The sequence below is a fragment of the Cololabis saira genome, chromosome 19 (assembly GCF_033807715.1).
Source record: "Cololabis saira isolate AMF1-May2022 chromosome 19, fColSai1.1, whole genome shotgun sequence".
In the NCBI taxonomy this organism is placed as follows: Eukaryota; Metazoa; Chordata; class Actinopteri; order Beloniformes; family Belonidae; genus Cololabis; species Cololabis saira.
This window is the reverse complement of record NC_084605.1, coordinates 8152304-8281954: the sequence shown is the minus strand read 5'-3', so window position 1 is coordinate 8281954 and position 129651 is coordinate 8152304. Positions and strand designations below refer to the sequence as shown.

Here is a 129651-nt window from a genome sequence, read left to right as displayed (position 1 = left end):
TGGTATGTTACAGTTTTTCTTGATCGTTTTGGCACATTTTTCCATTCACAGTTTACTTTTTCAAAACAGCTCACACAAAGCCCTTAACAGAAGCTGAAATAACCAAAACACTTTATGATGTTTGCAGAATGACACCACTTTCTCAAAACTTGTCACACATCCATCAAAACCAAACTTTTCCATCAAAACCTACATTTTTTTCTCAATTGAACATGTGTGTTTTCTCATTTATTTAACAATGGATAACAAAATTGAAACCACAGCTATCAATATCAACTTTTGTTCAACACCCTCATAGTATTCACTATTTTACAACTGACAACGTAGTACAATTTGGGTTTTGTATTGAGCACTCTAACTTAGTTATATAACTTAGAAATATACTGTCACAGAGTATTTACAGTAAAATCAGAAAATGTGTATACAGTAAAATATTGTAGATCTGTTTTTGTATTGCTGAAGTTCCTGTCAACACCATTGATTTACATTTGTTCTACTGTGTACAAAATGGCAAGATTCTGACAGAAAAATATTTATTGCAGTACTTGTCACATGCACATACTGTAAGCAATCAAAATGACAGGGTTCAATATGCAGTACAACAAAGCTCAATTATCAAAGAAAGTACTGTAAATGAAACACAATGAAATGAAACCCTGTAAATATGAAAAAAATAAAAATACAGGAAAATTACGCATTGTCGACACGGGCCTGACGATCAGGCCACATGTTCTCATCCACATGTCCTCGTCCACGTCCTCCTCGATCCATGCTTGGTGTCAACTTCAAGCTATTGACCTCTTTGATAGGTTGAGGACTACTTGCTTTGTTTTGCAAAGAGAGTTCACACAGGTGCTGATATTTTTTAGAATTGAGAGAGCAGTTCCAATTGGCTGCTACAAAGTGTCTGCAATGTGTTGCCATGGTAAATCAGTTATGTTTTGTGTCTCTTTGTGAGAAGTGTGTTACAGTAACTGTTTTGAAAAGTGTATTAAAAGTCAAAGAAAATTGTGTGAAAGCAATGAGAAATAGTTAACTGATTCGCCAGAGAGGACTCTTGCTGTGCAAAGAAGGTGTGAGCATTAGATAAAGTTGACCCATGATGTGCAAAATGTGTCAAAGCAATCGAGAAAAACTGTAACATAACATATTAAGAGTTATTCAGATAACTATAGCATAAATAACATGCTAAAAAGTTTACCAAACATATACCGAACCAATGTGTAAAGTGTAACGTGGAGAGGGGTACATTATATCACTGCTTATGGCAATGCCCAGAGATCGCAAAGTTTTGGAAAGAAGTAATTTGTATCCCAGATTATCTCGGAAGATATTCCTATTTGTCCACAATTGTGTATTTTAGGTATATTTCCTGATAACTTAAAAATAAACAGTAGAAAGAAGAGTATGATAACTTACTCTCTTCTCCAGGCGAAACATTCGATAGCATTGTTTTGGAAGAACCCAGCCAAACCAGACATCAAGCAATGGTACAAAGAACTCTCAAAGTGTCTTGCATTAGAGAAATTGACATATGCCATGAAAGGGAAATCTGTTGACTTTTGGGAAATCTGGGGACAGTTTATGCGCTTTATGAGGAGTAATCCATTGGGACCTGTACTGGATGATTCTGTTGAATGATAATGTGGGGAGGATTTTTTTTTTGTTTTTGTTTTTCTTTTGTTTTGAGTTTTGTGTGTAAAGTTTTTTTATGTTGTTGTTTTGTCTCTGTATCTTTATGTCTGCTATGCTTGTGTGTTTTTTTTTCATTGTTTTTTTTTATTTTATTGTACATTTTATTAACAGATAACTGTATTGTTGTAATAATTGAAAAAAAATGTCAATAAATATAGCGTTAAAAAAAAAAAAAAAAAAAAGTTTACCAAACCATCCGTGTCACTCCAGATAACAAAAATCCAATGAAATCTTCATCCTCGGTGTCACTTGTAAACAACTCCGCTAACCCCGGAGGTAGAAGATGCTCTTCCTCTTCTACATGTGCATCGCTTACGTTTTTAAAAGTTACCGCCAATGTTGAAATTATCAACACAGGCCTAGAGCGCCCTCTTGTGGTTTAGTGTGAAAATAACATGTGAAATGAGATACCGGTAATAATGTGTTAATACTTTCACACATAAGTAATTCCAGAGTATAAGTCGCACCCCCGGCCAAACTATGAAATAAAAAGCGACTTATAGTCCGGAAAATACAGTACTTAAAAGCTAAATATTTATTCTAAAGTGAGCTAGCCAAATAAACAAGTATTTGAGATAATCTTGCTTTAATCCGTTTTTTCTCTAAGAAGTAAAAAGAGATTTTGTGAATCTAAAGTTAAAGGAGCTTGAGGCCGGATTGTGGCAAGATTTATGAAAAAAATCTGTATACATTTTAAGTTTTCTAGTAATAATGTCAGATGAAGCGTTCCAAACCCAAAAGAATGAGCCCTCTAGTGTATCTCTCCTTTGCCTTGAACAGGCTGTGTGCTGCAAAATGTGCTGCAATTCGGTCCCGAATGTTGGCTGCAGTACCCCCAACGGCCGTCGTGGTGAAGGGTGGCGCTAGAGAGTCTCATTTCTTAAAAGGAGCCTCAAGCTCCTTTAAGTACATTTTACACCATGTACTTTTGGTACTTTATTATATTTAAGTTGAGGTACTTTTTACTTTTACTTAAGTAATTTTCAAGCAGAAAATTTGTACTTTTACTTAAGTACAATATTTTTGTACTTTTTCCACCTCTGCTTGTAAACAACTCCGCTAACTCCGGAGGTAGAAGATGCAGAGCTTCCTCTTCTACATGTGCATCGCTTACGTTTTTAAAAGTTACCGCCATTGTTGAAATTATCAACACAGGCCTAGAGCGCCCTCTTGCGGTTTAGAGTGAAAATAACATGTGAAATGATATACCGGTAATAATGTGTTAATACTTTCACACATAAGTCGTTCCAGAGTATAAGTCGCACCCCCGGCCAAACTATGAAAAAAAACGCGACTTATAGTCCGGAAAATACAGGACTTAAAAGCTAAATATTAATTCCAAAGTGAGCTAGCCAAATAAACAAGTATTTGAGATAATCTTGCTTTAATCCGTTTTTCTCTAAGAAGTAAAAAGAGATTTTGTGAATCTAAAGTTAAAATTCAGGCAGAGCTGACAAACCTAGCTAGCTATTATCTCATCTTCATCTCAAAATTTTAGGGAAAAATATACGCCACTTCTGACCACATGAGGGAGTATAGATCTGTACCGACAGGGATGAGTGGGGACGGGCTGCTACGTACAGTGGCCGAGACCCGCCATTGCTGAAAATAAAAGAACCTCTGCAAATATGAAGAAACCCTGCTGCAAATAAAATAAACGCTGCTGCAAATTAAAAAAAACGACGCAAATAAAAAAGCCACAACGGAAGTGAATTACCGGGGACTATTTTTGCCGATGCACCGGTGTGTTTTACGTTTTTTTTATTTGCAACGTTTTTTTATTTTATTTGCAGCAGGGTTTCTTTATATTTGCAGCGTTTCTTTTATTTGCAGCTGCGTTTCTTTTTGTTTGCAGCGTTTATTTTATTTGCAGCAGGGTTTCTTTATATTTGCAGCGTTTCTTTTATTTGCAGCAGCGTTTCTTTTTGTTTGCAGCGTTTATTTTATTTGCTAAGCGTTTATTTTATTTGCAGCAGCGTTTGTTTCTGTTTGCAGCCTTACTTTTATTTTCAGCAATGGCGGGTCTCAGCCACCGTAGCTACGCCCTGTCGTACCACTTTATCCCACTAGAGGGGAACTTTGTTGTTTGCCAGCAGGAGCTGGCGCGCGAGCGTTCTTGTGATACGCTGCCTCCATGTGGTCAGAAGTGGTACTGCTCCATTGAGCTGCTGTAAACCCACAAACTTTCAGCAAAACTCTTCCAATTCACAGCGCAGATGGTGGTCGTAGGACCGGTCCAGATATCAACAATATTGATACCAGCGTTGGTATTGATATTGATTGATACCAGTGAAATTGATACACCAGTTTCAGTTTCTCTCCTGTAGGCACTGCCTCAGGTGCCGATCTGTCACCACGGAGCAGACACACCTAACTCCTCCTCCTCCTGTGTTCTGACGCCGTAACATCACATGACTTATACCCAGGGGGCAAGGGGGAGTGTGCTGCATTTGCCCTGCTATACAAGGTAATCCACCAGAAATAATACCTATGACCCAGTAGGAACACAACCTATATGGACTACCTGGCCAATTTTTTGCTGGAAATTCAATATGGCCGCCTTAATATTGGCCACTTATCAAAACATAGCTTGGTGATAACTTTTGAACCAAGTGGGCTAGAAATGCAAACTTGGTGTCTATTTAATGGTTTCAGAGCATGAGAAAACCGTTAGAATACTTATTTTTATGATTGGGTGTATCTGGACCTTTAATTTGCATATTTCTAACACGGACGTCCCTGAAAATGAGCTTTACTATGGATTTTTCTAGTGACAGCTAACTGTTATGGCAAATAATCTGCTTTTTAAGCAATGTCAACACATTTGGTCAGTTTGAGAATTCATTTCTATGTTGTCAATATGGCTGCAGTCATAAATAACGTATGGAATTACATTTTAGCTCAGATTCTTTCTAGAGTTGTGGGGATGATTGCAGAAAAACAATATGAGAAAACGTCTACAATGTATCTTAAAGATTACATTTTAATAAACTAAATATAAGACATATATTTACGTAGACGCCGCATCGAGTGTTCTTGCCCGCTGCTGCGATACGTCAACGTCGCCGCCATATTGGATGTTCAAGACTGCAACGTAAACTAATACAAGTAAATGGACTTATTTTCATAAAGCGCCTTTCTACAAAGAAATTTATGTTTTACGTCTCATTTATTCATTCACACACGCACATAATATATTATTATATTATAATATATAATATAATAAAACAAATTTTCAAATAACAAAATAACATATTTGAACCACTTTTCAGACAATAAAATAACTGAAAAAAATTGAAAAATGGTTTTGTGACTTGAAAAATTTTAAATGTTTATGTAAAATATGCTTTGTTGATGAGAAAACATGTTTCTCTATTTTTCTTATTTTTGTGAGGGGGGATATATATTGTTTTTCGGCACTACCTTGTTCTCTATAGCTGATATAACATGAATTACTCCTATGTGGGATCAATAAAGTTCTTATATTTTCCATCTGAGAAAATTAAATATATTATATTTGGTGCCTAACTGTTTCCCAAGTATATTAGTGCATGTGTGAATGAATAAATGAGACGTAAAACGTACATTTCTTTGTAGAAAGGCGCTTTATGAAAATAAGTCAATTTACTTGTATTAGTTTCCAGCGCAGTCTTGAACATCCAATATGGCGGCGACGTTGACGTATCACAGCAGCTCCATGGGAGGATACGTATGTCTATGGGTCTGACCCCTCAGGTCCGGCCAGAACCGTCCCGGTGGTCCCGGCAGTGAGAGCAGACCCACTGGGTCGGAACTTCCCGACTTGCAGGAGACGTAACAGTCCGACTTCCGTCCTGCTTTAGCTCGACTTGTGTCTGGTCCGAACGAGGCCGGACCCGGGCTGGTGTCGGACCCGCGTCGGACCTGGTGTCGGACCTGGTGTCGGACCCGGGCTGGTATGTAGTATACAGTATGTAGTATGTAGTATGCAGTATGTAGTATATGGTATGTAGTATGCAGTATGCAGTATGTAGTATATGGTATGTAGTATGCAGTATGCAGTATGTAGTGTACGGTATGTAGTATGTAGTATGCAGTATGCAGTATGTAGTATGCAGTATGTAGTATGTAGTATGTCGTATGAAGTATGCAATATGTAGTATGCAGTATGTAGTATGCAGTATGTAGTATGCGGTATGTAGTATGCAGTATGTAGTATGCAGTATGTAGTATGCAATATGTAGTATACGGTATGTAGTATGCGGTATGTAGTATGCAATATGTAGTATGCGGTATGTAGTATGCGGTATGTAGTATGCAATATGTAGTATGCAATATGTAGTATGCAATATGTAGTATGCAGTATGTAGTATGCAATATGTAGTATGCAATATGTAGTATGCAGTATGTAGTATGCGGTATGTAGTATGCAATATGTAGTATGCAGCATGTAGTATGCAGTATGCGGTATGTAGTATACGGTATGTAGTATGCAGTATGTAGTATGTAGTATACGGCATGTAGTATGTAGTATAGGTATGTAGTATGTAGTATAGGTATGTAGTATGCAGTATAGGTATGTAGTATGCAGTATGTAGTATGCGGTATGTAGTATGCAATATGTAGTATACGGTATGTAGTATGCAGTACGTAGTATGTAGGATACGGCATGTAGTATAGGTATGTAGTATGCAGTATGTAGTATGCAATATGTAGTATGTAGTATGTAGTATGTAGTATACGGCATGTAGTATGTAGTATAGGTATGTAGTATGTAGTATGCAGTATGCAGTATGTAGTATGCAGTATGTAGTATGCAGTATGTAGTATGCAGTATGTAGTATGTAGTATGTAGTATGCAGTATGTAGTATGCAGTATGCAGTATGCAGTATGTAGTATGCAGTATGTAGTATGAAGTATGCAGTATGTAGTATGTAGTACACACTCAGTACGTTTACATGCACTAACAGGAAGTAGAATTGTTGCTTTAATAGAAGTTTTAAAGCCCATGTTTATTAGAACCTGCAGAAAACCAGGTTTCTAGACGCTCTGAAGAAGAATCACGACTTTCATGGTCCAGTTGGACCAGGGCTGGTGTCGGACCCGGCTCCGGACCCTAAAGGTCCCTAAAGCTGTGTAATGCTTGCTGACCTGATATTCTTTGGCAGGTTTTGGTCGAGCATATCTGTACTCTTGCTCAGGTGTCTTAAGACTTGGTCCACTGTACCGGTCACAGCAGAAGTGAATAATCTCTGTGCCGGCAGGCACATCATTCAGTAGCAGACTATGGTATCGCCCAGCGATTGTTCCAAACGTTTCAGCTTTCAGGAAAGACCAATGGCGTATGGCATACATGGCATCAACAACAACTTTTCGGTGTTCTTTAGGCAGGTCAGGGACGCATGCAACATTGGTCTCTTCTTTCAGGACCTTCACAAGGCGTGCCTTGGTACCTGTTCGCATCCTGCCATCTTCCTGGAAGAGGCAAGGGGGGAAGTCACTGCACTCGTGGTTGCCTATAAAGTCAACGATGTTGAGTTCTCCACCACTGGCTATGATTTGGGTCATGCGCAGGAGGGCAGTTATTTCATTGCTCTTGCCAGATGCTGAAGATTTTCCCCTTACACTTTTTGGATTTGGTGTTTTGCGTGTGGAAAGTGTTGAGCTTCATTATACTTGTCTTTTTCTGATCACTGGACAGTGACTCACACAATGCCTTCAGACCCAGTTCTTTGACACGGATCAAGTCATCCTTGACTGTACAATCAGCACACTGTCCCGTAGATATGTTGATTATGGATGGTGTTGTCACTGTAAACGGGTTAGTCTCCACTGCTGCCATGACCTTGACTACCATCTCTGCATCGCGGGTTACACAGCCTTAAACCAGACTCATGGTGTGGGCTGGATGAGTGGAGGTGGAGCATTGACTTCAGCTCTGCAGAGCCAGCTGCAGTGAGTGGTTTTGTATAGACCCATTTTGCCCGTAATACCATACATTATTTATTATGACTGCAGCCATATTGACAACATAGAAATGAAAGCTCAAACTGACCAAATTCAAGTTCACATTGTTTAAAAAGCAGATTATTTGCCATAACAGTTAGCTGTCACTATAAAAATCCATAGAAAAGCTCCTTTTCAGGGGTGTCCGTGTTGGAAATATGCAAATTAAAGGTCCAGATACACCCAATCATAAAAATAAGTATTCCAATGGTTTTCTCATGCTCTGAAACCATTAAATAGACCAAGTTTGCATTTCTAGCCCATTTGGTTCAAAGGTTATTATCACCAAGCTATGTTTTGCTAGTGCTTTGCATAGTGCTTTGATAAGTGGCCAATATTAAGGTGGCCATATTGAATTTCCAGCAAAAAATTGGCCAGGTAGTCCATATAGGTTGTGTTCCTACTGGGTCATAGGTATTATTTCTGGTGGACTACCTTTTATATGCAGCACACTAAGAAAACAGGGGACTTGCCCCCCGGGTATTATTCTGAGGTGTTTCAACAGTTGCTTCTCTAAGACCGAAGCTGATGTCCTGCACTCTTGGCATTGTTTTAACTCATACCCGAACTTCAGACCAGGAAAACATCAGTTTACATACAGTACTGTAGGTAAATCCTGGCTGCAGTACACGGATCCCTCCACTAGATGGAGGCAAAGTCCAGCATACAGTTCACTGCTGCCTACGTCATCGTTTTCAACAGTTTTCATATCAAAACTTAATTAAAATTTCAAAAAGAAATGTCTACAGCTATGAACGCACATACTTTCACTTTATTTCATTGTTTTTTTTAATCAATTTAAATTAGATTAGATTAAACTGAATTTGAATGAGTCCGTTTGACTTGTTCTGCAGCTGTTTTCCTGTTTAAATGTATTTTCTGAAACTATTTCTGTCCCTTTTTTAAATTCAATAACCATAAACTCATCAGCAACAATGTGCTGTGAACTTCCAGCTGGAAATGAAAAACAAGAAAAAAAATCATAAAGTTTGTGTCCAGCAGGAGGCGCAATGTCACCACACAAACTGATGTATTTATACACCGCTTTTCAATCACAAGCACAACTACAAATAATGCTATAGAACGTGATAAAAGTGAGAGAGTCCACTTAATAAAAACATAAAAAATACAAGGATAAAAACACATTTAAAAAAATAAGAAATAAAGGTTTAAAGGGCAAATATAAAATAGTATTTCCAAACAGTCAGAAAGGTTCTGGCTAATCTTTTTTTTTTCTGCAAGGAGCCACATGGTGCATTCTGAAGAACAATAAAGTTAAGGTCCAAAAGTAGTCCTCTGTCAGGGGAGTTTCTTCCTATATGGACTCTTTACGGATGCTTAGGACCACTGTAGTCCCTAAATCTTCCCAATCAGCCTTAATATCCAGTATTTATGGAGAAATTAAATGCGCCCTCTTCGCTTATCGGCAGAGGTGTCTTCAGTATTCACATTCATTACTCAGGTAGGAGTATAGATACTGGAGTTTAAAAATACTCCTGTAGAAGTTGAAGTATCAACTCAAGTTTTTTACTCAAGTAAAAGTATAAAAGTACTGGTTTCAAAACTACCTAAAGTATAAAAGTAAAAGTAATGTAAGGGGGAAAAAAGCCATTAAGGACAAAAGCTGCTGAAAATGAATCCATCTTAGTATAATGCAAATATATTAAAGAAGCATATATGTGTACTATTGAGCATTAACATGTGTTTCAGAGAGCAGAAGATATGATGAATAGTTGCCTATAAGTATTGTAATGGTGCAAAAAGTCAAACTTCAGAGGCATGTTATCATTTATCCTAACCTTTATTGGAATGTACATCCATGTTTAGTTGCAGGAATCTGAGGGAACGGATGTAAGAACAAAACTGGACAAGAACATCTGAAACAACCACAACCAAATTCACTCTATCCGGATGGAGCAATTTAACTGGATAGTTTTTTTTTAAAGGCCAAAATGAAATAGAGTAACGAGGCTGTTTTTAAAATGTAAGGAGTAAAAGTAAAAAGTCGTCTGAAAAATAATTACTCCAGTGAAGTATAGATAACCAAAATTTGTACTTAAGTAAGGTAACGAAGTATTTGTACTTTGTTACTTGACACCTCTGCTTATCGGCACCTAAATTACATTTTTGAGACTATAAATTCATAATTTATTTTTCCTCTAGCAAATTTGCCAGTTTCAGCAACGGAGGTTTAAAGTGCTGAGGTGATATGGCCCTTAAATATATCCAAGAGACGAACCCCTGTTCCTTGTTTGGGCTGACCCCAGTGCTCTGGAACGAGTCCCTCCCCGAGGCCGGGCTCCAGGTAACCCACACCCAGATAAGGGACACTTTAGCTTAGTTTAGTTTAGTTTATTTGCACATAAAAAAAAGTATACAACCTCCAAAAATTCAGACAAACAGTATGTCGAAAAAAAGGAAACAACAACACCAACAAAAAAGAAATACAATGTAACAGAAAAAAATGTGCAGGAGGAACCAAAAAAACCCATAAGGGCTTGTCGAGTGGTCCTCCTATAAGGAAACAAACAATATCTACAGAGATATGTAAAACATAGGAATAAGCTAAATGAATAGAAAAACAGGAATCTGATGAGGATGTGCAGAGAAGTTCTGGAAATTAGTTATGAAGTTTTGCTAAGCTGGGTTAGCAAAAAAGTTGTGATTTGTTTTTTGAAATTATTTGTGCTCGAGCATTCTCTAATATTGAGTGGTAAGGTGTTCCAATAAAGAGGAACCTCTGAACCTAACTGAAAATTGGGAAAAAGTAGTCCTGAAAAAGGTGGGATGGAGATTGTTTGCAGACCTAGTATTAAAGTGATGAATTTGGGAATTGAATTGAAATAAAGAATGAAAACAGGTTGGAAGTAGCTTGTGGATGGATTGATAGACAAAAAGACAAATCTGAAAAACATTTACAGCATAAATAGGGAGAATACTTAGGGATTGGAACAATGGGGTGGATCTAGTAAGTCTATTGGAAAATGTAATCATTTTGATAAAACGTTTTTGCAGGATTAAGATACAGTTGAGATTGTTTCTGAAGGTACTTGCCCAAATGACATTGCAATATGAAATATAAGGATAAATCATAGTATAACTTTGCTATCCTACGTTGTAAATATGACTGCATAGGAATAACTTTTAGTCTGGCCCCCCGGGCCCCCGGGACCAGTTTGCCTTGGGAGATTCCACTGGAGGCAGTTGCTACGACGACATACAGTAGCTCCTGGGATACGTCAGGCACAAAAACGCTCCACCATGATAGGGCGGTAGTTGAAGAAGGTTGTCTATGGTAGTTGTCTGAGATGTGCTCAGTCTCCTGCAAATCACCTACATATGTTTTGGAGTTGCCCATCTTTAGCTGTTTTTTGGAAAGACATTTTTAACACGATGTCAGAAATATGTAATATTCACACAGAACCAGATCCTGTCATTGCACTGTTTGGGGTAGTTTCAGCCACAACACAACTCTCCAGAGCAAGTAAAGACGTAATTGCCTTTGTTTCTTTATTAGCAAGACGTTTAATTTTACTTATGTGGAAATCTTCTGCTGCTCCTACTCACGTCTCCTGGATCAGATCTGTTTTACACTGCATAAAACTGGAAAAAATAAGATGCACGTTAAATGGGTGTACAGACAAATTCCACACTACATGGGCCCCTTTTTTCTCTTATGTTAAGAGGCTTGATTTCCCTGCGGTTCCATAGGAATATTGTTTCTCCTAGTTGTGTGCGGATATTTTCATTTTTTATATTTAGTATCTTATTTTATTTTTTATTTATTTTTTTTTATTTGCATACGTATAGTTTACCTGCTTTCACGAGGATTCCACTATATTATCTGGTCGAACTGTAGGTGTACTAACCAAGGCGCATTGTTGATGTTTCTTTTTTTTTTTGTTTGTGTGTGTGGGCTTTCTTTGTTCTTTTTTTTTTGTTTTTTTGTATTTTTTCTTTTAGGACTGTTTTTGTTGATTTTCTTTACTTTACTTTAGCACTATAAATCATTTGTTCGTTTATATTGTTATTGTTTATTGTGCCAAAACTTTCAATAAAAAAAGATTAAAAAAAAAAAAAAAAGAAGAAGGTTGTCTCTGGTAGGGAGGTCTAAGCAGGGGGGACTGGAGAAGAGAGTCTGGCCGATAGGTTAACCTCAGATTCAGGGGGAAAGTGTAGGTTTGGTCCTGGATGGAGCTAAGGGGGTTAATCCAACTAGTTCACATGTGTTTCATGGACCCAGAGAAGATATTTAATAATAATAATACCTTTATTTATTAAGCGCTTTTCAAAAACAAGTCACAAAGTGCTTTACATGCAATTAAAAACAGGAAACAAACAATTAGTAGAATATTAAGACACAATTGAGAGATAATAAAAACAGACAAATAAAACAATCAGTAAAAATTAAAGTCTAAAATAGTGAGTTTTTAAAAGTGACTTTAAAGAAGACAATGGGCCTGATTTACTAAAGGTTTGCGTGCGTAAAAACGTGTGCAAACTTGACATCACCCGCAAACCAATGTGCAAGCTGATCTACTAACAGCGTGCAAAGAGGACTGCGCCTCTCAAATGAGCAAAATAGCACACGCTGTTCATTTAGTACTTTTGCCCTGATGAATAATCAATATGGGGCGTACCCGGCAGAGAGCGCTAAATACTGGGAGGGGAAAATGCAAATAGGTTCATTTACCACACGCAATGAGATTTACCAAGCCTGAAAGTAATTGCGCGTATTGTGATTGCGTCTGTATTTAATACGTTCGAAAGGAAGGTGCTAATCTGCTGCTGCTGTTATTGTGGCAAGGAGGCGACATCCAAAATCAAAGAATACGCAGAGAGAGAGTCTTTATTCTGCTGCATGCTATTTTAAAAATGGTTGCATAAGTTTTATTAAAGGCCACTTTTTCTTTAGTTCTTCGCCTTATATCTTGCCACCTTCTTTTAACCTCATCTGCCGTTCTTTTTGTCTTACCAACTGCATTTATTCTATCGCAGGTTTTCTCCGATATTGCGTTTCTTTTGGTAATGTTTAAATTTCTTTGCTGTAGTTCATGAATGTGTTTATTTGCCTCTTCCACTAATATCTCTAACTCCAACTTGTCAAATTTCATTTTGCGCTTGCAACTATCCTGCTTTCCATCCAGACTCTCCATGGCGCAAACTGTAAGACACGCAACACCTCATTTAAATACTGCGGTTTGCACCTGTTATCAATTGCGCACGCATTCTTAGTTGATCACCCGCAAAACACACAACAACAGCACGTGCAAACTTTTTCAGTGCACACCCAATTTAGTACTCTTTATTTAGGATCTTAGTAAATCAGGCCCAATGTGTTAGCTACCCTGATCTCCTCCGGCAGGTCATTCCATCAGCGAGGGGCTAAAACAGAGAAGGCCCGGTCACCCTTGGTCTTTAAGTTAGACCAAGGAATGGCCAGGAATGACCCACCAGAGGATCTCAGGGTTCAGGCTCGTATGAGGTCAGGAGGTCAGCTATGTAATCAGGAGCTAGCCCCATACGAGCCTTAAAAGTAATAATTACAATTTTAAAATCCACTCTAAAACGGACTGGGAGCCAGTGAAGGGACTTTAAAATTGGTGTGATATGTTCTCTCCTTGTCGGTGTCTCCTGGAGTATCATTTGGGTGTTCTGGGAGTCTGGTGTACTGGGTCACTTGCTACGGCCCTCTAGAAACGGGGCAAGAGTTTGGTCCACAGTGTTGGTAATAAGCAGTACTGGAGTTGAGGGGGGATGAGGGGGGATGGCATCCCCCCCTGAAATAAAAACGGTCAAAATCATCCCCCCCTGTAAAACTGCCATCCCCCCTTTCCATCCCTTATGTCATTTCATCAATGAATGTGGTTTTACTGCTATTTCAACATTAAGAGTCATCACCAGAAAAATAACACCAGAAAAATAACTTTTTTAACAATTTTCACCTGTTTCAAGTAAATTTTCACTTGAAATAAGTAGTAAAATCTGCCAGTGGGACAAGATTTATCTTCTCATTACAAGCAAAAAAAATCTTGTTCCACTGGCAGATTTTTCTACTTATTTTAAGTGAAAATCTACTTGAAACAGGTGAAAATTGTTGTTTTTTCCAGCGTTGAGTCTTGTTTTAAGTGTAATGAGATTTTTTTTACTAAAATGAGACATTTTAACTAGAAATAAGACAAATATTCTTGTTAAGATTTTGAGTTTTTGCAGTGATCCATGTGATGTGTTTTGATGTATTAGATGTAAGTCCAGTGGATATTTAAAGCTTACAGAAGGCTGCATTTAACTGCTGCTATGTCATTCCTGCAGTATTTCTGCAGGTGTTTTGGTCACTGCTATTATTTGTAATATATTATTTGTAATCAGCACAAATTATCTGTCCCCATATGATAAAATCCTCCATCCCCCCTGATTTTTTTTTACAACTCGTGTACTGGTAATAAGTCCCATTCATTCTAAGTGGGAGATGACTTCTCTTTATCACTGATTCTGATCACAACATTAAAAGAAATCACTTTTAGGTGCAGCTAAGAAGGAGGAGGGTTTTGGTTTGGTTGTGTCATGATTCCATGTTGGGTTTTTGTTGTTTCTGTCGGCATCACTGGGATGGCACCTCCAGCTCTCTCTGGAGTAGTTTGCCAAGTGTGAAGCGGCAGGGATGAGAATCAGCATGTTACCTGTTCCAGATAAAAGAAACCTGCTATGACCTGAGGGGGAAACTCATGTTTGAGATGACGACAGCAAGAACAAATACCGTATTTTCTGGACTATAAGCCGCACCTGTATATAAGCCGCATCCGCTCTATTTAAAAAAAAAGATATGCAAGCCGCAAATATTTATGTTGCTAGATTAGACATTTACTACATGTACAGAAGGATTTTGAACTGTAAATGATGTACATGTTTGTACCTAAATAGATCCTTTCCTAACAGTGTATTTTAACACGGCAGCAACTTTGCTAATTAAAACGGGACAGAACCAAGAGAAAATAACCGGTATTTATTTATCTATTTATCTGTTTGAAATCTGCTTCTACTTCTATCTGCTAAAGAAGAAGTAGCGTATTCTTCTTTGCATTTATTTTGTCTTAGTTTTGATTCTAATTCCGGTTAGAGCGCCACCTAGTGGTGGAAGAAAAATCCACAGAATAGCCGCACCTTTGTATAAGCTGCATGGTTAAAAACCTATGAAAAAAGTAGCGGCTTATAGTCCAGAAAATACGGTATTAAAAAGAGATTTACATCAGTTAAGGCTAGAGAAATTTTGAATAGTTGTAATAACAACCTAAAAATGTGTAGTTCTACTTCAAGTTTAAGGAAATGTTTAAAGAAAATACTGTAAATAAATATAAAACAGTATAATTATAAAGTATACTATCAAAAACTTTCTAGAATGTGAAACGTCAATTTTATATTTTGTCTTTTTGTCTTCTTTATGTATTGTTTGTTTCCACGGAGTAATGCTAATGTCTCATATTTATGCTGATCATAAGAAAAAAGGGTCGGCACTATAAGCTACGGCTTCAGCTACACCTTTTCGGCAAAAGAAATGTTTTTTTTTTTTTTTTACCGTTTCATCTTGTTCTGCAAAAAAGTGTGTACAAGCCGAAATAAAGATTCATAAAGATAAAAGCATCTCCGATTCAGAGACCATGGTTCTCCGTCAGAAAAGGCTGGAAGTTTGTCTCCAGATTTGGGAAGGAGTCAGAGTATGTTGGGTCTGGTTCATGAGTGAGGGGAGAAAAGACCAGGAGATCTATAGATGGATCAGTGGAGCGTCTGCCGTAATGTGGACTTGGAACTGGTCTTTTGTAGTGAGGCAAGAGCTGAGACTTTGTTACTGGTGGATCTACATTCCTACCTTCACCTGTGACTAAAAGAAAGGAAATGAGGATACAAGTGGCTGAACTGAGTTTCCTCTGTCGGGTGGCTGGACTGTTTCTTAGAGATGAGAGAAGCTCATTCATCCAGCAGAGATCTGGAATAGAGTCACTGCTCTTCCACATCAGAGGAACCAGATGAGGTGGTTGAGTTTGTTAGGACGCGGCCTGGATGCCTCCCTGAGGAGGTTTCAGGCATGCCTAGCCAGGAGGAGTCTGTTGTGGGCTGACCCAGGTCAGACTGGAGAGATCATATCGCTCGGCTGGTCTGGGAACATATTGGTTATTCCCACAGAAGAGCTGGAGGAGTTTGCTGTGGATATGGAGGTCTGGGCCTTTCTGCTTAGACTGCTGCCCCGAGACCTGAATCTGGATAAGTGTAACCTGATGGATGGATGATGGATGGATGGAGGGATGGATGGATGGATGATGGATGGATGGAGGGATGGATGGATGGATGGATGGATGGATGGATGGATGGAGGGATGGATGATGGGTGGATGGATGATGGGTGGATGGATGGATGGATGGATGGATGGATGGATGGATGGATGGAGGGATGGATGATGGGTGGATGGATGATGGGTGGATGGATGGATGGATGGATGGATGATGGGTGGATGGATGATGGGTGGATGGATGATGGGTGGATGGATGGATGGATGATGGGTGGATGGATGATGGGTGGATGGATGATGGGTGGATGGATGGATGGATGGATGGATGGATGGATGGATGATGGGTGGATGGATGATGGGTGGATGGATGGATGGATGGATGGATGGATGGATGGATGTTGGATGGATGGATGGATGGATGGATGGATGGATGGATGGATGGATGGATGGATGGATGGATGGATGGATGGATGGATGGATGGATGATGGGTGGATGGATGGATGGATGGATGGATGGATGGATGGATGGATGGATGGATGGATGATGGATGGATGGATGAACAGATGGATGGATGATGTTACCAAAAGGAAACAATAAAGAGTGAACAAAAGTGGTCCCAGTCCAGAATCATGTCAAACACTGGAACCAATTCTGGTTTATCTCAGAAACTCTTTATTAAACATTATTTATGTTTAGAAACAGAAATCCGTCAGTTAAATTTTAATTAAATCAGCCCAAACCTGTACCTTTGGTCCTAATCGAGTGTTCAAGGCTTTTAATGAAATGTTGTGGTCACTGGTAAATCCAGAGTTGAGATCTATTAAGACCAGACCAGAGAGAAACCCTTGTTGGAGCAATAAGGACATCAGTTCTAACTTAAACTGATGCAGTTTCAGTATTAGGATGTGTTCTAAATCCAACTAACAGCAGTTCGTTGCCCCGTGACTGCGCTGTGAATACTGGACTGGTCCATGGTAACTGGTATTAAAACAGGTCTGGATCTCTGACGTCTTTGGGGTCAGTCTGACAGCCGTTGACTCCTTCAGTCTGGTCTGGGACCTGAGGAAACTCTACCCATCAAAGCCGATTAAAAGGCTTCCAGCTTTTAATTGCTGTTAATTGAACCTGACGCGTCTTTAATTAATTAACAGCAGAGGTTAATGAATTCAGCTTTGATTGGCGGCTCCAGATGTCCAAACGTGGCGTGTCCTCTGTTTGTAATCTGCCGACGCGTCCTCTGGAACGTCTTCACCGTCCTTTTCATGCAAAGAAAGACAACCGAGTCAGACTTTTATTGTGAAAGAATAAACCTTAATCTGAACCACATCTGTAACAACCAACGAATGATGGGCGCTTCTGTTTCTTGAATCTGAAGCTAATCAAAGAGTCTGAATCTGAAGCTAATCAAAGAGTCTGACAGAAATTGGGAATAGATAAAAGCTGTTGTACTGTCAGGTTTCAGGGAAATTGCACTAAAAATGCAGGAGACCGAGACACAGGAGTGGCCAACAACGTCTTTTTTTTCAACCAAAAGTGATGCAAATGTAGGAAATTCTTAAACCCAAAACACTGAGAAGAATGATAACATGGAGAATAGTGAAAGAAATAACACAGAGTAAAACTAAGCAAATGACAACAGACCAACAGAGGAGGAAGGAAAAGCATGATGTCATGTGGGCACTGAGGCACAGGCGTGAACAACCAAGTCCGACTGGAACCATCAATGGTCTAAAAAGACAAACCTGCTGTGATGTCGCCACACGGTTTCCGAAGTGCGCTCTTGAAGCCTCTTTTCATGTCACAGCGCCGCGTTAGTAGGAACTGACGCCACCCAACCCTGGTTACTTCAGTTCATTTCATACAGCTTTATTTATGTAGCACCAAGTCCTGACAAATATCATCTCAAGGCACTTCAACAATACAGTTCAACTCATTCCAAAGATCAATTAATACAAATTAATACTAGCATTAATGTGTTCAATCAATACAAAACCATACTAAAGTCGCTTCGCTAAGGAAGCCAACATGGCATGAAAACCTTCCTTGGATCCAATCCCCCGTCCTGCAGCACCAGACTCAGGAAGGATGCTGTTTCAGGTAAACCGATCCATCCCTGACTATAAACTTTATCACTTTCATTTCACTTTAGTGTTCCCAGCATTTTATTGTAAAGCATTTTGTGATTTTATCTGCGATATAAAAGTAAAAATTGATTGACTGATTTATTGATTGAAAAGGAAGCTTTTAAGCTTCATATTAAAGTTAGAGGGGGGTGTCTCCTTCCCGAACACAAACAGGCAGCTGGTTCCAGAGGAGAGGAACCTGAAACCTCCCGTTCTACTGTTAGAACCTCTAGGAACCACAGGGAAACCTGCTGTCGGAGAGAATCTGGAACTATGAGCTCTTTAAAACATGATGGAGCGTAGTCTTTAAGAGCTTCATATGTGAGCAGAAGAAGTTGAACTTCTATTCCCGATTTTATAGGTAGCCGATAAAAAGCAGCTAAAAGGTTCACAACTGTAGTACTAGAGGCCAAGTACTACATTAGGTACTAACTTCAGTTTTACTGAACTTAGCTGGAGATCGTTTAGACCAGGGGTCAGCGACCCGCGGCTCTAGAGTGCCGCCTTGGTGGCTCCTGGAGCTTTTTCAAAAATGTTTGACCTTTTTTTTCCTTTTTTCTTTTTTTTTCCTTTTTTTCTTCTCCTTTTCTCTTTTTTTCCTTTTTTTCTTTTTTTTCTTCTTTTTTTTCCTTTTTTTTCTAATTTTTTCTTCCTTTTTCCTTTCCTTTTTAATCTTGAAATTTTGACTTTTTTCTCGAAATTTTGACTTTTTTCTGGACATTTTGACTTTTTTCTCAACATTTCGACTTTTTTCTCAAGATTGTACTTCAACATTAATCTTGACATTTCGACTTTTTTCTCGAAATTTTGACTTTTTTCTGGACATTTTGACTTTTTTCTCAAAATTTTGACTTTTTTCTCGACATTTCGACTTTTTTCTCAACATTTTGACTTTTTTCTCGACATTTCGCCTTTCGCCATTTGCCTTCATTCTAATACAAGACTTTTCATTTTTTGCGGCTCCAGACATATTTGTTTTTTGTGTTTTTGGTCCAATATGGCTCTTTCAGCATGTTGTGTTGCCGACCCCTGGTTTAGACTCATCAAGGTCTTTAAGACATGCTTGTATGTCCAACTGGTTAGTTTCCCCTGGTTTCATGGACAGGTATAGCTGAGTATCATCAGCATAGAAATGGAGATTAATGTCATGCTTATATTACCCAATGAAAGCAAATATAAGGAGAAAAAATCCAAACACTGAACCCTGCGTGAACGGAACTCCGTGGAAAAGTCTATCAGACAAATATGATTTTGACCAGTTTAATCCAGTTCCTATTAATCCCAATAACATGTTCAAGTCTCTGTAGTAAAATGTTGGGATCAAATAAAGTACTGAGATCCACCAGGACTATGGAGCCAAATCAAGGCCAAAAGTTTTGCTAATTTGAAAATAAAATTTGAACCTGAAAATTCTTTTTTACAGTTTCAATTATTTTTTTTTCAGTATCAGATCTTTTTTTCAGTTTCAGAACTTTTTATTTCAAATCTTTTTTTCAGTTTCAGATCTTTTTTTTTCAGTTTCACTTCTGTTTTTTTCAGTTTCAAATCTTTTTTTTTCAGTTTCAAATTTTTTTTTCAGGTTCAGACTTTTGGCCCCAATCTGGCGTGGGGGGCGTGGCATCAACTGAGAGGGGCGTGGCATCATGAGTGACAGCAGAACAGGGAAGGCGGGGGACGTTCCTCAGTCATGTTGCCTTCAGGAAACGTAGGTTGCAGAAGTTATCAGTAGAAGTATGATTCAACACTGTATATACACCATATTCACGTGATTGGCAGTGGAAAAAACTGATACTAGTGACACATTTCTGTTTGAAAAGCTGTTTTAGACCGTACTTGGTAGTATATGGAAGTGGGAAATGTCAAACTTTAAAGTGTGGCTGTTGAACTGTACAGTCTGCCATAGTTTATTGCTTTTAGAAACTGAAAAAAAAAGATTTGAAACTGAAAAAAACATAAGTGAAACTGAAAAAAAAAGATCTGAAACTGAAAAAAATATTTGAAACTGAAATAAAAAGTTCTGAAACTGAAAAAAATATCTGATACTGAAAAAAAAATAATTGAAACTGTAAAAAAGAATTTTCAGGTTCAAATTTTATTTTCAAATTAGCAAAACTTTTGGCCTTGATTTGGCTCCATGCAGGACGAGGACAGATACACCTCCACCATCAGAGGACAAGAGGAGGTCATTGGTGACCGGAAGATCCAAATCCTGACTGAAACTTTTCAAGCAGTTTTTTAATGTTAAAAATCAGAGTTAAGCTGCAACTATTTTAAATAACTTTGGACATAAAAGGGAGATTAGAGACATGTCCATAATTAACTAACAGCCCTGGATTTCTTTTTTCCCCCCAGGCCATCTCCCTCCTGAACAAACCCTCTCAGACACTTAAAACACTGGTACCCCCCCCATCTCTGTGGTCTCAGTCAGCGTTCTCTCATCCCGATCCAACTCATTGCACCACTGTATATATTCCAGTTTTTACTTTTTCTAAGTTGTATATATTGTTCTGTTTTGTCTTTAAATGTAACTTTATTTAATGTTAAGGGAGGCTGTTACGCCAGGTAAAATACCTGTGTAAATTGTACATTTGGCCAATTAAGAGAAGGTTTAGGTAAAGGTTTAATACCAGCAACCTTAAAACACTTAGCCAGAAGACAATGATTGACTGATAAAATCCAATTTGGAGGCGTTTGTTAAAAGTATCAAATAAACGTCCTTGAACTGGTTGGAATAGGGTCTAAAATACAAGTTGATGGTTTAGATCAGGGGTCGGCAACCCAAAATGTTGAAAGAGCCATATTGGACCAAAAACACAAAAAACAAATGTGTCTTGTATTAGAATGAAGGCAAATGGCGAAAGGCGAAATGTCGAGAAGAAATTTGAAATGTCGAGAAAAAATTTGAAATGTTGAGAAAAAATTTGAAATGTCAAGAAAAAAGTAAAAATGTCGAGAAAAAAGTCGATATGTCAAGATTAATGTTGAAGTACAATCAAGAAAAAAGTGGAAATGTTGAGAAAAAAGTCAAAATTTTGAGAGAAAATTTTAAATGTTGAGAAAAAAGTCAAAATTTTGAGAGAAAAGTCGGAATGTTGAGAAAAATGTCGAAATATCGAGATTAATGTTGAAGTACAATCGAGAAAAAAGTGGAAATGTTGAGAAAAAAGTCAAAATGTCGAGAAAAAATTTGAAATGTTGAGAAAAAAGTCAAAATTTTTAGAGAAAAGTCGGAATGTTGAGAAAAAAATCAAAATGTTGAGAAAAAAGTTAAAATGTCGAGAAAAAAGTCGAAATGTCGAGAAAAAATTCGAAATGTCGAGAAAAAATTCGAAATGTTGAAAAAAATTCGAAATTTTGAGAAAAAAGTCAAAATTTTGAGGAAAGTCGGAATGTTGAGAAAAAAGTCAAAATGTTGAGAAAAAAGTCGAAAGGACAAAGGAAGAAAAAAAAGAGGAAGAAAGAAAAAAAGGAAAAAAGAAGAAAAAAAGAATAAAAAGTCAAACATTTTTGAAAAAGCTCCATTAGGGCGGCTCAAGAGCCGCATGCGGCTCTAGAGCCGCGGGTTGCCGACCCCTGGTTTAGATGAAGCTGTGGTTCTTATCAGCTCAGAGAGCTCAATTGGACAGAAAATCCTAATCGAAACGTTGATCTTAAAGTTGGGAAGCTGGTCGGAAACCGCCAGACTGGAAAGCAAGATGTCACCTCTTGGTTCACATGCATCTTTGCGGGATGGAGGTTCAAGCTGCATATGCTTGTGACGAAATCTGTGTTTCAGCAGATTCCTGGAGGTTTGTCTGAGTCCACGTAGTGATGTCAGCACGCCGGCTGTTGTAAATGCAGCGCTGCCTGAGGACCTGCAGATCAGACATCTGATGCAGATTTTCATCCTTGTTCCTGGAATACAGAGGTCTCTTCACATTCACTGACTCTTTTAATGATATCATGTTTTGAGGAGCAGCTTCACAGTTTGTGAACAGTTTTTGTCAGACTGGTGAACTTCTGAGCGATGTTTTTCTCCCCGAACGCATCACCATCATCCACCAAATCAGGTTACCTTCCAGCCTTTTCTTCACAGTGAGCTGATACTTTTCACGAAGATAAAACACCTCATTTTCAACATTTCAAACATAATGTTTTTTTTCTTTCTGCCACTGACGCTTGGACAGAAACCTCCAGAAATCACAGCCTCGTTTCCCCGTCCGTCCTCTTGGTGTCGCTCTTTCTTCGCCTGCTCATGGCTCTGCTGGGATAGAGGAATTCCCCGAACTGGGACGACTGGAAATCCCTGCACAGCACACTCTCTCCCTCTCCCTCTCTCACACACACACACACACACACACACCACACACACACACACACACACACACACACACACACACACACACACACACACACACGCACACAGAAGCTGAAAGTGTTTTTGTGTTTGCAGCTGAAGGTCGACCGCTTTGTTTCCTCTCATTTTCATTTCTCTGCCTCTCGTCTGTTTTGTCCTCTTTTTGTTTCGCTTTTTTGAGTCCCAGAGAACCTGCAGGTGGAGAACAGTAGAACCAGACGGCACAAATATATTAAAACCACATTATATCGAAGGAAAGAAGCTGCAGTACAGACATCAAAAAAGAAAATCAAAGAAAACCACAATCTGTGAAGGAATCGTGATATTAAAAGTGTTAAATGAGTTAGAGACGGAGAAATAAATCTACTGTCATTGATATTACAGATATTACAAGGATAAAAGCACAATTGATCAAATTACAGTATCCATTAGCATGACATGTTTGCTTAAAAATGTTCTAAAATCTGTTCCTGAGTTAATAAAAAAATACTCAGATACTGTAAGAGCACATATTTCTGAGTGATCTGATAAATGTTAAAAGGAACCTGAACACAACTGGTTCTACTGCCGATGTCGGAATCCGTCTCACCTGAAACTCAGCAGCTTCATTTCCGATTCGGAACCGCGTTTTACCTGATTGTTTCAGTTTGGGGGGAGGAAATGCAACTGAAGTGGAGACAGCATGAAACACAGAACACTGTTTGATACGCAGAAGAGTCGCAGTAAAGAAACAATAGAGTCAAAGCGCAGTAAAGAAGAGTCATAGTAAAGAAATAATAGAGTCAAAGTGCAATAAAGAAGAGTCGCAACAGAGAAACAATAGTCAAAGGTCAATGGAAGAAGAGTCATAGTAAAGAAACAATAGAGTCAAAGCGCAGTAATGATTTTGATTTGATTTGTTTATTTGCACAACATAAAAACGGTAAAAAAGTTGAAATGAACATAAAAGCATGAAAATATGTGCAGGTGAGAAAGGAAGCCCTAAATGGGCTAATTCAAAGTTCTCACCAAGAAAATACATTATATTGTAATAACAGCAAGAACCAAAAACAGCGTTCCAAAAAGATGGATAATAATGGATAATGAAGTGAATGAATGAATAATGGATAATGAAGAGTCGCAACAGAGAAACGGAGTCAAAGGTCAATGGAAGAAGAGTCGCAATAAAGAAACAATAGAATCAAAGAGGAATAGAGAAAAGTCACAGTAAAGAAGAGTCACAGTAAAGAAACAATAGAGTCAAATGACAATAAAAGAAGAGTCATATTAAAGAAACAATCGTAAAACAGCAATGGAAGAAGAGAGTAAAGAAACAATAGAGTCAAAGGGAAACAAAGAAGAGCCATGGTAAAGAAACTGAGTCAAAGGTCAATGGAAGAAGAGTCATATTAAAGAGACAATACAATCAAAGAGGAATAGAGAAAAGTCACAGTAAAGAAGAGTCGCAATAAAGAAACAATAGAGTCAAATGACAATAAGGAAGAGTCATAGTAAAGAAAAGTCACATTAGAGAAACGGAGTCAAAGGTCAATGGAAGAAGAATCATATTAAAGAAACAATAGAATCAAAGAGGAATAGAGAAAAGTCACAGTAAAGAAACAATAAAGTCAAACTCAGTAAAAAAGAGTCACAGTAAAGAAACAATAGAGTCAAATGACAATGAAAGAAGAGTTATAGTAAAGAACCAATAGAGTCAAAGGGCCACAAAGAAGAGTCGCAGTAAAGAAGAGTCACAGTAAAGAAGAGTCACAGTAAAGAAGAGTCACAGTAAAGAAGAGTCACAGTAAAGAAGAGTCACAGTAAAGAAGAGTCGCAGTAAAGAAGAGTCGCAGTAAAGAAGAGTCGCAGTAAAGAAGAGTCGCAGTAAAGAAGAGTCGCAGTAAAGAAGAGTCACAGTAAAGAAGAGTCGCAGTAGAGAAACAATAGAGTCAAAGCCTAATGACGAGCCTGAGAGAGTCCAGTCACTCTGGAAACACAGTTACAGTCAATCCAGACTAACAGTGACTAATAATCACATGAAAGAGTTAAAGTTACAGTCGAGTCACAGCAGAAATAGATGACAGGATAATGGACTGAAAAGTCCCAGCGAGTCAATAAAATGTGACTGGATTTGTAAGCTGTCACTTTTGAGTGACGGCGGAGACAGGCCGGCTGTGACATCACGATTAATGTCCCGCTGTCATCAACCACACTCCGTTTACATGTGACATCACGATTAATGTCCCGCTGTCGTCAACCAGACTCCGTTGACAAGAGTCAGAGTCACGAAGCCAAACAGAGAAAAGAGGAGGAGGCTGAGCGGCAGGTGGACACGGACGACCAGGTGTGACTCACCTGTGACAGGTGATCACCGCTGACATCACACACAGTCCCGCTGGCCACTTTACATCCTTCTAAGTGACTGTTTTTGACTCTTAAATTGCAGATTTTGGTTGAGGACAGCAGGACGATGATCCCGTCAAACACAAGCGCGGCATTTAAACGCTGCTGCTTAAACTGAACAAATCAATCAATGTTTCCACCGACTCAGCCACGTGTGTGTGTGAGTGTGTGTGTGTGTGTGTGTGTGTGTGTGTGTGTGTGTGTGTGTGTGTGTGTGCGTGTGTGTGTGTGTGTGTGTGTGTGTGTGTGTGTGTGTGTGTGCGTGCGTGTGTCCGTTCGACTTCGCTGTGACATCTGGGAAACCTGCCGGAGAGCCGCGGTGGATGCCGGTTGATGTCGCTATTTAAATGCAAATATGTGTGTCGAGCACTTGCACCATCACACACACACACACACACACACACACACACACACACACACACACACACACACACACACACACACACCCAGTGGAGGAATAATTCACTTCAAATCATTTCATGTCAAACTTTATTTAAAACAAACGTTGCAACGTTTTCTCTGCAGAAATGTGAAGCAGAATAAATCATTTCTGGCTGCAGTTGAATTCTCTAAATTAAAAACACAAATAAACATTAAATACAGTTAATTTAGCCAATAAAAAAATGATATTTCTTTTTAGCATTATAAGATAAGATAAGAGATAAGATAAGATATCCTTTATTTTCTCCCTCAGTGGGGAAACTTATTTGTCGTCAGCAGTACACACATATAGGGGAGGGGTAAAAAGACTGAAAAGTCAGAAATAAAAAATATATAAAAAATACAAAAAGATACGTATAAAATATGTATAAACACAGGATATGAACAGTATATACAGTTAAACAGTGCAGAAAAGCAGGTGGAGTCTTGTGAGGTAGATTGACAGATATTGCACATCTTATATATTATTGCACTATGAGACAAAGAAGAATGTGGAATTATTAAAAAATACAGAACATTAAACTGATGCCAGTTAATTCTTCAGTTTTGTTTTACTTTTTTTTGTGCGTATTTTTTCTGTGTTTCTTCTTCTTTCCTGCCATGAGTCGCTCTCGTGTCCTCTGAATAATCCGATCACGCGTTCACACGCGTTCTCTCCGCGGCCGCAGCAGCCGGAGCAGCCGGAGCGGAGCGGAGCGGCTGATGGATGGAGCCGCGACTCTAACCGAGTTCCTCCTCATGTAAATGAGAAGAAAACACCTCGGACCCAAACGGGACTCGCGCTGAAATCAAATCCGCTCTTCATCAGCTGAATTTAGACGTCACTGATGAAGATTTATGGGGCCCCGCGGCCCCCCCGGCCCCCCCATCCCGGGCCAGAGACGCGTTTCCGTGAATCAGAGGACTAAAAAGTCATTCTCTGAGTTTCATTTCGGCTTTTTGTGATTCTTCATTAAGCCCCAGGTTGAAACGAAGGTGGAGGTTTGATTGGAGGCGAGTAAGTTCAGGGGCCGCGGGGGCCGCGGGGCAGTGGCGTCACCAGGGGGTGGCCAAGGGTGGCCACGGCCCCCCCTACAAATTTGCTGGCCTCCCCACTGGCCACCCCTACGGAAGAGTATTAGGGCCAGGCAGGAGAAAAATAAAAATAATATTTTAGAGGAGGAAGATTTTTTTTTCATTATGCACTTCGAGAAAAAAGTCGAAATGTCGAGAAAAAAGTCAAAATGTCGAGAAAAAAAGTCAAAATGTCGAGAAAAAAGTCAAAATGTCGAGGAAAAAGTCGAAATGTAGATATTAATGTTGAAGTAGAATTTCGAGAAAAAAGATGAAATGTATTTCAACTTTATTCTCGAAATTTCAACTTTATTCACAAAATTGTATTTCAACATTAATCTCAACATTTCGACTTTTTTCTCGACATTTCGACTTTTTTCTCGAAGTGCATAATAAAAAAGAATCTTCCCCTCTCAAATATTTTTTTCTCTTGCATGGCCCTAATACTCTTCCGTAATAAACCCAAGTATATCAGTGGGCGTTTTTTTAAGTATTTCTGAGCCCTTATACTACAACAGTATAATACAATCCTGTAATGATGGCTTTTAGTTTTGGTGTCCACCCCAAGAATTTAAGTGGCCCCATCTGGCCCCCCCTATGAAACATTTTTGGAGGCGTAGAGGTGATGGTTTTACATTTGAAACAGAAAATGAAACAATTTGAGCAGAAGTTGACCGAAAATTTAAAAAATACTTGAACTTTTTTAGTGAAAACAAAAAAAGAATACAAGTTTAAATTTTTTTATCTATAAAAAAACACATTAATAATGAAACACAGTATTTTGTGTGGAGTGTGTGGGTGGTGGAGAGGGGGCTGTTTTTGGCTGGACCCCCCCCCCTCTTACCCCTCCTCACCTCAACCCCCCGCTCCCCCTCCGACTGCAGGTCGAGGATTTATCCCAGAAGAGCAGAGCCTCATTTGGAAACCAGATTGCCGTTTCCTCGCGTTTCCTCCCTCCCCTCCTCCTCCTCCTCCTCCTCTTCCTCACCTCTCCCCCTCCGGCGCTTCTCCCCCTCCACCCCCAGGCGGCTCATTTACTCGTCTGTTTAAGGGAATTATCAGCTTTTTATTGCCAACAAACCCGCGAGCAGAAAGCCCCGGACTGACAACACCGACACCTTTGTTATGGTTTTTAGCAGCTTAATAATTATTATTTTCATCAACACAATAGCTATAAATGTTGTTATTAATATTAACATTTCAACCATCTTCTTCTGTTATTGGTAAATTTAAATTATTGTTTTAAACATTATAAATTGCAACTATTTAATTATTACTAATTTTATGATTATGACAGTAATATAATTAACATAGTAAAATAAACATTTTATTGTTATTAACACTACATTATTATAATGCAATATTCTTATTATAGGTATTATAATTATAAAAAGTATTCCAAATACATTTGTTATTATTACTGTTATTAGCATTAACATTAATATTATCATCAAGTCGATTATTAACATTAGTATAATTCATTACAAGATTGCATCAGTTTCATTATAATTATTCAGATTATTTAAGGATCATTATTTACTGGATTATTATTACAATTAAGACTATTATTGTTATTTATTAGTTTTTATCTTATTAGGTTTAACATTATAATTTTACCATTAAAATAATGTGTATTTCCATTATTGTTGTTGTTATCATTTATTATTTATTATTGTAATTAGGATTCTTGTTGGTCATCCATTGATCACAGCCATCAGCTTTTCATTGATCTCTGATTTACTGATTTGTTTCTGTTCATTTTCATTTTTAACAAATGAAAGAGAAAAACTCTGGAGTCCGTTTACTCACCACATCTTCATCCCGGATTCTCCTCTCCTCCTCTTTTAGCTCTGTCTCCAATTCTCATCCTTCAGTTTCTGTTTTCCTGCTGCTTACATTTTTTTCTCCTCCTCCTCCTCTTCTTTTCACGCCTGTCTCTTCTGCTTTCTCCTCCTTTATTGTTTTTTTTGTAAATTAATTCGTCAGGTTTGAATTTCTTTTCTTCTTTTGTCTCATCCCTCAGCCTTCTCTTGCAACATAAGCCTCGTGTTCCCGGCTCCTCGGTCTGGACTCAGCCCACCCCTCGGAGCCTGGGAGGCCTTCGTCCCCAGAAGACCAGAGGAGAGCGGTAGCTCTGTAAAGCCACGTCTGGTTGCTTTCAGGGTTTTCAGAGGCTGATCTCATGTAAAACCTGAAACCACCTGCAGCTGACCCAACCCAGTTCAGTTCTGAGGTACCAAACAAGACGTAAGGATGGTCAACGTCATCATCAGACAGGTAACAGCACCTCTGGTGGGACCAGGACGTGGTTTAGGCTCAGAGTTACAGACAGGTGTTTGACCTGCTTTGTTTCCCTGTCGGTGGACATTTACCCAGGAATGCTGTGAGTTCTGCTCACCTTGAAACACCGCGAGGCATCACTTCTCATCTCGTCCAATCACATCTCCCTGTCACCTCGTGTAACGTCTTGTTTCATCATATCACTTCAATATGTCATATTTTAATTCATGCTGATTATGTCGTCTCACCTCATCTCGTCTCACCTCATTGCTTATTGTCACTTCTCATCTTGTCTCATTTGATCGGTTCTCAAGATGTGATTATATTTCATATCATGTCTTGTTTCACCTCACCTCCTGTCATCTAATTTCATGTCATGTTTCACCTCCTCTCATCTCATGTCATCTAATTTCATGTCATGTTTCATCTCATCTCATGTCATGTTTCATCTCATCTCATGTCATGTTTCACCTCATCTCATGTCATGTTTCACCTCATCTCATGTCATGTTTCATCTCATGTCATCTCATGTTTCACCTCATCTCATGTCATGTTTCATCTCATCTCATGTCATGTTTCACCTCATCTCATGTCATGTTTCATCTCATCTCATGTCATGTTTCACCTCATCTCATGTCATGTTTCATCTCATCTCATGTTTCACCTCATCTCATCTCATGTTTCACCTCATCTCATCTCATGTTTCACCTCATATCATGTCATGTTTCATCTCATGTCATGTCATGTCATGTTTCACCTCATCTCATGTCATGTTTCACCTAATCTCATCTCATGTTTCATCTCATCTCATGTCATGTTTCATCTCATGTCATGTTTCATCTCATCTCATGTCATGTTTCATCTCATCTCATGTCATGTTTCACCTCATCTCATGTCATGTTTCATCTCATCTCATGTTTCATCTCATCTCATGTCATGTTTCATCTCATCTCATGTTTCACCTCATCTCATGTCATGTTTCATCTCATCTCATGTCATGTTTCATCTCATCTCATCTCATGTTTCATCTCATGTCATGTCATGTTTCATCTCATCTCATGTTTCATCTCATGTCATGTCATGTTTCATCTCATGTTGTGTCATGTTTCATCTCATCTCATGTCATGTTTCATTTCATCTCATGTCATGTTTCACCTCATCTCATGTCATGTTTCATCTCATCTCATGTCATGTTTCATCTCATCTCATCTCATGTCATGTTTCACCTCATCTCATGTCATGTTTCACCTCATCTCATGTCATGTTTCACCTCATCTCATCTCATGTCATGTTTCACCTCATCTCACGTCATGTTTCACCTCATCTCATCTCATGTTTCACCTCATCTCATCTCATGTTTCACCTCATCTCATGTCATGTTTCATCTCATCTCACGTCATGTTTCATCTCATCTCATCTCATGTTTCACCTCATCTCATCTCATGTTTCATCTCATCTCATGTCATGTTTCATCTCATCTCATGTCATGTTTCACCTCATCTCATGTTATGTTTCACCTCATCTCATGTCATGTTTCACCTCCTCTCATCTCATCTCATGTTTCATCTCATCTCATGTCATGTTTCATCTCATCTCATCTCATGTTTCATCTCATCTCATTTCATGTTTCACCTCCTCTCATGTCATGTTTCACCTCATCTCATCTCATGTTTCATCTCATCTCATTTCATGTTTCATCTCATCTCATCTCATGTTTCACCTCATCTCATCTCATCTCATGTTTCATCTCATCTCATTTCATGTTTCACCTCATCTCATGTTATGTTTCACCTCCTCTCATGTCATATCATCTCATGTTTCACCTCATCTCATCTCATCTCATGTTTCACCTCATCTCATCTCATGTTTCATCTCATCTCATTTCATGTTTCACCTCCTCTCATGTCATGTTTCATCTCATCTCATTTCATGTTTCACCTCCTCTCATCTCATGTTTCACCTCCTCTCATGTCATATCATCTCATGTTTCACCTCATCTCATCTCATCTCATGTTTCACCTCATCTCATCTCATGTTTCATCTCATCTCATCTCATGTTTCACCTCCTCTCATGTCATGTCATGTTTCACCTCATCTCATCTCATGTCATGTTTCATCTCATCTCATGTTTCATCTCATCTCATCTCATGTTTCACCTCATCTCATTTCATGTTTCACCTCCTCTCATCTCATCTCATGTTTCATCTCATCTCATCTCATGTTTCACCTCATCTCATCTCATGTTTCATCTCATCTCATGTCATGTTTCACCTCATCTCATGTCATGTTTCACCTCATCTCATGTTATGTTTCACCTCATCTCATGTCATGTTTCACTTCATCTCATGTCATGTTTCATCTCATCTCATGTCATGTTTCACCTCATCTCATCTCATGTTTCACCTCATCTCATCTCATCTCATGTTTCATCTCATTTCATCTCATGTTTCACCTCCTCTCATGTCATGTTTCATCTCATCTCATCTCATGTTTCACCTCATCTCATGTCATATCATCTCATGTTTCATCTCATCTCATCTCATGTTTCATCTCATCTCATTTCATGTTTCACCTCATCTCATGTCATGTTTCACCTCATCTCATGTCATGTTTCACCTCATCTCATCTCATGTTTCATCTCATCTCACGTCATGTTTCACCTCATCTCATGTCATGTTTCATCTCATCTCATCTCATGTTTCATCTCATCTCACGTCATGTTTCACCTCATCTCATCTCATGTTTCACCTCATCTCATCTCATGTTTCATCTCATCTCACGTCATGTTTCACCTCATCTCATCTCATGTTTCACCTCATCTCATCTCATGTTTCATCTCATCTCACGTCATGTTTCACCTCATCTCATCTCATGTTTCATCTCATCTCATCTCATGTTTCACCTCATCTCATCTCATGTTTCATCTCATCTCATGTTTCACCTCATCTCATCTCATGTTTCATCTCATCTCACGTCATGTTTCACCTCATCTCATCTCATGTTTCATCTCATCTCATCTCATGTTTCACCTCATCTCATCTCATGTTTCATCTCATCTCATCTCATGTTTCATCTCATCTCATGTTTCACCTCATCTCATGTCATGTTATGTTTCTTACATCTCGCCTCGTCATGTCAGGTTTTTTTTTCAACTCTCATTTGATCTCATCTCATGTCATCTCGCCACTTCTCATCTTGCTAAATGTTTCTCATCTTATCATAAATCTTCTTAACATTTCTCATCTCATCTCATCTGGTCTTGTCTCGCCACATCTCATAATTTTGCAAGTTGTGTAATTGTGTCTCATTTTTATGTCACTGTGTCACGTCATTTTTTGTCTCATCGGGTCTCAGATCTCAGTTTCCCCTCTCATCCTATATCATATCATATCATATCGTTTCATCTCATCACTTTTCTTCTTGACTAATTCTCTCATCTTGTCTCATCTATTCATATCACATTTCATGAGTTCTCATGCTGTCTTATGTAAAGTATTCGTATCACTTCTCGTCTTGTGACATTTCATCTCATCTTCTTCTTCTCACATCTCTTCATGTCTTCTCATCATTCTTTATCTCGTCACATATCATCGTATAACGTCTTGCCTCATTGTGTTATGTCACATTTTGTCCCATCTCGTCAAATCTCATCTGGTATTTTCTGCCTTTCTTCTCACTTTTTCTTGTCTCATCGGGTGTCATCACTTCAGAACTTGTCTCATCTTTCATAACCTCTTATCACTTTACACCACTTCATATTTTATCTTGTTTCTTTACACAACACCATGTTGTATCTCATCTCATCTCATCTCTTCTCATCTCTTCTCATCTCATCTCATCTCATCTCATCTCAGCTCGTTGCATCATGGATCATCACGTCATGTCTAATTTTTCTTGTCTCATCACTTCTCATCTGATCCAATTCATTCTCCAGTAGCCAGGTTATCTCACATCTCATCTCAGTTACTTACAACAAGGAGAGGACCACGGTTCTGAAGAGAAGCACTGGACTTCTTCCTGGTTCTTGAAGATTTTTGACCTTTTATAGATGGAAGTCATCAGAACTGAACAGGGCTCCTGGACCAGACATAAAAACTGGATCAGCAGTCATGAGAAGGATGTTTCCACACCTGAATGAGCCAACACCATGGCCAGGGTTTACCTTGGGTTAACCATGACTTTTTTGGCCCTCCAAGACCATCCGGGACTCTGGATGGAAACCTTCAGAGTCCAGACGGTGAGTGTCACCGAGGACCTGTTGGGGAGGGATATATAGATATATATATATGTGTGTGAACAGTAGGGGTGGGCAAAAATATCGATATGGCAATATATCGCGATACTTTTCCAGCCGATTCAATATCGATATTCAAAATTTGAATATCGATTCTTTTTTTTTTTAATTTTTTTTAATATTTTTTATCCCCGATCTTTTTCCCATTATATCACCCAGTGCTCCTACCTAAGTGACAGTCCTGGGCATTGCCACTCTCTACCAACCCTGGGAGGGCCCTGCACTGAGCTCAGGTTTTATTTCACGTTTTATTTCATTTTATAATTTATTTTTTATAAAACACAATTGCCTGTCCTTAAAAAATGAAAAATAATGGACAGAGGTTTATTTATTTAGGGATTTATATCTATACTGACTGATCACTGTGCTTGTCCTTGGTTTTAGTACCCATCTTTCTTGTGTTTATTATCATTTGCCACATAATTAAAGCAACCTCATACTAAATTTAATGTTAATTTCATATGATGTAAATAATATGAAAAACGTATACAAATATGTTGTAACTTTAGCTTGTATAGTTATAATAAAACATTGTTTTGACTCAGTTTGTCCCATGAATTGTCACTATAATCTGATGAACGTGCAACTCGTATTTTAAGATCCATCACTATCATCTGATGTACATATATACAACTTGGATTTTAAGATGTGTAATGCATTTTTACATTTTTCGGTGAACTACCGTATTTTCTGGACTATAAGCCGGTACTTTTTTCATAGGTTTTGAAACATGCGGCTTATACAAAGGTGCGGCTATTCTGTGGATTTTTCTTCCACCGCTCGGGGGCGCTCTAACCGGAATTAGAATCAATACTAAGACAAAATAAATGCAAAGAAGAATACGCTACTTCTTCTTTAGCAGATAGAAGTAGGTGGAAGCAGATTTCAAACAGATAAAAAGATAAATAAATCCCGGTTATTTTCTCTTGGTTCTGTCCCGTTTTAATCAGCAAAGTTGCTGCCGTGTTAAAAGACACTGTTAGGAAAGGATCTATTTAGGTACAAACATGTACATCATTTACAGTTCAAAATGGTTCTATACATGTAGTAAATATCTAATCTAACAGCATAAATATCTGCAGCTTGCATATCTTTTTTTTTAAATAGAGCGGATGCGGCTTGTATGCAGGTGCGGCTTGTATATCTTTTTTTATTATTTTTTTTAAAATATAGCGGGCGCGGCTTATATACAGGTGCGGCTTATAGTCCAGAAAATACGGTATATACAACTTGGATTTTAGAGTTTAGAGTTTATTAATTTAGCACAAAAAGATGCATGAAGCACTGCTCAAGGAGGGAACGAAGTTCTATAGCGAACTTGTACAAGGTTCCACCCCTGTCAAAAAAACCAAACAAAGGACAAGCAGACAGCATGCATGAGCTAAACAACAACAAAAGACAAAGATCAATAGCAACAGGAATTCAAGTACTTGAAACAACTAATAGTAAAAAACACAAAAAAGGACAAAAAATGTGACAAAAGCAGAACAATGAGAAAGAATATATAATTAAAGGTCGATAAAATTAAAGGTCGAGTAGAGAAAGTAAATTAGGTTCCTGTGGAAAGTAAAAATTCCTTTAGCATTACACATTTTAAGATGTGTAATGCATTTTTACATTTTTCGGTGAACTATGTAGAATATAATAATCGGGATATCGCATAATCGGGATATCGCAATGTGTATCGTATCGTGGCTCAAGTATCGTGATGCGTATCGTATCGTGGCTCAAGTATCGTGATGCGTATCGTATCGTGAGGTCCTTCCCAATACCCACCCCTAGTGAACAGTCCTTATGGGGCCTAAAACCCGGTGGTAGGAAGGTAGAACTGGTTCCTGGGTTAGGGTTAGAGTTAGGGCGTGTGTAGAGATCCGGTTAAAGTTGGGTTTAGATTAGCGTTGAACCGGCCTCCCACCAGAGCATCATATGAACGGCTCACACACCAGTTCCCACACTGGTGATACTGGGGGGTGTGAGAGAGGGAACGGGGCGATCAAGAGCACACACACCTGCTCTCTCTTTCTTTCTCTCTGGTTGGTCTGTTTGGTCTCCACCTCCTCTTCCACCTCCTCCCTCCTTCCATCTCGTCCTCACACACTCCGACACACACACTCACACACACACACTCTATCTCTCTCTCTTTCACGGTGACGCCCCGCCCCCCGCCGTGATGTCGTCAGCGGCTCGGAGGAAGACCCGTGGGGTTTTTGGTTTTTGGCGTCCAGTCCTGTGGGGCCGCAGGGCTGAGAGTTTCTCCTCCGCTCCTCATCCCTCCATCCAAGGCCCGCCTCTCTTCCTCTTCTCCTCCTCTCTTTGGGGAAAAGAAAAAAGACACTTTGCTCGCGCTCGATTCGCCGTCCGGACCCCGCTCTGTTTTTCTTCTCCTTTTCTCTGAGGATTTTATTTCTCTTTTTCCATTTTTTTTTCTTCCTCCTCCTCCTTCATTTCCGTCTCTGCGGGTTTGAAGATGTCGACTGTCGGGCGAGTTTTAAAAAAATCTCTGAACTAACTTGCACGCTGGGATTTTTTTTTCTGCGCTTCGTTCAGAGAAAAACCGACAAAAAGTTGTGCAGACATTTAAAAAGTCTTTAAAGTTTTGCTTTTGCTTTATTTCTTCATCCTCTTATTTTTCTGTCTCAGAGGTTTTCAGAAAATGCCAGAAGCGTGAGCGTTTCTCTCCGTCCTGTAGAGCCCCAGTTTTTTTTTTCCTGAACTTTGCCCTTCTTCTTCTTTTTGTTTTTCTTTTCCTTCTTTCTTTTTGCTTGAGTGGCCGGTGTTTCCGAGGCCCCGATGATGTTCGGGATCCAGGACAACTTGCCCCGGGGGGCCACGGCCAGCATGAAGGAGGAGCCGCTGGCGGTCCGCTCCTGGATGCACTCGGCCGGCGTGGTGGACGCCAACACGGCTGCTCAGAGGTAAATGTGCACGCTGCCCCGCGGGATTGTGGGAGCTGAAGTCCCACTGGGACTGAGACTCCACTCCAGCTGTCCGACAGCAAACAAAAAAAGATCCTTGTGTTGAAAAAAAATGAGATTTTTTAAATTTGCATTAAAAAATTGTTTTTTTTAAGCTGATTCTGAAGCTCAAACAGGCAAAAAGAATTTCTGACATTAAAGTAAAAAAGGAGAAACATAAATTAACTGCTTGATAAATGCAAAGCTAAGATTGAAACTCAGACTAAATGGTGTTTGTGTTTTTCCTGAAGTGTGTGAAGCTCTTTGGTCATTTTTGCGGCGATGGAGAGGAGCGTCGGGAATTCCAAAGAGGATGAAAACAGACAGACGCTGCTGTTTCTTCTATTATTCATGCTTTTTGCAGTTCCAGTCAGAAAAAATTAAAATCATCCATCAATTTAAAAGCCGTTTCACTGAAACTCCAGGGATTTCTGCGACTCCGTCTTTTCCGGCAGCATCAGATGAAGTTTTTTCACGGCGGCGACTGCAGCCGGGGCGCTCTCTCATTAACACGTCTGTGTCGCCGCGGCGACGGGCCGAGGCAGAGTCCCACCGACGGTTATCGCGCACGGGTGAAAGTGTGGCGCACACACACACACCTCTGCAGCTGCAGAGAAACTACAAAAAACACCAGTTTTATTTAAGGACAAATTCAGATTCTCACATAGTTAAATAAAATTAAATTTTACACAAACACTTTCCTCCAAATTGATAAAATCTCCCTGAAATTTAACATCAATGTTCTCCAAAAAATGGATGAATTCAGATTACTGTGACCTGGATGCTGAAGAGGAGCGAGTGTCCTGAAGAGAAAACACACTCTGCTGTGATTTAAAAAAAGAAAATCTTATACTAAAAAAACTTAAATCCTGATACACGAACAAACGTTTACAAATTATTTTTAAAATGGAAGAAATATTCATGTCCTCTCAAATGTACCTGCGAAACACTTCATTAATCCTCATTAATTCATGTTCGCCGGCAGACTTTCACTCAAGTTTTGATTTTCTGATAAATCTAAAAGGAAATCTGTGTTGCTCTGGGATTATCTGGGATGCTCTGTGTCATTCTCTGCAGCCGGGAGCAGATCTACTTTCACTCCACCGACACGAGCATGCCGGCAGTCGAGCGCGGCTCGCTGTCGGCCTCCTGACTCGTCTGACCTCGGATCAGTTCATACCCGACTTTTACGTGCAGAAACGACCAGCGTTGCTGCTCCTAAAACACCGTTCAGATCCGTGAGCGTCAGGTTTTATACACCCACCACTGTGTGTGTGTGTGTGTGTAACACCGTTTCACCACACACTTATAAAAGACTTTGAAGTCACACGTAAGACCATAAATTCGTTGGCGTCCGACGCTTCTGGTCAAATGTCCAGTCTTTGTCGTCTTCATACATTTACATACGTGCAGATATTCTCACATACATTCATACGTGCAGATATTCTCACATACATTCATACGTGCAGATATTCTCACATACATTCATACGTGCGCTCATGCGTGTGACCGTGAGACTTACATGTGCGTGTGTGATCAGAACTGCGTACGTTTCCAACCGTTCCCAGCAAGACCAAGCCCGTACATCAGCTGTGCCACATCACCACGGCGTCAAATACGCCTATATTCATGTTTAAAATGACTCGGCCATTTATTTCAGAAACATTTTTTAAGCAAAATGAAAATAAATAATAAAATATCTCCGTCAGAGTACAGGAGTACGAATGCCGACGGAGTCACGTCCGTCTTTCAGCTCCCGTCTTTTACACCTGCACATTTATGCTCATCAGTACGTTCATATTTACAGACATTCATACGGACACATGTGTGCTCATATTTTCGGCGCTACGTACTCACAATTACAGATTTTATTTGATTTTTTAGGTACTTCTGCTCTTATTTGTGCATGACCACAAATATCACATGTAATGCTATTTGTTGTCATATTTGCTCATAACTGTGCCATACATGAGGTCACGCATGAGGTCACGCATGAGGTCGTGCGTGAGGTCATATGTGATGTCATAAATGAGGTCACACACGTGCTCCGGCGTCCGGCCGGCTGTGAAACGCGGTTGTTGTTTTCTCGTCCCGGTTCCCGTCTCAGCTGCTCAGATCTTCCGGTGAAGGTCGGCCCGACACGTGCCGGCGTTTGTTCACACGCGTGTGTTTCTCTTGCAGCGGGGTGGGGTTAGCGCGAGCCCACTTTGAGAAGCAGCCCCCGTCCAACCTGAGGAAGTCCAACTTCTTCCACTTCGTGCTGGCGCTGTACGACCGGCAGGGCCAGCCGGTGGAGATCGAGCGCACCGCCTACGTCGACTTCGTAGAGAAGGACAAGGTGAGACGCTCGTTGGCGAGGAGGAACCAACCAAACACACCTGCTGGACGAAACCAACGCACCTGCAGGCAGGAAAAAAAACACACCTGGCATTTAAATACAGCCAAGAAAAAGAAAAAGAACTGATATTTACTGAAGTCTTTCTGTCAGAAACACTGATGCACAGTTGGGTCTAGAAGTATAAATCTGTTCAGTAAAACTCCAGAGACCTTCCAGATGTTCTGTTACTCCAAGATAAAAACTGTTAAAATAGATAAAAACTCACAAATTGCAATAAATAAATGAATAAAACTCTTTTTTTTTAGTTTAGAACTTGGCAAATAAAAAAAAATTCAACTAAAACATTGTAACTTAAAACTCTGAAATTGTAGTTTATAAACTTGTAAACTTGCTACAAAAATAATAAAAATATCCACTTTATAAATTTAAACATTTATAAAAAAATATATATACTTTGCAGAAATAACTTTATAAGCTCACAGATTTGATGATTTGATAGTAAAATATGATGTCATAAACCTGCAAATTTGAAGGGAATAAAAATCAGAAAAAAACTAAAATGGCATGAAGTTGCTTTTAAAAAAATCTAAAACTAATTAAAAAATTCTAAACCAGCAAATTTGCAAGGAACAGAATCTGGATTTGGAACTATAAATTCAAAAATGTGCAGGACAAACCTTGTGTGAAGAAACAAAAATAATTTCAAAGTAAATAAACCTGCAGATTTGAAAGAGAGAAAAAAAGTCAGACATTCTGATTATGATCCGTGAGAGAAAATTATGAAACTGTGAGTTTACTTTTTAAAAAATGTTCAAATTTCTGCACGCAACCCAGTATCAGCGATGGTTTTGACAGCTTGCAGCGACCGGAGAGTGAAACCTGCAGCTGTCAGGTGGTGGAAAACAAGCGCACCCCGGGGTGAGGACGGCCTCTAAGGTCCGTTTGTTTCTGTTTCAGGAGCCGAGCGGAGAGAAAACCAACAACGGGATTCACTACAAGCTGCAGCTGCTCTACAGCAACGGTGGGTTCGCTCGTTTTACTGCGCGGCGCAGCCGACGGGACCAGGTCACGTGACCAGGTCACATTACCAGAGGAGGAGTAACACACCTTTGGTTTGTGTGCAGGTGTGAGGACTGAGCAGGACCTCTTCGTGCGCCTCATCGACTCCATGACCAAACAGGTGAGCCCCATTATTCATTTTTATTATTCGTTACCAATTATTGATCATCTTTTGACTCAACTGCACTGTAAGAGAAACAACGGATCAATCACTGATCAGGATTGTATTGATGATTTGATGTGGCGGTTGGAGAGGTCAGCAGGAAGGTTGAACTGCAGGTCACCTGTCCAGTAGGAATGGGTGATATTTTACCGTTCACGATAAACCGTCAAAAAAATTCCCCACAGTAAGAATTTGTATCTCACGGTAAAAATGATAAATTCCTGTTGATGATGTTTTTGTGTAAAGCTGATTTATGGTTTATGTGTTAAATCCACGCACAACGTACGTGAAGGAAGGAAGGAAGGAAGGAAGGAAGGAAGGAAGGAAGGAAGGAAGGAAGGAAGGAAGGAAGGAAGGAAGGAAGGAAGGAAGGAATGAGCCAGAAAGAAAGAAAGAAAGAAAGAAATGAGCCTGAAAGAAAGAAAGAAAGAAAGAAAGAAAGAAAGAAAGAAAGAAAGAAAGAAAGAAAGAAAGAAAGAAAGAAAGAAAGAAAGATATGAGCCTGAAAGAAAGATTTTTTTCATTTTTTTCATTTTATTCTTTATTTCATTCAAAAAACAAAACAATTTAATACAAATACAAATACAAATGTTCCTAACTTATGAATGAAAAGGGAGCAGAAAGAAGAATCTTATCTGATCTGCCCCTTTCCAGAAAGAAAAGAAATGAGCCTGAAAGAAAGAAAGAAAGAAAGGAAGAAAGAAAGAAAGAAAGAAAGAAAGAAAGAAAGAAAGAAAGAAAGAAAGAAAGAAAGAAAGAAAGAAAGAAAGAAAGAAAGAAAGAAAGAAAGAAAGAAAGAAAGAAAGAAAGAAAGAAGAAAAAGGATAAATTCCCGTTGATGACGTTTTTGTGTAACAAACATGGCGGATCTGAGAGTGAGATAGATTTAGAGTTAAAAGATGGAGTTGAATTGTTTTTTTTTTTATCGTCATTTTTATCGTTATCGGGATAAATGCCAGAAATTATCGGGATAAATGTTTTAGTCCATACCGCCCAGCCCTACTGTCCAGGTGAACCCGCCCTTCACCTGAAGACAGGTGGGGGAGGCTCCGCCCCTTTGACCCTGATTGGCTGAACACGGTTGAAAGATGTGGAGGATGGAAACTGCCAATAGATCAATCAGGGACATTTACTTTTCAAAATAAGAGCGTGTTCTTCCTGACGCAGTTCCAGCTCCATTTTTACCTGCTTTCATCATTTTCCTCTCTTCTACCACCTTTTACCTCTTCCTCGGCTTCACCTCCTCTACTTTCTGCTTTACCCCCTCATCCACCACTTCCCTTTCTCCTTCTCCACCTTCTTTTTCACCACCTCTTCCTGCAACACCACTTCTTCTTTCTTACCTTTTCATCCATCTTTCTCACCTCCACCTTCTCCTCCTCTTCCTCTTTTGTCCCTGTGATGGACAGGCAGGGGCGGGGCTTCAGGGGGGGCTGGGAGGGGGCGGTCCTCCAACGGCCCGGGGCCCAACGGGGCCCCTGAGGCAGCAGGCCCCGCCTGCAAGATTTTTTTTTTTTTTTTGTGGCACATTAGTTATAAAGCGTTGTATAATATGTTGTGCTGAGATTTTCACACTCACAGTTAACATTAAAACAAAAATTGCAAGTGAATCTCCAAATGTATTTTAGATATCATCAACAGCCGTCTATCAACGTCATACGTTATCATGGATCACTGATGCACCGAAATGAAAATTTGTGGCCGAAACCGAAACCGAAAATAATAATAAACACTTGGCCGAATACCGAACAATACCGAACATGGTTCTTCAGCAGTTTTTCATTTATTTTGCCAATTTTTTCACCATTGCATAAATCAAATACATTTGATTTAGGCATGCTTTTCAAAGAAAAAAATCTTTTACAAAATTACAAGGTAGAAAATATTTATTGAACATAAAAAAATGAAAATTTTTTAATTTCCCAGCATTATGTTGTTTTGGTTCCACCTCCTGGTGAATGTGAACGATTTATGTTTGTGGTGCGCAACGTTACGGGACGGAGCGGCCAGTCTATTTCCTTATTTTACAACGCCGTTATTAATTGTTCGGTTTTTTTTCCCCACTTATTCCACCGAACACCAAAAGTGTTTTTTTGCCATTTTCGGCCAAACAATTTTGGTTACCGAACAATCGGTGCATCACTAATCACTTGTCAACAAAGCACAGTAATCCTACAGCCGATACATAAGCGGGAGTTATAAACACAAAAGTGGAGCGATAAAACGCAAAGAAAAAGAAAAAAGGGAGCAAGAAAAAGCCAAATTACCCAAGGTAGACGCATATTTTGTTGGCCCTAATTCTCCTCCTGTGGGAGATGAACCTGACGTTGTTAGCAGCGATTCATCCCAGGGCCCGGGCCGCCAAAAGCTGCATCATGTTCAGGTTTACAGGTAGCTACAGTTACAACAATCACAGACACACACTGTCAGCAAGAAAATGTGAGTTTGTGGTAAATTGCGGCCAAGGGCCCGGTCATATGCCCCGCCCCCCGGCCCGGCTCTGATATGTTCCGCTACTGTAGACAGGACATCCTCTCCTCCTTCTTCCCCCCTTCCCCCCCTCGTCCTCTGTCCTTTTCTACCTCCTCTTCATCCCCGTTCTCCTCCAGCTGCAGGAGGGTTGCATGCATAGATGCATACGCGTGCGCGCCTCCTGCTGATGGAGGGATCAGGGAGCTTCCGTCTCACACACGTGCGTTGGCGCGGTCCCGCTCACACGCGCCTGTGAACTTGCGGCTCTGTGCTGGAACTGAAAAGTCAAATGTCTGAAGCAGCACAAACATCAATTTGTGGCCGCTGCGGGGGGTCTGTTCCACCTGCGGAGACGTGTCGCGACCCGCAGGAGCTCAGACAAACAAGCGCGCGTCACGTGACTGGTCTGAGACCAGGCGCGCCCACGTGCCGCAGGTCCTCGTTAGTCCCCTGATGGTCCGGACTCTGGATCATCTGGATCTGCATCTGCAGCAGGAGGTTTCCATTCAAGCTTTTCAAGCTTTTTGTTAATCTTTTTACAAAATTAATTTTTAATTTGGAAAACTGCAGTGGAGGTCAAACCTTGAAGAAGCTGCGACATGTGAATCTGATGCACTTTAAAAACACAACAGCCTACAATCGTGAAGCTCAAGTTCAAATATAATAAACATAGCTAGAACTGAAATTTCACTGAGACAAAAAAATAAAGAATTCTGATTTTAAATCTGAAAATTTGCTGGGAAAAAGTTCCAAATTTGACTTTCGGTGTAAAGAATTTGTAAGACACAAGGTGGAATTTGGAGTTTTATAAACTTGCAAATAAAATAGAAGTTTATTGATTGCTAAATTGTAATTAGAAAAATTCTGATTTTGAAAATTTACAATTCACAGAAAAAGATAAAAAAAAAAACACAAGACAGAACATTCTGACTTCATGACCTTGCAGATAAAAAAAAAACAGTATGACTTTAAAAACTCAAAAACTGTGTGAGTTAGCAAAAAAGTCACTGAAAATTTGACTTTATGAATTCGCTAATTTGCAGGAAAACAGGTTGTGACTTAAATTTTCACTGCATAAACTTGTAAAAAATACTTAATAAATTCTGACTGCATATTTTAAAGTTGGAGCTCAAAGAATTCTGACTTTGCCACTTTGACTTGACAGATTTTTTTTTTTAAATTGAAATTTATAAAGTCATAAATAAAAAAAAAGACTAATAGACTTAGAAATTCTGACTTTGTACATTTTTTAATACGTTTTGATTTAGAAAAATGTGCAATTCTCATGAAAATGATTTTTAATAAGTCTGAATTTATGACCCTGTAGATAAAAAAAACAGATTTTATAGACTTACAAACTTGAAACAAAAGTTACCTTTATCCTGCTAAATCAGCAAAAAGTCACTTAAAATTAGACTTTTTTCACAAGTTTGCGATAGGAAACTCAGAAATTGTGATTTCGTAAACTGTTTGTATTAAAGGTGCATATCTCTAAACGTGATTATCTTAAATGAAGGCGTACCCGTCTCCTGAGGCCGACATTCTTCTTCTACTGATGTAGTGACGTCTGCCGTCTGCAGGCGGCGGCGCCGCCACCGGTGTCAGAGCTCACTCTGCTCCCAGCTGTGACACTAATGGAACTCAGCAGCCTTTAAGTCCGACGACTCATTCAATTAGCGGTAAAGAGCGTGCCGTCTGTGATCCGTTCTGTGTTGATGCGTTTGGTTCCGGCTCGTTCACGAGAGCGTCGGCAGCTTGTCCTCAAACACTCCCCTCACTCTAATCACCGATCATAGCGCTGAGCAGAGACACGTCTGTGTCGTCGGGATCCACTCACCTGTGTGTGTGTGTGTGTGTGTGTGTGTGTGTGTGTGTGTGTGTGTGTGTGTGTGTGTGTGTGTGTGTGTGTGTTTCAGGCCATCATCTACGAGGGTCAGGACAAGAACCCAGAGATGTGCCGAGTTCTCCTAACACACGAGATCATGTGCAGGTAAGATCACCTGAGCGTACCTGGAGTAAGCTGGTTCTGGTCCTAGTGTTTTGGTCCTGGTCCTGGTACTAGTGCTTGTCCCAGTCTTGGTCCTGGTTCTAGTCCGAGACCTGGTACTAGTGTTTTGGTCCTGGTACTAGGAATGGGCGATATTTTACCGTTCACGATATACCGTCAAAAAAATTCTCACGATAAGAATTTGTCATCTCACGATAAAAACGATAAATTCCCGTTGATGATGTTTTTGTATAAAGCTGATTTATGGTTCTATGTTAAATCCACGCACAACGTACGTGAAGGAAGGAAGGAAGGAAGGAAGGAAGGAAGGAAGGAAGGAAGGAAGGAAGGAAGGAAGGAAGGAAGGAAGGAAGGAAGGAAGGAAGGGAAGAAGGAAGGGAGAAAAGAGGAAGGGAAGAAGGAAGGAAGGAAGGAAGGAAGGAAAGAAAGAGGAAGGGAAGAAGGAAGGGAGAAAAGAGGAAGGGAAGAAGGAAGGAAGGAAGGAAGGAAGGAAGGAAGGAAGGAAGGAAGGAAGGAAGGAAGGAAGGAAGGAAGGAAGGAAAGAGGAAGGGAAGAAGGAAGGGAGAAAAGAGGAAGGGAAGAAGGAAGGAAGGAAGGAAGGAAGGAAGGAAAGAAAGAGGAAGGGAAGAAGGAAGGGAGAAAAGAGGAAGGGAAGAAGGAAGGAAGGAAGGAAGGAAGGAAGGAAGGAAGGAAGGAAGGAAGGAAAGAGGAAGGGAAGAAGGAAGGGAGAAAAGAGGAAGGGAAGAAGGAAGGAAGGAAGGAAGGGAGGAAGGAAGGAAGGAAGGAAGGAAGGAAGGAAGGAAGGAAGGAAGGAAGGAAGGAAGGAAGGAAGGAAAGAGGAAGGGAAGAAGGAAGGGAGAAAAGAGGAAGGGAAGAAGGAAGGAAGGAAGGAAGGAAGGAAGGAAGGAAGGAAGGAAGGAAGGAAGGAAGGAAGGAAGGAAGGAAGGAAGGAAGGAAGGAAGGAAGGAAGGAAGGAAGGAAGGAAGGAAGGATAAATTCCCGTTGATACGTTTTTGTGTAACAAACATGGCGGATCTGAGAGCGAGATATATTTATAGTTACAAAGGTGGAGTTGAATTGGTATTTTCTTTATCGTCATTTTTATCGTTATCGGGATAAATGCCAGAAATTATCGTGATACATTTTTTAGTCCATACCGCCCATCCCTACCTGGTACTAGTGTTTTGGTCCTGGTTCTAGTCCTGGTTCTTGTCCTACTAGTGGTCCCAGTCCTGGTCTTGGTACTACTGTTGGAACCTGTACATACTAGTGCTGGTCCTGGTTCTAGTCTGGGCCACGGTACTAGTGTTGGTCCTGGTTCTGGTACCTGTACTTGTACTTGCAGTTGCCCTTGTCTTTGTCTTTGTCCTACTACTGCTACTAGTCCTGGTCCTAGTACTAGTGTTGGTACTGGTCCTGGTCCTGGTTCTGGTTCTGGTACTTGTACTTGTACTTGTACTGGTCCTGGTTCCTTGTCCTACTACTGGTCCCAGTCCTGGTCCTGGTACTAGTGCTTTACTCCATTTACTCCAAGGTCACTCAGAACATGAGACTTCTGGACCCACGTCCTCTGGACACGTGAGACCAGTGTGGAGATGTTTGTTCTTAGGGCCAGTCCCAATACTCCCACTACCCCTACTTTTCAGCCCTACCCCTGAATTTTGTGCGTTCCCGTGAGGGTAGTGGTGTCCCAATTCCTCTTTTCACCTAGAGGGAGTGCAGAAAACGAGGGGTAGTGGTTATGAATTTGGCCCTACACAGCTAGGGATTTCGGATGCACCCTAGCTGACCGAGGGCTAGAAAAATTTCCCAGAATGCTTTTCATCGTCATTTGCGGACTGAATAAAAAAAAAAAACATGGCGGACATTTCTTATTTTTGAGTGAATAAAATCTATATTTTGAGTTAGTTTCTGCATAAAAATGCGTTTTGATTACATTTCTAGCGAGAAATATATATTTTACTTTCATAATATTCACTCAGTGAATGTATATAATCACTCACTTGCCCGTTGTTGCAAAGTCTTTTTCAAACCTCGCCAGAATAAAGACCGATTTATGGTTCCGCGTTATGCCAACGCAGAGCCTACGGCGTAGGTTATGCAGCGGCGCGCGCCGTACGCTGAACCCTACGCGTAGGCTCTGCGTCGATTTAACGCGGAACCATAAAACAGTTCCCGAGCCGGCAGGCAGTTTTGATCCCGAAATTTTCTGAGCAAATTTCTTAACAGGCATAGCTACAACTGTTAGATTTAATCTATTAAACCAACATTTATTTTCCTAAATGATTTATTTCAGCCAGCGGTAATTCTCCACAGAGCTGCAGGTTTCTCCCCGGGACGACGGCGCAGGTTGACCCGGCCATGAGCTGCTGCTGCTCCGAGCCGGCGGCTTCTCCGAAAACATCGGATCAAATTTCTTAACAGACGTTATTTGGATAAACTGAGCCCAGGTTGGGGATCTTAACGGTTACTTTTACGCCTGAAAAAATATGAAAACTTAATAAAGTGGCATATTAACAGCGCTACAGCTGAAATTAAAACAGCTTTTGGCTCTCGGCTTCCTGATATGGTGTGACGTATGTGCAAACATAACTACGCAGTCGCTTACGTACCCGAACGTAAACCACGCAGTGACGTAGCACGCAAAATTTAGGGGTGGTGCTGAAAAGTAGGGGTAGTGGGTGTATTGGGACAGGGCCCCGGGAAGATTTCAAGTGCTCTAAAATCTGTGGCTTCTTTTTTAGGGGTAGTGGTAGTGAGGGAGGGCTAATGGTAGAAAGTAGGGGGTGTATTGGGATTGGCCCTTAATGTCCAAAACCAAAACCAAACTCAGCATTTGAGCAGAAACACCTGTCAGGCACGGTGGTGGAGGGATGATGGTGTGGGCAAGCTAAGGCCCAGCTAAAACTGGATCATGTGACAGGAAATTATCCCAAACAGAGCAGCAAATCTACACCAGAAAAATGAAGAATGTAAAAATATAGTCAAGGTTTTTGGAATGACCTGGTCCAGACCTGAACCTGGTTAAGAGAGCTGTGGAGGCAATTCTCCAAAACCTTGTTGATCTGCTACAGGTGGATCCTGGGTGTTTTGCTTCAGTGTTGTTCAATTAACAATGGCACAAAGAAAAAAGAGATATGTTGTTGGTCTGAGGTTGTTGCCTAATGCGTGTGTGTATGTAAATGTGTGTGTGTGTGCATTAGCCGCTGCTGTGATAAGAAGAGCTGTGGAAACCGTAACGAGACGCCGTCAGACCCCGTCATCATCGACAGGTAAGACAAACACACACTCAAACACACACATATGCACACACTTTTAGTGGAATTCTGTTGATCTGTTGTTCTTAATCAAACACAACAATGAACAAATGAGTGAATGAGTGAAGGAATGAACTACAAAGACTACTATGCAGTCAAAATTCGGGTTAAGGTCAATATTCCGGTTACTGAAACATTCGGAAGAATCTACATGCGTGAGCAAACAGGGTTATTCCTGTATACATGGTAATTAACCATTTGGGATATCTCCATCAAACCAGCGACGCACGGAGAACATCATGACGCAATTCCCGTCATTTCCGCTTCTTCTTCCTGTATCCAATTCCAAAACAACAACATTGGCTCTGTAGTACAAAGGAGTAACCCAGGGGTCATATTCAGGTTTTTAGAAAACGGAATATGAGCAAATTCCGGTTATTCAAAGGGGTTATTGGTGTTGAAATGGCTGTGCGCAACCGGGTTATTGCTAATATTCCGGTTAGAAAAGGGTTATTGACTGCACGCAGTCAAACACTGAAAAAATATTCCTTGGAAGTTTTTACATCAGCTTGTTAAACATTTAGTTGGTGATGTGTTGTTGCTTTCATGAAACTAAAGGTGCGGGTATGCTTCTGCGTCACACACACGCAGAGCACACGGCGCACCCGTGACACCGTCACGAATCGTTCAGAGTTCTCCGTCTCTCCATTTGGTCGCGGTGCAGTACCCCCCGCGGCCACTAGTTAGCGATCTTTTTCTGAATGGTTTATCCGACTTTTTCCGGTCACAGTAAATCAAAGAAATAAGGACAACTATTGTGCAAAAAACAAAAACAAAAAAAATCACATATAAACGAAGAAAAAAGCCCTGGAAGTTCACTACTGATTCAAACCGGAAACCGGAAATGCTTCGCTTTCAAACAAACCAATCACAGCTCTCTCGGTCTGCGTGTGGTCGGCGTCTCCTCGACGCGTAGTTACAATTTTCGGGAGGTGCACATCACTGACGGCGCATGTGACGGCGTGTCCTCTGCGTGTACAAAAACCACACGCCGTAGGCACGGCGTCGTTTTGACGCAGAACCATAATTCAGGCTTAAATTTCCATCACAAACATTTAAAACGTCCTGCTGGTTTTAATTGAACATTTCTGTTCATTTCTGTATCAAACTTTAACCTGTTCAGCACTGCTAGTTTACCAGAATCTCACAAACTGTCTCTGGATATTTCTGTGATTCTATGGCTGTGATTCCTAGATTGTTGGTACGTTAATGAATGTTTCGTTGTGTTAGCAGGTAGGCTAACATCTGAGATCCAATTTGCTAAAGGCAGTAGTTTCCTGCTTTACTACATGTTTATAGTTTCAGATCTGTGGTAAACTTACTATTACTATTACTGCTAGTTTATCGCTAGTTTATCACTAGTTTAATGCTAGTTTAATGCTAGCGAAGCACTAGCTTATCAATAAGCTATCAATAACTAGTTTATCACTAGTCTAACGCTAGCTTATAGCTGGGTATAGTTTATTTCTAGTTTAACGTGAGTGAAGCACTGGCTCACCTCTACTTTATCGCTAGTGTATTGTGAGTTTATCACAAGTTTAACTCTAGTTTAGTGCTAGTTTAATGCTAGTGAAGCACAAACTAATCTCTACTTTCCCATACTTTAAAGTTAGTTAATTGCTAGTTAAACACTAGTTTATTGCTAGTTTAACGCTAGTGCAGCAATAGCTCATCATTAGTTTATTGCTAGTTTTACGCTACTGAAGTGCCAGCTCATTGCTAGTTTAAAGCTAGTTAAGCACTGGGTAATCACTAGTTTATTGCTAGTTTTTCACTAGTTTGATGCTATTTTATTGCTAGTTTTACGCTACTGAAGTGCCAGCTCATTGCTAGTTTAAAGCTAGTTAAGCAAACGGTAATCGCTAGTTTATTGCTAGTTTTTCACTAGTTTGATGCTATTTTATTGCTAGTTTAACGGTATTGAAGCACTAACTCGTATGTAGTTTTTCACTAGTTTAATGCTGGTTTAACAATAGCTTATCTCTGGTTCATCACTAGTTTAACACTAGTTTAATACTAGTTTAATGCTTGTTTACTTTATCTCTACCTTAACACTAGTTTATTGCTAGTTTAACGCTGGCGAACCACTTGCTCATCTATAGTTTAACACTAGTTTAAAACTAGTTTAACGCTAGTTTATTGCTAGTTTTTCACTAGTTTAATGCTATTTTATTGCTAGTTTAACTGTATTGAAGCACTAACTCGTTTGTAGTTTTTCACTAGTTTAATGCTAGTTTAACAATAGCTTATCGCTGGTTCATCACTAGTTTAACACTAGTTTAATACTAGTTTAATGCTTGTTTACTTTATCTCTACCTTAACACTAGTTTATTGCTAGTTTAACGCTGGCGAACCACTTGCTCATCTATAGTTTTTAGTTTATCACTAGATTAAAACTAGTTTAACGCTAGTTTATTGATAGTTTAACATTATTGAAGCACTAGCTTATCACCAGTTAATTGCTAGTTTACCACTAGTTTAACGTTAGTTTATTGCTAGTTTAACGCTGGTTAGAGCTCCGTTTCTCGCGGTAGTGTGATCTGCTGTTTATGTAGCAGGTTGAGTTTGTGCGAGAGCTGACACAAACGGTCGTGAAGATAGTATCGGGACCAGGAAGGCAGAGCGCAGTAAGATCATGTATTCAGGTTTGTTCTGGTAGGATTAACTAGGATCTGGATGGATTATCAAGCAAGACTGCTTGTAGCGTTTTGAGAAGTGCAGCTGCTCGGGTTTGGTTTGGTTTTGTAGAACTTAACCCATCTCTCTGACGTCATGAAGGACTCGTCGTTTCAGTCTGCAGGAGTCGTTCAGTTCTGACACCAGTGACGGTTCCTGGAGATACTGGTTGATCTGGTCTGAGCGAGCCCCCCCTCCTCTTCTTCTCATCTTTATTTTCCTCTTCCTCCTCCCTGCTGCGCTCCTCCCCCTCCTGCCCTCCTCTCTTCTGTCCCATGAGGAATCATACGCTTTCCTCTCCTCTTTTCACCTCCTCCTCCTCGTCTGCTCTCGGCTGACTCCTGAGCATTAATCTCGTTCTTCATCCCCCCTCCGCCTCTCTCTTCTCTGGGGCTGCGAGGGGGGAGGGAAGCTTGGAGAAGTGGACGGATGGATGGATGCGACTGCAGCAGCCTTTTGAAAGGAGAAGTGGTGATTTTTACAGCGGCTCTTTTTTTCTTTCCCTCTGCCTGCTGAAATGCATGATGGGAAGGTCTCCTGTGTTTTTCGGCGGCGTCCAGTGAACAGGAAACATGTCAGGGTCAGACTGCAGCTCCGAGCACAAACACTCCCAGAAAAGCTCCGATACAGCAGCGTTCACCGTTCAACTCCACTTTAATAAAACTGACATCAATGAGGACAATATCACGTTTACATTTGTCAGCCTCTTTACTTCTTCCTCATTGAGTCTTTACTCCTTATTTTAGAGTCAAATACAATAGTTTAAACTAGTGATGCACCGAAATGAAAATTTGTGGCCGAAACCGAAACCGAAAATAATAATAAACACTTGGCCGAATACCGAACAATACCGAACATGGTTCTTCAGCAGTTTTTCATTTATTTTGTCAATTTTTTCACCATTGCATAAATCAAATACATTTGATTTAGGCATGCTTTTAAAAGAAAAAATCTTTTACAAAATTACAAGGTAGAAAATATTTATTGAACATAAAAAAATTAAAAAAATTTAATTTCCCAGCATTATGTTGTTTTGGTTCCACCTCCTGGTGAATGTTAGGTAAAATTCTTATGGGGCTAGTTTTTGGTTGGCCAACGATTTATTACGGGAGCGGCCAGTTTATTAGGTAAAATTCCTGGCCAACGATTTATGTAGTGCGCAACGTTACGGGACGGAGCAGCCAGTCTATTTCCTTATTTTACAACGCCATTATTAATTGTTCGTTTTTTTTCCCCATTTATTCCACCGAACACCGAAAGTGTTTTTTTGCCATTTTCGGCCGAACTATTTCGGTTACCGAACAATCGGTGCATCACTAGTTTAAACCCCTTCTTTTATTACTGTCTATTGTGTGAAATCATGATAATCAATAGACTGTAGTAGGCCAACAATCTCCATTGTTTCGTGATTTATTTAACAAAAATTAAGCCAAAAAAGAAAGAAACTAACAAAAAAAACGTGTCTCACACTAACACAATGCCAACAGGGAAAGACATCAGGAATGATCTTTGAAAAGTAATTTAAAAGGATTATAAAACTATTACCAAACATGCAGGAGTTCAAAACCACAACGAGAAAGATTATTCACATGTGGAAATCACCTGAGACAGTTTGCCAGTCATCGCTAGCCTGGACAGATCTGGTCATTAGTGAAATTGGTCTGGTGCCCCTCCCATTCACATTAATTTACAATGAACCACTATGTGGCAGCGGTGGGCTTTAAATGCTGTGAATCCAAGAGTCACGAGGCAGCACAAACGAGAAGATAAGATAAGATAAGATAATCCTTTATTTTCTCCCTCAGTGGGGAAACTTAAGAAGCCTGCAGAACCAATATCAACATCTTGATTCAACAAGTTTTTACCTCGAAACCAACAACATTCATTCACCAGAGTTGCACTGCAGCCATTTAGATGTCTTGTGCTGAAACGAGTCTGATTGTAACTTTGCCAACTTCACCATTCTTTTCTCCGATTGGTTCGAGCTAGGGCTGTTCGATTTTGCCCAAAAATAAAATCTCGATTTTTTTCTCTCAAAATCCGATTTTCGATTACGATTACGATTATTTTGTGAATTGACAAAAGGCAAAGAAATGATTTCAAATATGCTGTTTTTTTATTGAACATTTGCCCCATTGGGCTTTAAGTGCAAACTTTGCTCTTATTAAACCAAAAATGAATGAATAAAGTGCAAAACTCTGTAAAATAAGTTGAAAAAAAGTTTTAAAAAATATAATAAAATATAAAGTTTTATCTCTGGAAAAAAAAATCAGCAAATCAGCACTTGCAAACATACAGTAAGTTATATTTCCAATTAAATAAAACAAGACATTTTCTAATTAAACTAAACTGGGTCTTTGCATTCTAAATAATAATGCAACCCATGAAGGAGGTAGAGGTGTGTAATGTCACTCATTACATTTGCTATTCACATTTGCAAGTTTTTTGCAAGGAACACGAGCCGGTCTACCGCATCTGGCTTGAGGGATGCCCGGTGGCATGTTACAACGCCCCCTCCTACACTAAAGAGCCTCTCTTTACCTGCACTTGTCGCAGGTATTGAGAGGTATTTCCATCAATCATTAATATGGTATCAATCATTAATATGTGTGCAGACAAGGTTAAAAAAAAAAGAAAAAAAAAAAAAAGTGAAAAATCGATTTTACGATTTTCACGTTTTAACATCGTTCTAATTACATAATCGCGATTACGATTTAAAATCGATTAATCGAACAGCCCTAGTTCGAGCCAAAAACTGCCTTTTGTTCCAGATTTGTAAATATGTTTATTTCTGCTGTAAAGTTGAACATTTTGACATGGAGAGCAACTCACTGTTGGAGCCACGTCCTGATGGTCAGTATAGGAACTTCAAGTCCGGTGCCAGAACCTAGTGGTCGTTAGAGGGACTGCAGGTTAGGATCCGGACTCTAGTGGTCGGTGGAGTGACAGCGGGTCCGGTTTCTGACCCTAGTGAGCAGTAGTGGAACTTCAGGTACGAAGTAGGAATGTTGGCGCTCTTTGACATCACACAGGGTTTTTCCAGGATGTTTTTTATAAATTCTGAGCTTGTATTTGTTGTTTTTGTCTAAAACTAAGAATCAATGCAATCAGATAATTTTCTTTTCCATTTTTACACAACTCGCTGAGCACTCACCTCGGAACTGCGTAGAGTCTGCCGTCGCGTCCTCTGAACGCTGTGTTCAGCAGTGAAACAGCAGCAGATGGAGCGTTCGGGGTCATACTTTTTTCCCAGGAAGAAAAATATGCAGCTACACTTCATCTCTCCATTGACTCTCATGCATTCATACATTTAACATTTAGCTATGCGGGGCCCCCTGGGGCCCCCAAACATTATTCTGCTGTCAGTCACCCTGAAACACGGCCAGTAATGAGATTCCTCCCAAAACCGACCTGCAGCATGAGAGGGAAATCACACCTACGCCCGCTAAATGATTGACAGCACGTCGTTCTCCCATAATCCCACGCTGCAGACACCAGAGACCCTCGCAGACAGGAGATTGTACCCCAGCAAAAAAATTCTCACATCAGGTATTCAGAGCCAGAGCGTGAAAAGATGAGAACCGGTCCCATCGCCGTCATCGTCTGCAGCTACAAACAGGTCGATGAAAAAAAAAACTGACGTGAGCTGAGAGGTTTTAAAGACAGAAGAGACGTTAAACTGACTGAAGATCATGGTGTTAAAACGTTCTCACAGTGTTCAGAGGATGATCATCCCGTCATCACCTGCCCTCCAAAGCTCCTGTCTGAACACAGAACAAAGAACCATCGCGATGGGGAGTCTCAAACTGCGGGGCAAGACCCTTAAATGCGCCGCAAAAGAAGGAAAGCTGATTCATTAAGGACCCCGGCGATGGCTGAGAATCAACAAAGATGAGAGCGGTTCTGGAAACCACAGCAGAGCATTGACTCAGCAGCTCCACCAAAAACTTCTGATGTCCAGAACCTACAGTATATCCTCAAAACAACCACAGACCATCAACCATCCACCACCGTGCTCGACAGTGGGTCTGAGGTGTTTGGTTCCCACCAAACATGGTTCTGGACAGAAGAGGTTTTCTCCATGAAGCCCGCTCTTCCTCCGGTGTTCCACCGATCTTCCAGCATCACTCCAGGAACATTGCTGAAATGTTCTGCAAAGTTCTAGCTAGGAATGGGCGATATTTTACCGTTCACGATAAACCGTCAAAAAAATTCCTCACGATAAGAATTTGTCATCTCGCGATAAAAACGATAAATTCCTGTTGATGATGTTTTTGTGTGAAGCGGATTTATGGAAGGAAGGAAGGAAGGAAGGAAGGAAGGAAGGAAGGAAGGAAGGAAGGAAGGAAGGAAGGAAGGAAGGAAGGAAGGAAGGAAGAAAACAAGGTAGGAAGAAAAGAGGAAGGGAAGAAGGAAGGAGAGAGCAGGAGGAAAGAAGGAAGGAAGGGAAAAAAGAAGGAAGGAAGGAAGGAAGGAAGGAAGGAAGGAAGGAAGGAAGGAAGGAAGGAAGGAAGGAAGGAAGGAAGGAAGGAAGGAAGGAAATGGGAGAAGGAAGAGAGAAAACAAGGAAAGGAGGAAGGAAGGGAGAAAAGAGGAAGGGAAGAAGGAAGGAGAGAGCAGGAGGAAAGAAGGAAGGAAGGGAAAAAAGAAGGAAGGAAGGAAGGAAGGAAGGAAGGAAGGAAGGAAGGAAGGAAGGAAGGGAAAAAAGAAGGAAGGAAGGAAGGAAGGGAAAAAAGAAGGAAGGAAGTAAGGAAGGAAGGAAGGAAGGAAGGAAGGAAGGAAGGAAGGAAGGAAGGAAGGAAGGAAGGAAGGAAGGAAGGAAGGAAGGAAGGAAGGAAGGAAATGAGCAAGAAAGAAAGAAAGAAAGAAAGAAAGAAAGAAAGAAAGAAAGAAAGAAAGAAAGAAAGAAAGAAAGAAAGAAAGAAAGAAAGAAAGAAAGAAAGAAAGAAAGAAGGATAAATTCCTGTTGATGAGGTTTTTGTGTAACAAACATGGCGGATCTGAGAGTGAGATAGATTTATAGTTACAAAGGTGGAGTTGAATTGGTATTTTTTTTATCGTCATTTTTATCGTTATCGGGATAAATGCCAGAAATTATCGTGATACATTTCTTAGTCCATAGCGCCCATCCCTAGTTCTAGCAGTGTACATGTGGTGTTTCCACACATTTCCAGAAACATTGAAACCGTGTCCCAACAACATTCCAGTAGTGTTCATGCCATGTTATGGCAATATTCCTCCGTTGTTTGTGTTCTTCCAAATGCCAGACGATAAAGCCCAGCACCATGTTTGGACTGGACTTTGATTTCCAGTTGGGCGGCACTAACAGACAAAGAAGGAAGTGTCTCTTGACGTCATTGGGTCGGCGTAGAACCAATCCAAAGAGAAAAGAAGCCAATGACCTTGGCAACCTTCTCGGTTGCTTCAAATCGTGGCTCTTGGACACCTCTGTATGACTTATGGCATAAACCCCATCCCCCCGTCCTAGTGATTAGTTTGGGATGTCCTATACTGGTGAAACGGAGAGCGTAGCTGTTCACGTGTCAGGTAGCGGGTTGTCAGGGGTGAGAAGTGACTTTAGTCGCTCTGATGGAGGAATAGAAGTGCTCCTTGCCTCTTTGGCCTCATGGACACCTTACCTTCTGCAACTCCTATGTCTCTGTCCATCCTCTCCTCCATGGACAGAATGATGAATGACTGACGAATGAGAGCGGGGGGAGTTGAGATGGAGGAGGATAATCCGTTTCCTCTAACTGGCGTTTAACAGGTGTCTCCTTCAGTCTGTGTGTGCTCAGGTATTGATCGTTGGTAAGCGTTGCCGGTAGCGACGCACCTCCTATTGATTAACGGAGTGTGTTACAGCACACACACCCTCACCGGTGGTATTTCGTTGGCACAGCTTCACATTGCGTCAGATGGCCTAATTACGACCCTCTGAGTGGCAGCTGTGAGTTTAATTGTTGTTATTTGTTGTTTTGAAATGCGTCCAAAACCAGCAATGTGCGCTGTTACCGTGGAGACTGTGTTTGACGCCCTCTGTCATTGGCTTTACCTTCAGAGTTGAAGATAACTGTTTTACACATCTCGTTGGCCCGTCTGCTGGTTGTCCGGCGTCCCAGCGCCTGCTGCTGGTTATCTCGTGTTTCGTCAACCAGCTGCTGGTCAACAGTCCTGGATTTCCAGGGGGGTTTGAATTACAGCCTGAAGACCATTGGAGACGGTTCTGAAGGAGAACGTGTCCTTGAAGGTTAAAACATAACTATTTTCAGCCGTGGATGAATCCACGGCCCGGGCTGTAGTGAGGATGTGTGGAAGCGGGACGGTGAATAGAAAAAGAGGATTCCTTGAGTCCCCGACTGTTAATAACCTCCTCCTGACTGTGACAGAAGACGAGGAGAACAATGAGGAAGAGGAGGAGGAAGTGTCTGTTTTCATTTACTCGGAGAGGGCGTGATAGACTCCTCATTATCTAATTTAATTACGTCTTCCTGCACCTCTTCTGTACATTACAGAGTCTGGAAACCCTGGTCCACACTCTTAAGGCCTGGAAAACCGCTGTGTGTGTGCATGTGTGTGTGAGTGCATGTGTGTGCAAGCCTGTGTGTGTGTGAGTGTGAGTGCATGCGTGCGTCAGCAGCAGTGATTGACAGCTGACATTAAGTTGTTTAGCAGTAAAATGTCAGAGTCTGAATATTCCTGTGCCTTTGTTTGACCCTGTCTGGCTGCCGTAGAAGCAGCAGAGTCTCTCTGGCAGAGAAGACCAGGAGTCTGTGATCTGCTGGACTCCGAACACATCCATGAAACCTCCACGGTCTTGGACGAGACCCTAAGTGATGCGTCTCAGCTCCTTGAACATCCTACAAGCTGGACTTGCGAGTTGCTCGTTGGGTCCAGTGGCTGGGAAGACTCCGTAGAGGTGTCAATCGTCCACATCCGCCCAAGCCATTCCTGAGATATGTCCTCGTAACAACGCCCGTCCGTCTGAACATACGTCTTCAGAAACCTCTAAAAACTCTTGGTCTTGGTCCAGTTGATGGTGAGATGTTTAGGTTCAAGCTAAATGAGTCCAGACAGACGTGAACTCTAAAACTGGAGGATCTTGAGACTTTCTACCATGCAGGACCTTCTCAAACTGGTTCCTGGCCAGTCGGGAAGCAGGATTCTTGGTCAGAGGAGGAAAACACCTGAAAAAACGATATTTGTTCGGGACCTGCCGTGACCCTGACCGCAGGAGACATGGAGTGCCAACAAAGGTGGGCTTGTCCATCTGTCTCCTCAGGTTTGAGCCTTGGACTCCTGTTTCACGTGGTATGGACCTTTACAGACACTTTTTCTAATATTGTCCGGATCTGAGTGGAGACGGGGATGCAACTTAGTCCGTCTGGGTGGTTTCCATGGTAACTGGTAAACACACACACTCACACACACAGAAGGACAAAAGAGACAGAAACCGCTTTTAGGCTACAGTTTGGGTCTCTGAGGGACTCTGCAATATTGATTACCCAGCATTCTTTGCTACTCATGTCTAATGAGCCTGCAGAAGGACAAAGTGCTGCCACACACCCACTCAACCACACAAAACACACACTGCCTTTTCCCTGAACAGATGGTCTGTAAACAAATCAGCAATTTTCCAGAAAGAGAAAATCAAATTTTCTGATGAAAATTAATGAATAATCAATTGGTGCTGCTTGTCATCCATCCCTCCGTCTTTAAGTTCTGCTTATCTGGATTCAGGTGGTGGCCCTCTCCCTTGCCACCTCCTCTAGTTCTCCTGAGGTAATACCGAGGCGTTTCCCAAGGTCCCCTCCAGGAGCACTTCCCTGATCCCGATGTACAGTTTCCTACGGATCTCCTCCCCGTTGGAGATGCCCACAACACCTTCCTGAGGTGTCATTGAGGCATCACCAGATGCCTGACCCATCTCCTCTGGATGTGGAGGAGCAGTGACTCCAGTCTCTCCTGGATGACTGAACTTAAACGGACTTAAGCCATCTATCTGTCCATCCTTCCATCCATCAATGGACCCACAGATCACCGTGTCCTGAGTCACAGCTTCTTACTCAACTGGCGAGACACCAGGGCGTTCCCAAGCTAGGTCAATGGGGCTTTTATGACGCTTTTCCACAAGTACCTACTCAGCCCGACTCGACTCAACTTGCCCTCGTTTCTTTTCCATACCCTGATCAGAAGTAGGCGGGTTGGAGCAAAGCTGCTGTGACGTACTCGATTGTGCAACACAAACGAAAGAGTAAGATGCCAAAGACAGAGAACATGGATGAGTTGGTATATCTTCTGTTTGCTCTGTGGTTTGTATTCAATATAAAATTAAAACAACGGAAGGGGAGAAGGCTTCAAGCCGCGAGTCGCTCTTGAAATGACGTCACATCCTAACTCAGACATCTGATTGGCCAACCGCCTGACCAATCGGTGGCATGTAGTGTGATGACATCAGGAACAGCCCGACTCAGCCGCTTAGAACCTCGGCAGAGTAGTTACAGAAAAATTATCTACTCAGCATGGCTAGAACCCTAGTGAAAAAGCGCCAAACTGAGGCAAGGCGAGTCGAATCTGGCTGAGTAGGTACTAGTGGAAAAGCGCCATTAGAGTCCTTGGTCTTCCTCGAGGAAGTTTTCATTTGCAACTTTGCTACTCACAGTTTGAGACCATACGTCAAAGTTGGAATGATTGATTGGTAATTCCAGTCTTTCCTGAACACGACAGACCAATACAGGCCCAATCCTCCTGCCAGTATCCTGCTCCGTCCTACCATCACCTATGAACAAGACCCGGAGATGTTTGAGCTCCTCCACTAGAAGCACCGACTCACTCTCAACCTCAATCCACGCTTTTACAGCTCCTGATTCTCTTCCCAGCTGCTTCCCACTTGGCGGAAAGCTGGCTCAGCTGGAGGTCAAAGACGTCAATACAACCACATCATCTACTTAGCTGCCCCAAGAAATACAGTCCCTGAAGGTTATGAACAGAATCAGGAGAGGGCGGCACTGTTGCAGTCCAAATCAAACTCGGGTTGTGCAGGGACCAAATTGAGCACCACACAGGACGCGGTGGTGGAAGGCCTTCCCCAAGTTCCCAAAACACGAAAAGACTTCAGCAAACTCCTACATGCTGTCCTTGTGAAGTTAAAGACCTGGTTCAGTGGTCCACGACCGGGACGAATAAATCCAAGTTCCAACCGTCCGCTGTAGTTGGAAGCCATTTGGGCTTCGTCAGAGCTTGGTACCAGCAGAGGTATTTATATGCAGCGCATTGAATGTTGTTCTGCAGCTGCCACTCATGCTCGATGTCTTAAATTCCTTTTTCTTTAGTTCAACGTCATTTTAACATCTGTGTTTTGTTTGTGAGGTAACCCCGGCCCTCGCCGCTGATGTAACTGGTTCTTGCTGGTTACCAGTCCAAGGTTTTGGTGCCAATGGTGCTGAACTGTTGCTTCCTTCGCAACAGACCGGCTAGAGGTTCGGCGCTAGGTTCGGCGCTAGGTTCGGCGCTAGAATCATAGAACTGGGCCAAAGTTGCTCTCGTCGTTTCAGAGGTTGTCCGTTGTCTAAAGATAACCTTTGACCTCTAATCAGCTGCTCACACACACTCAAATAGCATTATCGCCATGGTAACCCCCCACCATCCACAGTCTCAGCTGATTGTCACCATCTCCAGGAGCCAACGCAACTTGTCTCCTTTCTCCTCCCCTCCCTCTTCACCTCCTAGTTTGTTTCCTTCCTCCCTTCACCCCCTTTCCTTGCTCCCTCTGTTTCATTCTCCCTTTGAACGGAGAGACGGAGCCATCGAGGTCGTAAATCTACACACAGGACAGATTAAGCTTTCAATTTGTTATGTGATAAGCAGGGAAGTCCCCACACACACACACATACTCTACTACTGCTGATATTTACGAGCAGGAAATTAGGGCGTACCGCAAATTTATCTCCACAAAGTCACACACACCAACTGCCAGAGTTAATATGCTCTATGAGGTAGAAAATGTAGTCGCAGTGTGAGGACAAGTTACACTGACGCTGAGGTGTGTGTGTGTGTGTGTGATTTACGCGCCGCTGGCAGCTCTGTGTGTGTGCATGTGTGCGTGTGTGTGTGTGTGTGTGTGTGTGTGTGTGTGTGTGTGTGTGTGTGTGTGTGTGTGTGTGTGTGTGTGTGTGTTGATGCGAGTCATTTCCACTTTCTCGTCTCAGCTGCCGCCTTTAAGCTGAAAACTCCTAACGTTGCTGTCCCTGTGAAGAAAACCTGGAAACACGTTTTTTGCTTTTCGTAAACGGCCAGCAGCACTAAATTAGTTTTTTGCCCCTGTAAAGGTTCCTGAAGACCACATTACAGGGCTGTTCCTCGTAATGGAGACACGTGCAAACGGCCCGGCCCTGAGATCTGTCCAGTCCATTTCAAGGACTGAAACCGGGACAACTAGAACTGAAACCAGGACAACTACAACTAAAACCAGAACTAGCAGAAGTGAAATCAGAACTAGTAGAACTAAATAACTGAAACTAGAAGGACTAGAAGAGATGAAACCAGGACAACTAGAACTGAAACCAGGACAACTAGAACCAAAACCAGGACAACTACAACTAAAGAACTGAAACCAGAACTAGCATAACTGAAACCAGAACTAGCATAACTGAAACCAGAACTAGCATAACTGAAACCAGAACTAGCATAACTGAAACCAGAACTAGCATAGGCTAACTGAAACCAGGACTAGCATAACTGAAACCAGGACTAGTAGAACTGAAACCAGGACTAGTAGAACTGAAACCAGGATTAATAGAACTGAAACCAGGACTAGTAGAACTGAAACCAGGACTAGAAAAACTAAAACCAGGACTAGTAGAACTGAAACCAGGACTAGCATAACTGAAACCAGAACTAAATAACTGAAACCAGGACTAGTAGAACTGAAACCAGGACTAGAAAAACTAAAACCAGGACTAGAAAAACTGAAACCAGGACTAGTAGAACTGAAACCAGGACTAGTAGAACTGAAACCGGGACTAGAAAAACTGAAACCAGGACTAGTGGAACTGAAACCAGGACTAGTGGAACTAAATAACTGAAACCAGGACTAGAAAAACTGAAACCAGGACAACTAGAACCAAAACCAGGACTAGTAGAACTAAAACCAGGACTAGTAGAACTGAAACCAGGACTAGTGGAACTGAAACCAGGACTAGTGGAACTAAATAACTGAAACCAGGACTAGAAAAACTGAAACCAGGACAACTAGAACCAAAACCAGGACTAGTAGAACCAAAACCACAACTAGCAGAACTGTAACCAGGACTGGCGTAGATCTGCTGAAACTCCCTGTTAGGTGTGTGGTCCTCAGGTCTCCCTTGATTTGCCGGCATCCCGTCCTGATACCACAACTTCCTGCAAACTTCAATCCAGATCTGTCCTCAGTCGGAAAAATAGGTTCAGGAACCAAAAATGGGACAAAAATAACACCGAAAACTCTTCACAAGTCCATACCGTCAGTGGCTGAATGTCTTTTAGGAGCTCGAACAACAACTTCCCCACAAACACGTGTTCGGGCCTGTTGCTCTAATTATCACCAAATGTTGGACAGGTTTCTGCTAATTAGCATCCGCGGCTGGTCTGAACACAGAGCTAATTAACGGCTATTATGACTCTCACACACACACACACACACACACACACACACACACACACACACACACACACACACACACACACACACACACACACACACACACACACACACACACACACACACACACACATCCAGATTGCTGTTTTATAGTGGAAGAAAAACGGTGCAGTTTCCACACTTATGAAGACGCGTTTGTTTCAGTGTCAGATGGCTTCACAGGCTGAAGAACTGAGCAGCAGCTGTTGCAGCACACACACACACACACACACACACACACACTTATGCACACACACAAACACACACATGCACAGCAGGTCAAGGACACATGAGATGTGCTCCAGATGTGTGGTACACGTCCTTCAGTGATGTTTCAACACGTTTCAAGGAAACAACAGAGATGTTGTTTATCAGAGAGTTTGTCTTCACGGTGCGCCAGAACCGTCTAACGAGCCGCGGTTTTTACCATTTTGGTCCAAAACTGAAGAAATATTTAAACTATTCAATAATGTTTTCATAAAGTCATGTTATATGACAAAATAATAATGTCTCTCGTTGTCCAGAACCTCTTCTACTCCATCTTTCCATCATCTTCCTCTCATCGGGGGGGGCTAGCAGGTCCTGGGTCCTTCTCGAGTCCAAACACGTCTAACCCCAGAGCAGCAACCTGAGCAACCACACGTTACAGCAGAGCTCTGCTGGTCCTGGTTCTTCTGCACTTCAAATGAGGACATTTTAACAAATTTGATTAGAGTGAGCATAAAGTAATATCAAATAGCATCATAGATAGCCAATGTGTTCCAGCCTCTGTCCATTTGCTACATGGTGCTTTGCATATCTGATCCGTAACACGCTGGAGGAACAATGACTTACATGCATCAATAACCCTTTTAAAACCAGAATATTGGCAATAACCCGAATTTGCACGGCCATGTAAACACCAATAACCCCTTTGAATAACCCGAATTTGCTCATATTCCGGTTTTTAAAAACCCAAATATGACCCCTGGGTTACTCCTTTTAAAACCCAAATATTCAGTCGTGTAAACGCCAAACAGGATTCTATCTAATCAGGAGTCTATGACCTCATCCTTGGGTTATCACCTCATCTCATCCTTGGTTTATCACCTCATCTCATCCTTGGTTTATTATGACCTCATCTCATCCTTAGTTTATCACCTCATCTCATCCTTGGGTTATCACCTCATCTCATCCTTGGTTTATCACCTCATCTCATCCTTGGTTTATGACCACATCCTTAGTTTATCACCTCATCTCATCCTTGGTTTATGACCACATCCTTAGTTTATCACCTCATCTCATCCTTGGTTTATCACCTCATCCTTGGTTTATCACCTCATCCTTGGTTTATCACCTCATCCTTGGTTTATCACCTCATCCTTGGTTTATCACCTCATCCTTGGTTTATCACCTCATCCTTGGTTTATCACCTCATCCTTGGGTTTATAACCTCATCCTTGGTTTATCACCTCATCCTTGGGTTTATAATCATCATCCTTGGTTTATGACCTCATCCTTGGTTTATCACCTCATCCTTGGGTTTATAATCATCATCCTTGGTTTATAACCTCATCCTTGGTTTATCACCTCATCCTTGGTTTATGACCTCATCCTTGGTTTATCACCTCATCCTTGGTTTATGACCTCATCCTTGGTTTATCACCTCATCCTTGGGTTTATAATCATCATCCTTGGGTTATCACCTCATCTCATCCTTGGTTTATGTTTATGACCTCATCCTTGGTCTACAACCTCATCCTTGGTTTATGACCTCATCCTTGGGTTATCACCTCATCTCATCCTTGGTTTATCACCTCATCCTTGGTTTATCACCTCATCCTTGGTTTATCACCTCATCCTTGGTCTATGACCTCATCCTTGGTTTATCACCTCATCCTTGGGTTTATAACCTCATCCTTGGTTTATCACCTCATCCTTGGGTTTATAACCATCATCCTTGGGTTATCACCTCATCTCATCCTTGGTTTATGTTTATGACCTCATCCTTGGTCTACAACCTCATCCTTGGTTTATGACCTCATCCTTGGGTTATCACCTCATCTCATCCTTGGTTTATCACCTCATCCTTGGTTTATCACCTCATCCTTGGTCTATGACCTCATCCTTGGTTTATCACCTCATCCTTGGTCTATGACCTCATCCTTGGTTTATGATCTCATCTTTGGGTTATCACCTCATCTCATCCTTGGTTTATCATCTCATCCTTGGTCTATGACCTCATCCTTGGTTTGTCATCTCATCCTTGGTTTATCACCTCATATCATCCTTGGTTTATCACCTCATCTCATCCTTGGTTTATCATATCATCCTTGGTTTGTCATCTCATCCTTGGGTTATCACCTCACCTCATCCTTGGTTTATCACCTCATCTCATCCTTGGATTATCGCCTTGGTTTATCTTGTGAGTTCAAGTTCAAGATACAAACCTTTTCTAAAGTGTCACAAACTCGATTCACAGACTCTAGAATCAATAATGTTTAATCACTTATTGACACTAATTAAAAAACCTGATGTGTATGTGTTTGTGTTTGGCAACAGGTTCTTTCTCAAATTCTTCCTGAAGTGTAACCAGAACTGTCTGAAGAATGCAGGAAACCCACGAGACATGAGGAGGTTTCAGGTAACACACACACACACACACACACACACACACACACACACACACACACACACACACACACACACACACACACACACACACGAATGAATTCATTTCCCGAAAGGGCAGGACATGGCTTTGAAAGACCTATAGTGCCCATACTACATTGCAGCAGGCACTGAGCCTTATTGCTTTGCAGATAAATGTGAGAGGTCAGCAGGGATGGCTGTTTTTATTATTATCATTGTTATTATTATTAATAACTGAAATCATTTAGGACCGTGTCCTTTAATCATCTGTTTATTAGTGTGAAAACATAAAACTCATCTGGTTGAAGTGGATCTTAGTATTATACAAATACAGATGAGCCATAGTTCCCATTACGGCACTTTAATCAGGTTCAGGTGTGGACTCGACCATGTCATTCCAAATCTACATGGGTCAGCTCTTGCAGGTCTGCTGCTGTGTTTGGGATCATTTCCTGTCACGTGACCAGAGGTGGGTAGAGTAGCCAAAAATTGTACTCAAGTAAAAGTACTGTTACTTCAGAATAAAATGACTCAAGTAGAAGTAAAAAGTAGTCATCCAAATAATTAGTTGAGTAAAAGTAAAAAAGTACTTGTTGAAAAAACTAGGTACTGAGTAACTGTTGAGTAACGTCTGATTTATTTTTTTAACACAACCATTCAAACAGTAAAAAAGTACAAAATAATCATCTTCAGGCAAATTAAATAAATAAAATAAAATTAATGAAAAATAGCTTAAATTAAAATAATCTTAAAGTAAATTCAAGTACTTTAATAAATAATAAAAATAAAATAACAGAATACATAAAAACATAAATAAATAAATCTTCTGCGTCTGCATGGTCTGCATTGCTGATGACAAATCCTGTCCCGCCGACTGAGGTTCAATATGGTCACGTGACGAGACTACACGGCGCAGCTACGTTTGATTGGTGAAACACAGTCACATGGTATCCTGGCGGACTTCTCTCTTTTTATGGTTCCGCGTTAAATCGACGGCGTAGCGGCCGGCGTAGGGTATGCGGCGACGCGCAACGTACGATAAGCATCGCTTAACGCGAAACCATAAATCAGCCTTCAATAAATGCGCCTCTCTCTCTCTGAGAGAGAGAGATTGACGCGTACGCGGAGGGGATAAAAGAAAAGTAACAAGCTCAATGTAGCTTAATGTAGCGGAGTAAGAGTAACAGTTTCTTCTTCACAAATCTACTCAAGTAAAAGTAAAAAGTATAGTGATTCAAAACTACTCCTAAAAGTACAAAATTTCCCAAAACTTACTCAAGTAAATGTAACGGAGTAAATGTAACTCGTTACTACCCAACTCTGCACGTGACCCAGTTTCACAGAGGCTTTAGAAGTCCAGGACCTGGATCATCAAAACAGCCCCAGACCATCATCCCTCCACCACCGTGCTTGACAGTGACTACTTTTACATGCAGTCAAAATTCAGGTTATTACTAATATTCCGGTTACTGAAACATTCGGAATATTCCGTTAACATGCGTAAGTAAACAGGGTTATCCCTGTTTACATGGTAATTAATCATTCGGGATATCTGGATCAAACCAGCGACGCGCGGTGAACGTGATGACGCAATTACCGTCATTTCCGCTTCTTCTTCCTGTATCTAAATTCAAAACAAATCCTGCTTTGCGCAACTTTTCGCTCACCTTCTTGTAAATCTTGCTATCCCGGTACTTTCCACCATCTACAAATGCAGAAATGTTCATATCCTTCATTACATTTATGAAGTGATTAGTCTCCTCCTGGTCTTGCGTTTCTCCGTGTTTATAAGAACTTCCTGGACTCAAAAGACCAGGATTCCTTGTAAACAGAGCATGCGCAGAAAACAAATTCCTTTTCCGTTTGATGGGGATATTCCGTTTGGCGTTTACATGACCCAATATTCGGGTTTCAAAAGGAGTAACCCAGGGCTCATATTCGGGTTTTGGTAACACTTTACAATAAGGGTCCCTTAATTAACGTTAGTTAATGCATTATTAAGCATTAATTAACAGTTTAATAATAGTTAAATAACCATTATTATGTATTACTTAACATTAATTAGCATATTAGTTAATGCATTAATAAACAGTTAATTAATGCCTACTGCTCAGAGTTAATTAATACATTAGTAAGCATTAATAAACGTTACATGATGTAATTATTTATCCTTATGTATGCATTACTTAGTATTAAGTAATACATTAGTTAATACATAAGTAAAATGTTAATAATGTCCCTAGTAATGCATACATAAGGATAAATAATTACATCATGTAACGTTTATTAATGCTTACTAATGTATTAATTAACTCTGAGCAGTAGGCATTAATTAACTGTTTATTAATGCATTAACTAATATGCTAATTAATGTTAAGTAATACATAATAATGGTTATTTAACTATTATTAAACTGTTAATTAATGCTTAATAATGCATTAACTAACGTTAATTAAGGGACCCTTATTGTAAAGTGTTACCCGGGTTTTTAAAAACCGGAATATGAGCAAATTCCGGTTATTCAAAGGGGTTATTGGTGTTTACATGGCCGTGCAAATTCGGGTTATTGCCAATATTCAAGTTTTAAAAGGGTTATTGACTGCATGTAAACGCAGTCACTGGCTCTGAGGGGTTTCTGCTGGTTTCTCCAGACACGGTACTGGACATGAAGACCAAACATCTCCACGTTGGTCTCATGTGTCCGTCCCACACTGTTCCAGAAGTCTGCTGGTTTGTCCAGACGCAGATTTTAACTTAGTCTCCTCAAGTCTATAGAATCATTAATGGGGTACTTTGTATTTATTTATTTGTTTTATTTTATTTTTTAAGAAAAGAATGTTCCGGTGAAACCTTCAGTTCTCCTCGGTTCTCATCTCGTATGAAAACATGCCACTTCTTGAAAGAGACGTCTGTTGGTCCAATGATTAACTGACTGCTGAGATAACGACTTCACGCGCCGACGTTCATCAGCCACTTAGCGGCGAGGAGCCGACAGATTACCAGTGACAGCGGGATGCAGATCAATCCCACTATTGATCTGCTACAGTTTCCTGTCAGACACTAAAAGAGCAGCTATGATACGGCAGGGGGGAGACGGGGAAGAGATGTGGGGGGGATGAATGAGGAGACGGGGGGGAGAACAAGGAAGGAGACAGAAGAGGAAAGGCAAGTTTATTTGTTTATTCGTAAGTCTTTTACTCCAATCAGAAGATAAGTAGCTAAAATTATGACGGCTAACCATTAGCACCTCAAACTGCAATGTTACTGTCCATCAAAGCCAGGAGAAGCTTCCAGTGCTGTGAACAAACATCCTGCCTTGTCCCAGTACCAAAAGACCTAATCTATCTTCTAGTTGGGGCTATAGACCTGTAGCCCTAACATCTCACATCATGAAAGACCTGAAGAGACCCCCGCCACACACACATACGCACACACAGACTTTTATTGCAAACAAGGACCTTTCAGGACCATGGTGAGATCCCATCATACACCTGCTTCCACAAACCCACAGTCATCCAGACAAAGCGGCAGCTAGGGATGGGCGGTACGGACTAAAAAATGTATCACGATAATTTCTGGCATTTATCCCGATAACGATAAAAATGACGATAAGAAAATACCAATTCAACTCCACCTTTGTAACTATAAATCTATCACCACATTCAGTCTTTGGAGCCAAATCACTGCTGTAAAAGATACTAAATACTAAACTACACCGATTAAATTGAATTAATAAAAACCAATTAAATGAGTTACACCTGTACTGCAAAACTGTAAAGACTCAGATCTGCCATGTTTGTTACACAAACACGTATCAACGGGAATTTATCTTTCTTTCTTTCTTTCTTTCTTTCTTTCTTTCTTTCTTTCTTTCTTTCTTTCTTTCTTTCTTTCTTTCTTTCTTTCTTTCTTTCTTTCTTTCAGGCTCATTTCTTTCTTTCTTTCTTTCTTTCTTTCTTTCTTTCTTTCTTTCTTTCTTTCTTTCTTTCTTTCTTTCTTTCTTTCTTTCTTTCTGCCTCATTTCTTTCTTTCTTTCTTTCTTTCTTTCTTTCAGGCTCATTTCTTTCTTTCTTTCTTTCTTTCTTTCTTTCTTTCTTTCTTTCTTTCTTTCTTTCTTTCTTTCTTTCTTTCTTTCAGGCTCATTTCTTTCTTTCTTTCTTTCTTTCTTTCTTTCTTTCTTTCTTTCTTTCTTTCTTTCTTTCTTTCTTTCTTTCTTTCTTTCTTTCTTTCTTTCTTTCTTTCTTTCTTTCTTTCTTTCTTTCTTTCTTTCTTTCTTTCTTTCTTCCTTCCTTCCTTCCTTCCTTCCTTCCTCCTTTCCTTCCTTCCTTCCTTCCTTCCTTCCTTCCTTCCTTCCTTCCTTCCTTCCTTCCTTCCTTCCTTCCTTCCTTCCTTCCTTCCTTCCTTCCTTCCTTCCTTCACGTACGTTGTGTGTGGATTTAACACAGAACCATAAATCAGTTTTACACAAAAACATCATCAACAGGAATTTATCGTTTTTACCGTGAGATGATACATTCTTACTGTGGGGAATTCTTTTGACGGTATATCGTGAACGGTAAAATATCACCCATTCCTAGCGGCAGCGCTGAGAGGTTCATATTCTTTGACTTCTCCGGTTCATTTAACACCATCCAGCATGACTACGTACAGTAAGACCCTCCAGAAGACAAAGGTGGACCCCTTCACAATCACCTGGATAGCTGACAAACAGACCACAGTTTGAGTCCGATCAGGTGGTCAGCAGCACAGGAGACTGTACTCTCACCACTCCTCTTCACCCTGTACACCTCAGACTTCCAGGACAAGTCGGAGTCTTGTCATGTGCAGAAATACTCAGATTACTCTGCAGTTGTGGACCACAGACTGAGTTCAGAGAACTGGTGGACCGTTTTGTGGCATGGTGTGGGAACAATCATCTCAACTTTAATGTGAACAAGACAAAGGAAATGATTGTAGATTAGGTCAGATAGAATTTCCATCATGGGAGAAGAAATTGAGGTAGTGGAGGAGTATAAATACCTCAGTATTCACCTGGACAGCAGTCGGTCCTTCGGGGTTTGCAGCAAGATGTTGAATATCTTCTAAAAGTCTGTTGTGGAGAGTTCAATCACATCTGCATTCATCCGTTGGGGAGCAGCAACAGAACCAGAGACTTAAAGAAACTGAAAAAACTGATCAAGAAGGCTGGTTCTGGTTCTGGTTCCAGTTCTCTGAAGATGATTGTGCAAAGGAGGATAGTTTATAAACCCCTACAGGAGAACCTTCAGACCTCCTCTACATGAGATCCCTCAGACCTCTACAGGAGATCCTTCCTGAGCACAGCTACGACCATTAGGAATGGGTGATATTTTACCGTTCACGATAAACCGTCAAAAATATTCCCCACGGTAAGAATTTGTCATCTTGCAGTAAAAACGATAAATTCCCCTTGATGACGTTTTTGTGTAAAACTGATTTATGGAAGGAAGGAAGGAAGGAAGGAAGGAAGGAAGGAAGGAAGGAAGGAAGGAAGGAAGGAAGGAAGGAAGGAAGGAAGGAAGGAAGGAAGGAAGGAAGGAAGGAAGGGAGGGAGAAAACAAGGAAAGGAGGAAAGAAGGAAGGAAGGGAAAAAAGAAGGAAAGAAGGGAAAAAAGAAGGAAGGAAGGAAGGAAGGAAGGAAGGAAGGAAGGAAGGAAGGAAGGAAGGAAGGAAGGAAGGAAGGAAGGAAGGAAGGAAGGAAGGGAGGGAGAAAACAAGGAAAGGAGGAAAGAAGGAAGGAAGGGAAAAAAGAAGGAAAGAAGGGAAAAAAGAAGGAAGGAAGGAAGGAAGGAAGGAAGGAAGGAAGGAAGGAAGGAAGGAAGGAAGGAAGGAAGGAAGGAAGGAAGGAAGGAAGGAAGGAAGGAAGGATAAATTCCCGTTGATGAGGTTTTTGTGTAACAAACATGGCGGATCTGAGAGTGAGATAGATTTATAGTTGAAAAGGTGGAGTTGAATTGGTATTTTTTTTATCGTAATTTTTATCATTATTGGGATAAATGCCAGAAATTATCGTGATACATTTTTTAGTCCATACCGCCCATCCCTAACGACCATCTTTGATGTCTCTTAGAAGAAGCTTTGATAATGAACATTGCTGCAACATCTAATTTCCATTCAAGATTCATAAAGTATAACTGAAGTAAAGTAAAGTGAAACAAAGTGAAGGGAAAACAGTCAGTTCTACTGTGTGGATCATCCTGGGGTTGGTCGGAGTCTGCTCCTCCAGGATGGTTCCTACCAGAGCTGCTATAGTCAGGCTAACTGTCCCTCAGCAGGTTGTAAATAAAGTTTTCTCCGTCTCTAATTGCAGGTGGTGGTCTCTACGACCGTGAACGTGGACGGGCATGTCCTCGCTGTGTCCGACAACATGTTCGTACACAACAACTCCAAACATGGCCGCCGAGCCCGAAGACTGGACCCATCTGAGGGTAAGCAGGTTTCTGTACGTCTCAGCCAATCACATTTAAGCGTGTTTATAGCCGCTGCCATCAAAGAAGTGACTACAAAGACTGAGCTGCAGAGCTGTCAGGTGCTGGTTCAAACTGGTTCTGATTGGTTCTGACTGCATCGTCGTTCCTAAAGAGACAAGTATAATTGTTGTTTGAAGAGAAATCAGCCCAGAGGATTGTGGGTAAGAAGAGCAGACACCTCCCTGTCCCTAGAGAGGACGGTGTGTGTGCGTGTCTTCCCTCAGACTTTTCAGTCTCTTTAATTGCTCTCCTAATTAATAATGGTAACCATGGAAACCCCCCTTCCCGTCTGAGTTCTGGATGTTTCTCCAGGTTCAGCGGACGCCTGACAGCAGCTCCACTTACGGACTTTAACTGGTTCCACCGCTGAAGTGATCAGTATTTTTTATGAGATACATTTAAATCAGCCTTCTAGCCCAGGGGTCGGCAACCCAACATGTTTTAGAGCCGTATTGGACCAAAAACACAAAAAACAAATATGTCTGGAGCCGCAAAAAATGAAAAGTCTCGTATAAGCCTTAGAATGAAGGAAACACATACTGCATGGATCTATATTAGTTAGAACAGGGGGAAGATTTTTTTTTTCATTATGCACTTCGAGAAAAAAGTCGAAATGTCGAGAAAGAAGTCGAAATGTCGAGAAAAAAGTTGAAATGTTGAGAAAGAAGTCGAAATGTCGAGAAAGAAGTCGAAATGTCGAGAAAGAAGTCGAAATGTCGAGAAAAAAGTCGAAATGTTGAGAAAAAAGACAAAATGTCGAAATGTCAAGATTAATGTTGAAGTACAATCTCGAGAAAAAAGTCGAAATGTCGAGAAAAAAGTCGAAATGTCGAGAAAAAAGTCAAAATTTCGTGAAAAAAGTCGAAATGTTGAGAAAAAAGTCAAAATGTCGAGGAAAAAGACGAAATGTCGAGAAAAAAGTCAAAATGTTGAGAAAAAAGTCGAAATGTCGAGAAAAAAGTCACAATTTCATGAAAAAAGTCGAAATGTTGAGAAAAAAGTCGAAATGTCGAGAAAAAAGTCGAAATGTCGAGAAAAAAGTAAAAATTTCGAGAAAAAAGTTGAAATGTCGAGATTAGGAAAGAAAAAAGGAAGAAAAAAGAGAAGAAAAGGAAAAAAAGAAGAAGAAAATAAGGAAAAACAGAAAAAAAGAAAAAAAACCTGGGGCCTCATTTATAAAAGAGTGTGTAGGATTCATACTAAAAGTGTACGTAAAGCCTAAAGCCGAAAATGGCAGGCGATTTATAAAACCGCGTGCACGCACACTTGCACGCAATGTTCGCTTTATAAATCACAGTCCAGCTGGAAGGCTGCGCAGCTGAATTCGGCTCATATCCCACCCTCTACAAGCCCACTTTTTACCATAAATGGGCAATGCAAAGTAGTATTTGCATATGAATGAGCCTGTTGAGCATGCGCAGCGGCTTCCTGCAGCCTGTTTGGGAGTCAGGATGAATGAGACGCATGATGAGACGTGTCGAGCCACCGTGCCAATAAATTTCACGGAGACTCAGAACGAGATGTTGTGGATGAGGTGGAGGACAGGAAAACCACATTATTTGGTGGTCACAGTAAAAGTAGAAAAAGTATATAAATAGTATAAAATAAAGCAAGTGAGTGGCAGCACGCCGTTGCTGCACTAAATGCTGTGAGTGCCCCGGTGCAACTGGGGGGACATGTCCCCCGTCTTTTCAAAATCATGTTTTTGCCCCCCCCCCACTTTTTACAGTTTAGAAACTAACGGTAGGCTCAGCCTGTAATTGCAAATCATCCAGACACCCTGTGCGAAGGCGATGCGAGAACGGCCCGGCAGCCCGCTCCCCCTCCCCTCTCCCCTCAGAGCTGCTCTAGGCTGATTTATGGTTCCGCGTCACCAACGCAAAGCCTACGGCGTAGGTGCGCGTCGCCGCGTACCCTACGCCGTAAGCTCTGCGTCGTTTTAAAACTCATTATATATATAAAAAAATCTGTGTCCCTTTAGGAGCTCCATAGAGCCCCTAAACGCTCTACGGAGCCCCTCATTTGTTCTGTCCTCAGTCACTCTACGGTTGTCGCGGTGTGTGACGAGGAGGTTCCGCAGCACCAGAGTCCTGACTGACGCTGTGCTTCAAACACAGAGGGACACGATCAGCGCTATTATATTATAAGTCTGATATGTGATGACATTATTAAGAGTATGACATGAATCTGGCTTCATTTCACCACCTCACCGCCTGCGTCCCCATATCTTAAGACTGTTCCTATGGGAGGGTCAGGGTTGGCGTAGGGATACGCAGATTTTTCAGTTAGTTTTTTCTTTTTTAAATCCCAACCTTTGCGTAGATGGTGGCTTGCGCATCTTTCAAGCCCTGTTTTGTGCGCAAGCAAGCTTTATAAATGAGGCCCCTGGGCAGTTGGACTGGTTGGAACTGGTTCAGACTCCTGTAGATTGCTTGTAACTAATTCCCGACTGGTTTGATCTGGTACTGGTTTGGTCTGTTTGTCACTGGTTTGGGTTATGTCTGGTCTAACCTGGTCTAAACTGGTTTAGACCAGGTTCTGGCCTGGATCGGTGCGACTAGTGTGGATGAAGTTAAGCTCTAGTTTACTGTAGATGAGTTTACGTGCAATTTGACAAATTAGACTGCAGAGGACTAGTGCTGTTGAGGTGTAGAACTGTATTTTTACTAGTTTATTCAATATCTGGGACTTCTTTGAAATGGTCTAGACTGATTCTGGCAGGTTTTGAACAGTTGTGACTGCTTTTGAATGAGTGGATCTGGTATGGAACTGGCTTGGAGTGGTTTGATGTGGCCCGGCCGGGACTTGTTTGGACTGATTTTGCTGAGATCTGGGTTTGGTTTTCACTGACTGGGACTGGTTTGGATTAGTTGGGTCAGGTTGGGACTGGATGAGAATGATTTTAACTGACTGGAGATGGAAACAGCTGGCACTGACTGGTATGGAACCGGTTTAAAGTGGTTTGGTCCAACATGGGCCTTGTTTAGACTGGTTTAGGTGAAAACTGGGTTTGGTTTTGACTAGGGGTGTAACAATATATCGTGCCACGAAATTTCGCGATACAAAAATGTCACAATACGTGTCGTGGAGGTGACAAAGTGTATCGCGATATTGGATTATTAATATTAATCTATTGTGTTGACTAGTAACGCACATCCGACCGCGGCCGGACCGCGCGGACCAAAATCTTAATCTGCTCAGAAGAAACTAGTCCCGTTTTGAGCTCTGAACTTTTACTTATGTAAGTCTGGTGTAGAGTTAAGCCTTACCTTATTAAATTAAACCTTTTTCGGGTCGTGAGTAGGATAAACACGGGGACAACTTCTGCTGAGTTCCAGTGTACTTTAATGTCCCTCAACAGTGTAGGATTTTAGAACATCAACACAGCACCTAGTGCTGTATCACTCCGCCCAATCTAAAACATATTAACAACTACAGATAAACTGACTAGTGTCATTATAGTCCCTGATTTACAGAATATAAAGAATATATTTATAAAATAATGAACCCTGAATTACTAAAATAACATTCCTAACAAAAATAAATCTCCTCTTACACTTATAAGGTGAGCATGAATCAATCTTTTTTATGATGTAAAATTGTATGTATTTATTTACTTGTATTTATTTATTTACTTTTAGTTGTTAAATTTCTGGAAAAGAAAAAAGTCAAATCATACATGAGAGAAACTATTCAGTTTGTGGCAAAATATTTGTACTTGTATGAAACTGAAGATGCATAATGCAAACCTGACATTTACTTTTAGTTCAGTTTGTGGAAAATGGTTGGCCTGGCTTTCTCTTTAAAACTTAAACAGTTATAAAGCATTACAAACTGAAACAATAGGGCAAACGCACAGTATTGTTTTGTATTTTGTGTCTTTCAAATAAAAGACAATTTCCTCATGACTACCTCATTCAAGGTTGTTAAAAAAATACTGCTATAATATCATATCGTATCGTTATCGTGACCTCAATATCGTGTATCGTACCGTATCGTGAGATTAGTGTATCGTTACACCCCTAGTTTTGACTGATAGAGGGATGGTTTGGACTGATTTTGACTGATTGGGAGGAGGTCTGGGACCATGTTGGAACTTGTCACTGTTGTGACAACGGACCGAGTCAGATCTGCCATCAGACTCCCGACAAACAGTTATTACTGCCACGAAACCTGGAACGTGACGCGACGAGACAGAAGAGAGTGGAGGTCAGGTGCTGTAATGTCATTTGAAGTCATCAGTGATGAGATTAGCTGCACACACACACACACACACACACACGCACACTGCTTTCATTTCACTTTATAATTAATCTGCCGCTGCACTTGAAAGAAGAGAGAGAAGTAGTCATTACCGGCTGAGTGTGTGTGTGTGTGTGTGTGTGTGTGTGTGTGTGTGTGTGTGTGTGTGTGTGTGTGTGTGTGTGTGTGTGTGTGTGTGTGTGTGTGTGTCTTTGTAGTGCTGAAGTGAACTAAGCTAAAGCGGATAAAAGCCACGACCCAATTAATTCCTGGTTTGTGTGTATGTGTGTGTGTGTGTGTGTGTTTGTGTGTGTGTGTGTGTGTGTGGGCGTGTGTGTGTGAGACCCTCAGTAGTGCTGCTGTAATGTAGATCAGAGGTTCCAAACCTGTGGTTCACGGCCTTAACAGAGGTCATCAGATTTCTGACTTTGTTTTATGTAGCATAGATGAAACCATAAAGATAAGAAAGGAGGCCATCGTACAGATGGTTCCAGTTCCATATTGTTCTTTCACTCGCGGGATACCAGATTCACGCATTCGCGTGAATTAGGGATGGGCGGTATGGACAAAAAAAATTATCACGATAATTTCTGGCATTTATCCCAATAACGATAAAAATGACGATTAAAAAAAACTAAAACAATTCAACTCCACCTTTTTAACTATAAATCTGTCACCACATTCAGTCTTTGGAGCCAAATCACTGCTCTAAAATATACTAAATACTACTAAACTTCATCAATGGGAATTTATCTTTCTTTCTTTCTTTCTTTCTTTCTTTCTTTCTTTCTTTCTTTCTTTCTTTCTTTCTTTCTTTCTTTCTTTCTTTCTTTCTTTCTTTCTTTCTTTCTTTCTGGCTCATTTCTTTCTTTCTTTCTGACTCCTTTCTTTCTTTCTTTCTGACTTATTTCTTTCTTTCTTTCTTTCTTTCTTTCTTTCTTTCTTTCTTTCTTTCTTTCTTTCTGACTTATTTCTTTCTTTCTTTCTCTTTCTTTCTTTCTTTCTCTTTCTTTCTTTCTTTCTTTCTTTCTGACTTATTTCTTTCTTTCTTTCTGGCTCATTTCTTTCTTTCTTTCTTTTATTCTTTCTTTCTTTCTTTGTTTCAGGCTCATATCTTCCTTCTTTCCTTCCTTCCTTCCTTCCTTCCTTCCTTCCTTCCTTCCTTCCTTCCTTCCTTCCTTCCTTCCTTCCTTAAATCAGTCTTTACACAAAAACATCATCAACGGGAATTTATCGTTTTTACCGCGAGATGACAAATTCTTACCGTGGGGAATTTTTTTGACGATTTATCGTGAACGGTCAAATATCGCCCATTCCTAGCGTGAATGCACATAAACTGCACATTGCAGTTGTAGCCACTAGGTGGAGGCACAAACTACGACTTGGAACAGACTCACACGCGTTGTTTGCATGAGAACTATTTTTACAGAGGGGGGGAGTCGGGCTGTATCTGACGTCATCACTCTCCACCACCGATTAGTCGGGGGCGTGGCCGTCAGACGTCTGAGTCAGGAGGCGGAAATCAGCGAAAGAGCGACTCACGGCTTATTGTTAATTTTATTTAACAGGCAATGGCAGCAAAAGTCTGTTTCCTGATCCAACTCTGAGGTGCAGATGTTCATAAACCTGGTGGCTGAGGAGAGAATTAAAAAGGGATGTAGACGGGCGATAAGGAACGACAAGATCCACCAGGAGCTCTGTCATTTCTTAACTGCTCTTATTCTTCTGTTGAAATGATTCCAAACACAGCAGCAGCTCTACAGCAGATTGATGAAGAATAAAATGTTCTAGAATGACCTAAAAATGCTCACACGATTTGTTTTTGTTAAAACCAAAAAAAATTGTAGGCATGACTTTTAAAGCCTTAGTTAGCATATAGCTAAGAATTAACTGCAATCTACTGCGCTGAAAAGCTGAGGATGTTCTCTGCTGGAACATCTGGAGAGGTCCAAAAGGGCCAGACTATCTGTAGCTTAGAAGCTAACACCTCTGTCTGTCTCTCCCTCCCTCCCTCTCTCTCTCTGTGTTGGTGTCTCTCGTCCAGCAGCCACTCCATGTATAAAAGCCATCAGTCCCAGCGAGGGCTGGACGACGGGCGGAGCCACCGTCATCCTCATTGGCGACAACTTCTTTGACGGTCTCCAGGTCGTCTTTGGCACCATGCTGGTGTGGAGCGAGGTAACAAGAGCTGATCGTGCACACAATCGATGATCAGTACGCACACCCAATCATATCATCAATAACCTGTATCTGTCTCAGATGTGTCATGTCACCAACGTTTGTCCAAAATCACCAAGTTCTGTATCGTCCACAATCGCCACCATTTTGTCATCCACTCAGTGTATCCCAGAATGCATTATGTGGACTAGTGTACAATCAACAATCCTTGCTTTTTCGATATACGTCTCTGACATCTTTGATGACTTTTGTGTTTTTTTTAAATCATCTACAATTTTTGACATATTTAAAGTCTGTCATGTCTTTGAAGTCTTGGCCATTTATGTGTTTTGATTTCTCAGAAGTCTTAGATCTCTTTGTCTTCTGTCTTCTTTCACATCTCTGATGTCCGTGATGTCTTTTTGCTCTTCACCTTTGTGCATCTGTTTCCTCTTTCTTTTCTTCCTTTTTTTCCCTCTTCATCGTCTTTAATGCCTTTGATTGCTCTGATGTCCCTAATGACCATTAATGTCTTGGCCTTGTTTGACACCTTTTACTTTTTCAACATCTTTTCCTTTTTTGACACCTTTGTCTTCCATGTCTTTAATGACTTTGATGTCTTTGACATCTTGAATGGTTTTGACACCTTGTATTAATACCTTTGACATATTTAATGTTTGGACTTTGGTGATATATTTTATTTCTGGATCATGTTAATCATCTTGTAAATCTTTGACACCTTTCACGTATGTGTTTTTGTCCTCTGATGTTTTAATGTCTTGGTTTTTGCCATCTTTGTAATATTTGTTGTTTCTTTGACGCCTGTATTGTTGATGTCTCACGTGGTTTTGTCTCCAAAGTCTCTGATCCTTCTGTCTCTAACGTGTATGTCTCTGTTGTCCAGCTCATCACCCCTCATGCCATCCGGGTCCAGACTCCTCCCCGCCACATTCCTGGGGTGGTAGAAGTCACGCTGTCCTATAAGTCCAAGCAGTTCTGTAAAGGAGCACCGGGACGCTTCGTCTACACAGGTACCACAGTCACCCATTGACCCCACACCAAACATATTGTCACAGAAACAGAAACCACTTGATGTTTTGGCACAGGTTTTAGCCAGGACAGGACTTGACAAAGAGGCTCTGGCTGTTTTGAGCTGAAAAATTCAAAATGGACCAAGCAGGATGGTTTCATAAACCTAACACAACATTCAGCAGTAGCACCTTTTACCCATTGCCAGGCACATTGGTGGAGGGGTGATGATTTTGGGATGTTTTGCAGGAACAGGAACTGACATTTCAGACACTTAAGAGAGAGCTTTGGATAAGTTAAGGTGCTAAACCCCTCATGAGCTAAAGCAGTATTGATGAGTGGCTGGTGACTGTGGTCCAGATTGTAGTGGCGAGCCAGCTAGGAGCAAAAACGCAAGGATGGCTTCTTCAATTTTTTCCAAGAAGAATGGGCCATAATTCCTTTACAACCATGTCAGAGACTGACAGTCATACAGAAAAGCTCTACTTTAAGCTATTGCTGATGATAATAATAATAATAACAATAATAATAATAATAATAATAATAATAATAATAATACATTTTATTTACAGGTGTCTTTCTGACACTCAAGGTCACTGTACAGATACAATCAGGTACAAAAATCACCATAAAATAAAATAAAAACAAACAATGGCTATACAACAATGCATGAACAGATGGACATAAACTGTACCGACATCTGTTCAGGCTTTTTTCTCCTGAAAGCTGATGTTGCGGAGGTCTGGTGGGAGTGGATTCCACAGTTGAGGGGCAGAGTGGCTGAATACTCTGAGATGGACAAAGGGAACAAGAATGAGAACAAGGCTGGGTATGGGATTATGAAGGAGATCAGAGAGATATGGCAGAGGGAGATTGCAAATGGCCTCGAAGGTAAGAGTTAATGCTTTACATTGAATTCTGTAAGTGATTGGAGATCCTTCAGAACCGGAGTAATGTGACAGGAGGATGGAGATCTCCTGATGATACGTGCTGCAGAGTTCTGTACAAGTTGTAATTTGGCCGAATTGAAGTTGCAGTGGGCAAGTCGTGAGGTGACGGGACTGTGCACCAGTATGGCAGCGGAGTGAGGAGTGAGAGACGGATGCAGGAGATTGATGTGGCGAAGATGAAAGTAATCTGACCGGGTTATGTTGTGGATATGTGACATGACAGACAGGGTGCTGTCAAAGATGACTCCCAGACTCTTAACCCGGAGGGAGGAAGAAAGGGAGGAGTTGTCAGTAGAAAGTGTAAAACTGATACTGATAAGAACAATTTTGGACTTGTCATTATTTAACTTCAGGAAGTTGCAGGTGAACCAAGATTTTATTTCAAGAAGCCAATCAGGGACGAAGGAGGAAGAGTGGAGTTGGGTTTAAAGGAGGAGCTACAAGCTGAAGCCTGACCCTTATGATTGCTCAAATTATGTACCCTCGTTCCTCTGAGGTTGTATTCGGATGAAACTAAGATCCACCTCAAAGAAACCCATCAGCCAGGATAACAATGACATCACACACCGTCACATGTTTGTGTGAGCGCTCAGAGACAACAACCTGTAAATGCTCAACGTTCATGAAATTTCTATGAGCATTGATCGCGGAGAATCGATTGCTCTGACACCTTCTCTGACCCGCCTTTACACACACACACACACACACACACACACACACGCACACACACACACACACACACTGCTGCAGCTGTGAAGCTTAAACAGTCATGTGATCGTGATCATGAGGAAGGCTGGAGGTTTTAGAGCTGCAGGTCAGGTTTATTCTTCAACCAACTATCTTCATCAATCAAACAGGCAGAAGTGACAGCAGATGATCAGTATGAAGAAAGATTGAGAGCAATAAAACTTGTAAATGTGCTCCACACCACCTGAGGCGTGCAGGAGAGAGGACATTACATCAGTAATCAGCTTCAGTGAGGACTGTTTCTACAATTTTGAGGGGCGGAGCCCAGTGTTAGATTCATGACCGTGGAGGAAAGAACTGGACAAACCCTCCGTGAAGACCGTCTGTCACTCACAGTGAACTGCCACCAAATGATCCGCTGCGTGAAATCAGAAGTACATTTTGCAAAATGCCATTGTGAAGAAGTATTTCAAACCTTTTAACTATGCCACTTAAATCAGGTAGACTTTAAGAGGAAAACAGCTCCGACATCATGGTCTGGATTTTTCCTACATCTGATTGGAGCTGCTGTTTGTGTGATTGACAGGACAGAAGCTGTGAAGCAGGGAACTGATGAGGATTTCCAGCATTTAGCAGCTGAAGATTATAAATGTCTCTTTGAGGGTCGGGAAGCTACCAATCAATATTCAGTCATGTCTGATCAATACAGATCGATTACAGCTGCATCCGGAGCATGCTGGGAGCCCTGCGGCAGCGGCTACTACGGCAATGCACAGCTCTGGAGTTGTGTCTCTCCCCACCTGAAAACTGTCCAAAAAAAAAATCAGCTTTTCTGGAGGTCAGCACAGCTGCCAATGATCAGCTCACCAGTAATGATGATTAGCAACATCTGGTTGCAACACATAAATCTTGTGGAAACCGTGAAAGGGTACTTAGGATTGTCCACATGCCTTTTTTTTTTTTTTTTTTTTTTTTTTTTTTTTAAACTTCACACACAAACACACAGAAGTGACAACAAAGTGTACAACAGTCGACAACATAAAACAAGGTCACTCTGTAGAAAACACAGACATCAGTCGAGCCAACACACTCGTATAACTGCTGCCTGTTCCGCCCTGTGAGCCCTCAAGGACTGAGCGCGCACACACACACTCACACACACACACACACACACACATACATGCACACTCACATTCACACACACATACATGCACACTCACACTCACACACTGCTCTGATGTATAGGAGACTCACTCTAAAGCTTGTTAAATGCAGCTGAACCAAGACGGGATTATGATTCATGCTCTTCACACACACACACACACACACACACACACACACACACATACACACACACACACACTCATTGCTGTGCTCTGCTGAGTTCACTGACGCTCTGATTTATCGCCTCCCGGCTGGTTTAAACAGTAGACGATGTTTGAGGAGGAGAAAATAAAACCCAAGTCTGAGATATTCAGCGGTCTGAGCAGCGAGTCGCTGCAGCGGCAGATTAAACGGGTTTCAAATAGGAGTTATTTTTGCCTCATCTGAGTTTTTATCAGTCTGAACAAGAAAGTAAAGTGAACTCTGAGCCACTGTCATACGCTTAACTGGATTCATTGTTTTACAGGGTCCGAACCGTCACGTCACACTTCACCTGACTGCTAAGGGTGTTTACGCTCTGCGTTTGAAACAGATACGCTGACGGGTGGTGACGTCCGTTTGTGTCCCGCCTTCATTCCACGTCTTTGAGATGCTTATGAATACGATGAAATGAAGCAATACTGCCAGACGTCACAGGGGCGATGTACAAATGTTTACGCTAGACTTTACAAGTTGTGTGGCGGCGCATCGATGTACAGTCTCAACAAGAACTGGACACACTCGCTATGACATGTTGGTAGGAACAGCCTTCCTCTACAAAAAGCTGTCTTAGCTTATGCCAAAATTTTTTTACAATACATTAGGGGTGTAACAATATATCGTGCCGCGATATTGGGTTATTAATATGAATCTATTGTGTTGACTAATAACGCGCATCCGACCGCGACTCAACCCGCGGACCAAAATCTGACTCCGCTCAGAAGAAACTAGTCCCGTTTTGCGGTCCCGATCACGGGGCTCTTGCAGGGTTTTAAGCTCTTAACTTTTAAGTCTGGTCTAGAGTTAAGCCTTACCTTATTAAATTAAACTTTTTTGGGGTCGTGAGTAGGATAAACACGGGGACAACTTCTGCTGAGTTCCAGTGTACTTTAATGTCCCTCAACAGTGTAGGATTTTAGAACATCAACACAGCACCTAGTGCCGTACTGTGGCGTATCACTCCGCCCAATCTAAAACAGACTAAGCACTACAGATAAACTGACTAGTATAATTATAGTCCCTGATTTACATCAGAATATAAAGAATATATTTATAAAATAATGAACCCTGAATTACCAAAATAACCTTCTTAACAAAAATAAATCTCCTCTTACACTTATAAGGTGAGCATGAATCAATCTTTTTTATGATGAAAAATTGTATGTATTTATTTACTTTTATTTATTTATTTATTTAATTTTAGTTGTTAAATTTCTGGAAAAGAAAAAAGTCAAATCATACATGAGATGCATAATGCAAACCTGACATTTACTTTTAGTTCAGTTTGTGGAAAATGGTTGGCCTGGCTTTCTCTTTAAAACTTAAACAGTTATAAAGCATTACAAACTGTAACAATAGGGCAAATGCACAGCATTGTTTTGTATTTTGTGTCTTTCAAATAAAAGACAATTTTTTCTAGTCATATGTTCCTCATTCAAGGTTGTTAAAAAAATACTGCTATAATATCGTATCGTATCGTTATCGTGACCTCAATATCGTGTATCGTACCGTATCGGGAGATTAGTGTATCGTTACACCCCTACAATACATAAAATAAACTTTGCATTCATTCTGATCAAATCTGTTCAAACGTCCACATTTCAACCGAAACCACACCTGAAACAGGTGCTGAAACCAGGACTTGACATCCTTGGTCTCTGCAGAGGCCGAGGACGCAGGAGCAGGACTCTGTGTTGGAAGTGGTCCTGGTTGTTGCTGGTGGTTCTGACGGGCCGAGGCCCGTTCGGTTTCTCTGAGGATGAATTTCAGGAGCTGGCATGTGCTTAGTTGCATTAAGGGACCTGAAACCAGAACCAATGACTGAAGACAACGCAGGCGCAACAGAACCATTGGCCAAACTTCAGCCATGTCTTAAGGACATCAAGGACGGGATGTCCACTAAACTTTTACTTCTTAATTCTGATAAAACACAGATTATTGTTTTTGGTCTCAAGTGTCTTAGGAAGGGATTAGAAGGTGTTGCGATGGCCTCCAGTACAACTGTGAGAAGCCTTTGAGTTATTTTGATCAGGATTTGCCATTTAAACAGTATATAATCAGGTTTGTAAAACAGCGTTTTTCCATCTCCGTAATAAGATTAGGAAAATCCTCTCGCAGAGTGATGCAGAAAGCTAATTCAGGCGTTTGTATCTTCTAGACTAGATTACTGTAATGTATTATTAGCAGGATGTCCAAGTAATTCATGAATATCTTCCAGCTGATCCAAAATGCAGCAGCGTGAGTGCTGACAGGAAACAACAAGAGAGACCACCTCTCTCTTGTGTTAGCCTCACTCCATTGGCTCCCTGTGAAACTACTTGTGTATAAAGTCCTAAATGTCCAAACTCCTGGTTTGAAACACCCCCAACAGAACCTGACGAGCAACACTGCTGCAAAATTGGACCTCCAGTCCGCGTGACGATATATATGAAGTAGTTCTCAGTTAAATAAAGTGATGATAGCTGGACGGTCCTCATACAGAACCCTGCGGTGCTCCTCAGTTAGTAGATCCATGTTTCTACTGAACTTGCATGTTCAGTTGTTCAATACGGTCAACCCGACAGGACAGGGGGTCCGTGGACCTGGGAATTTCCTGTCTCACCTCAAAAACTGAAGAGAAGAAGAGTTGAGGAAGAGGTTTCCGATCAATGGGGCCTTCAAGGAGACATTTAGAGGACACGTCACAGTGGATGGGATTATATCTGTGTGACAAAACCGAATCATCGGGATCCTGATCCTGGTCCCTCTGCTAATCCTGGTGCTGTTGGGTCCCAGCGCTACTTTTAACATGTTAGACCAGAGCACGATTGACCCGTGTGTGTGGGAATTAAGGCAAGGCAAGTTTATTTGTATAGCACAATTCAACACAAGTTAATTCAAAGTGCTTTACATCAACATTAAAAGCAGCAAGACACAATTAAACAATTAAAGGTGCCGTCCATTACTGGTTCCAGTTATTTAAAGCCAGAGTTTCCATGTTCACCCAGACTAGTACTCCGCAGCTGTGGAGAACCACAAGGTTTCATCATGGGCCTCCTACCCTTTGCGTTCTTCATGGTTTCTCTGGTCTCCTGTTTGAGAGCAACAACCCAGTAAACCCATTAATGTGGATCTGTGTGATTAAACCAAGGTCCTACTACAGGGGTCGGCAACCCAAAATGTTGAAAGAGCCATATTGGACCAAAAACACAAAAAACAAATATGTCTGGAGCCGCAAAAAATGAAAAGTCTTGAAGGCAAATGAAGGCAAATGGCGAAAGGCGAAATGTCGAGAAAAAAATCGGAATGTCGGGAAAAAAGTTGAAATGTTGAGAAAAAAGTCAAAATTTCGAGAAAAAAGCCTAAATGTCGAGGAAAAAGTCGAAATGTCGAGATTAATGTTGAAGTATAATCTCGAGAAAAAAGTTGAAATGTTGAGAAAAAAGTCGAAAAAGGAAGAAAAAAAGAGAAAAAAAGAAGAAAAAGAAAAAAAGAGAAAGAAAAAAAGAGAAAGAAAAGGGAAAAAAAGAAAAAAAAAGGGAAAAAAAGGTCAAACATTTTTGAAAAAGCTCCAGGAGCCACTAGGGCGGCGCTAAAGAGCCGCATGCGGCTCTAGAGCCGCGGGTTGCCGACCCCTGTCCTACTCAATACCAGCAGACTTACAGATCCACCTGCAGGAATTCAGAACCAGCCGTGATCCTCTGACACTAGACTTCTGTGAAGTCTGTGATGATCTGATCAGTGACCTCTCTCCCTCTTCCTCCTCAGCGCTGAATGAACCCACCATCGATTATGGCTTCCAGAGGTTACAGAAGGTCATCCCCCGTCACCCCGGAGACCCAGAGAGGCTGCCCAAGGTTCGCCAAACACACACACACACACACACACACACACACACACACACACACACACACACACACACACACACACACACACACACACACACACACACACACACACACACACACACACACACATGCAACTGCCTCGGCACACGCTGTTTCCCATCAGACTGCGTTCTGGTTAGCTGCTCAGAGGTCTGATATTCATCTGTGTCTGTGTTTTCACACAAACATTCGTTAACACACACACGCTCACACAAACACACACACATACAAACACATGTGTGGACGGTTGAAATCAAAGCTACACTTTCCGTTTTCAAAGTCAAAATTCTAATAGTTCTCACACAAATGAGATTTTTTGTTTGTTTTTTTAATTGAAAGTTCATAAAGTCAGAAAAATTCAGATTTTTTTTATCATGTAAAGTCACAGTTTTTTCTTGGGAACTTGACAATTTATTAATTCAGAATTAATGAGAATTGTTTTTCTGCAAATTAACATGTTTTTAAGGTTTGTGACTTTTTAAGGCTTTTTAATTTCCACCTTGTTCTGAGTGTCTGAGATCGTTTCCATTTTTCTTCAAATTCAGTTTATTTTTATCCTGTCTATGAATATAGTTTTTTTCCATGAATATTTGACTTTATATAAAGTCACAATTTCAGAATCTGGTAGAGATTTAAGGAACTTTATTGAATTTCAGAGATTAAGGAGTCAGAATTTGTTTCTGTTAAGACAGAAATAATAAAAAAAATCTTTGCATTAAGATTTTTAAACGTTTGCTTTATTTGTTAGTTTATGAAGTCATCATGCTATTTCAGCTAAATTAGTTTGCCAGCTGACTTGGTTTTCAAGCTTAACCTGAATGTTAACTTCATATTCACTAATTTGGGCGTTTGTCTTCCTGGAGCGTAACAGAGAAGTGCTTCACCTCAACTTTAAAAGCGTCTGACCTCTGACCTCTGACCTCTGACATCACACTGCAGTTTTATTGAATTGAGGCCCCTGATGACGATCCTGAGCTGGGCCCTCAAAAAAACTAGAAACGGACCTGGCTGAGATTATTCTGTGCAAAGAGAAACTTTCCTTGTTTCCTTCACTATTTCCACTCCAGCTGACTCCACGCGTGCACGTGTGTGACAGCAGCTCCGCTTTTAATGACCCTGTGAGCGTGCACGCTAGCATGTGCAGCCATGCGGCGGCTGAAAGAGATTTCTGCCGTGTGTTTAGTGTCTGCAGCAGCGCTGAAGTGAGCTGACATGCTGTTAGCTCCGTAATGAAAACCACGTCTTCAATAATTCATCTGTGATGGTTTTATTCAATTACCCATGCTGCTTTGTGCTCGTGGCGCAGCCGAGTGACTGTTAGTCGCGGAAACTCTTAGAAGTGGAAATAATCCTGAACTTGGACTCCCGCTGTTGTCTGAACCGGGTTTATGAGCTAAAATGCGGGTTTTACCGTCTTGACCAGCTCCTGGAGCTCTGAGCTGCAGGAGAAGGTTTCACTTTTACATTTAGTCATTAAAATGTAAAATAGAAGCGGTGTAGAAGTCCAAACCAAGTGTGAGTTGGGATTGATGCCGTTATTAGAGGTGTTAGGAAAATAGATGTTCTGAAAGATGGAGCTGCTGATGTTGTGGGGTCACCAGTAGGGTTGCCACCCGTCCCGTAAAATACGGAATTGTCCTTTATTTGAGAAAAAAATGTTGCGTCCCGTATTGAACTAATACGGGACACGATTTGTACCGTATTTTCATTAACTTTTACACCATATTCTAGTTGAATTATTGAAATAAATTAACTTTTACACCATATTCTAGTTGAATTATTGAAATAAATTAACTTTTACACCATATTCTAGTTGAATTATTGAAATAAGTTAACTTTTACACCATATTCTAGTTGAATTATTGAAATAAATTAACTTTTACACCATATTCTAGTTGAATTATTGAAATATGTTAACTTTTACACCATATTCTAGTTGAATTATTGAAATAAATTAACTTTTACACCATATTCTAGTTGAATTATTGAAATAAATTAACTTTTACACCATATTCTTCACCTGTAGGCTATATTATACATCTGGGCTGATGTGGACATACGTAGCATAGGAGGATATTTCAGTTGCTAGTATGGTTGTCATGCACTTTATTCATTCATTTTTGGTTTAATAAGAGCAAAGTTTGCACTTAAAGCCCAATGGGGATAATGTTCAATAAAAAAACAGCATATTTGAAATCATTTTTTTGCCTTTTGTCAATTCACAAAATAATCGTAATCGAAAATCGGATTTTGAGAGAAAAAAAATCGAGATTTTATTTTTGGGCAAAATCGAACAGCCCTAGTGGACACACCAACCTACCGTACGTCTGAAGAGTTGCAGAAGCTGAAGAGTGATTCAAGACAAACATAGAAAATAAGAAGGAGCCACACGTCCCGCATTTGGACGCAGGTTACTCTCTGGTGGGGTAGGAGGCTGAACTTATGTGTGAGGTTGAGAGGAACTGCTGGACTCACCCCTTCTTCAGGTTCCCTCTCTTTATTCCTTCCCTATTCCCTTGTTCATCATCCTTCTTATCTTTTTTCTTCTCTCCCTCCTCCCTTCTTCCATTTTACTTTTCTGCACTTAGGCTCCTTGCTTTCACAATCTTCCCTTCCTTCATTAGTTCATTCCTTGTTCCCATCCTTCTTTCCTTATTCCTGTCAGGGTTTGACACTTCCCCCCCAGCTTGTGACTTTCAGTTTCTGTTTTGCCCCGCCTGTGTCCCATCTGCCCTGATTGTGTCTGCACCTGTGTCTCGTCATGTCTCGTTATCCCCTGTGTATATCTGGTCTTGTCATTCCTTTGTCCTTGTCGGTCCGTACTGTTCCCTCCTCCATGTGCTCCAAGTTTTTGATCCCTGTTACTTGTGTTTTTGATCCTGCTCTGCAGCATTTTAGTTTGGCTTTTTGTAAATAAACCCTTTTTTGTTGCAACTCCTGGCTCCTGCTCTCCTGCACTTGGGTCCTCAGCAAACCGAATCACAACAATTCCTTCCTTTCTTCCCTTTTCCTTTCTCGTCCCTAGTTCCTTCCTTCTTTCCTTCCTCTTCCCTTCATTACTAAGTTCCTTTTTTCTGTCTTCTCCTCTTCCTCTCTTAGTTCTTTCTTTCTTTCCTTAGTTCCTTCTGCAACTCCCTTTTCTCTTTGGCCTGGAGCACATGGAGACCAGTTCTTCCAAAAAGAAGTCCTGGAGTACTGATTTGGAACATAAATCAGAGATCATCTGCATATAAGATGATATTAGTATTAATTAACCCCAGATAATACTGAATGTTATGTGGAATTAAAGAAACAGAGGTCCTCATACAGAGCCTTGTGGTACTCCTCGGGTCATACAATCCATGTTTACATGGTGATAGTCCAACCCAGATGTATTTGGGTCCAGATACGTCAACTCCTCCTGTGAAAAGGGTCAGAAGGCTTCTACAACTTCATCTCAGAGAAGTGTTTATCATGTCTGTTGGTTGTTTTTGTTCGTTGTCTCCTCCTTCTTTATTTTCTGGACTAAACTAAAGAAAGATATATAGAAGAAGCCGTTTGCTGTGGCCACCTTCTGGTCATCCAGAGCCGGTCTTGTTGGGGGAAGTTTATGTTTTAAGTGGTCAGGACATTTGTCAGCGTCTCGGTCAGAGTTTAATGTTGAAGCTGTTTCCATGTAAATGAAGCCACATTCATCATCGTTAGCTATCAGCCCACACATCTATGGAGAGCTTTAAATTCTGCAAACACACACAACGAATGATTGAATAAAGGCTACACCAGTGTGTGTGTGTCTGTGTGTGTGTGTGTGTGTCTGGGTGTGTGCGATTGTAAAGCCCAATGGCAAACAGGGAGGTTGAAACAGTCAAATCAGGTAATCAGTGAGTGCAGCCATGTGGCAAGAAAGGAGATTGGCACACACACACAAACACACACACACACACACACACACACACACACACACACACACACACTTATCAGTCGTTGTCTTATCTGATTTCTGTAAGAAATGAACGTCTGTGTTGTTGTTTTTCTGTCTTGTTTCTGGCTCTGACTGGTTTCCTTCTTCATCATAAACTCTTGTGTAAATATGTTTATGGTCGGTGGCTGCAGGAGGTTGTGGGTTTGAGGGTCCGCTCCTCTGATGGGGGTCTGCCTTCTGTTGTAACCATTCGGTTGGAAACTGAATGTAAAGGTTCACAGAGGTTGACCTCAGGAGAGAATGCTGAAACCAGAATACAGGTTTCCACTGGGTGATGGTCCACTCCAGGTGCTTCGGAGTCCAGGAAGCTCTCCTCTAGACAAGGTGATCATGAGGCTTTGTCTTTGCTCAGCTGAGCTCAGGTGTTGGAGGTAAATCCTGTGAAACTTTACACAGTAATATCAAACAGAAAATACTTGTGACTGGTTCCAGACGACTGCGATGGACTGGTAACCTGTCTGGGGTGTGCCGTGGGATTCATCCAGCAGACCCCCATGACCCTAAATGGGAAGGAGCAGGCAGAGATGATGGATGGATGGTTCCTGATAAAGAAATACACCGAATTGCCCAGACAGGTTTTTAACAACGTGGATTTATCATCATAGTTTCATGTTAATTGGGGTGGTCAGCTGCCAGGAGGACTTCCTGTGTTCCTTATTGACGTTAAAGGTCCGATCCGTGATCACATGCACTCAGGGCCGCCGCAAGGGATGTGCGAACCGTGCGACCGCACAGGGCCTCGCGCCCCAAGGGGCCTCGCGCTATGGGCCGTTTTTTTTTTTTTTTTTTTCCCTTATAAATATCAACAGTCACGTTCCATTACAGACCTAAATGTGTACTAGTCTGTGCATATCACTAAATATATGTGCAATGATGCGTGTGTCTGTTGTTCAATACAACTGATCAGACCAAGCGCAGACACAAGGTGCTCTGATCCAGACGGTGGAGTTGGAACAAACTGTCACACAATGTCGAGAGAACGAGACAGATTCAGGAAATTTCGATCAGGGGATGAAAAAAGAAAAAAAACTAAAGAAAATGGAAGAGTTTAATGCCTCTCTGAAAGGCACGTTTGATACATTTTTTACAAAATCACCGATCCGACCAGGTCTCAAGCAGCCGCGGGGCCCCGCGTCGAGGCAGGCCAGATGATGATGAGGCAGGAGAAGGTATCCAGTATTTAGCTAATTGGAGAGTTAAAATTGCGCATATAGACACCCGATCTGACCCGAAAAACCCCCAAAATTTCCCCCCAGCCATTTCGCACAGGGCCTCGCAACGCTCCCAGGCGGCTCTGCATGCACTCACAGATTTGTTACCAGACCCCACCCTCACAGCCTGACATGGTTTTGGTTGGTGTATTCAAGACCTAGTAAGAAGTTGTGCTCCAGAAGAAGCGGAACTGTGCCTTTCTGTGGCGGGAGAGGGAAGCGCGAGCACCATGTCCACAGGAAGTGGCGAAGTCTGGTGTGAAGAAGCCACACAGACTGAATCACAGACTGTAAAACAACAGGACAAACCCTCTGTGACATCACCGGGAGGCGTCTGTAGAGTGCTTTTGAAGCCTGTTCTTCACAGCCGCAGTAGACATCATCCGACTCCGTCCAGCTCCTGGTTGGTGCAACAACGGGCAGAACTGACAAGCCTGGCAGTTGGTCCAAATACGCCCACCCCTAGCTACTTTAGCTTAGCTCATGTTAGCCAGCTGTGGTTAGCCTGCCAGTCGTGACGGGTCCAATGGAGGAAGTGGGTTCAGGACTGTAATGATGAAAATGTAATGATGTGGCTGCTTCTTCTGCAGTCTACAGGGTTGACTATCTCTTGGAGGCAGCCCCTGGTCGTCCGCCGGGGAACTGCACATTTTGACACACACACTCTTTCATCTCTGGGGGAACATGTCATTATGACAAGCTTTGTTGTTATTTATTCATCTCGTCGTTATTATGCATCACGTTGTGTCGATTAGTGTTGGTTTCCTGCGGCTGCTGAGGCTTTAAGACTGAAGATCTGTGTGTGTGTGCGCGCGTGTGTGTGTGTGTGTGTGTGTGAGTGTGTGTGTGTGTGTGTGTGTGTGTGTGTGTGTGAGAGAGAGAGAGAGAGAGAGAATAATTGGTTTCCTCCTCAGCGATGACATCCCAACCTCCTGCTCCATCGCCGTGGTAACCTTGTTAATGTGTGTGAGACGCAGAGACGGAGGAGCTCGTCATGTCGCTGCGTAACAACGAAACGCTTGTAGTAACGAGGCTTTCATTTGTCACCGTAAACACAGAGCCTGCGTGTTCGTGTGTGTGTGTGTGTGTGTGTTCCTCCAGCTGCGACGCACTTGAACGTCGCTGCAGAAGCGAGATGATTAAAGACAGAGCTGAGAGATACTTGACTGAAATGACCTCACTCTCAGTGCGTGGGAGATAAAGACACACGGAGACGCTGGTGGTGTGTGTGATTCAAGACAGGAAAGAAAACAGACGACACTGTGGTTACGGTGTGGACCTGTCGCCATCATTTCATGTCGTGGCGACTGTTTGTTGACGTTGGTGATCACATGATCTACCGATGTGGACAACTTTGTTCGTACCCTTTCTGAAAAAAGAGAAAACAATAGCCACTGAAATCAGATCAAACTAATGTATCCAGACATGAGTGTGCTCTCATGAACACGTCTCCACCTGTAGACAGGTGATCTGGTCCTCATGAACAAACTTCTCCAGGTGTCTCAGGTCTAAAGGAATTCTTTCCAGCTGCAGGTTCCAGATGTTTCCACAGATGTTCTACAGGATGTAGATCAGGACTCATAGAAGGACACTTCAGAACAGTCCACTGTTTGGTTCTTGGCTGGTTCTAGTTGTGTGTTTTGGGTCGTTATCCTGTTGGAGGACCCGTGACCTGCAACTGAGACCAAACTGTCTGACACTGGGCAGAATTTGTCTCAAGAACGTCTTGATGGTCCTGAACCTTCATGGTAGCTGCACAGATTCAAGACCCCCGGTACCAGATAGGAATGGGCGATATTTTTATCGTTATCGGGATAAATGCCAGAAATTATCGTGATACATTTTTTTGTCCATACCGCCCATCCCTAATGGATGGATGGATGGATGGATGGATGGATGGATGGATGGATGGATGGCTGGACGGACGGACGGACGGACGGACGGACGGACGGACGGACGGACGGACGGACGGACGGACGGATGCATGGATGGATGGATGCATGGATGGATGGATGCATGGATGGATGGATGGATGCATGGATGGATGGATGGATGCATGGATGGATGTATGGATGCATGGATGGATGGATGGATGCATGGATGGATGGATGGATGGATGGATGGATGGATGGATGGATGGATGGATGATGGAGGGGGCGGGGTTAATTGAAAAGCCTCCTGAAGAAGTTTGTAATGAAAAGCAGGAGATTAACGGGAGAGTGTTTAATTAAGATAAAGACTAAACGAAGCATTGTTCTGTCACTGCCTGATTACACACACTCTCTCTCTCCCTCTCTCTCTCTCTCTCTTTCTCTCTCACACACACAAACACACACACTCACACTCAGCTGTTTGTTTAGCAGTGTTTTAACACTCAAACTGCTCGTTGAAGTGAAGTGGTTCAGTTTTAAAGTGTGTGTGTGTGTGTGTGCTCTGTGAGGTGTAACTGAGCTCTGATTAGCTTAAACACAGTTTAAAGCCGTCAGGTCAACGACACACTCACATCTGAACAAAATAAAAACTATTAAAATTGAAAATACTAAATCACACGGAGAACCAGGGCTTTTCTAGCGTTTGTAGGGGCCCAGATTCTGTTTGGGGCGCAATAATTGATAAAACTTGAGTGATGGGGGAGTTCAAAGCAACTCAAATATTTTTTGTAATACAGGTTAAACTAAATACATATATAGCCAAATAAATATAGCAAGGTAACATACATTTTACTAGACTAGCTGAGCTAGCACAAACAAACAATGATCAGAAATTCCAACCTGATAAAATCTCAAATCTCTAAATGTAAATTGTTGATTTTAAAAATGTGAAAAAGTGCGTGTGTGTGTATGTATATATACATACACACACACACACATATATATATATATATATATATATATATATATATATATATTATTATTATAATAATAATCCAAATCAAACATTACATTCAAAAGAACAATTAAAGCCTGTAAAAATGTTGAGTTTGATTGACATACCCGTAGGTGGTGGTAATTTTATTTAATGTTATTTTAATTTTATTTTAGTTGTTTTTATTCACTTAGTTGTTTTTTTTTATTTTTTATTTTTATTTTTTATTATTATTAATTTATGTTATTTGTGAAATGAAAGGGGCAGATCAGATAAGATTCTTCTTCTTTCTGCTCCCTTTTCATTCATAAGTTAGGAACATTTGTATTTGTGTTTGTATTAAATTGTTTTGTTTTTTGAATGAAATAAAGAATAAAATGAAATGAAATGAAATATATATATATATATATATATATATATATATATATATATATATATATATATATATATATATATATGACTTATGACCTGCGTCTCTCTGTTTCAGGAGGTGTTGTTGAAGAGAGCAGCTGACCTGGTGGAGGCGCTCTACGGCATGCCTCATAACAACCAGGTAATGCACCTGCAATAATATATGATGTTGTGAAGAAGTTACATCTGGTACGTCCCTGGAAACCTTCTGTGGTCATTTAAACTGGGGATCTTTAGAAATATTCCAAATTGGAGACTTTCCATCAGGAAGACCAGGAATTATGAGGATTTACAAGAATTTACGGGATTTATTTCAAGGTTTGTGATAATTGTTCATATCCAGATGAATATAATCTGATGAATAGATGAAAAATAATCTACGTTCTTGACTAAAAACAGAAAACTGGGAGAAGAAACAGGATTATTAATAATGAGCTACCTAGCACCGTGACTGCTAGCTTCTTCAACTGTAAGTAAAAAGACCAGATACCCTAAAAGAGGTTTTAGATTTGTTAGTTAAACTTTATTGCCATAAATCTTACCCTGGTTATATAACCAGTGTGCCCGTAGCTAGCCATTAAACCAGATAAACTAAAACACGCAGGACGACCGACCTCGAGGAGCGGACTTGAAGAGACCTACTCTAGAAAGTGCTTTTAGAGCTAGTTTAGCACGATGGTAGTTAGCTCTTTCAAATAGAACATGCCGGTTCTCGGTGTGTTCTTCTGTTCAACCGTATGCAAGTTCCATGTTAAAGACTTAGGCAAGATTTATGCTTCTGCGTCAAGGCTACGCTGCAGCTACGGTGTTGGTGTCTCCAAATATAACTATGCATCGGGTCAACGTGGACCGCAAGAGACCCTGACTGGTTGATTTGTTCTTCTTCTTCTTCAAAATGTCTGCAGCATTTTTCTTCTTTATTTAGATAGTTTGTTGCAATGTCAATAAAAACCACTGATGGTGAACATGTATCCGCTCCTGCCGCCTGGAGGTTGGTGGTGCAATTACAGAATGTTGCAAACAATATGCTTTTCAGCTCTTCAATCCATGCTGGTTGTCATGGAAACATGGTGCCCTACCACTTAGTGCTGGGCGGTATGACCAAAAAATTATATCACAGTATTTTTAAAAATTATATCGGTTTCACGGTATATCACAGTAACACCTGGGTGTTAACCACATTTTCTAATGATTTGGAAAGGAATTGCTGCAGTAAATTGGCTTAGAATGGCCTATTTTACTGTCATGAGGAGGAAATATTGTAGAAAAACATTAATGTCCACACTAGTATAAATAAATTTGATTTAGACATGCTTTTCAAAGAAAAAAATCTTTTACAAAATTACAAGGTAGAAAATATTTATTGAACATAAAAAACTGAACATTTTTTAATTTCCCAGCATTATGTTGTTTTGGTTCCACCTCCTGGTGAATGTTAGGTAAAATTCTTATGTGGTTACTTTTTGGTTGGCCAACGATTTATGTTTGTGGTGCGCAACCGGTACGGAGCGGCCAGTCTATTTCCTTATATTACAACGCCGTTATTAATTGTTCGTTTTTTTTCCCACTTATTCCACCGAACACCGAAAGTGTTGTTTTGCCATTTTCGGCCGAACAATTTCGGTTACCGAACAATCGGTGCATCACTACTGCTAAACAGTCCCCTCACAAACAGTGTCCAGCGCGGCGCCGCGCGGCGTTCCCAACGTTGTGTCCGCTACTGTACATACTAACAGGTATTACGGTATATGAAACATTCATATCATAAGAAAAATAAACACCGGTATTCGGTATGAACCGGTATATCGCCCAGCACTACTACCACTGCTAATACTGAGCAATGACAGCACTGACCCATCCCAGTGAAACCAGGTCTCTCTGCACAGAGACCCTATGGCCAGATGATGGATGGATGGATGGATGGATGGATGGATGGATGGATGGATGGATGGATGGATGTTCCATGAAGCTCAACAAGCGGGAGGAGTTTGAGTTGAACTAGGCTTTGGACTCTAGTCTAGGACATGGCTCTTGGACTCAGGTCTTGTAATGTGGTCTTGGACTCGAGGTTTGAACTCGCGTGAATCCAGGTGTGTCTTGTCTCTGAAGGAAATCATCCTGAAGCGGGCGGCGGACATCGCTGAAGCTCTCTACAGTGTTCCCAGGAACCACAACCAGATCCCGACACTTGGCAACACCACCTCACACGGCATGATGGGAGTGAACTCCTTTGGTGGACAGCTGGCCGTCAATGTCTCTGACACGACACAAGGTTCGAGGATCCACCGTGATGAACTAGCAGAACCACATGGACCAGATTTTTGGTTATTGGTTCCGTACTTCTGGAAACTCAGTAATATTCTTGTTAAACTTACGATGTCATTGTCTTCCAGTCGGTTACAGTCGGAACACCAGCAGCGTGTCCCCGCGAGGATATGTACCCAGCTCCACCCCTCAACAGAGTAACTACGGCAACAGCAATAGTATGAACGGCTACGGCAACACCGGCATGCCAAACCTCGGCGTGGCGACGTCACCCGGTTTCCTCAACGGCTCCTCTGCCAACTCGCCCTACGGCAGTAAGTATCAAGGTAAATATTCGTGTACCACCAATACTTCACCTGGTAGTGTACTGGTGTATATTTATGCATTTGTACCACAAACAAATACAATTGCAAGAAAAAAATCTAAAAAATTCTAAATTTATAGACTTGCAAATGTATGAGAAGAAATAATATACAATTTGCATGAAAATATAATACGAAATTATGGTTTAATAAATTCCCCAAAATCTGTAGGAAAGAATCTTTTGTTTTGGTTCCTCTATGGACTGCTAGCGTCCAGACCTGCGGTTCCTCTGCGGACCACTAAGGTCTGGATCCATTGAATTCCATGTTAAAACATTCACCTTTACAGCAGAAATAAACATTTTTACAATCTGTTACAGAAACAACAGTTTTGATTTAATGTATATTAAACCACAAATTCCTGCATATTTGGGGGGTGCGTTTTGGTTTTGAGTGACAGCTGAATTGCAATCTGTCTGTCTAGTGTTTTGGGTGAACTGGTTGTCTGAGCTGTGATTTTAGTTCTAAAAGACCATAATCAGTCCTATTTCAAGGAAAAAAGAGCTTGTTGTGCTAACTTGTGTGAGCGTTTGGTTGGGGGCGTTGCTGGCAGCAGGTCTTTTTTTTTAGTTTACAAACAGTAATGGCATGGTACAATGTAGAAAACACGTAGGTAGGCAACAGACAGTACACAAAGTAAGATAGAGAGTGAAAGAACATATAGACATTAAATGAAATTAAATAATACAAATTCAAATAAATACAAAAAAAAAGAAAAGACAGCTAGGGGTACTTTGAAGGTTAGGTTCCTCTACTAAATTGCAAAGTTTCATAGCATTCTTCTTCTCCATACACTTTAAAGATGAAAAATAGTGACATAGCTCCTTATGAAAAACAAGTTTGGTTTTACTTTCATTTATCTATTTTTATGTATAAAAAACCTGATTAGAATGATTATCGTGTTAATTGCCAAATCATGTGTTGGGTCTTTCACAAGTATACCAAACAAAACATTTTCTTTTGTGAGATTAGAGAAATTTAGGGAATAACCAGTCATACAGCTGGCGGCAGGTCTTCTGCAGCCTTCACCCTGAGCCTTTAGATCAGGGGTCGGCAACCCAAAATGTTGAAAGAGCCATATTGGACCAAAAACACAAAAAAACAAATATGTCTGGAGCCGCAAAAAATGAAAAGTCTAATGCTGAAGTACAATCTCGAGAAAAGTCGAAATGTTGAGAAAAAAGTCAAAATGTCGAGAAAAAAGTCAAAATGTCGAGAAAAAAAGTCAAAATTTCGGAAAAAAAAAAGTCAAAATTTCGAGAAAAAAAGTCAAAATTTCGAGAAAAAAAGTCAAAACTACGAGAAAAAAGTCAAAAGATCGAGATTAAAAGAAGGAAGAAAAAAGGAAAAAATGAAGAAAAATAAAAAAAAGAGAAAAAAAAATAAAAAAAGGGAAAAAAAAGAAGAAAAAAAAGGAAAAAAAAAGGTCAAACATTTTTGAAAAAGCTCCAGGAGCCACTAGGGCGGCGCTAAAGAGCCGCATGCAGCTCTAGAGCCGCGGGTTGCCGACCCCTGCTTTAGATGAAGCTGCAGACTGCTGCGGCCGAGTGACTCAGACAGACCGAAGAGTGACGGAGGAGCGTGAACAAACCTCAGCTGGAGCTTCACGGCCCTCGTTTCAGATGTCGATTTTGGTAGCGACCTCTGTTAGGTTAACATGAGTTCAGCTACCTCTGACTGAAGGAGTCAACTCCTGCCAATATGGCATCAACCAGAGCTCCAGAAACGATGAGTGCTCTGTCCTGAAACCTGTCCGTGACATCACAGGGCGTTCGTCCAGTCGTCTTCACTCTGGGTGTGAGACGTCTGTGGGTTGTCAGCGAGGTTGGCAACTCTCAGCGTCCCTTGAACCACAGCCGGCGCCGCCCCTCTGAACTAGCCTCTCACCAGTTTCTCTCTGTGTTCCAGTCGTTCCCTCCAGTCCCACAATGGCCGTGTCCAACTGTAACTCTTCCCACGGAGTTTTCTCATTCTCTGCTGCCGTCAAACAGAAGAGCGCCTTTGCTCCTGTCGTCCGGCCGCAAACTTCACCTCCTCCACCCAACTGCTCCGGCAGCAACGCCAACGGGCTGCAAGGTAAACCATACCTCCTCGACTCCTCCTCCTCCACCGTCCTTCATTCTTCTGCCTCTTGTCTGTGAAGAAAACTGTTAATTTAATACTTTTTTTCTTTTTGTTTGTTTGTTTTGCTATAAATTGTGTTTTTATGCCAAATTCTGCTTTTTTTTCACATCCATGCGTCTGTGGCATATTTTGATACCTACTACGCCTACTTTAAATGAGTGTGAAGAAGACTCAGATTTCATGTTAATGAAGTTTATGACTTCAGTTTTATTAAATGATCCGATTTTCTGACTAGAAGCAGAAAATCTGAGTTTGTTTTTGTAGCTATTAATAACGCTTACACTGGATTTACTCAGCGCTGTTCTGGTGCGCAGGCTGCAAATGGATACATACACACACGCACACACACACACACACACTGTGGCCTCTCTGCCTTGGCGAAGGCGGAGAGCAGCATGAATATTTAACACTCGACAAACCTCTCTGTCAGAAACACTGACATCACACACGCTGGCTGCCGGAGTGTGTGTGTGTGTGTGTGTGTGTGTGTGTGTGTTTAGAGCATGTATCTGTGGGTTGTAGTGAATAAAACATGGACGGCCTGTCACTCTACATACAACAGCAACAGGACTCATGGTACCCACTGCTCCGGCGTGTGTGTGTGTGTGTGTGTGTGTGTGTGTGTGTGTGTGTGTGTGTGTGTGTGTGTGTGTGTGTGTGTGTGTGTGTGTGTGTGTGTGTGTGTGTGTGTGTGTTCACAGGGAAGCAGCAGAGACAATAACTGTTGTATGGTTTCTGTTTGAACAGTGTCCAATATCACCATACACTCTTGTTTTTTAAGCCAAAAAAAAACACCACTCTAAACTTTCAGGATGGTTGTTTTCAAAACTTAGTCCCTCCCGTTTTGTATCGAAAACATTATGAAAAAAATCGTATGATTGTAGTCGGTTTCAGTATTAGGAAAATACAACGTCAAATGCAACACAGCTTATCAAGAACAAAACATTATCTCCATGGCAAGGCAGGGTGGAGGGAGCGCTTTGTTTCAACATCGCCGCACCAAAAAGGTGATCATACAATATTACAGAGAACCCACAGGTGGAGGGATGAAGATCTGGGACCTGGAAACCTGTACGTCAAAGTATTCTAGACACAAATGAGGGTCGTTGTTCATGTGTACGTGGTAACTGTGGTCTGGGTAACTTGGCGAGCCAGCTAGGAGTAAAAACACCAGGACAGAAACTTCACTTAAAAACTGTCAGAACTGTGTTTTTGCCGTTTTGTGATAAAGACTTCTGAAACTGACGCTCTTCTTTTTCTCTGTCGTCCTTCAGCCATGTCTGGCCTCGTCGTTCCTCCCATGTAGAACTTCCTCGTCCTTCCTTCCTTCTCACCTCTCACCTCTCTCCTCCCCCTCAGCCACCTGCACCAATCACCTCAGAGGGGGAGGGGCCTGTGGCCTGAGAGAACGGTGCCTCAGGCAGCAGTGTCGATCCTGTGGGTCACGTGATTGCACGGCGCACCCGGTCTGTAGTGAAGACACTGAAACGGACCTTTTGTACAGCAGATTTATGTAAACCATGCTGATGTGCTGGGGGGTGGGGTCTGTTGCTGTGTCCTGTGACATCACTTCCTTAACTTGTCTTGTAAGTTTGCTTGACTTAGAACAAGTACAAATAAAAAAATGTGTTCTGAAGATATAAGAAATTAAAGGCCACAAATGACAAAAAAAACCATGCTCGTATCAAACTTCAAAACACGATAAGATCAGATTTGTTTCCATGTCAACCGCTAGCAGGGGCAGGGGTGATGGTAGCTTCATGAGGTTTGGGTAGCAGGCTAGATGCACATTACCTAGATCCACAGAGGAGATCTCAGGCCCAGTTGGACTGTCGGTTAGCCTGTAGCTAGTTTAGCTGTAGCTTAACATATTGCTTCGTAAACCTCAACATGTCAAGTTTAAACTTCAGCTAAGCTTGAAGTTAAACATGACTGTACCATTACAAGGATATGCTCAGGTAATTCAAAATCAAACTGCCTTGATCCAAGAAGTACGCTATGAAGTTAGCATTAGCTCTGCAGAATCAGTACCGCTACATGACATTTAATCAGTTATTTTACCAACAAAACTCTTTTCACAATTGCCAAGTTATCACTAAAGTGAGTTGATGGGATATTTTACTTCAACCACTGAGAAAAAGGCCAATATCTACAACCAGGAACAACATGAATGTATGTTATTAGTCTAAAATTAAAATGATCAAAGGCCACACGACGCGTTTCTGAAGTGTGTAATAATCCGGATAAATAAATGAGACACTACGAACCTAGATTTAGAGGCAGCCCCATTGTTTTGGTCTGCAGTTAGATTTCATATCCATGACAACTGTACACGGGAATATTTATGTTCCTCATCAAGTAAAATTATATAAAAACTGGTCTGGAAGGTTCTGGGCTGGTCTGGAAGGTTCTGGGTTGGCAGCTGTTTTCATCCCTGGTTAAGGCTGGCCACCAGGGCTCACTGGAGGACTGCAGCTGGACTGGTTCTAGCTCGTCCTTCTGGCCCGCACCTCAGATCATTTCAGGACCCTTCCAAGTTGAATAACCAGACCACGAGCCACGTGCGTAAGAAGACGGTCTCCTGCCAGTTGGCTAGTTGTTCCTCAGTCATCTAGTCCGCCAGGCTTCACTAACCCGTGCACGCCCTCGACCAGACCACCAAGGAACCACTTCTGTTAGTCTTCATTTCAGTGCCAGTGGCTCTGGTTTCAAACATCGTTTTGGTAGCAACATCAGAAATAAGGATGTTTGGACAGATTTGATCAGAATGAATGTGGAGTAATATTAATCAACGTCATAGTTTAGCATTATTAAGCCAGCTGAATTTAAATAGTTCACTTGTGGTAACTGAGTTAAGGTGGACGTGTCCAAGATTCCAGTCTTGCTCGTCATACCCATTTATCAATTAATGGATTACCTGAGGTTGGGCAAGGGACCTCAGACGCAGTCTTTAACTCTTTAACTCTTTTCAAAACCATCACAGCGGTTTTGTCCAGTTCTTCTCTACAGTTATGAAGGTCATAAAAGGTCACGTCTTCATGTCACGGAGGTTTACGCTCCTGTTAATTTCTCACCCTCAGGTAAGCTAGCAGCAGTGCAGATGGCCCGCAGGTTTACCAGATCCAAAATCCACTTCAGGGTGGACCTCATTGTGTCCGTTAGCAGCATTAGCATGATGATGCTAACCTAGAACTCTAAGGGCCTGATTTACTAAGATCCTAAATAAAGAGTACTAAATTGCGTGTGCACTGAAAACGTTTGCACGTGTTGTTGTTGTGTGTTTTGCGGGTGATCAACTAAGAATGCTTGCGCAATTGATAACAGGTGCAAACCTCAGTATTTAAATGAGGTGTTGCGTCTTACGGATTGCGCCATGGAGAGTCTGGATGGAAAGCAGGATAGTCGCAAGCGCAAAATGAAATTTGACGAGTTGGAGTTAGAGATATTAGTGGAAGAGGCAAATAAACACATTCATGAACTACAGCAAAGAAATTTAAACATTACCAAAAGAAACGCAATATGGGAGAAAATCTGCGATAGAATAAATGCAGTTGGTAACACAAAAAGAACGGCAGATGAGGTTAAAAGAAGGTGGCAAGATATAAGGCGAAGAACTAAAGAAAAAGTGGCCTTTAATAAAACTTGTGCAACCATTTTTAAAATAGCATGCAGCAGAATAAAGACTCTCTCTCTGCGTATTCTTTGATTTTGGCGATGTCGCCTCCTTGCCACAATAACAGCAGCATCAGATTAGCACCTTCCTTTCGAACGTATTAAATACACAATCCCCGCAATTACTTTCAGGCTTAGTAAATCTCATTGCGTGTTGTAAATGAACCTATTTGCATTTTCCCCTCCCAGTATTTAGGACTTTCTGGCGGGTACGCTCCATATTGATTATTCATCAGGGCAAAAGTACTAAATGAACAGCGTGTGCTATTTTGCTCATTTGAGAGGCGCAGTCCTCTTTACACGCTGTTAGTAGATCAGCTTGCACATTGGTTTGCGGGTGATGTCAAGTTTGCACACGTTTTTACGCACGCAAACCTTTAGTAAATCAGGCCCTAAGTGTCAACATGTTTTCGCTCCAGCTCAGAAATCAATTCTGAGAGGGGTTCATTTGGGGCCTTTAATCTTATCGTAAAGTCGGCACAGATTTTCCACAAATGAGGAAAATAAAGCTTTAAATTAATAAATAAAACATGGATGAAGATAAAAATGTGGCTGTCATAAGCCCCGCCCCTTAATCATTCAGTCCCACCCTTTACTTACATTTTTCTGATGCTCGCACTGTAAAAAGAAATCCTGCATCCTGGTTTGTTGCTGTCCTCGTCTGTCTCCTCATCTGGAGTTCAAAGTTGTCCTCTCTTTCCCATGCCCCGCCCTCAGCACTACAACCCCACCCCATGTTTTCTCTGTGGGTTAAGTGTTTTTTTTTTTTCCTTCCTCCAAAGCCGTAGCTGGCGGAGTACTTCAACGTCACTGTGGTTGAAGACACGCCCCCACCCTGAGGGAAGCAGTTTTTGTATCATACAGAATATAAATAGTGTATTTATATTGGACTGTTTTTGTATAAATGGATGTGCGTCACGTCGTCGTGGGGTTGTCGACTTGTGTGTGTACGTGGTGGTGCTACACTGAACAACCATTGTTTTGTATCAGAAAAGAAATGTCTTCACTCATTTGTAGAGCTGTCAATCAAAGCTGGTGTCCAATCAGCTGCACTTGTTTGGTTTTGAATGTAAATCATGTTTTATTGACTGTACTGAAAAACGATTTCTTCTCACTGAATAAAGTCAGCAGGTCGCTCTGATGGACTGTCTCTTTTCTTTAAGCTTCACAGCACAACACTGAGAGACCAGCGTAAATGTGTGATTACTGCGCAAAATGCTGGTTCATGGATGCGCTGTCATGTAAACTTCTACCTTCAGAAACAACAGGTCTCGGACAGAAAGAAGGTTTGTTCTTCTTGTTTAAAAACAAACATTCAAACAGCCTTTTTTGACTCCGAAAAGTAAAGGAAAAGAAAGTCATCTAGAACATTCCCTTTTAATGCAGCCCTGGGCCAGCAGGGGTCACCATGAAGACCTCCACCCACTGAAGCACGCCTAGGACTTGAATTGGGACTGGAGGGGACCTTGGGTCTTGCACAGGTACTGCGGTTGGATCTAGGGATTGATCTAATGGCTGAAGAACCACTGGAGCTTCAGTGGAGATTGGGGTGAGCTCCAGGACAGGGTTCCCTGTAGACCTGTAACTAGATTTACCGAAACTCTGCCCCCTGCTGGTGTGGAGGATTGATCTGGCAGTATTCAAGCAAGAAACTCAAGCAGAAACAAACACGCTAAGAATTAATAGGTGTTTAGCCCCTCCCACTATGTAGGAAGTGATGATATCACATCAGGTGACATGAGAGGGCCCAGTTGAGAAGTTCTTGGCCGCTTCATGCTCAAAAACAAATTTTCAACTTAAAGGGAAAGTTCCGTTTTTTACAACCTGGACCTTATTTCTGGCATTTTTTATGGTCGTATACTCACCCAGAAAAGTTTGGTGTCATTTGGAGTCCTTCGGAAGATATTAGGAGTTTTGTGCGAGCCGCTTCTCCATATAATGGTAGCGCACGTCTAAATAACACATTATTGCCGCGAAACTCGTTCATTTATTTTATGAATCACTAGATCTGCTTCCAGGACCTGTTGTCTTCATCCGGGGCTGTGTGTGTAACAAGCAAATCAGTTTGTAAACAAGACCTCTGAACTCATGACGTCATCTCTGTGCGCGCGTCCCAGACACAGCTCTGTGTACAGCTGGAGTTCACTACTGTTAGTTTACTGTTAGTTATTTGAAACATGTCTGAATATTTGTCAAATTCTGAGGTTGTGGACGACGACTTTCAATATGATGGACGTCCTTACCGTTTTGAGCCGGAGTATACGTTAGCAAAGTCTAGCTGTACCTGTCCGGGATGCGCGCACAGAGATTACGTCATGCAGGTCAGAGGTCTTGTTTACAAACTGATTTATTTGTTACACACACAGCCCCGGATGTAGACAACAGGTCCTGGAAGCAGATCTAGTGATTCATAAAAGAAATGAACGAGTTTCGCAGCAATAATGTGTTATTTAGACGCTGCATCGTCTGCGTCCTGCTATGCCCCCATTCGCTACCGTTATATGGAGAAGCGGCTCGCACAAAACTCCTAATATCTTCAGAAGGACTCCAAATGACACCAAACTTTTCTGGGTGAGTATACGACCATAAAAAATGCCAGAAATAAGGTCCAGGTTGTAAAAAACTGAACTTTCCCTTTAAGAAGCCTAAACCTGCATCATCGTACTTGTAGTTTTGTTGCTTTGAGAGAAGCCGGTTTGTAGACTTCTCTTGTCTCGTTCAAGGACCTTTCTTTTCTGATGACCTGATATTTCAGGTATTTCCCGGTTCTGGTTTGGGATTCAGTGGGTCACTCATGATGACTGCTCCTGATTTGGTGAAGACCTTAATGAACCCGTGTTGTAGCTTGTGACTGACAGAAGAATGAAGAGCAGCTGAAGGTGTAGATTGTCCTACCAGTCTACTGGAAGGACATAAACCTCAGGGTTCCCAATTGGTTTGAGGACCTGATATGCTTATGGGTTCAAGTCTGGGACATTTACATCCCTCAGGTCATGTGATCGGACCTGCCATGTCCTGGCGGTTCAACATTTGGCCGCAGCAGGAAACATGTTCCCTCTCATCCCGAGCGCTCTTATCTTCCGCTTCAGTTCTTCATTCAGCTCTGAAGTGATTATTCAAATCTGTTTTTGCTGCCGAGGACACAACAGAGGAAGCGATTAACGAGCTTTTATTAAACAGCTCTGCTCTCTCGCAGCTCAAACAGGATTTGATTAAGATAAATCACTGATAACCTGAAAACCTCATTATGACATGGACATTTATTTGTTTCTGTTTGATTTCACCTCTTTTATTTTGGATTCTGTCCGCCAAAGTCACTGCTGCAGTCTCTGTGTAACGTCTGGTGATTTTACTGCGTGAGGCGCTGAAGGCAGACTGGTCCTGGATCAGTGGGGGATCAGATCGGCGTTATTTTTGTGTAAAACCATAATCAATCATCTGATCCACTGGGTTGTAATCAGACAAATACAACCTCAGAACCTTTTTCATGGTATTATTATTAATTTAACTATTTAAATAAAGAAAAAAAAACAAAAGATCATGTACCAGGTCCTAAGTACCCAGTTTGGAACCAATTTTTTACTGAAACCACAAACCCAGTCAACCCGAAGCCACCATTGTTGCTCCTAGCTGGCTCGCCAACACAGTCCGGAGATGGTCGAGGTTTTTGGACAGTCACCGATGCGCAGCTCGTTGAAGGTTCCAGAACAGCATTTCATCACATTCAAGTCTGGACTTTGACCAGCACATGATCCAGTTTCAGCAACTCAGCTTTAGTCTCATCAGTCCATAGTTTTGTCCATTGTTCCAGAAGTCTTTTATTTGGTTTGATCTTGGGGTAAACTTGTTGGGATGACTCTGAATATGAACAATCGTCTTGAAGGTTTTCCACTTGTGAATGACTTCTCTCTGTAAAATGCTGAAATCCAAACAGTTTGGAAACATTATTATAGTCTTTTCCAGATTGATTTACAACAATCATTACTTTTCTGAGAACATCGCTGATGTTTTTCCTGCTTGTAATTGTGTAAACTCACCTGAAGGCTCCAGACCAGCAAACTGAAGGAACCTCTGCTTTTTTAGGTTTGAACACCTGTTAATCAATGAGGATGATCAGCAGCTCCTGGCTGCAACTCCTAAATCTTGTAGGAGCAGTAAGGAGGTACTTGGCATTGTCCTCATGTTTTTTTTTCTTTCTGTTTTCATTTTAGTCCAAAAAAGAAATTTAAGCTGGAAAAGAAATTGTATGATGCTGACTTTTATTATGGTTTTACACAAAAATCCAGTCCTGTCTCCTACAATAAAACAAAAAGTTGGCAGCACAACCAAATTTTATAACCAACCTCACAAATACAAAGATTTTTTTTCTCATCTTACGTTGGTAAAACCTCGTAAACCTCACTGCTTCAGAGTCAGACGTACGTGATGTTGGAGGCGTGTTGTTGATATGACCTGAATACCTGCAGATGATCCTCTGCTCATCCCACCCTCTCCTTCTTCTTCAGCTCAGCGCTCGTTGCTGTATTTGTGTTGCCCTGGTAATGACAACCGAGCATCCTTCCACTTCCAGGGGAGGCCGAGAGACTTTTTACCCAAATCACAGAAAAAAACAGACTTTAATAAAGGATCATTCCAACGTTTTAAAGTGCAGCAGAACTGTTTTTCTCTCTTTGTGTTTGTGAGTGTGTGTGTGCGTGTGTGTGTGCGTGTGTGTGTATTTTGTTCTATTGTTCTCACACACACACACTCTCGCAGCTCAGGGGTCTCCCTGAGGACCTGATTGAGAGCAGGGAGCTCTCGTTGCCGTGGCAGCAGCAGCAGCTCTCCTCCTCCGTCAACTGTTTCTTCTTCTCTTTGTCATCCTCTCTCTCTTTCTCTTCATCTGGAGGTTTCTCTCTCTCTCTGATGTCTTACCTGTCACACCTGAGCTGAATGAATCAGGTGGACGAGTGTTTCTACATCACTCTGAGGACACACCCCATCCCCCGTCACCAAGGCGACCTGTTTTTGAATCAGAATTGAACTGGTAAGAGAATCCACGAGTCCACAGAACAAGAAGACATGAAAACCAGAGTGTTAACCCCTCCTTGTGGGTGGAGGACCTGACAGCATCACAAAAATACAATTTAAGTAAAGTAAATTAAAGTATATTAAAATACATTTTTATAAAAGTGGGCGTGCAGCGTAGACTGGGTTAAGGAGGCCGGAGGGCTTTTAGACCCACAGAAGATGTTTGTGCAGATCTACCAACTTATTGAAGGACATCATCTTCAACGGGGACTGGAATGGGCACTGAGATTTGTAAAAGGACAAAACTGGGTCTAGGATACCGAGGTGGGCTCTGGGACTTTGACAAGGCCTAGAGCGGGATCTTGCTCTTGGACAGGGTCTGGACAGAGTCTGGAGTAGCTTCGGGGACCTGGATTTGGACCGAAGAAAGCTCTAGAAGCGGGATGGGAAGGAGTGCCTCTGCGTCAGGGACTGGAAGCGGGTGGGGCACTACATTTGGGACTTGGACAGTGGACTTGGATAAGCTCTGGGAGTCAGACATAGACTAGAGTACTTTGTGGACTTGGATTGGGATTGGAGTGCCTCTGGGACAGGAGCGAGGACTGGTGGGGTGTCTGGGATGTGGGTGGGGGACTTGGGAATTGAATAAAGTCTTGAGTGTCTCTTGGACTTGAACAAGGACAAGAATACTTCTGGGACTCGGATAGGGACTATACCAGGCATGGGACTTGAAAGGGATTAGACTCGGTCTGGGACTTGAACGGGGGCTGGACTGGCCTCCAGACTGGCCTCAACAATCCCAGGTTGGATCATATTGGTCGAGGTTATCACGGATGTAAACATTTCACGTCCTGGAACAGGTGACGGACCCGAGTCAACTTATTCACAAGTCCTGAACTTTGACCTGGGGCCTCATCTATAAAGCTTGCTTGCGCAGAAAAAGCGCCTGAAAGTTGCGGAAGCCACCATCTACACAAAGCCTCGGATCTAAAAAGAAAAAACTAACCGAAAAATCTGCGTATCCCTACGGCAACCCTCACCCTCCCGTAAGAATTTACTTAAGACACGGGGAACTGGCGAGGCAGGCTGTGAGGTGGTGAAATGAAGCCATATTCATGTCATACTCTTAATAATGTCATCACATATCACAACATATACCAGACTTATAATAAAATAGCACTGATCGTGTCCCTCTGTGTGTGAAGCGTCAGTCAGGACACGCCGGGAACCTCCTCACAGGGTCACACTCACACCCACCGCTTTAGGACAGAACAAATGAGGGGCTGCGTTTAGGGAGCCCCACGGAGCCCCTAAAGGAACTCAGATTTTTTTTCATATATATAATGAGTTTTACGCGCGCGTGAAACCTTTAGGTGCTGCTTGTATATGGTGCCTAAATTAGGGTCCAGCGTTAAAACAACGCAGAGCCTACGGCGTAGGGTACGCGGCGACGCACACCTACGCCGTAGGCTCTGCGTTGGTGACGCAGAACCATAAACCCGCCCTGAGCAGCTCTGAGGGGAGACGGGAGGGAGGAGGGGGAGCGGGGGGTGAAGCGGGGCTGCGGGGCCGTTCTCGTATCGCTTTCATACAGTGTCTTGATAATTTGCAATTTAAGACTGAGTCTACCGTTAGTTTTTAAACTGTAAAAAGTGGGGGGGAAAAAACACTCTCTTTATTTCATACTGTTTATATACTTATTTTAACTTTTACTGTGACCACCAAATAATGTCGTTTTCCTGTCCCGCCAAACAGGCTGCAGGAAGCCACTGCGCATGCTCAGTAGGCTCATCCATATGCATTTATGGTAAAAAGTGGGTGTGTAGAGGGCGGATATGAGGCGGATTCAGCTGCGCAGCCTTCCAGCTGGACTGTGATTCATGAAGCGAACATTGCGTGCAAGATTGCGTGCACATGGTTTTATTGATCCAGATTTTTTTTTGCGCCCGGCATTTTCGGCTTTTGGGTGTACGTGCAATTTTAGTATGACTCCTACGCAGTCCATTTTAAATGAGGCCCCTGGTCCCTGGTCAACTACTTTTGCTGTCTCGCCATTGTCATGGTAACCAGTCAAACACAGAACCGGCTGATTTTGTGTTGGCGTTACGGAAGGACTCGCAGATCTCAGATCAGTAACACAAACGAGTTTAACGACATCAGACGAGATGCTCAGACTGATGCTCTCCATTACTACTGATCAATAAACCTCCTATTGATCAGCCCGATATGGATTCTGTGAGTGTCTGAGTGTGTGTCCTGCAGTCACGTCCAGCTCGTTAATGTATCTGCTTCCTCATCAGTGATTCCGCTAGATCATTTCGAGCCACCTGACCCGCCTTAACGAGCACAATCAAACTTTCACAAGCAGAGGAAGTTCTAGTCGTGTTGACACCTCCTGATCAGTCGTCACATCGGCTACCAGCTAGTCAAAGACAGTACGTAACTTTACAGATGGGGGGGGATCAGTCGTCCGCAGGATTCTGTATGTTTGTTCTAATCAGTCTGGAGGCTTCTTACAGCGCTTGAGACTCGGCTGAAGTTCAGGATTTTGTAGAAAAAATTAACTGGACACTTTAAGTCAACCGACGCTTCATAACTTAGTCCTGAAGGACGCTGACGTCTCACGTCCTCTTACGCTGTCTCACAACCTCTTACGCCATATTACGCCCTCTTTCGCCGCCTCTCACCCTCTTACACCTTCTCATGCCGTCTCACACCCTCTTGCGCAATTTCACAACCTCTTACGCCACCTCACACCCTCTTAAACCTGGATTATGGTTCTGCGCTACACCAACTCAGAGCACACGCCGTTGCCGTGACGCCGTCGTGAACCCTTTGGACTCCTCTGTCACTCCATTTCGCCGCGGTGCAGTACCCCCCGTGAGCGCTAGGGGGGTGCGTTCTTTTCCTGAATGGTTTATCCGACTTTTCCGGTCACAGTGAATCAAAGAGATAAGGACAACTATTGTGCAAAAAACCAAAACCAAAACAATCACACACACACAAAGAAAAGAGCGCTGAAAGTTCACGACTGCTTCACGAACCGGAACCAGAAATGCGTTGCTACCAAGCAAACCAATCACAGCCCTCTCGGTCTGCGACCTCTTGACGCGTAGTTACAGTTTTTGGGAGGTGCGCGCCGTGGGGTGCTCATTGCTGCGCAACCTGTGGCGCACGCTCTGCGTCGATTTAACGCAGAACCATAATCCAGCCTTTACGCTGCCTCACACCCCCTGGCACCGCCTCACGCCCTCTTACGCCGTCTCACACCTTCTTACGCTGTCTCACACCCTCTTACATCGTCTCTCACCCTCTAATGCTGTCTCTCACCCTCTTACGGCATCTCAAACCCTCTTACACGCCCCCCACCCTCTTACGCTCTCTTACGCCGTCTCACACTGTCTCAAACCCTCCTACGCTGCCTTGCACCCTCTTGCACCGCCTCACGCCCTCTTACATCGTCTCTCACCCTCTTACGCTGCCTTACAACCTCTTACGCTGTCTCTCACCCTCTTACGCCGTCTCACACCCTCTTACATCGTCTCACACCTTCTTACGGCATCTCAAACCCTCTTAACCGTCCCACACCCTCTTTCACTCGTCTCTCACAACCTCTTACGCCGTCTCACACCTTCTTACACTGTCTCTCACCCTCTTACGCTGTCTCAAACCCTCTTACACTGTCTCTCACCTTCTTGCAACGTCTCACGCCCTCTTACGGCATCTCAAACTCTCTTACACCGTCTCACACTCTCTTACACAATCTCACGCCATCTTACGTCGTCTCAAAAAATACATCAATTAAATTAAACAAGTTAGAATAAATACAATGGAAAAAAAACAACACAATTTTGAACTGGGACCCCATTAGAGACTCCGTAGACGGTGGTGCCCCTCGATGGTGAAGAACGGAGCTGAAGGTCAGGAACCTGGTGGGACCTGCAGGAACCAGGAACCTTCTCCAGCTGTTTCACCACTGACGTTCAGCAACAGGTAAATCCAGCTCCAAGGATTTTCCTGAGTTAGTTTAGTTTTGCTTTCTCAGTTTGTGCAGATGATGAAGAGGAGGAGGAGGAGGAGAAACTTTTCCCATCAACCCGCCTCACCTCTGGATTGATTGGATATTGATCTGCATCTGTTGGCGGTCGCAGGTCAGAACACGCGTGTAGCTGGGATGAAAGCTTTTATTAAATTCACATCTCACTGTTCTTCAGAGACAACAATGTCACTTCCTGTCTGTGAAGATGAAGGTCTGATCCTGCTGATCCAGATCAATCCAGATCACTCTGTTTCTGAAGAACTGATTCTAGAATCATGCAGGTTCCTCTGAATGACTTTATTACGCTCTATGTCGTGGTTTCACTGCAGTCCAGAACTCATCCAGATGTTCTCCTTTCTAACCTCAGCCACTTCCTGTTTTGACATCACCCTAGTAGGGCTGTTCGATTTTGCCCAAAAATAAAATCTTGATTTTTTTCTCTCAAAATCCGATTTTCGATTACGATTACGATTATTTTGTGAATTGACAAAAGGCAAAGAAATGATTTCAAATATACTGTTTTTTTATTGAACATTTGACCCATTGGGCTTTAAGTGCAAACTTTGCTTTTATTAAACCAAAAATGAATGAATAAAGTGCAAAACTCTGTAAAATAAGTTGAAAAAAAGTTTAAAAAAATATAATAAAATATAAAGTTTTATCTCTAAAAAAAAAATCAGCAAATCAGCACTTGCAAACATACAGTAAGTTATATTTCCAATTAAATAAAACAAGACATTTTCTAATTAAACTAAACTGGGTCTTTGCATGCTAAATAATAATGCAACCCATGAAGGAGGTAGAGGTGTGTAATGTCAGTCATTACATTTGCTATTCACATTTGCAAGTTTGCAAGGAACACGAGCCGGTCTACCCGGTGGCATGTTACAACGCCCCCTCCTACACTAAAGAGCCTCTCCGATGGGGCAGTTTTATGGGGCCGATTTTACGAGTTGCACATTTTAACATTGTTCTAATTACATAATTGCGATTACGATTTAAAATCGATTAATCGAACAGCCCTACACCCTAGCGGTCAGTAATGGAACTGCAGGTTCTTTACATCCCGCGTCTGTGACCCGGTTATCTCTCAGAAACCACGTCAGCGCTGCAGTCCGTCTCGTCCCCACTGAGGTTCCAGTTCAGCCAGTTACACTTTCACTTCCACTCAGAGATAAACTCAGTCCGGGGATCAATCGGCCAATCGCTCCGCTGAGTCTCAGCCGGCGTGTCGCCGCGTCGATGACGGCGGGAGGGGTGGAGGCGTCCCCGGAGGGCGGCCATGTTTGTTGATTAAACTGAAACTAGACAAACAAAGAGACAAAACAAACTAATTACCCGCAAACAAACCCGACCGTCTGAGAGCGCTAACGAGGCTTAACGAGGTCACACGGTGTTTATACTGAGGGCGTGTGTGTGGAAGAGCGTGTGTGTCAGCAGGATGCTAACGGGATGTAGTGGCATCAAGATAACGTTCCATCAATGTTTTTCTGAACACACACACACACACACACACACACACACACACACACACACACACACACACACACACACAAAGGTGCATTATTGATGGTTCAGTGCTGCAGAGCTAAAACACTTTGCTTTTAATAAAACAGCATCTGTGTGTGTGTGTGTGTGCGTGTGTGTGTGTGTGTGTGTGTGCGTGCGTGTGCGTGTGTGTGTTGAATAAAATAACTGCTGTCATGTCAACAGCTGAATTATGAATCAACACATTATGGAGATGCTCTACAAATCACACACACACACTTAACCCTCCCTGTCTATACTGACAGGGAGGAAGGAAGGAAGGAAGGAAGGAAGGAAGGAAGGAAGGAAGGAAGGAAGGAAGGAAGGAAGGAAGGAAGGAAGGAAGGAAGGAAGGAAGGAAGGAAGGAAGGAAGGAAGGAAGGAAGGAAGGAAGGAAGGAAGGAAATGAGCCAGAAAGAAAGAAAGAAAGAAAGAAAGAAAGAAAGAAAGAAAGAAAGAAAGAAAGAAAGAAAGAAAGAAAGAAAGAAAGAAAGAAAGAAAGAAAGAAAGAAAGAAATGAGCCAGAAAGAAAGAAAGAAAGAAAGAAAGAAAGAAAGAAAGAAAGAAAGAAAGAAAGAAAGAAAGAAATGAGCCAGAAAAAAAGAAAGAAAGAAAGAAAGGAAGAAAGAAAGAAAGAAAGAAAGAAAGGAAGAAAGGAAGAAAGCAAGAGAGAAGATGAGTTTAAAAGCAGGAGTAGGAGGGTTGTAAACTAGAGACAAAGACAACAACAGAGTCCTTCAACCCCCGAAGACTGAAACTACTGGACGGACCATCTGTGATGTCATCAACCGGTTCCTGAATTAAAATTCAGAATCCAATTTAAAATTTTATTATTTGCGTATAAAGCCCAAAATGGCTTAGCTCCGCATTATTTGCAAGACCTGATAGTGCCTTATGTTCCTGGCAGAGCTCTCCGTTCTCAGAGTGCAGGTTTACTCGTAGTTCCTAGAGTATCCAAATGTAGATTTGGAGGGCGGGCGTTCTGCTATCAGGCACCACTACTATGGAACCAACTTCCAATCTGGGTTAAGGAGGCTGACACCACCTCCACCTTTAAAACTAAACTTAAAACATTTCTGTTTAGTAAAGCCTATAGTTAGTGTTTAGTAAACCTCTAGCTGGTGTTGGTAAATCTCTAGGTAGTGTAAACTTCAGTGTGTCAGAGTCGTTCCTGTAGTTTCTTGTGCTGGCCCCCCCTTCTCCTCCTTTTTCTCTCTTTTGTCCATGTTGCAGCATCCTTTGCCGGACACCGGAACCTGCAGTGTGGGAGTGAGGGGGGCAGGGTAACGGCCCCTTTTGGGCGGGGGAGAAGGTTCGTCCCTCAAGACTCCTCTCCTTGGCCCTGCCCCTTTTCAACCTTTCCCCGACCCTGCACCCCAACCTGGGACTTGATGATTGGGCCGGAGCTTCGGGAGCTGCGTGCTGGCCTGCGGTCCCCACCCCCGGTCATCCCGTTGCTGCTTCCACCTGCCTGCTGTGCTGCTGCCGTCCCTGACCCACCAGTCTGGCCCTCGGCAGGAGGGTCCCCCCTTACGAGCCTGGTCCTGCTCAAGGTTTCTTCCCTCCTAAAGGGGAGTTTTTCCTTGCCACTGTTTGGCTTAAGGTTTTTCTCCCACTAGGGGAGTTTTTACCTGCCATTGTTTATGTAATAACTGCTCGGGGGTCATGTTCTGGGTATGGGTCTCTGGAAAGCGTCTAGAGACAACTCTGCTGTATTAGACGCTATATAAATAAAATTGAATTGAATTGAATTGAATTGAATCCCTGGAGACCGGTTTCGATGTGCCAACCATCTACATAATGGTTGAAGCCACTGAACTAAGATTTGTGGCAGTTCTTCTACCAACCCCTGGGGTCTGGATCCCCCATTGTTCTGCCTATTTTCTACTTGGCACTGAGCAGAACGAAGAACAAGAGGCTTCAATCAGAAAAGTTTTGGTGATGTCACCGGGGGTGTGTCCAGATCTTGTAGTTTATGACTTGGATCAGTACGTTTTTACTCCAAAACCAGAACGGGTCAGTCACCAGCGTTCCTGCCCCACTGTAGACACGTCACATGATTGTTTCGCTGATCGGTTGTTTGTCCAGTGACAGTTGGTCCCGTCTGGACAGCTAACCAGCTGAGTGGCAGAAGCTGACTCCTAAACAGCCAATCAGACGTCAGAGGCCAGAGGTTTCGTGACTGACGTCGTGAAACTTTATGGAGCTGTTCTTCACGTTGTGGAGGAAAAACGGAGGGAATGTGAAACCAGCTGGATAGGGGGCGCTGTACACACACACACACACACACACACACACACACACACACACACACACACACACACACACACACACACACACACACACACACACACACACACACACACACACACACACACATCTGTGTCATAAAAGAGATCTCAAACACACTCAACACAAACACAGATCATCGATCAGGTATCGATTAGTGTTTGTTGGTTTTGCTGCTCTGAGGTCGGAGGCATTGACGAGGACACACTGATCCTGCCCGCCCGCATGTGCGTGTGTGTGTGTGCGTGCATGCGTGGATGGGTGTGTATGTGTGTATGTGTGTGTGTGGGTGGGTGGGTGTGTCTGGGTTGTGCTGGAGGTGGGGGGTAATGAATATAATCTAATGAATTCTCTCTGAATGGAAGCAATTAAAGCTCAGCATCAACACCATTAACCCCAAACACGTGTGTGTGTGTGTGTGTGTGTGTGTGTGTGTGTGTGTGTGTGTGTGTGTGTGTGTGTGTGTGTGTGTGTGTGTGTGTGTGTGTGTGTGTGTGTGTGTGTGTGTGTGTGTGTGTGTGGTTGGACACTAATCCTGGTTAAATTAATGAGAAGAAAGTTAATTTGCGGTTTTGACCCTTTTCAGCTCAGAACATGGATTATACAAGTATGCGTGCATGTGTGTGTGTGTGTGTGTGTGTGTGTGTGTGTGTGTGTGTGTGTGTGTGTGTGTGTGTGAGTGTGTGTGTGTGTGTGTGAGTGAGTGTGTGTAGATGTTAATAAATAAAGGGTGGAAATGAGAGATGACATGCTTTTTATGTGTGTCATTTCACATCTGTAATGAGTGAACAAATGAGTGAATGAGTGCCGGTGGACCCTCTGAGCTTCTGGAGGAGTTTCTCCCAGTAGGAGCTGGTTTGTCCTGGCTCTGAGTGATGCCATCTCGCCAGGAGCTGAGGTCCGGTTAATCCTCATGTAACATCATGGTCATAGGTCCCGGTGCAAAATTATTTTTTTGTGCCCCCATCCCTGCCATAAACAAAAGCTGTGTAGGTTGACGTGTGAACGGCCACACTCACCCTTTCAGCACCACGGACAGCGGCCGGAGGTACAAGTCAATACTTTATCTACGTGCTGCACTGACCTGGACTCAAACCACGGCCTGATGATGTCTCCTAACTATTTTCTCTACAATAACTTCCTTCTTTCCTCTTTTTATTTACAACATTTGTTTTTATACAGCCTTCTTAATTTGTCTTTACTCTTTTTCTTCATTAAATGCAAACTCTCCGGCGGGATGCTGGCTTTTTCTTCGGTTGCTTTAACATGCTTTAACTTTTTGTCTTTTCTCTTTTGTGCACCACTTTTTTTATGTGGGCTTGCTAAACATGATGTTACGTTACTTTTGTCGTCCATTTTCTTTTGTTTACTTTTTTTTCTTGCTGAAAACTTGTGTCGTTACTTCATCTCAGATTATGGATCTACCGAACACCAGATATAAAGTTATAACTTTAAAACTAATATTGAGTAGTTAACAGGTGATCTGAAGTTCTATCTTTCCAAATGAAATTATTAAAATTAATTATTATTTTAACATCTTTAACCATGACTACAGTAAGATGAAGCTTCTGGAAACCCTCACCTCCAATTTAACCTCATTACTAACAAGATCTATTTTTACATTTCCCTCCAGAACATATTCAAGTCCATTTGAATGTTCTTCCATGAAAGGTGGTCCTCATGTGTCCAAAATTTGTCTAAAACCTTTTGGGACAAGATTTTCATGCAGATAGTCGCCATTATAAAATTGTAAACAACGCTGATTGATAGTCTGCATTAGCAACAGTAACTAAGGGGGGTGGGACTTACTGACAAATCACCTGTCACGGCTGGGGTTGTTTAGGACCCAGATGCAGGAGAGCGAGAGGCATGCGTTCCAAAAAAACAGGGTTTATGTCACAGAAACCAAAAACCAAAGCGCTGCTTAGCAGGATCAAAAACTCAGAACTAGGATCAAAAACTAAACACATGGAAACACGGAGGGAGCAAACAGTACGGAACGACAAGGAGCAAGGGAAAGACAAGACCAGATATACACAAGGGGGTAACGAGACACAGGTGTGAACAATCAGGGCAGATGGAAGACAGGCGGGGCAGGACAGAAACACAAACTGGGGGAAATGTCAGACGCTGACATCAACAGCAGGTGGTGATCAATTGACACCTCCACTCCTCTTCACCCAAGTGTCCAAGACATGTGGCCACCAGTCCGGTGGCACAACTATGAAGTCAATTATCGATCTGCGACCTCGGGTGTCCTGGTTCCAGGTGCACGGATGGACATCCTTAAAGGAGCTTGAGGCCGGATTGTGGCAGGATTTATGAAAAAGATCCGTATATGTTTTAAGTTTTCTAATAATAATGTCAGATGAAGCGTTCCAAACCCAAAAGAATGAGCCCTCTAGTGTATCTCTCCGTTGCCTTGAACAGGCTGTGTGCTGCAAAATGTGCTGCAATTCGGTCCAGAATTTCCCGCGCTGGGCTGAAGATGTGACGTCACATGACGCTGCATGTGCGTTCTCCCCGTTCTCCCGTGCCAGTGTGGGTACCAGATTGTATCGGGCTGCAATATTTTCCCCGGAAGTGTGCATTTTTTCCCCGCAAACTATATACAGTATAGGGTAAACAATCTTTTGCTTGCTGCATAGCAGTAAGCAGTTAAATATTTTGATCTTAATAGACATTTTAAATTATCGATTTGCTTTATTACATTTGTTAATCATCAGTTTTCAATCAGTTTTCATAAGACAATTGTGGCCAATCCCAAGACGGAACGTCATCACGTACGGTCAAAAGCCAATCACAAGACGGAACGTCATCACGTACGGAAGCCAATCACAAGACGGAACGTCATCACGTACGGGGAGCCGGTAAAAAAAAGCAGGTGGGAAAAAAAAGCACCGACACCGGCTTCACTGTTGGCTGCAGTACCCCCAACGGCCGTCGTGGTGAAGGGTGGCGCTAGAGAGTCTCATTTCTTAAAAGGAGCCTCAAGCTCCTTTAAGCTTGGACACAGTGTTCGTAACGGACAATCTGTGATGAGCACAGAAGTCCAATAACAAAAAAACGCTTGGGTTCTGATCAGAGAGGCCGTTCCTCCCAATGACACCCTTCCAGGACTCACTGCCATTTCCCTCGTGAGCGTTGAAGTCCCCCAGCAGAACAAAGGCAGGGACACCCTCCAGAACCCCACCCAAGGACTCCAAAAAGGGTGGATATCCTGAACTGCTGTTTGGTGCAAACAGCAGTAGGGACCTGCCCCTGGTACAAGACACCAGACCAGGATAAACGGGGATCAGTGGTTTTTCCTTGAGCTGTGCTTCGTCTGGCTCCTCACCTGGGACCTGCTTGTCTTGGGTGACCCTAGCAGGGGCGTAAAGCCCGGACAACTGCAACAATAAGGTGGCAGCTCAAGGAGGCGTTCATGTTTGTTGTTTCCGATAAAACAACAAAACCTCTATTAATCCTGAAATCAATCCAACCACTACTTCCTGTCACATGCCAAAAAAAACAAAGAGAGTTGTTTTATTCATGTTGAATCTCGATCATCCGATTTAGGTGAAAGACACAAAAGTGGAATTATCAATAATTTATCCCCTTGACATCAAATGATAATGGACCCCCCTCTCAGTGTGTGTGTGTGTGTGTGTGTGTGTGTGTGTGTGTGTGTGTGTGTGTGTGTGTGTGTGTCTACGAGAGCGACAACAATAGCCTTTTAGCAGAACATGCTAACTAAAATGTGTTCTGATGTGATTTTAAAGCTGCGTGTCTGTTCTGTCACTTCCTGTTTGTTCTGCTCTGCTTCCTCCTCATCTTCAGGACATGTCACATCATCCTCTTCCTCCTCTTCATGTTCAGGGTAACGTGTGAGCTCTGGCTCTTTAATAACTCAACATCACGGTTTGTCTTGTGGCGTTGTCTTCATCACTCATAAGAAAATGTTCATGACAGCATTTAAAACAGACAAGAATGGAACAGAAGAAACATAAATTAACCAAACACTTAGACATGCATGAGTAGAGGAAGAACTGGAAACACTGCCTGTGATGTCATCCAAAGGTCCGTAAGGCACCACGTTGTACATGGGAGGAACAAACAGACCAGTGAAACCTGTTCAAACGCATGATGTAAATCGCAGTTAATTGTTTTGGCTTTGTTGACTTAGCTTATGCTACCCTATGATGTTAGCTAATATTACTTACTAATATTACATTTCTCTTTCCAAACATCCTCATTTCAAGTGTCACTACTGAAACAACATCTGTAATGAGGACAAGCGGAACTAAAACCAGGACTAGCGTAGTTTAAACCAGGACTAACAGAGTTTAAACCAGGACTAGCAGAGTTTAAACCAGGACTAGCGGAGCTAAAACCAGGACTAGCGCAGCTAAAACAAAGATTAGCAGTCTAAAAACCAGGACTAACAGAGTTTAAACCAGGACTAGCGCAGCTTAAACCAGGACTAGCGCAGCTAAAACAAAGACTAGCAGTCTAAAAACCAGGACTAGCGCAGCTTAAACCAGGACTAACTGAGTTTAAACCAGGACTAGCGCAGTTTAAACCAGGACTAGCAGAGTTTAAACCAGGACTAGCAGAGTTTAAACCAGGACTAACTGAGTTTAAACCAGGACTAGCGCAGCTAAAACAAAGATTAGCAGTCTAAAAACCAGGACTAACAGAGTTTGAACCAGGACTAGTGCAGCTTAAACCAGGACTAACAGAGTTTGAACCAGGACTAGCGCAGTTTAAACCAGGACTAGCAGAGTTTAAACCAGGACTAGCAGAGCTAAAACCAGGACTAACTGAGTTTAAACCAGGACTAGCGCAGCTAAAACAAAGACTAGCAGTCTAAAAACCAGGACTAGCGCAGCTTAAACCAGGACTAACTGAGTTTAAACCAGGACTAGCTGAGTTTAAACCAGGACTAGCGCAGCTAAAACAAAGATTAGCAGTCTAAAAACCAGGACTAACAGAGTTTAAACCAGGACTAGCGCAGCTTAAACCAGGACTAACTGAGTTTAAACCAGGACTAGCAGAGCTAAAACCAGGACTAGCACAGCTTAAACCAGGACTAACTGAGTTTAAACCAGGACTAGCAGAGCTAAAACCAGGACTGGCACAGCTAAAACAAAGACCAGCAGTCTAAAAACCAGGACTAGCGCAGCTTAAACCAGGACTAACTGAGTTTAAACCAGGACTAGCAGAGCTAAAACCAGGACTAGCACAGCTTAAACTAGGATCAGGGAGCTCCACTGGGACTGAAATAGCTAAGTTTGAGATTAGCTAGTTTCTGCCCAGTTCTGCATAAACCGGGGCTGGGCGGAATCAGCTCCTACCACCATCACGTGCTCTAAGATGGAGAAGAAGCTTCTGAACTGTTCTGATGTCACACAGAAATTGTCCAGTTCTTCTTCTGCAGCATCAGTACCACCTGGGTGACATCAACGACGGTTTACCTGGTTCTTTTTAGTCGACAAGCGCCACAGATCATTATAAATGTTTGAGAATTAGACGCTCAGACTTGATGAGTTTCATTAAACAAATGAAGACTGAGTTAAACTGAACTTAGCAAGCGTTTACTTTGAGGCGTTTCCTATCGGCAGGGTCAGTCCGAGTCCTGCGGCCGTTCTCCGGTAAACTCAGGTTTGAGCTGCAGGTATTTCCTTGTATAATTTGAGCTGTCAGACCATCTGCTGTCCACACCTCCTCCTCTGCTCCTCTCCTTGCTGGGTCATTTGTCATGGAGGAAATCACCGCTCAAATCTTCCACGGCGGTAATATCTCTGTCATTCACCCCTCCCATCCTCATATCCTACCCCCCCTCTCATCTCTGCGCGATGCTATCGGAGGAGAGGAGGTGACAGTCTATCAGAGCACCTCCTTCTGCTCCCCCGATAACTCTCCACTGCTTATAATGTTGAGAAGATGATAAGAAATAATAGTCTTTCTTCTTTTCATGTTGAAGTGGAGAGCCGACATCCATCACCTGCTATTTATCAGCCGTGGGGCTGCACAAGTTTTCTTAGTAAGGAGCAAAATAATAACTGAGCTGCAGAAACAATCAGCAGATAGATGCAGGAGGTGAGTTATGAGATTAGAGCTCTCTGACAGTCCCAGTCTGCTCCTCACTTCCACTTTTAATCTGTCCAGAAGAACAGCCTCCGTGATGGAGGAGGATATGAGCCGGCGCTGTAATTTACAGCTGGAGACGCCGCCGCTTCAGACGTCTGTGGAGTTCCACTGCTGCCTCGCAACTTCTGCTTCGGCCCGACGTACAACCCCCCCCCAGGGCTCATCACGGGTCCAGGCCCATATCGTGATGCTGCCTCCAGCCTCGCTCCGTCATCTCTGTGACCTCCTCAGCGTCAGGGCCGTGAATGCTTCAGGACAGTATTCACAATGAGGGCCGAGGAAAGTAGCCAGTGATGTGTTCAGGAGCTGCTTTGATGTTAGAACCCGGGTCCCTCACAAGCAGCACTTTATCAGGCCCCGTTTACACGGAGCAAAAACGGAGGCGTTTTCATGCGTTTTGGCCGTTCGTTTACATGAAAACGGAGCTCAAAGTCACCAAAAACCATCATTTCTGAAAACTCCGGCCAAAGTGGAGATTTTCAAAAACTCTGTTTTCACGTTTGGGTCTAAACAGAGAAAACGGAGGAAAACGGAGATTTAGGCTTCAGAACGTCACATTATGCAACAGAAACGTCACCAGCGTCATGTGTGCGACCTGTGTTTACAATTTGTTTGGCCACCGTCAATATTTTCTTGTATTTTACCTGTTTTATATTCTAAAGTCACACTTAAAAGTAACTCCACTTCTCTGTCACTCCGAACGAAAGACTCTCGTTCCGTCTTGGAAGTAAAGCCAGAATTATGGTCCTGTGTTAAATCGACGCAGAGCCTACGGCGTAGGGTACGCGGCGATGCGCGCCGTACGGTGTGCGTCTCCGCGTACCCTACGGCGTAGGCTCTGCGTTGGTGTAACGCGGAACCATAAATCAGGCTTTACTGGAAGTTACACGTGTCATTTGTTGATGTTTTTTCCAGGATTCTGATTGGCTGGCATGACGTTAACAGCCTATTTATGCGGATTCGTGTAAACGAAGAGATTTTGAAAACGATCTTGTGTAAACGATTTTTCAAAACGTAGAGGGGGAAATATCCGTATTTGTAAATACCCGGCTATGTGTAAACGGGGCCTCAGTCCGCTGGTGATGATCTGTTCGGGAATGTTGATTGCTGTTTTAGCAGTGGACTTTTCTCGTGGCCGGCGTGCATGAAAACGTGTTTTTTCGTGTAAGACTGGACGTAGGTCTGAAGAGGCTGCTAAACAACCATTGGAACGCTGATGATGTACAGAAGTATGAAGTGCAGTGATGGAAAAAGTGATGAAAGTCGAGCCTCATACTCATACATGGTATTGCAACAAGTTCACATAACAAAGCCAGCACATGTATCATCTTGATTTACTATTTCCTCAAATATTTTCCAAACTTTACTTTTTCTATCTGTATCTTTTTGTTTTCCCCAGTCTTCACCTTTTCCCCGACCGTCTCCATCACTTGTCTTGTTTCACGCACGCCTGCACCTATGAGGAAAGCTTGAGCTGCATCTTTGTGCCGATCAGCCAAAGATGCCTTTTTATTTATGAAATATAGACTTAAACTATATACAATATAATATATAAACAATAAAAGTTATATAAAAAAAACTATAAAAAGTGCAATAACTAGTCTAACTGGCCCGACCAAAACCGACCCACATATCATCATGCATATTTTCATCTGACTTGTAACCAGTGTTGACCAGCGGAGACCACGGTTGACCGGAGGGGATGGGAGGTGACCACAGTTGACCAACAGTGACTATGGTTGACCCACGGTTGACCCACGGTCGACCGGTAGGGACCACAGTTGACCAGAGGGGACCACAGTTGACCAGTGGAGACCACAGTTGACCAGAGGAGACCACAGTTGACCAGAGGAGACCACAGTTGACCAGTGGAGACCACAGTTGACCAGAGGGGACCACAGTTGACCAGTGGAGACCACAGTTGACCAGAGGAGACAACAGTTGACCAGAGGAGACCACAGTTGACCAGAGGGGACCACAGTTGACCAGTGGAGACCACAGTTGACCAGAGGAGACAACAGTTGACCAGAGGAGACCACAGTTGACCAGTGGAGACCACAGTTGACCAGAGGAGACCACAGTTGACCAGTGGAGACCACAGTTGACCAGAGGGGACCACAGTTGACCAGTGGAGACAACAGTTGACCAGTGGAGACCACAGTTGACCAGAGGAGACAACAGTTGACCAGAGGAGACCACAGTTGACCAGTGGAGACCACAGTTGACCAGAGGAGACCACAGTTGACCAGTGGAGACCACAGTTGACCAGAGGAGACCACAGTTGACCAGTGGAGACAACAGTTGACCAGAGGGGACCACAGATGATTGGAGGTGACCACGGTTGACCAGTGGAGACCACAGTTGACCAGAGGGGACAACAGTTGACCAGTGGAGACCATGGTTGACCCACGGTCTACCAGAGGTGACCACAGTTGATCGAGGTGACCACGGTTGACCAGAGGAGACCACAGTTGATCGAGGTGACCACGGTTGACCGGCGGAACCACGGTTGGCCACACAGTTCGGACCAGTCTGCACATCAATGCCCCCTCAACATGACCCTCCAGAAGCTATCCATCATCCACCATCACCAATTTCTGGGTTTGTAAAGTCTCGTGCTAGCTCAGCTAGGCCCAACACTGGACAGCTAATTAGGTCTATTTCGTCAGATCCACTCAAAGTTAACATTTAGATTCATAAATCTAGCCTTTTTTACTCTAAATTAATATCTTATGAATTAACTACTTCATTTACTAAGCAATTTAGAGTTCATCCAAGAATTTTAACCTCCTGCTGAACATCTTTGGCCCCCAAACGGCCCTAATGCGACATTGCGCTAGCTCAGCTAGCCTTAGAAAATGCATTTCAACCAACACAGTTTATTTTTATATCTCAGCCTCAAAGTTGAAGTTTTCTTTGACGAAAAAAATTATCATCTTAAGCACATTGTGTTTATTTGCGATTAATTTTAAGGTTAAATTTTATGGGAAATTAAAGCAGACAACCAGGCAATTCCAAGTGGTTCATATACTTCTTACTGTCTTGCCGCGTAGCTGCATTCATAAATCAGAAGGTCAAACGGTGTTTCAGTCCATCATCCAGGTCATTAAGTCTGATTCAGCCTCAATATTCACTAAATCAGTCAGTAATTGATGCATAAGTGGACCCTCTCATCAATAAGTAAATATAATAGTGAGTCTGTGGCCAATAGCAGCGCAACGCCCATTCATAATTCATTTTACAAAACGTGCTCTCTGACGAGTGGAAACCACCACCTGGTAAATAGTTAACAGGCTCAGCAGCTTGTTAACCGATGGCGATGGAGAGATCTGTGATCCGCTCATCTGTGATCGTCACGAGGAGACTGAGGTTTGCTCATATTTGGTTGTTTTTCTCTGACCTCTGAAGGTAAGTGGACACCTGGAGAAGGATGTTTGTGACTCACAGAGCCGGCCCAAGGCATAAGTGAACTAAGCGGCTGCTTAGGGCCCCGTGACCAGTAGGGGGCCCCCAAGAGTTAAAATAAAATATAATACAAAATAAAATTATTTTTTTATGTCTGAGTGATGATTCATACATTATCAAAGGTATGTTATTGTACAAAAACACAATAATTAATATATTCATTCAACCGTGCATTGCACACGGCACTTCGCATCTGAGGAGTAGGTTAAAGGCCCACCATGTCGCAAAAACAGACTTATCCGTCAGGAGCAGAGAAAAGAAAGAGGATGAAAAGATGAAGAGGAGAAAAAAATGGAAAGATAAAGGTATGTTTGCATGCTGCTTCCATGGTGTTAATCATTGTGGATTACAATCTAACTACAACAAAAAGTTCTTACATCTAGTTTTACAAGTGTATTTGTAATGACATGGAAGAACACGAAATAAGTTTATAGTGGATGTGTGAATGATCAATAATCAGTATTATTGGCAGTAATAGAGGCTCCCAAAATCAATTTTTTTTTGCTTAGAGCCCCATGGAGGCTTGGGCCGGCCCTGGTGACTCATGTTGACCAACCACATTGACCGACGTTGACTAACCCAGAGTCTCCTCATCAGTGAGTGCGTTTACATGGGAAGTTTAATTCCTCTTTAATTCATAATTAAAATTAAATCCGATTTAAAATGAGTAAAAATTACCATGTAAACTAGGGAGGATTTTTTGTGCCAAAATTAAATAAATATATACATCATTAATTAATTAAAATGGGAATGAAATATATCATTAATTAATTAAATGTGTCATTAATTAATTAAAATTAGAATGAAATTTGTCATTAATTAATTAAAATAAATTCATTTTAAGTAAAAATATATATTTATTATTTCAGCATTTAATTAATTAATGACACATTTAATTAATGATTTCGTGTTGCATGTGAATCATGAAATGTAAAACTGCATTTAATTAATTAATGACACATTTAATTAATGATTTCGTGTTGCGTGTGAATCATGAAATGTAAAACTGCATTTAATTAATTAATGACACATTTAATTAATGATTTCGTGTTGCGTGTGAATCATGAAATGTAAATGTAAAACTGTCAGTTTCACTCGTCCACTGAATTGTATTTTAATTAATTAATGACATATTTCATTCTAATTTTAATTAATTAATGACACATTTAATTAATTAATGATATATTTAATTCCCAATTTAATTAATTAATGATGTATTTATTTATTTAATTTTGGCACAAAAAATCCTCCATAGTAAACACCAAATTCCGAATGAAAATGGCCATTCCGAATTAAACTTAATTCCAAAGTAAGTGGCTGGTTTATTCTGATTTTAAATCTGAATAGAATAATTCCGCAATAATGTATACAATCATTCCGCTTTAAATTAATTCCGGTCTTTCTGCGCTGCTCGTTCCCTCGCCCGTCTGTCTCCATGACGCTTATATTCCGCGCTGGGCTTGTTTTCCAAACAAAGTTTCAAGATGACAGCACGCAGTAAACGGTGGTCAAGAGCAGAGACCATTTATTTAATAAATAGCTTGGAGGACCTGGAAATAATTAAAAGAACAGATGGCAGGAAACATAAAAAACATAATAATTTTGAGCAAAGTTGTAGCGGCTAAGTTTATTTTTCTTCCGGTAGACGTAATTTCCGGTCCGCCCCCCTATCCAATCAGAAACCTTGTCATTACCCGATTTGAGTCACACATGCGCAGTCGCTTGGACAAACTACAGTTACGTCGCCAGACTTGATAGACAAGATCTAAAACACACACTTGTTTTGATATACACTACTCACAATAAGTTAGGGATATTATTATTTACATGATTGCTTTTCCTATTTGGTCTGAATTTTAATGAAATAAGTAAAAGTTCCCTTTGATATTACTAATGATGAATGAGAAGAAACACCATTTTCATTAGTTTAATATTACCCCAAAAATTTAGACAATAAAAATAATATATAGAGATAGAGAGAGATGCATAGATATGTTCATATTTTTTCATTTGGGAATGGTATAAACTAACACATTTTTAACATTACATTACAATCATTTTACATTCATAATGCGACTGCGCAGGTGCGACTCACATCGGGTAACGACAAACCTTCCCAACGCCCAGACCATAAACAGAATTGGATAAAGCCGATCAAACATGTTTTCCATGTAAACCTTAATTCGGAATTACTATTTCCATGTTAACTCGAAGGAAAATAGTTTAATTCGGAATTATTTAATTCCGAATAATTAATTCCGAATTAAAAAACATCATGTAACCTACGTTAACTATCCCAGAGTCTCCTCATCAGCGATGCCTTCCCTGAACTTCTCGGTTCTGGATCTGAGTTTGTGTCTCTGGGCCGCTGAGCTGCAGCTGATTGGATGAAAAGACATTTTCTTTCCAACATTAAGGAGAACTGGTGGCGGCTCCAGACTGAATACCCATCAACCCCTCTGCCGCCTGGCAGTCTGTTTACACGCATGTGATTTGTTTCCATCTACATGAAGAACTCCGCTTTATTACAGGCGTAATGAGTGCGCTTCATATCTGCCAATAAAGCGCCGCGGAGCGCGCGTCTCCGCCGCGGAGCGCAGAAACACGGGAATGAAATTAGCTGCTGATTCGAAGGCGCGGGGCGTCAGCTGCGGCGCTCGGGTTAAATGAAACGATGACTGCGGCCCGTTCGGCGGAGCTGTTCATTTGTTAGCGGATGCTGCGGGTTCGATTCCCCCTGAGGCTGCAGGCGGCGCCGCGGTAGCGCGGCGGCGGAGAGCGGGACGTATGAGGGGGAGATGATGCTCCCCCCGGAACTCCCCGTAAATAAACTCTTATGGAAATGTCCGTCTGTAATGTCGTTTTGTCACAATCAATTTCCCATTACCCGTCACTGCGGCAGCGCATACCATAATACACCGCACACACTCGTGAACACACACACACCCCACTGTGACTGAAATTCAGTTTGAACAGCGAGTTCGTAAAAATGAAAAGAAACCAGGAGGGACGAAGAACGAGTAAAAGAAATGAAACTTAAAGTTTGAAACAAGGTAGAGAGGAGGGAGGGAAAGAAGCAAAACTTTCTCACCATCCAGTTATCTACCAAACAAAAGTAAAGCAAAAAAGCATCGAAAGTACCTCTCAGTACTTGCATAGGTTGTAAGAGTTGCAAACCATCAGTCTGATGACCTGATGACCAGCAGGCTGCAGACCTCTAGAAAAACATTCCCTGTCAGTTTGCTGGTCAGGAAGATGTGTTGGATAACACAGCGCTAGTAGGGAACAACGTCAGCAGTTGTCTTTTTCACTAGAACCTACTCGGCTCTCATCTCAGCTCGGCTCGACTCAACTCGGCCTGGTTTCTTTTCCATAATAATTCAGCACCTGAAGCAGAAGTAGAAGCGTTGGAGCGAAACTGCTGTGACGTATTTGATTGTGTATCTAATGGAAGAAGACAACAACAATAAAGATATAGAACCTGCAGGAGATGATAGATGTGCTGTTGGGTCTGTGGCTTGTGTTCCATATCAAGTTAAAAAATGAGAGTGAGAGAAGCTTCAAGCGGCGACACTTTTTAATTTTTTTTTTAGTTTGTCTCGGCGCTGCTGAAAAGTCGATTGGTAGCCACGAGCAGCTATGAAGTGACAGAGCTCCTGGTGGATCTGGTCGTTCCTTATCGCCCGTTTAGATCCCTTTTTAATTCTCTCCTCAGCACCAGGTTTATGAACATCTGCACCTCAGAGTTGGATCACCAAACAGACTTTTGAGCTGCCATTGCCTGTTGAATAAAATTAACAAGAAGCCGCAGTCGCTCTTTCTCTGATGTCACATCCTGACTCAGACGTCTGACTCCAACCCCCCGACCAATCGGTGGCCTGTAGTGTGATGACATCACAGCCCGACTCGGCTCGCTTAAAACCTCAGCAGTAGTTACAGAAAAAGTATCTACTCGGCACGGCTAGACCCCTAGTGGGAAAGAACCAAACCGAGGCGAGCCGAGTCGGGCTGAGTAGGTACTAGTGGAAAAGCGCCATTAGAGAAGCAGTTGGCAAGGGTAGTAAAACCATTTCTAAATAATTTGGAGTACAACGTTCCATGGCAAGAAAGATCGTTCACAAGTGGAAAGAACCTTTGAGACACCCCAAGGAAGTCACAAGTCCCTTGTAAGTCCCTTGTAAGTACAGTACATGTGCAGACCCCCAATGACTGTCTCACCAGCATTTCTACAAGTACTTATACTACTTATAATACTTATATATGATTGTGCTGTTCCTTATTTCCTGTGTTAATATTAATGTTGCTGTAACAATGTAGGTTTTCCAGCTGTGGGACAATAAAATAAATAAGAAATAAATAAAAGAAATAAAAGCTTCTCATCTTCCCTTACCCCTTCCTGGGGTACCAGGGAAATGGACGATCCGGTTCTGTGTCCTGATGGGGTTGACCATGGGATGGGGGTGCCGACCAACAGGACAGCAGGTTTGGGGTGGTGTTCCAGGTCCGGTAAGTTCTGGTGCTGAAGGGTTGCCAGATGTACCAGGTGGCTTTCCCCAAAAGGGGGCTTAGGGTCAACCTAACCCTGGGAGCATAGCTGCCCTCTGGCGCCTTGGGCGGGCTTTAGAGGTAGCCAAAGGTGGGCAGAGTCAAGCTGCATGACTATAACCCAGGTGATAGACTAGGTTTAATTGGGTCATGATCTGGTCAAAGTCGAGACCTGAACTTGACTGAGATCCTGTGGTGGGACCTTCAGAGAGTTCTGCAAAAGTGAATGTCCCAAAAATGTCAACAAACTGAAGTAACATAGTACATCTGTAGATGGTGACCATGGTCCATACTGTTGTGGCGAGCCAGATAGGAGCCAAAATTTAAAGACGGGTCTGGTTTTCTGGTCCCAGTCCAACCCTGGCCATGGGCTTCCTGAACTTTGCCCAATGAGGTTGTTGATATATCGGAGGGACTAAAAACACCTGAGGCTACAGAGTCTTTGTTGAAGTAATATCACTCACATCATCAGTTTCACCGTTTGCATTTTCTCAGGAAATGAAACTTCAAATTTAACTGCCAACTTAAAATAAAGAAATGGCATGAGTTGCTTCTTTTATATTGTTTCTCAACTTTAAACATCAAGCCAAGTAAAACACACACACACACACACACACACACACACACACACACACACACACACACACACACACACACACACAGTGATAATCTGATGCTAATAAAGGAGCAGTGTGTTTGGCAGTGGGCCGGCTGGTGACCTTTACATGATGATGAAAGACAAATGTCAGGAGTGTAACAGTGTGTGTGTGTGTGTGTGTGTGTGTGTGTGTGTGTGTGTGTGTGTGTGTGTGTGTGTGTGTGTGTGTG

General features: G+C 41.9%; 1 protein-coding gene across 5 annotated transcripts; it reads left to right on the top strand.

The window, feature by feature from the left end:
• The first annotated feature begins 35096 nt into the window (after window positions 1–35096).
• On the top strand, window positions 35097–102940 carry ebf3a (EBF transcription factor 3a). 5 transcript variants are annotated; one of them, XM_061707997.1, is made up of 16 exons: window positions 35097–35787; window positions 38008–38164; window positions 39122–39185; window positions 39289–39344; window positions 43775–43848; window positions 47070–47138; window positions 64075–64156; window positions 70493–70610; window positions 76942–77072; window positions 77956–78082; window positions 84827–84915; window positions 93470–93535; window positions 95503–95665; window positions 95787–95972; window positions 98012–98096; window positions 99419–102940. In XM_061707997.1, the coding sequence occupies exons 1-16, from the start codon at window positions 35663–35665 to the stop codon at window positions 99546–99548; spliced, it is 1722 nt and encodes a 573-aa protein (XP_061563981.1). In that variant the 5' UTR covers window positions 35097–35662; the 3' UTR covers window positions 99549–102940. The 5 variants fall into 5 exon arrangements, with proteins under 5 accessions (XP_061563981.1, XP_061563983.1, XP_061563979.1 ...); XM_061707999.1 differs by having other exon boundaries at window positions 97929–98096; XM_061707995.1 differs by having other exon boundaries at window positions 76939–77072.
• The last annotated feature ends 26711 nt before the right edge of the window (window positions 102941–129651 follow it).

What these genes read in the sequence shown, in the direction of transcription:
- ebf3a (XM_061707995.1), top strand. Translation starts at nt 35,663, where the DNA reads ATGATGTTCGGGATCCAGGACAACTTGCCCCGGGGGGCCACGGCCAGC. An exon ending in GCAGCTGCTCTACAGCAACG is followed by an intron (nt 39,186 to 39,288) that starts GTGGGTTCGCTC and finishes GTTTGTGTGCAG; the next exon opens with GTGTGAGGACTGAGCAGGAC. An exon ending in TGTCTCTGACACGACACAAG is followed by an intron (nt 95,666 to 95,786) that starts GTTCGAGGATCC and finishes ATTGTCTTCCAG; the next exon opens with TCGGTTACAGTCGGAACACC.